Here is a 144,179-nt window from a genome sequence, read left to right as displayed (position 1 = left end):
CTTTTAGAGCATGTCATATAGGATATGTTTTAATGAAGAGTTGCATTTAAAGTACCTGTTTTTGCCTTTCTTTTTAAAGATTATTCTGTGACTGCCAATTCTAAGATTGTAGTGGTAACTGCAGGAGTCCGTCAGCAAGAAGGGGAGAGTCGGCTCAATCTGGTGCAGAGAAATGTTAATGTCTTCAAATTCATTATTCCTCAGATCGTTAAGTACAGTCCTGATTGCATCATAATTGTGGTTTCCAACCCAGGTATTATTGTAACACTTTAAGTCTTTGTTCTGTTAAGTTCAGTGTTTGGTGTTTTGTGGTTATTGTTTTAGACTAAAATCAGTCCCAGTATTCATTTACAGAAGCAATTTACATGTCTTCTTTTATTGGCCCTAAATAGTGGTGTTTGCAAAACAAATGCCTCTGTCCTAGGCCAAATGTTCAAAAAATGTGATGAGAGTTTTATGTAAAACAATGTCATATTTTTGCTTCATCTGGCTTGGTTATAGATTCTAAAGGCTTTTAAAACTTTTTTATAAAGATTATCCTGGGATGGAGAATGAAGCATTCGAATGTAGTTTCAGTTCATAAGAAACATTTTAACATATTTGACCTTTCATTTTCTGGAAAATCCCATTATACAGAATGGAAACAGATCAACTTTGAAAAGAAGTTGTAAGAAAGCCATTAAACAATTCTGGTTTAAAGATAGAAATAGACTGAATTGATGGACAAATATGTGCTAACACCAAATGCTCTGACTTAAAAATTGCTTTCCTTGCTAACTTAACATCTACAGGATGAACATTAAACCTTCTGACTAGAAAGAATGCACTTTTTTAGCCTTAACAGCTAAAATGTGCTCTATTTGATACTGCTTTTGTCTATAGTTTGCCACCAAAATTACTGCATGTTGGTGAGCATAGCGGATACATTGAGAAAATAGTAAATAAACTAGACTGATTATCTCTTACACTTCACATAGAGAAACATTGTGAATAAGAGCTAGGGGAATCCCCCAGTGTCTGGAGTATTGAGAGAGGAGAGCCAGCGAGGACAGAGGTTATTTCCATATTTTTATTCTTTGCAAACCAAGATGGGAGTTTATTAAATGGTTCAGTCTTATATATAAAACTTCTCATAAATATATATGTGCCAGGCCGGGCGCGGTGGCTCATGCCTGTAATCCCAGCACTTTGGGAGGCCGAGGCGGGCGGATCACGAGGTCAGGAGATGGAGACCATCCTGGCTAACACGGTGACACCCCGTCTCTACTAAAAATACAAAAAACTAGCTGGGTGCCGTGGTGGGCGCCTGTATGTATATATATACACACACACACACACCAGGTAGATGTAGAATAGGAATGACAAGTAGCTGGCACATAGTAAGTTCTGCATCCTGTGCCTCAGGCAGGCATCACTAAATAATTATGCAACTTTCTAGATATAGCTTCACAGCTGGATTTTCCAGGGAGTCACTTCCACTGAACCAAAGTTAGCAAGGAAAAGTTATCCAGTACCAAATGTCCTTGAACTATCATAGCCATTGTCTACAGAGTAGTGTGGGGTGGAGGCTGCAGCATTAACTTTTCAGCTCTTCACCGTCCTTGTGTGCACATTTTTTACTTTTTACATCTTAGCCTGCAAGTGCTGTGATCCTATCTGGATCAGCAGAAGTTTTATCTCTGGTTTTAAGGCTATGCCATGCTGGAGCAAAGGTTCTGACATAGATGTTCTTTTATTAAATAGAAATGTTTAATACTATGTATTATCATAATTGTTTACTGAAGAATTCCTCATGCCCAGAAAAATTTATGGTAGCAAGATTTGGAAGTTTAGTAATCAAAGGCATCTTGATTTATGATGACAATCATAACTAAGAATGTTACAACTGGTGGAAACTTAACTGACAACCTGGTTCAACCTGTTTCCTTTTTTTCAACTTGAAGTTAATTAATCTGCAAGGTTCTTACGTATTCTTGCTTCACATAATGATGCAAATGTGAAAGCACAGTATTGCATTTTTCGTGTCTTGCCATCTTCATATAAGGCTTAAAAGCTTGTTTTTGTCTCTGTCATTCCTGTTCCTTCTAACAATGAAAAGTTAAAGTATTTATGTCTTTCTGGCCACATCTCATTTGAGGAATGGGGAAGTGGGTAAAGGGAAGCCAGGGCACCCCAAGCTGCCTAACAGTCGAAGCTGGTTTTGGTTTACTTACACATATTATTTCCAAAATTTTTAGTGGACATTCTTACATATGTTACCTGGAAACTAAGTGGATTACCCAAACACCGCGTGATTGGAAGTGGATGTAATCTGGATTCTGCTAGATTTCGCTACCTTATGGCTGAAAAACTTGGCATTCATCCCAGCAGCTGCCATGGATGGATTTTGGGGGAACATGGCGACTCAAGTGGTAAAGAAAAGAAAATTAAAAATTACTTACGATATTGGTTTTATCATTTTGAATTTTTCATTTTATTTCAGATTTTATTTTTATGGACTTTGTATTTAAGAAGAGTTGCAAAAATAGTAGTTACTTTTCTATTATATTGCATATTGCCTTATCATTTACTCTCTCATCTGTCTACCTATCTATCTATCATCTATCTTTACCCTGATCAATTAAGCATAAATCAGTTCCCTCACCTTTTTCTCCATAAGTTCTTTACTGTGTATTTCCTCAAAACAAAGGTTTTCTTTTTCATAACCACAGTACACTTACCAAAATCAGGAAATGTAACCCTGAAACAATACCATCTAATCCAGAGTCCATTATTCACATGTTACCAACTGTCTCAGTAGTGTCCTCTGAAGCTTTTTTCCTAATTCAGAATCCATTCTAGGCTCACACATTACATCTGCTGTATCTCCTTAGCCTCCTTCATTCTGGAACAGTTTCTCAGTCTATCTCTGTTTCTCATGATCTTGACATTTTTGAAAAGTTAGGTGAGTTATTTTGTGGAATGCCCATCAATTTAGATTTGTCCGATTGTTTCTTTATCATTAGGTTGAGCTATGAACTTTTGGTGCACATACCACAGAAATGACCCTCTGGCTTTCTCATGGCATCACATCCAAAGTCATGTAATGTCAGTGTGGCCAACAGTTGGTGGCACTAACTGTGATAAGTCAGTTAAGGTTGTATTTTGCCAGGTTACTCTGTGTGAAGTTACTACTTTTCCTTTGTAATTTATGAGTAATTTGTGGGAAGATGTTTTGATGCTGACTAGGAAAATGATTCCTCATCAGTTTTTCTCTACTAAATTTAGCATCTATTAATGATTTGTGGTTGAATAAATTATTACCATGATAGTTGTCAAACATGATCTACTAATTCCATCATTTATTCTATGTTGATTAGTTGCACTCTACTGTAAGACAGAACTTTTTCTTCTTCCCTCTTTATTTATTCATTTGTTGATATCAGTATGGCCTTAGATTTTTATCTCATGTCCAAAATATTCTGTCACTATCATTTGTAATGCTCAAGTTGTCCCAGGCTTTTCAAACTGACTCTTATGTCTTTTTTTTTTTCTTAACATTTCCCATCATTTTTTGAGAACTTTCTTGCACAATAAGTTGCACCAGTCTCATTTTGAACTTTCCCCTGCCCAGCACTAGAGTCAGCTGTTTCCCTAACGAGCCCTATTTCCTTTTAGTGAGGAATGCTCATTAGAAACCAAGATTAGGGCATAGGTGTGCTTGTGCTACTGGTATATCTTTGCTTGTAGGCCCTTTGAGTAGACAGAGCTATTACATCCATCGTGTTTGCTGAAGGAGGAATGAATTATGTAACAAAAGCTTATAAATAACTTGTGTCTACTCTTCTATAATGTAAAATAAACCTTATCTCAAGTGAAATTTTGTTTTTAATAAACTATTAATTTTAACTATCAATTATTTAAGTAGTAAGAAACTGTACGATAAAACTAAATATTTTCTTTAGGAACTTAAAGAATTACACATAAATTAGTAAATCAAAAAGAGCAACATTAAAATCACATTACACTTTTTTTAGTGCTTTGTGTTGAGACAAAAACTATATTATAAATGTTTTAAATTAATATTTTTCTCATTTAAATTAATATTTATATTTTGAACAATTTTATGTAAAACTGTTTTTGAACAATTTTGATTCTGTTTCATAGATCTAAATCTATTATCCACAATATATTGAATAAGCTCATGGTAAAAAAAAATAATAAAATCATGCAATATTGAAACTAATAATTTAAAATATTTGTTAATAATGATGATAAATAATACTTTTATTTGACTGAATTTATTTCTGCCATATATGTAAAGGAATATTTTCTCCCAGTAAGCTCAAAGTATAAATCTTCCTTTGAATTCAGTGGGAGTTTGAAATGCATTTTTAGTAAAGGATTTATCTTGGTGTTATAAGAATTTGTTCTTGAAGTTATAGCATAATTTATTTCTGCTTTTTTATACAATAATGCTGACTTTTTGTCTGACACATCATTTCACTTTATTCAAGAAATCTTGCTGGGCACGGTGGCTCAAGCCTGTAATCCCAGCACTTTGGGAGGCCGAGATGGGTGGATCACGAGGTCAGGAGATCGAGACCATCCTGGCTAACACGGTGAAACCCCGTCTCTACTAAAAAATACAAAAAACTAGCTGGGCAAGGTGGCGGGCGTCTGTAGTCCCAGCTACTCTGAGGCAGGAGAATGGCAGAAATCCGGGAGGCGGAGCTTGCAGTGAGCTGAGATCCGGCCACTGCACTCCAGCCTGGGCGACAGAGCGAGACTCCGTCTCAAAAAAAAAAAAAAAAAAAAAAGAAATCTTTACCTCCAAGGACTCGTGTGAATTTTTGTCTGGTTAAATTGTAATGGTCCTATGTGTCTCTCTTGATCAGATTAATTTGAGCATGGGAAGGTTTTAGCAAGTCAGCTCCGTAACTTTAAGTTCGGCTCTCCCATCTTAAACAAGATAATGTGACTAGCAAGTTCTTAACTTCTCTGAACCTGTTTCCTCATCTATAAAATAAAGATAATTATGCCACCTATGTACTATATAAAAAGTACTTAGTACAATGTCAGGTGTTCAGTAAAAGTTCAGTAAATGCTGGGTATAGTTTATACATTGCTAGGCCTATAGATAAGAAGTGATATTACGTGTTCTCTAGTTCAAGACTTTAATTTTAGTGAGAAAAAAAAAGGTAAAGTAGGTTAAGTAGCCATTGAAGATCTTTTAGTTAATGCCATATCTACAACTAGAATTATGTCTTCTGATTCCTGTCTAATGTTCTATTCTGTTATGGCTGTTATTTTTCCCAAAACATCTTTTTTAAAATTTTCATGTTGATCTATATTGTGTACGTAAAATGAAAAGAGAATTAAACCATGCTCACTAGACATGGTTATGCTGATTTCACAATTTTCATCAAAAATTGTGAAAATATCCAATTACCCTGACTTGCCAGAAGTTGTGGACTAAAAGGGGATCTTATTTAGCTATAAATAGCTTTTTCCTTCATATCTGTTTCAACCATACTAGATTCTACCCCACACTTTTGCTCTTATTTCCAGAGTCTACAGTGTTCTCCAAAGGTCTCCAAGGAACGTATAATTTAGGGTTTAAGGGTCAATTCAAAGGCCTGTTTTGTGTAGTTCTTTCTGATACTCTTCTCCCTTAAATTAAGTAGACCCTTAATTATAATTTTTACCCCACTTTCATAATTATGCTTTATTTGGGTTTTATTCTAGGATTTTTTTCTTTACTCTAGAATAAAGGAGCATACATTAGAAAAATATGGAGGAGAAAAGTTAAACATTCCTCAACCCAAAAGTTTAGCATAGTCCCCAACTAGAATCCCTGTGATTTCACACACCTAGAGAGAAGCAAAGATTTTTATTTTCTCTGTAACTGACACAGCAATTCTGCTTTGCACTAAAATACTTGACAGTTAAAAGGTCAGACGTGTTGCTATTTGAAGGCAAATGTCAGCCTTTTGGGGGACTATACTGGAATCTACTGGAGAGTCACTTATTGGAGCAGTTCCAGTTGATATTCAGTAACTTGTATCATAGCTGAAATTGAACTAAAAGAAGAAAAGATTTTTAAAAATAATGTCAGAAATATCTGCAATGCCTTTTTTTTTTTTTTTTTTTTTTTTTTAAAACAGTGGCTGTGTGGAGTGGCGTGAATGTGGCAGGTGTTTCTCTCCAGGAATTGAATCCAGAAATGGGAACTGACAATGATAGTGAAAATTGGAAGGAAGTGCATAAGATGGTGGTTGAAAGGTAAGTGAAAGGGAGCTTGATTTTAGATGATTAATTTCAACTCCACTTAAATAGAATTATAAACGTTTTCCATGGCTGTCTGCTCAGATAAACTCTTAATGTAGTAATTATGCAGCTTTTGAAACTTTTTGAAAGCGTTTGAAACTGATAAGACTTTTACACTGCTCAAACTTGTTATGCCAGTCTCCCTAGGGAAAGTAAATATTTTCTCTAGCGAAACTAGTGTAGAGGTAAGAGGAGCAAAATGTGGAATTAACAAGTGAGAGGAGTCTTCAGATTGCCTCCTCTCAACATATAAGGTTGATTTATTTAGAAAAGTAAACTTAGACACTTGGTTTCATAATTGGCCAAAATAAACTTGCTGGCTGATTGGTAACAGTGTTTAAGTTTTAATAACAAGACTAACTGACGTCTCAATTATAGAATCATTTTGTTCAATTTTAGTAATTTTTTTTCCAGGAATTTGACCTATATGTGGAGAAAAAGAACCATAAAAAAGTTGAAAGAGTCTTTATAATTTCAATTAACATATCCCTTTATTTTACAAGTGAGAAAACTATGGCTCACCCAGATAATGTAACTGGCCCAAAGTCTTCTAATGATTGGGTGTCAATTGCATTAAATCCTAATTTTCTGATACTCAGCTAGAGTTATTCCTGCTACTTCTCAAGTACCAGGGCCTTTATGGGTTTTGAGAGCTACAATTTGTGCTGAAAAAACTGCCAGGCAAGATACTATTACCACTTTTTTTTTTTTTTTTGACACGGAGTCTCGCTCTGTCTTCCAGGCCGTAGTGCCGCGGCCGGATCTCAGCTCACTGCAAGCTCCGCCTCCCGGGCTTAAGCCATTCTCCTGCCTCAGCCTCCTGAGTAGCTGGGACTGCAGGCGCCCGCCACCTCGCCCGGCTAGTTTTTTGTATTTTTTAGTAGAGACGGGGTTTCACTGTGTTAGCCAGGATGGTCTTGATCTCCTGATCTCGTGATCCGCCTGTCTCAGCCTTCCAAAGTGCTGGGAGTACAGGCTTGAGCCACTGCGCCCGGCCGTTTTTTGTATTGTTTTAGTAGAGACGGGGTTTCACCGTGTTAGCCAGGCTGGTCTCGATCTCCTGACCCCGTGATCCGCCCGACTCGGCCTCCCAAAGTGCTGGGAGTACAGGCCTGAGCTACTGCGCCCGGCCGTTTTTTGTATTTTTTTAGTAGAGACGGGGTTTCACCGTGTTCCCGAGGATGGTCTCAATATCCTGACCCCGTGATCCGCCCGTCTCGGCCTCCCAAAGTGCTGGGATTCCAGGCTTGAGCCACCGCGCCCAGCCTACCACTTTTATTAGTTAGTTGATTATAATACGGTAGGTGACAATGGCAAGTGGGACCTCACAATTGAGATATATTTTGTCCATTCACTTTTATTGTTTCCTGGTTTTATGTGTTTGGAAATATGTTTACAAATTTGTTAACAATGATTGGAAAATGTATATTTTTACCACAGTGACTTTATAAATCTTATACAATAAACTAAAGTTACCAAGCATTTATATAGTGTTTACCATGTAGTGCTTACAGTTTTAAGCTTTTTATGTGTATATTCACTCATTTAACACTCAAGAAGGGAACACTAAGGCAAGAAAGGGTAAATAATTTGCCCAAGATTATAGTTAGAGACAGAGCAGGTGTCAAAGTCAGGTCTGGTTTCAGTAATGATTGAGTCTTATTTCAGTGATGTCTGTTATAATTTTTTTAAGTGCCTATGAAGTCATCAAGCTAAAAGGATATACCAACTGGGCTATTGGATTAAGTGTGGCTGACCTTATTGAATCCATGTTGAAAAATCTATCCAGGATTCATCCTGTGTCAACAATGGTAAAGGTAAGACAAACTACTACAAAATATAATAATATGATTTCTAGCATTGTATTCTATAAAAAGATTCATTTAAAGAGGCCCAGACTGGATAAAACCATAGTTCACAGTTATTTCTGTCTCTCAAGGTTTTATGTAAGCTATTCTCATTTTCCAACAGAAGTCTTGGACAACAAGGGCAGAAAACTTACAGAATCTAAGACTTTCAATAGATTGTTGTCATTCTTTATATAATTAATATTAACTCTGGATCTTTACTTAGTATTGATCATTTGAATAAGTGTAATAGAGTTTCATTTAAAGTTGGTGTACTAAACTCTAGATTGCCTTTCATATAGCACTTGGTATCTTAGCAAATACAGTTTAATTCAAAAGCTGTGGAGCAAATGCACAAAACAGGTAGAAGTTAATTATTTTTTAAACAAAACTAAAATTATATTAAAATATTTTGTAAGACAACTGAGTCATTTTCCACAAGTCAGTGGAAATCAAGTGTGTCAATAATTGGGTAATTACTGAGTCTTCGGGTGCAAATATAGGAACTTGTTTATTCTGTCTAGTTTTGTATATGTACAAAATTTTGGAAATTAGAAGTTTAAAAACTTACGTTAAGGTATGTTTGATATAATTAGTTATATAGTTAAATTGACTCTGTGAATAAATTGCCCATATGAACTGGTAAAGTGTTTTGGAAATTTTGTTTGTTTGTTTTTGCAATTCTTGGGTGTTCCAAGCATCTTGCCTTTTAATGGTCTTTAACTGTTACCCAGGACCTCATAGGTTGGCTACCACCTGAAATTTCTTCCTAACTAAAAGTCTTTAAGCAACTTAAAATGTCGTAGGAAGTAATCCATTAAGAACCACAATTAAAAGCAATTTAATTTGAAGACTCATATATCAAAATTTATTAAAGTGTTTTTAAGTAGAAGAGCAGTGTTCAATAAAATACATATATAATAAAATTAAATAAGTACTTGTTACTTACAAATATCTAATTTTCTCATAGTGTATGTTTGCACATTCTATGTATAAAACCTAATTCAAAACATAAGTATTGGGGAAATGTGGACCTGTAAGTAATGAAAATTAGATGAGGGAATGAGTTCATGCCTGTCAAGTTTCCTACAATTCTTTCTGTTGAAACATCGGACCTTTGATTGTTTTTCCCCCTCTTTAGAGTTGAGTAAGATCTTGCTCTGTCACCCAGGCTACAGAGTAGTACTACTTTCGTAGCTCACTGAAGCTTCAAACTGCTGGGCTCAAACAATCCTCCCGCCTCAGCCTCCTGTCTTTGCTCATTTTTAGTTACAGTTTCATGTCTTAATCTCAATGCTTTGTTCTGGCAGGGGATGTATGGCATCGAGAATGAAGTCTTCCTGAGCCTTCCGTGTATCCTCAATGCCCGAGGATTAACCAGCGTTATCAACCAGAAGCTAAAGGATGATGAAGTTGCTCAGCTCAAGAAAAGTGCGGATACCCTGTGGGACATCCAGAAGGACCTAAAAGACCTGTGACTACTGGGCTCTAGGCTATAGAAATTTAAAAACTACAATGTTATTAACTCTGAGCCTTTAGTTTTCATCTGTGTACATGGATCGCAGTTTGCTTTGATCTTCTTCAATATGTGAATTTGGGCTCACAGAATCAAAGCCTGTGCTTGGTTTAATGCTTGCAATATGAGCTGTTGAACAAATAAAATTAACTATTGTAGTGTGCTTCTATTTCTTGGATTCCTTCCTTAATGGTTTCTGAAAGATTTCAGTCAATCTGTCAAGTCATTCTTACCACCCATCCTTAATGTCCCTAAATTGCAACATCATCTACACTCCTCCCTCTGAATGACACAAAAATTCTTCGTTGCAACATGTGTCATGGTTTGTTGTTGTTATCTTGAGAATATGATTATCATTTTAAGGTTATAACTGAAGAAGTTGTAACGGATGTCAATGTATGTGACATTTATAAGGAAGCCCATTTTAAAAGGAAGAACGCCTAAAATGGAAATTTTGTTAGAATTAGTTCTATTTAACAATGAAGGAAAATGAAAGTTTGGATTATTCAGATTTAGGCTACTTGGAGATAGCATAACGTGAATTTACAGGGAAACTTAGGTAGACTTCCTTTAACGGTGTTGCAAATTTACATGTTATGTAGGGGTCAATTTAAGTAGTGTTTAAAACATGGGTTTTGGTGTCATATAAACCTGGACTTGAGTGCTGGCCTTATCATTGATTAACTGTGATCTCAGTCAAGTTAACTACTTAATCACTCCTAATTCTCATTTTCGTCACCTATAAGACAGTGATGATAACAATACCTCTTCAATATGGGTTGTTTAAATGAGAAAATTATGTAAAACTCTTAGCACATAGCTTGGTCATCATGGTAGCTAACATTAAAGTAGCGCTTACTGTTCGAAGTGCTTCATAGATGTTAATATCTGAATCATCCCAACTGTCCTATAAGGTAGTACTTCTTAACCTCAACACTACTGACCTTTTGGGCTGAATGTTTGTGTATAGTGGTGGCTGAACTGCAGGTTGTAGGCTGTTTAGCAGCATCCCTGATTTACCCAGCTGATCTGCCCACAAGGTGTAACCAAACATATCTGCATACCTTGCCAAATGTCCCCTGGGAGGGGGTGAAGAGAATCACCCCGATTGAGAACCACTGATCTAAAGTGTGTATCCTTATTTTACAGATGAGGAAACTGAGACACTCAGATAATAGCGACTAAATAACAGTACCAGGATTCAACCTATGCAATTAGCTTTAAAATCCTTTCTCTTGGCCGGGTGCAGTGGCTCACACCTGTAATCCCAGCAATTTGGGAGGCAAAGGTGGGTGGATCATGAGGTCAAGAGATAGAGACCATCCTGGCCAACGTTGTGAAACCTCATCTCTACTAGAATTACAAAAAGCCGGGTGTGGTGGCACGCACCTATAGTCCCAGCTACGAGGCTAAGGCAGGAGAATCTCTGGAACCCAGGAGGCGGAGGTTGCAGTGAGCCAAGATCGTGCCATTGCACTCCAGTCTGGCGACCCCATCTTGGAGGAAAAAAAATCCTTTCTCGTAAGCACAGTGTACTATAATGCAGAAAAACTTATTGTCAAATTTTTATATCTTTTTAGAATAATATTGAAATTCTTTAATGCTACAGCATATTATGCGGCTACTGCTATTTCTGTATTACAGAAAGGGAGATGGCCACAGTTATTAAATTCCTTTTTCATATATTTCCAGTTAATCTGTTGGTATGGTGATCATATCTAGATGTAAGGAGGAGGGTTAATTTAACATATGCTTCTAGTTCATTGTTTCAGTTTCTATGTGAATGTTGAATTTACAATAAGCCAATAGTTTCCAACCTTGAATTTCATGGATCAGTTTAGAATTGTTTAAACTTTGTTTAAAAGGGGGAATAGACATGTGCGTAGGTTAAGAAGCATGAACAAGTTTGCCAACTTTTCATTTTGCCAAATAAGCACATGGAGAAAAAACTACCCATTTTCTACCATCATACAAAAGAAAAGACATTTGAATGCCAAGATAATGGGAGGACCACAATTTCGAATGTATCAGTTATCCTGGACCATGGACAGAAATGCAGAACCCTTGGGATGGCAGAGCCAAGAGCGGGAAGAAGGCTGGGCTGTCAGTTTGCATGCAGTTGCCTGTACCAGCTATTGACTGCCTGCCTCCTAATTGCTTTTTATATTAGGAGAAAATCAACTCCTATCACTGTCATTTTAGGTATCTGTCTCAGCTAACCAATTAATTCTAAACGATATAGTCTCTAATTATATGGCACAGTACCTGTTAGATAACTTTTTATCTAACTGAGGACATATACTTGAATGATAAATAACAAAATAAGATGCTATAAAAACAAGAAAAAAAAAGAATCCTCACACATTCAGTTGGAGCACTTTTGTTATTTTCTTATCATCTGGGGAAACATGAAAAATGGAATTAATAACGTTCCTTAGGAATAGAGCAGAGGCCTAGTAACACCTGACTAGTCAATACATGGATCCAGATATTCCCTGGGTCAATATCCAAAATGCAAAAACGATGTACTGAAGGTGACAGACATCGATAGTTCATCCATAAAGGTACTTTGATCTCATATGATTTTACAACTGGAAGTGACTTTTGTCCAAGTTATTTTACAGAAGAGAAACGATACCCAAGTACTTTTGTGGACCTATTGCTGAGTATTCCAGCAAAGTGGCTAAAACAAAGAAAGGTGGAATTTATTGGTGCAACTAGCTGAAAAGCTTAGGAATGGAACTAACATTAACCAACACCGTATTCAAGGGTAAAAAAATCGATGTAGTCAGAAGTATGCAGTTTTTTTCCAACTCTTTAACTTTTTTCCTCTGTACATTTATTTAATTCTAGGTTCTATACAGTAGCAAATTGTCTATAGCAACTCCCAAATTGTATCTTCTCTTGTTCAGATCTAATAGAAAACTGTCCTCTTCTTTCCTAGAAACTCCAGAAAACATCTCACTGCATCTTACTGGCTCTGACTGAAGAAGATGTACATCATTGAACCTATCTCAATGGCCTGAGCAATGCACTGCTGTCAATGATAGATGACTTGTTTTTTCTGGAGTCGAAGCCCATGAATTGAGAGTAGTGGAAGGGATGAATCCCAGAAGAAATTAAAGGCATTTCCAGACATTGGAGGGGAAATAGAACTGGGTGATTTTTAAAGATAGATAGATAGATGTCATCTCTTAAGGCTAGCTGGAACTGGAATTCTCAAACCCTGACACCAAATCAGTAGTCTTTTCCATGGCCTGTTTTACTGCCTGGCCTGGCATCAGTGTCTTCCAACAGCAATATAATAAATGCTTCCAGTTATATCTGGGTTCTGACACAGTGAAGTGTTTTTAGGTGTAATGCAGGTCTTTCAAGGGAAAATCTCTATCTTTTCCATTCTACTATCTGGCTCAAACTGATTCCTGCTATTATTGGAGCTCCCACATAGAAATACTAGTCATTGCATTAGAAAACTGAGAGATGAATAGAAAGCAGGAATTCTTACCCCATTTTGGAACAAAGAGTTCTATATGAGTAAAATTAAGCAGACAATTATTAGAGGAAGCCATAACACATTAAATTAGCCAACAAACAAATGCTTATTGAGTATCTGTTTGGTATAAGTAACTCTTCTAGTTGTTATGGTGGGAAGATAGCGAACATAGTCCAGGTCTTCACAGCAACAAAACATATTAATGTCACTATAATTTGGACATTCGTCTCCACCCAAATCTAATGCTGAAATATAATCTCTAATGTTAGAGGTGGGGTCTGCTGGGAGGTGATCACATCACAGGGTCAGATCCCTTATGAATAGCTTGGGCCATCCCCTTGGTGATAAGTGAGCTTTTGCTCTGAGTTCACATAAGATTTGGCCATTTAAAAGTGTGTGACACCTCCCCCTGCCACTCTCTGTCTTGCTCCTTCTCTGGCCATGTGACATGTCTCCTTCCACATTGCCTTCCACCATGATTATAAGCTTCCTGAGGCCTCCCCAGAAGCTGAGCAGATGCCAACACCATGCTTCCTGTAAAGCCTGCAGAACTGTGAGCCAATTAAACCTCTTTTCTTTGTACATTACCCAGTCTCAGGTATTTCTTTATAGCAATGCAAGAATGGCCTACTACACATGTGTACCAACATGGCATTTGTATGTTTAGTATAGGAGACAGAGCTCTATACTTGTGCTCAAAAGTTACATTTCTATTTTTTCTTTCTTTCTTTTTTTTTTTTTGAGACGGAGTCTTGCTCTGTCGCCCGGGCTGGAGTGTAGTGGCCGGATCTCAGCTCACTGCAAGCTCCGCCTCCTGGGTTTACGCCATTCTCCTGCCTCAGCCTCCCGAGTAGCTGGGACTACAGGCGCCCACCACCTCGCCCGGCTAGTTTTTTGTATTTTTTAGTAGAGACGGGGTTTCACCGTGTTCGCCAGGATGGTCTCGATCTCCTGACCTCGTGATCCGCCCGTCTCAGCCTCCCAAAGTGCTGGGATTACAGGCTTGAGCCACCGCACCCGGCCCAAAAGTTACATCTCTAATGTCATAGCTCTTTTTCTCCAAATCCATGTGATCAGAGTGCCAGATTCTTTACTTTAAAATGTAATAAGTAAGGATATAAATGAAATAATACGTAGAAAATGTCTTTATAAGTTGTCAAGCCCTACACACATACATTATTATTATAAAAACAGTATAGTAGTAAAATTCCAAGTGCCTAGGGTTTCTGAAAGGTCAGTCTTTGTGAACTGAGAGACATTTCATGGAGACAATTTAGAAGACAGGATTTAAGTGGAAATGATTATAAATAACCCAAATGTGTGACTAGAAAAAAGTGTAATATACACACCTCATACCCTAAACCAGGACAAATCTAAATAGATCAAGGATTTACATGCAGAAAAAAAAAAACTGTATAAATTCTAAAAGAAAATATGGTACATTTTGTTATTACCTTGAGGTTAGGAGGACCTTTTTGTCTCCATATCTAGAGCCATTAAAGAAAGGATTGGTTTAATTTAACCACTGAAAAAGAGAACTTCTTACCTGAAAACATAACACAAGCAAAGTCAAAGGACGACAACAAATTGGAGAAAAAGACATCAACTCATATTTCAGGCCAAGGATGAGCCTCCATTATATATAAAGAATCCTTAGATTTTTAAATTTATCATTATTATTATTTAATCTGAAGAGAGTTTCACTTTGCCACCCAGGCTGGGGTGCAGTGACTCGATCATAACCCACTGAAGACTCAACTTCAGGGCTCAAGTGATTCTCCCACCTCAACCTCCCAAGTTGCTGGGACCACAGGTGTGTGCCACTGTGCCCAGCTAATTTTACTTGAGTAGAGATAAGGTCTTGCTATGTTGCCCAGGCTAGTCTCAAACTCCTGGGTTCAAGCCATCCTCCCTCCTGAGCCTCCAAAAGTGCTGGGATTACAGGCATGAGCCACTGTGCCTGGACTTGATTTATTTATTTTTTATTTATTTATTTGAGACACAGTCTCACTCTGTCACCCAGGATAGAGTGTCATGAATGTTACAATCTCAGCTCACTGCAACCTCTGTCTCCCAGGTTCAAGCTATTCTCCTGTCTCAGCCTCCTTAGTAGCTGGGATTACAAGCTGCGCCAACACACCCAGCTAATTTCTGTATTTTCAGTAGAGATGAGGTTTCACCATGTTGGCCTGGCTGGTCTCAAACTCCTGGCCTCAAGTGATCTGCCCACTTCGGCCTCCCAAAGTGCTGGGATTATAGGCATGAGCCAATGCACCTGGCCTGAGCCTTGACTTTTTAAATGTCACATAAAAAAAATCAGAGAGAAGGCCGGGCGTGGTGGCTCAAGCCTGTAATCCCAGCACTTTGGGAGGCCGAGACGGGCGGATCACGAAGTCAGGAGATCGAGACCATCCTGGCTAACACGGTGAAACCCCATCTCTACTAAAAATGCAAAAAACTAGCCAGGGAGGTGGTGGGCGTCTGTAGTCCCAGCTACTCCGGAGGCTGAGGCAGGAGAATGGCGTAAACCCGGGAGGCGGAGCTTGCAGTGAGCTGAGATCCGGCCACTGCACTCCAGCCAGGGCGACAGAGCAAGACTCCCTCTCAAAAAAAAAAAAAAAAAAAAAAAATCAGAGAGATAAATAGACATTCATTGAAAATGAAGCAAATTGCTATTAAATATGTAAAAGATTCTTAAATGTGAAAAATCCTTGACTCCATTTATAAGAAGTGAAAATTAAAAGGATATACTGATATACCATTTTTCACCAAAGAGAATAGGAAAAAAAAAAAAAATATATATATATATATGTTTGATAACACACTCTATTCTTTGTGGAGTAATAAAACTCATATATTTCTGGAAAGACCACAAATTAGTCTAACCTTTATGGATGGGAATTTTGCAACATCTATCAAAATGAAAAGGTTCGTGCCTTTTGACTCAGAAATTCCATTTTTGAGAATTAATCCTACCAGTAGCACAAGAACAACTTGATGTATGTTCTATTTTAGTCAGACCACATTGCTTATAACAGCAAAAGACAGTAAACAGTGGAAATGTCTATCCATAGAAGACTGTTAAAAAAAAAGTATACTTATTCATTTAATGGCAGGCTACTCCACTGTATAAAAGAATGAGCATGCTCTCTCGACGTATCATCACAGAAAGATGTATTGGCCCATGAAAAGAGTAGCATGCAGAAAAATGGAGGGAGAAAAATAATATACTTCATATTTTATTGTATAAACAATAAGAAACTATAAGACAGAAAAAAGTCTGTGGACTTTTTTAGAGTTAAGGGGGTGGTGGTTGGTGGGAGGAAGCATGGTAAAACCTAAGCAGATGCAAGAGAACGTTTTAGGATATACTTTTTATAATTTATGGCTTTTGGATCCACTGAACAAATTGTTCATTAAACATTTTATAAAAGCGATAAGATTATTCAGAGATGAATATGGTGTGGGGTTAAAGCAACTTTCTAATAAATGTAGAAAAGCCTAAGGTGTAGAAGGGTTTCATAATATAGAAATTTTTTCTCCCAAAATAAAATAAACAATCAGAAGGTGATGAAAACTCACTTCCCAGACAGTCTCTTGCTTGTTCTATTGACATTGTATTTGGCCGCTCGCATCCCAAAACACTCATGGTTGCTGGGCACACCCTCATAGCAGTGAGAAACTCGATGGCCACCTGGAAATTGTGACTCCAACCAGACACTAGACAGCCGGTGCTTTCATGTCATGCTGAAAACTTAATGGTCTTTTCTAATCAGTTATGTAATTCTTAGAACAATGCACAGGATATTTTTAACAGTGACAAAAATAACACATATAGATTACCCAAGGGCTTTGCAAGGAGACATTGCCAGCTGCTTACTTAAAATTTAAAAATTTATTACACTTTGTTTCCATCACTAATATTAGTATGTGGTGGGATTGGAGAGAAGATTGCTAGCACAGTGCTTGATGCGAGCAGTCTTTTAATAAATTATACATTAACAGAATATATTTTGAGATTAAAAAGCCAACGTTAAACCTAAGTATTATATTTAGGTAATATCCATATAGATATATAAGACTTTTCTACTATATGTTAATTTTGAGTATGTTGTAAGCTCAATAGTGTATTTATGGTTCCAAGGTGGCTGAATAGGAACAGCTCCAGTCTGCAGCTGCCAGGGGGATCTACACAGAAGATGGGTGATTTCTGTGTTTCCATCTGAGGTACCTGGTTCATCTCACTAGGACTGGTTGGACAGTGGGTGTAGCCCACAAAGGGAGAGCCAAAGCAGGGCAGGGCATCATCTTCCCTGGGAAGTGCAAGGGGTTGGGATTTCCCTTTCCTAGCCTAAGGAAGCCATGACAGACAGTACCAGGAAAATTTGGACACTGCCACCTAAACACTGCACTTTTCCTATGGTCTTAGCAAACGCCACACCAGGAGATTATATCCTACACCTGGCTCAGTAGGTTCTATGCCCACGGAGCCTTGCTCACTGCTAGTCCAAGATCTAACTGCGAGGCAGCAGGCCTGGCTGGGGGAGGGGTGTCCGCCATTGCTGAGGCTTGAGTAGGTAAACAAAGTTACCAGGAAGCTTGAACTGGGTGGAGCCCACCGCAGCTCAAGGAGGCCTGCCTGCCTCTGTAGACTCCACCTCTGGGGGCAGGGCATAGTTGAAAAAAGGCAGCAGAAACTTTTGCAGACTTAAATGTCCCTGTTTGACAGCTCTGAAGAGAGCAGTGGTTCTCCCAGCATGGTGTTTGAGCTCTGAGAATGGACAGACTGCCTCTTGAAGTGGATCCCTGACCCCCGTGTAGCCTAACTTGGAGACACCTCCCAGTGGGGGTGAACTGACACCTCATACAGCCGAGTGCCCCTCTGAAACGAAATTTCCAGAGGAAGGATCAGGCAGTAATATTTACTGTCCTGCAATATTTGCTTTTCTGCATCCTCTGCTGTTGATACTCAGACAAACAGGGTCTGGAGTGGACCTCCAGCAAACTCCAACAGACCTGCAGCTGAGGGCCCTGACTTTTAGAAGGAAAATGAACAAACAGAAAGGACATCCACACCAAAATCCCATCTGTAGGTCACCATCATCAAACAACCAAGGTAGACAAAAACCACAAAGATGGGGAGAAACCAGAGCAGAAAAACTGAAAATCCTTAAAACCAGAGCACCCTTTCTCCTCCAAAGGATCACAGCTCCTCCCCAGCAACAGAACAAAGCTGGTCGGAGAATGATTTTGACAAGTTGACAGAAGCAGGCTTCAGAAAGTCAGTAATAACAAACTTCTCCAAGCTAAAGGAGGATGTTCGAACCCATTGCACGGAAGCTAAAAACCTTGAAAAACGATTAGACAAATGGCTGTCTAGAATAAACAGTGTAGAGAAGCACTTAAATGACCTGATGGAGCTGAAAATCATGGCACGAGAACTACGTGACACATGCACAGGCTTCAGTAGCTGATTCGATCAAGTGGAAGAAAGGCTATCAGTAATTGAAGATCAAAGGAATGAAATGAAGTGAGAAGAGAAGTTTAGAGACAAAAGAGTAAAAATAAATGAACAAACCCTCCAAGAAATATGGTACTATGTGAAAAGACCAAATCTACTTTTGATTGGTGTACCTGAAAGTGATGGGGAGAGTGGAACCAAGCTGGAAAACACTCTTCAGGATATTATCCAGGAGAACTTCCCCAATTTAGCAAGGCAGGCCAACATTCAAATTCAGGAAATACAGAGAACACCACAAAGATACTCCTTGAGGAGAGCAACTCTAAGACACATAATTATCAGATTCACCAAGGTTGAAATGAAGGGAAAAATGTTAAGGGCAGCCAGAGAGAAAGGTTGGGTTACCCACAAAGGGAAGCCCATCAGACTAACAGTGGATCTCTTGGTGGAAACTCTACAAGCCAGAAGAGAGCAGGGGCCAATATTCAACATTCTCAAATAAAATAATTTTCAACCCAGATTTTCATATCCAGCCAAACTAAACTTCATAAGTGAAGGAGAAATAAAATCCTTTACAGACTAGCAAATGCCGAGAGATTTTGTCACCACCAGGCCTGCCTTACAAGAGCTCCTGAAGGAAGCACTAAACCTGGAAAGGAACAACAGGTACCAGCCATTGCAAAAACATGTCAAAATGTAAAGTCCATTGATGCTAGGAAGAAACTGCATCAACTAGCGAGCAAAATACCAGCTAATATCATAATGACAGGATCAAGTTCACACATAACAATATTAACCTTAAATGTAAATGAGCTAAATGCCCCAATTAAAAGACACAGACTGGCAAATTAGATAAAGAGTCAAGACCCATCAGTGTGCTGTATTCAGGAGACCCACCACATGTGCAGAGACACACATAGACTCAAAATAAAGGGATGGAGGAAGATCTACCAAGAAATGGAAATAAAAAAGAAAAAAAACAGTGGTTGCAATCCTAGTCTCTGATAAAACAGACCTTAAACCAACAAAGATCAAAAGAGACAAAGACCATTACATAATGGTAAAGGGATCAAATCAACAAGAAGAGCTAACTATCCTAAATATATATGCACCCAATACAGGAGCACTTAGATTCATAAAGCAAGTCCTTAGAGACCTAAAAAGAGACTCAGACTCCCACACAATAATAATGGTAGACTTTAACACCCACTGTCAATATTAGACAGATCGACAAGACAGAAGGTTAACAAGGATATCCAGGACTTGAACTCAGCTCAGCGCCAAGCGGACCCAATAGACATCTACAGAACTCTCCATCCCAAATCAACAAAATATACATTCTTCTCAACACCACATCACACTTATTCCAAAATTGACCACATAGTTGGAAATAAAACACTCCTCAGCAAGTGTAAAAGAATGGAAATCAAAACAAACAGTCTCTCAGACCACAGTGCAATCAAATTAGAACTCAGGATTAAGAAACTTACTCAAAACTGCTCAACTACGTGGAAACTGAACAACTTGCTCCTGAATGACTACTGGGTAAATATATATGAAATGAAGGCAGAAATAAAGATGTTCTTTGAAACCAATGAGAACAAAGACACAACGTACCAGAGTCTCTGGGACACATTTAAAGCAGTGTGTAGAGGGAAATTTACAGCACTAAATGCCCACAAGAGAAAGCTGGAAAGATCTAAAATTGACACCCTAACATCACAATTAAAATAACTAGAGAAGCGGGAGCAAACACATTCAAAAGCTAGCAGAAGGCAAGAAATAACTAAGATCAGAGCAGAACTGAAGGAGACAGAGACATAAAAAACCCTTGAAAACATCAACAAATCCAGGAGTTGGTTTTTTGAAAAGATCAACAAAACTGACAGACCACTAGCAAAACCAATAAATAAGAAAAGAGAGAAGAATCAAATAGAGACAATAAAAAATGATAAAGGGGATATCACCACTGATCCCACAGAAGTACAGACTACCATCAGAGAATACTATAAACACCTCTACACAAATAAACTGGAAAATCTAGAAGAAATGGATAAATTCCTGCGCCCTCCCAAGACTAAACCAGGAAGATGTTGAATCCCTGTATAGATCAATAACAGACACTGAAATTGAGGCAGTAATTAATAGCCTACTAACCAAAAAAAGTCCAGGACCAGATGGATTCACAGCTGAATTCTACCAGAGGTACAAAGAAGAGCTGGTACCATTCTTTCTGAAACTACTACAATCAATAGAAAAAGAGGGAATCCTCCCTAACTCATTTCATGAGGCCAGCATCATCCTGACACCAAAGCCCGGCGGAGACACAACAACAAAAAAAGAGAATTTTAGACCAATATCCCTGATGAACATCAATGTGAAAACCCTCAATAAAATACTGGCAAACCAAATCCAGCAGCACATCGAAAAGCTTATCCACCAAGATCAAGTTGGCTTCATCCCTGGGATGTAAGGTTAGTTCAACATACACAAATCAATAAATATAATCCATCACATAAACAGAACCAAAGACAAAAACCACATGATTATCTCAATAGAGGTAGAAAAGGCCTTTGACAAAATTCAACAGCCTTCCTGCTAAAAACTCTCAATAAACCAGGTATTGATGGAACGAACATATCTTAAAATAATAAGAGCTATTTATGACAAACCCACAGCTACTATCATACTGAATGGGCAAAAACTGGAAGCATTCCCTTTGAAAACTGGCACAGACAGGGATGCCCTCTCTCACCACTCCTATTCAACACAGTGTCGGAAGTTCTCGCCAGGGCAATCAGGCGAGATAAATAAATAAAGCATATTCAATTAGGAAAAGATGAAGTCAAATTGTCCCTGTTTGCAGATGACATGATTGTATGTTTAGAAAAACCCCATTGTCTCAGCTCAAAATCTCCTTGAGCTGATAAGCAACTTCAGCAAAGTCTCAGGATACAAAATCAATGTGAAAAAGCACAAGCATTCTTATACACCAATAACAGACAAACAGAGAACCAAATCATGAGTGAAATCCCATTCACAATTGCTACAAAGAGAATAAAATACCTAGGAATCCAACTTCAAGGATGTGAAGGACCTCTTCAAGGAGAACTACAAACCACTGCTCAACAAAATAAAAGAGGACACAAACGAATGGAAGAACATTCCATGCTCATGGATAGGAAGAATCAATATTGTGAAAATGGCCATACTGCCCAAGGTAATTTATAGAGTCAATGCCATGCCCATCAAGCTACCAATGACTTACTTCACAGAATTGGATAAAACTACTTTAAAGTTCATGTGGAACAACAACAACAACAAAAGCCCATATAGCCAAGACAATCCTAAGCCAAAAGAACAAAGCTGGAGGCATCATGCTACCTGACTTCAAACTATACTACAAGGCTACAGTAACCAAAACAGCATGGTACTGGTACCAAAACAGATATGTAGACCAATGGAACAGAACAGAGGCCTCAGAAATAACACCACACATCTACAACCATCTGATCTTCGGCAAACTTGACAAAAACAAGAAATGGGGAAAGGATTCCCTATTTAATAAATGGTGCTGGGAAAACTGGCTAGCCATAAGTAGAAAGCTGAAACTGGATTCCTTCCTTACACCTTATACAAAAATTAATTCAAGATGGAATAAAGACTTAAATGTTAGATCTAAAACCATAAACACCCTAGAAGAAAACCTAGGCAATACCATTCAGGACATAGGCATAGGCAAGGACTTCATGTCTAAAACACCAAAAGTAATGGCAACAAAAGCCAAAATAGACAAATGGTATCTAATTAAACTAAAGAGCTTCTGCACAGCAAAAGAAACTACCATCAGAGTGAACAGGCAACCTACAAAATGGGAGAAAATTTTTTGCAATCTACCCATCTGACAAAGGGCTAATATCCAGAATCTGCAAAGAACTCAAACAAATTTACAAGAATAAAACGAACAACTCCATCCATAAGTGGGCAAAGGATATGAACAGACACTTCTCAAAAGAAGACAATTATGCAGCCAACAGACTGCTCAGAGAAATGCAAATCAAAACCACAATGAGATACCATCTCACACCAGTTAGAATGACGATCATTAAAACATCAGGAAACAACAGGTGCTGGTGAGGAGGTGGAGAAATAGGAATGCCCTTACACTGTTGGTGGGACTGTAAACTAGTTCAACCATTGTGGAAAACATATTTATTCCATAGTGTATATGTGCCACGTTTTCTTAATCCAGTCTATCATTGATAGAGATTTGGGTTGGTTCCAACTCTTTGCTATTGTGAACAGTGCTGCAATAAACATATGCATGTATGACAGTGTCTTTATACTACCATGACTTATAATCCTTTGAGTATATACCCTGTAATGGGATGGCTGGGTCAAATGGTATTTCTACTTCTAGATTCCTAAGGAATCGTCACACTGTTTTCCACAGTGAGGAGAATCGTTTGAATCTGGGGGACAGAGGTTGCAATGAACCAAGATCACGTTACTGGACTCCAACCTGGGCGACAGAGTGAGACTCCATCTCAAAAAGCAAAAAAAAAAAAAGAAAAAAAATCCAGGAATCATTGTTAAAAATCTATCAGTACTAACAAGACAATACAATAAGACGGCAAATACAAGATAACTATGTAAATATCAACAACTTTCCTTTTACAAAGAGATATTAAAAATTGAAATATAAAAATCTCATTTTAAGTCTGGGGTGGTGACTCACATCTGTTATCCCAGCACTTTGGAAGGCTGAGGCAGGAGAATCACTTGAGGCTAGGAGTTCCAGACCAGCCTGGGCAGCATAGTGAGACCCTGTCTCCACCAAAAATCAAAAACAAAAACAAAGTAGCTGGGCATGATGGTGTGAACCTGTAGTCCTAGCTACTCAGAGAGAGGCTGAGGCTGATGAATCGCTTGAGCCCAGGAGTTCAAGGCTGCAGTAAATTATGAATGTGCCATTGCACTCCAGCCTGGGCAACAGAGCAAGACCCTGTTTCTTGAAAAAAAATCTCATTTCACATATTACACTAATGAAAAAAACTCTAAAGTATCTATGAACAAATTAAATGATAAAAGTGAAATCTTATACAAAGAAAATAATAAAAATTAACTAAGACAAGAATAGACATTTTATATTCCTGGGTGGGAGGACAATGTCATAAAGATATCTATTCTTCCCAGCACAAAATTACTTGAATTGCCAAACAGAATTGATGTTTTGGGTTTTTCTTTGGGTGGGGTGGAAGGCAGGCAGTGGTTGTTTTGGTGGTGTTGGACTTACCCAAAAGTGATGGAATTAGATGAGATGTTTTAAGTACAATAGAAATATGGTCATAGTTTCCTATGAAATGATTACATTGGCTGCTATGTGGGAAATGACTGTGTGTGTTTGTGGCAGTGAGAGCTAAGAAAAAGGGGGAAGTCTAGTTAGAAGGAGTCAGAAGGCTAAGGCTGCCTTATAAATAAGGTTATGATAAGTTATAATGATAGGTTATAGATAAAGGTAGCTGGATCGCGGTGGCAGCACAGGTAGTGGGGGCAAATGGACTCTTTTGAGATATATTTAAGAGAAAATCAGTACAACTCAGAGCATAAACTGTGAACATTTCCAGATGCAGAATGAAAAAACTGGAAGTACCAATAAAGGACTCTGACATGAAAATAACAATTCCCAGGAGGGTGTGGCATGAGACAGACAGATTGCCAGGAAACATTAGGAAAAGCATCAATAAAATCTGGGCAACTCCAAAAAGAAAGACGTTCAGAAATGGTGTGAAGAAAGATCTTCTCTCGGTTGCTTCCAGGTCAGGGCTTTCTGCAATTCCTTGCAAGGAAGAAACTAGGAATGAATAATGGAACTATCATTTGTGTTTTGCTGCATAGATTATGCCTGAATTAACTATTTAAAACTTGTTCATATTATTCAATGTGGATTCATTCTTATGTAACTAATCATGTAGTCTTCGTACAATTCTAAATTAGCAAAATTCTCCAAAGATTATTATGCATTAAATGTGTTAACTGGGTGAAAGTCTCCTGAATTATACTCCAGCCTCTTCCGTTTGGAGTTTTCAACAATAAACCAGATGAGCAGCATTCTTCATAGAATTTTGTTTTAATGAGTCCATTTTCTGTCTGCTATGTTGACTCTAGAGAATGAATTAATTGCACCAGAAGCTGATCAGTTTCTGGTCAGATATAAGGAGGCCAATTTTCCATAAGGATGTTTTTCAAAAATATAATTTGGTAAATAATTACCACCATAAGAAGAGTAAAATTCTAGCCATTGCAGTCTTCTGAAGCCCTCAGAAAAAAAAATCCAAAGAGAATGAAACAGATGTCTAGAACAGATAATAACTTCCTCTTCTTGTTATTCTACAAACTTCACTACTTCTCCCCGAAGGAGACAAAAAGTATTTATTTTAAATGTGCATTTTGGTTGAGGTGATCTCTAATATTTTACACAATCAATATAAATTTCCTAATTTCATACGTATGTTCTAGAACCTCCCCAAAGCACCTGTGGTGTAATGAACTGTGGCGGGTATTGAACTAGTAATTCATAAAAACTTAAAAGAAGGGTTAAAAATAAAATTAGAGAAGAGGCATCAACAAACCAAAAGCTCTATTCCAAGAACAAGTTCTGAGTATATGGGTAAAATTCAGTCTATACTAAGATAATCTCAACAGTCAAGGTCAAAAATCTCTGTCACAATCTTCAATGTGACGGATGGGCATTGTCAGCTTAGATTTTAAGTTTAATTTAAGGATAATTTCTTGCTTTGTCTTTGACTGCTTCCTGATCAGCAACTCCAAATGTGTATAGAAAAAAAAATTAACTCAGGAGCATAAGTGTCTCTAGAAACCTGACAGTTAATGTAGGCCCACGGAGACTGAGATGACTGTGGTGATTTCAGGAGAGATTTACCCAGCTCCAGTTGATTATTTCATGAAGGCATGCAAATAGAATCCAGAGTGGCCAGATTTGATTTTTGAAGAGAAAAGAGAAATCCAAAGCTTGATGTGAAATCTCTTTTGAGAGATGTTTGACTCTTTTCTGGGAGCATTGTACATACCAATCTAAACTCATCACACCATATTGTGGCCTCTGCCTTAAAAGTTTACCCTTCCGGAGTTCTGGTTCATGTAGTTTACCCTAACCACCCTGTACCTCCTCTTCCTCAGAACTCACCACTCCCATGGCTTCAGTTACCCACTGTGTCCCAGATGTCTCATCTCAGGTTCTTAGTAGGCATAATATTTCACTTCCTACTGAGCATCTGGCTGGTGTCTCAAACTCACCACATTGGACACAGAAGTCATTCTCTAATCTCTCAAGCAAATCTGTTTCCCTCCCACACTCAATATTTCTTATTGTGGTACACTGCATGACCATCCACTTGGTTGTCCAAACTAGAAACCTAGGCATTAACCCTTCCCCACAACCAATCAACTCCACGAACTGTTACCTCAAACATATCTTACTACTCACTTCTCTAATCTCACTGCCATCACTCTTGTGCAACCAGCCACCTTCTCTTGTCTACACACATTGGAGTCATTTTAACTGATGCTGGGTTCTAAACCAGCATATAAGGTAGGGATTCTGGTCAAAATGTGTGTGTTAACCCTTCACCACATTCAGCCAGTGAGACACTCAGACTCTGAGAAGACCGACTGTAAAAAAACGCAGTCTCCCAGAGGCTTCTCATTCTGGGGCATCCTGTCTCTTCATTGAGTAAATTATTCCAGGCCATTTAAAGTGTTATTTCTTGTTTTTTCTATCTTCTCTTTGTCTAGCCGATATAATTCAATATTCAGGAGTTAAATGTTCACATAATACATCTCCAAAATGCTACAGACACTTCACCTTAAGTTTCATCCTAACTCATTCTCAGTTATGCAGTGAGAATGATCTTTGGAAAATGCAAATCGTTAGAATGATCCACTATTTGAAATATGTCATACCATGGAATCAGTTCTTTGAAAAAAAATTCACTCTGGTATTGTTTGTTCCTTTTTTTTATTGAATAGTAAAACAAAAGTGTTTGCTTTGTATTAACTCACTGGGACATAATTTCTACACTTTGCTATTTATGTGTTCCACTTCAACTTAAAAGTTAAAACTATAAAAAAAAAATGCAAATTCTATCATTACTTTTCCTTATCATTAAGATAAATTCAAAATTCTTATCAGCCCCTTCCCACTTCTCCAGGTTCATTCTTGTATCACTTTCTACCTCAAGTTTGCTGGATCTAAATGTATTGATCTCTCAGTTTTTTGAATTTACCACATTCTTTATTTCTGTTGGTCTTTGCATGCACTAGCTCCTCTGCCTGCAACCCCTCTTCCTTAGCTTTTCCCATTTTTGATCTCAATATAAATATTATTATCTCAGGGACATCATTCTTAATACTCCATATAGAGTTAATTCTATTGTTACACGCTTTCATAGATTCTGTATTCCATTCACCACCCCCAAAGTCTTTTAGTTACTTGGTTAATACCTGCTTTCTCTGCTAGAGTGTAAACTTCATAAGAGCAAGAATCATGATCACAGTATCTGATGTATGGCTTTTAATTCTCCAGTTTCTGTAGTAAGAACATCACTACACACATAATAAAGTACATACAAGCAATGGACAGATAAGAAAATAAATTAGAGATACTATGTGGGAAAACAGAGGTACTCTCTCTAACCTTAAAAGGCAAAGACTAAATGCTAAATAACTAACTTTCACTTCTGCTTTTATGACATTCAGAAGAATATAGGGATTATCTACCAAATGAATAAAGTTTTACATTCCAGAATTTACGACTGATGTGCAAGCTTCATAACCTCAGTCTCCAAGCCTCCTCCCTTACACTTCTCAACATTCTATTTTTTGTAGCACAAAGTCCCCTGCTTAAAACCTTCCAGTGACTTCCTACTACAACCAAAATAAAATCCAAACTCTTGACCAGCTTCTCTATGATCCATTTCCTTCTTTCCTCTGACCTCATCCCCTCCAGGCTTCCCCTCATTCATTATGCTTTTGGCTTCAGCCACGTTGGTCTTTCCCTTCCTGTAAGAGTTAAAGGCTTTGCTATCACTTCTCTCAGATTGTCAAATGTGGCCACTTTCTCATCATTTATATCCTAACTCAAATATCACTTCCTCAGAAGGGTCATTCTTGACTTTCCCACCTAAAGCACTCATTTCTATCCAATAGCAGTCACTACTGTTTGCAGTTTTTCTTCTCCAGAAATTTAGCAGAATTTGAAATAACATAATTTGTTTATAAGATTAATGTCTATGTGTCCATATAAAGGCAAAGACTTGTCTACTGTTTATTGAAAATATTCTCAGTAATGAGAATAGTAGCACATAGTAGGTGCTCCATAAATATGGTTTTTTTTTTTTTTTTTTTTTTTTTTTTTTTTGGCGGGGGAGGGGACGGAGTTTTGCTCTGTCGCCCAGGCTGGAGTGCAGTGGCGGGATCTCCGCTCACTGCAAGCTCCGCCTCCTGAGTTCAGGCCATTCTCCTGTCTCAGCCTCCGGAGTAGCTGGGACTACAGGCGTCCGCCACCACGCCCAGCTAATTTTTTGTATTTTTAGTAGAGACGGGGTTTCACCGTGTTAGCCAGGATGGTCTCGATCTCCTGACCTCGTGATCTCCCCCCCTTGGCCTCCCAAAGTGCTGGGATTACAGGCGTGAGCCACCGCGCCCGACCTCATAAATATGCTAACTAAGTTATTCTGGATATGCAGCTGCAGGCTAGTCAAGTCTTGAAGTCTAAAGGCTTTTTGGAAGACTTCTAAGAAGATTCCAAAATGTCAAAGCAAATGTGTGGTTTTCTAAATGTATCTAGTGACCTCTGCTGGAATACTTACCAAGGGAACCAAATACAAGTCTTCATTTGTTCCTACTTGCCCTCTCACCTCTTTTCATTGGGTGATAAAATGTTAGCATAAGTATAAAATTTGGTATCAGGGACTTTTGAGAGTGCTTCTCCCAACTTGGAGAAAACCCATCTCCCTTTCTGTCTGGATGACTGTTCTCTTTTTGCTCCCATCTCATCAATTTGTGCTTTTAGCACAAACGTTATAGGAGAATGTTCAGGGACATGGTAGGAAGAGAACTTTCCCTGATTCCTCTTCATATCTTATTGCACAAATGACTGCCTTTCTCTGCACAAATATCTGAAAGAAGGGAATTCATCCAGATACTACAGATAGATGAAGATATATCCATCTCAAGGATATACTTGAGATATATACTTGAGATATATACATCTCAAGGATATAGGGTTCCATTTATTTTACCTCACTTAACCTAACAAATAACTTTGAAAATAGTATTTACTATTAACAAGCAAAGAATTGGCAAAGGATGTTCTCATGTTGAGAATAACTGGATCAAGAGAATAAGTCTACTATGAGGGATTGTTAGGAGATGACGTGTGGCTGAGAGTGCTGGTACTTGACACAAAAACGTCAAATGGGAACTAAAGACTAGAAATTTCAAAAAATCAGAATAACGACTGTAAATGTGTGAAACAATCATGTGTGTTTAATTCATTTATATGATTAAACTTTTGAAAACTGTGTTACTCATCCTATATATTGTGTGCATATATGTATACGTTTATTGCAGAAAATGTGTAGAACACAAATAAACAAAAGTACCACATAAACATCAATCATAATTACTACCAGTTAAAGACAACTATTGTAAAAGTTTTTACATGTAGCCTCCCGTCTTTTGTTTATGTCTATTCCAGCCTTCTATTGCATATGCTTCATGAACAGAGGTATATAGTACATTTTCACAAAATTGCATCAGTCATACTACTTATTTTATTTTACATCCTACTTATTTTCATTTAGGATGTTATAAAATATATCCATTGATCTTAAGGTCACTTTTCTGAAAAAAATATTTTCTCTAATTAGGCATTTGATCAGGTAATATATACAGGTGGTACAATGTTAAAAAAAATGAAAGAAAAGTAAAGTCTTCTTTTTACCTCTTTCCTCTTCAATGGTTAACCTCTGCCATTAGGAAAAGCTTTTACTAGACCATCATATGTGTTATAAAAAAGGCTGAGATTGCTAAAGTGGTTGTCATGGTACCAGGCACTATGTTAAGTGACTTATATAGATTATCTCATCCCCATTTTATCAAGAAAACAAAAACTTAGGTAAGAAATTGGCTCAAGTTTACACAGCAGATAAGTGATGCCACAGGTGACTAACTCACAACTAAGCAGTTGATACCTGCAACAGATTGTAAATAAATAAACCAGCCTTAACATGTAAGCTGGAGAATATGGATCAGTGTGCTCGTGTGGCCTGTGTGACACTGGATGAACCAATCTCAAGGCTGCTGGGACAGAAAATTGCAAACGTGAAACTCTATCATCACACTGTCATCCCATTCTCACTCCTGTCAACATGTCCTTAGGTTTGGTTTTACTGGAATGTGTACCTGCGGGACTCTCAGAGGTTACGTTAACATAAGCAAACCATTTTATAAAGGAGACAATCATTTTGATCATTTGGACTCATATGTTTTCTATTTTAGTGCTTGTTTTTTTATTCGTCATATAATCTTTTTCTCACAATGCAAACAAATGGATAATAAACTATGTACTTAAGTGTACTTTTCTGGACAAAGATAATCAAATGTGTCACAAAGTCATAGAAGACATTTATTTATTTTTGTTTTAATTAATTAATTTTTTTAAGAGATGTGGTCTCACTAGGTTGTTCAGGTTGGCCTTAAACTCCTGGGCCCAAGTGATTCTTCCCCCTTAGCCTCATGAGTAGCTGGGACAACAGGTGTGTACTACCACATCAGCCTGACATATTTAATCTATTTGACTTACATAGATTTATTAATATAATATAATGAAATGTGGTTCTGCCCATCTTGAGTCATTAAACTAGGTGTAAGTCAATAAGACCAACTAAATAGAAAATAATTTAAAACCTAATAAGAGGTACTAAAATAGTATTATCAAGTAACAAGTTACTGACAATTCTGACTGTAATTCTAACGTGAAGGATATTTTGTATGAGCTTCAGTTCTGCTTCCCTAGAGAATAATAATGTAAAATATTGATTTTAGCTAAATCTGTAAAGATGGCTCAAAATTAAGCTTGCTTGTGAATGCACCAACTCTCTGTAGGTACAATATAGGATATGTCTGGGTGTGGAAATAAATTGGAACATATAGATTTACACACATAGGGAAAAGCAAATATATGCCATTTGTCTGCAATCCGATCCTGGTGATAGTTTAGAATCTAATTTCTTTTGCAATGTTCTTCCCATGTGTGAACGTTTACATCGACTGAATTATTCTTTATCAATTTGATAATATTTGAAGGAAATGTACTACCTTGAAAGAAAACATTTCATGACAAAGATTAATTTTTACTACCTCATCAAAATTATTGACTGAAGATTATTGACCAGTCAAAATTACATTTTTTTTCATGTTACACCCAAAGACATACTGAAATTTATGCTTTTTCATAGGGAAAGTTTTAAGAAAATAATTAAGAAAAGGCGGGTCAAGATCTCTGGCTATCACCAAAATTCAATTTGTAAGTGTAGAATAAAATAACTAGGATTATTTTTTAAAAGCTCTAGAAATAGGAATCAAAAAAAAGAAGAATACTTAGGAAATCCAAAAGGATTTAAAGCATAAAAACACATCCCAATCAGTCTACATGTAATCTAAGGAGGCCTGCAAACTTTATGAAGGGAGTTGCCAGTATTGGATCACTTTGGAAATGGTGAAATAAGCATTGGTAACTGTATGAATCTAGGAGTCTGGTCAAAAGGACAAGGGCTAAAAGACTGAACTTGGGTCATGCTCTGCCTATCCCAGGAGGTGCTAACCTATGTCCTGAATCAGAGGATTTTTCTGTTGACAGCTCTGGATTGTTTGGGTAGATACTGGTAGGGCAGAAACTGTCCTAACAATATCTGCCCAGAAAGACGGGAAAGAGGAGGAAAAATTCCTCCTTCCACCAGGAATTCTCTGGGAAGCACACAGGATTTCACGCTACTAGTTTATTCCCAAGAGAAGCTACCAAAGCTTGGTAACTATCAACTCTAACTTTTGTGTCTCTAAGTGCACTTCTCCTGGGATTACAACTAATTGAACCAGGGATTTAAAGGAATCTCAGAGGACTGTAAGAAGAATGCTTCGAGGCCGATCCCTGTCTGTAACATCCCTGAGTGGGCTTCCCCGGTGGGAAGTCGAAGAACTTCCTGTGGAGGAGTTACTGCTCTTTGAAGTTGCTTGGGAGGTGACCAATAGAGGTTTGTACTGCTCCTGAAGGTGGATATTTGCTAGGTGATTGAAGAATGTAGAGTAAGATTTCACCGATGACTCTCTAGTGATAACCAATTGCCAATGAGTGAGGAAAGCATTTAAGTGGAATGTACATTTAAGCTACATTTAACCTTGTCTATTACAACAGCCTATGAATACAGACTTGGCTGTGTGTTGAAGAGGGAGACAGTTGAAAATATTTACCGTTGCCATGGAATGTGCATTTAAATTAAAATTTAAAATCCATGTTATGACAAAATAGAAATAAAAAGTTAATATTTACTTTTTTTGTTTTAAAGTTTTCCTCAGCAAAATAGTATAATTAAACATTTTATTTTAGGAAGATGTATATGTGATTAGAACCAATTGGAAACTTTAACTCTACATTCTGTTAGTGATCATGTGAAATGCTTAATAATGTTTCTAATTCACAATTAGCTTGGAATTAAAATTTTAATTCAGGAGCTTCTCAAAAGGCAAAATACTGTGCTCCTTTTCAGAATGAAAGTAATTTTTTCTTCAATGTTATGCTTATGTAGGAATTATAAAATAAAGAAAATCAAATTGATAAAATTAAACCAATTTGCGAGTGAGCTATAACCTCATTTGTGCTGGGTAAGAGAAGGCAAGGTAGAGAACCACAATGTAAATGATTTTTAAAATAAAGACATTTGTAAAATTATAGAAACAATTCCTTGTGGATTTATACTCTCTAGTTTAAAAGTGTCAAGACTATTGAAGAAACATTAACAAAAAAAAGTAATGGTTTTGAAGACTGAGTTCTTTAAGATCTTGACAAATCAAGCCAACTGATTGCCAGGTAAATGGCAGTGATGATCTGTGTGATTTAAAGGATCTGAAATTATGACATATGTTGTAATATATAACATGCTTATTTGTCATTTTGTGTTTATTATTACATGTCTATTATGGTAACCTAAAGGATTTGAAATAATAACCAGAATGTGGTTATTTCCATTACTTCCTTCTTTTGGCTGATCAGAGCCAGCATAATCTCAAAATTAAAGGCATTATATATGGCATGCATTCTGATTTTTCATCTTATATTAACTGTTCAAAGTTCTCATATGTATGCATTCATAAAATAAAAATTAAAAGTCAATTTTGCCTATGTAGAAGTGGACAGAATGCATATAAGAGAACAAAGCACAGTCTTTTTCTCTGTAGTTTAGTGAGAAAAAATCTAGGAGGACAGAAACGTTATTACAGAGAAGTGAAGTATTTTATGAGTACCTGTTTCTGTTGTTTCTTTTTAATTATTTTTTTATTCTTTTCCTCAGAAATCTTTATCCTGAAATGAGTACCTGTTTTTAATGTCCTTTTTCTAGTCCCAAATTTTTCCAGTCCAGTTTTTAAATATGCCCAAAGTTCTTGGGAACAGAACCATCTCTATTACATGTGAATCCCACAGTATGCGCTAACATAAAAGTTTTCTCTAGAGAGTGGGCAGGAGCTCAAGGACATAGCTTATCGGTGGATGAAACTGGAGGGGCCTCTTAGCACTGGGAATCAGTCCAGAAGATCTCTGCACGAGTTCCCGCACCTTAACAGAGCCCCTTCTCCTTTCTTCTTTTCTCATCATTTAACAAACATTAATGGAGCACTGTTTCCTGGGCACTGGGAACACGCCAGTGAAACTAAGTTATTTTATGGATCTTATAATCAGTAACATGTGTGCTGATCTCAGGGTCTAGAACAGTGCCTGGTACCTAGAAAATGCTCAATGGATTTTTTTGAATAAAGGAATACATTTAGGCCGGGCGCGGTGGCTCAAGCCTGTAATCCCAGCACTTTGGGAGGCCGAGACCGGCGGATCACGAGGTCAGGAGATCGAGACCATCCTGGCCGTCAGGAGATCGAGACCATCCTGGCTAACACGGTGAAAACCCGTCTCTACTAAAATACAAAAAACTAGCCGGGCGAGGTGGCGGGCACCTGTAGTCCCAGCTACTCCGGAGGCTGAGGCAGGAGAATGGTGTAAACCCGGCAGGCGGAGCTTGCAGTGAGCTGAGATCTGGCCACTGCACTCCAGCCCGGGTGACAGAGCAAGACTCCGTCTCAAAAAAAAAAAAAAAAAAAAAAAGGAATACATTTATTTTTGAATCCCTAAGCTGCCTTTAATACTTACTTTCTATCATTTCCATTTCAAGGGGAGGAGAAGTGTTTTTGCGGAGAGGTTCCCACAATGTGATTTACCCAAGTTGGTATCATCTTTAATATATCTTTATTTTAGTATTATCATAGCCTGGTATGGTTAGAGATTTTCATATAGATGGATAATGATTGTGTTTATTCCTAAGAGTACGTTGCCACTGCAGTTTCTTTAAATTTAATGGTTTGAATTTTTACTTCCCTGCATTTCATAGTAGTGATATGAGGTATCTTAGAGATGATGCATCCCACTCCTCCACTTCATAGAGAAAATTGATTCATAGAGGCATCTAATGATCAAGCAAATAGCACAGTTAGGACCAGGATTTAGGTCTTCTCCAAGGCCAATTCACTTTTTTACTATTATGTAAGAATTAAATATTACAACCTCGGTTTTCAAAGGAAATATCTTATAGATGAAAGAACACAGAACTTGCAGTCAAAGGTCGTGGATTTCTGAAACTTTTTGAGAAAGAACTCCTTAAATTGAATAACAGTATCTTCATGAATAAAATGAATGTTATATTCTCCAGTTTTCTTACCATGTTTTCTGGCAAACAAGGAAGTGTATTCACATCTAAGAAAACAAGAGGTTTCTTAGGAGAAAAATCCCTTGCTGCCAGAATTTTGTCCATGAGCAATGGAAATGTGAAAAACTTAACAGATGAGACAGTCACAGTTAGTTCTGGGAACTAATTCTCACACCTCAAAATAACTTTTTTCATTTGTTAATCTTAACCTTGAAATTTATTGCTTTTATTCATTAATCCATTTTATTATTTGGTAAGGATTCATCAAGTGTCTATTAGGTATCAGGCACCGAGAGGCGAGGGAGATAGAGTTAAGAATACAGAACTGATTCTTTTTTTTTTTTTTCCCCCTTGAGACGGAGTCTCCTTCTGCCGCCCAGGCTGGAGTGCAGTGGTGCGATCTCGGCTCACTGCAAGCTCCGCCTCCCGGGTTCCCGCCATTCTCCTGCCTCAGCCTCCCGAGTAGCTGGGACTACAGGCGCCCACCACCGTGCCCGGCTAAGTTTTTGTATTTTTAGTAGAGACGGGGTTTCACTGTGGTCTCCATCTCCTGACCTTGTGATCCGTCCGCCTCGGCCTCCCAAAGTGCTGGGATTACAGGCGTGAGCCACCGCGCCCGGCCAAGGAGTTTCTAAACCTTCAGAAAAATCTATCTAAAAATTAGGTGCACGTGTATAGAAGTGCTTTTTTTCTGAGAAGAGGACTTCATACTTTCATCAGCTTCCTGAAGGCCCCTATGATTGCTGTAAAGAACAACTGCTCTAAAGTTTACTACTAAGCCACGGGGCTCTTTTTTGTTAACACAGAAGTTTTCCAAATGGCTTTTCTCCAGAGCAGAATAAAGAGGATTTCATCCTTCCCAAGAGGTAATGATGTTTATCTTTTGTGATACTGTTTTTGTTTTTCCTCTTTTTCTCTCATCCACCGCCACTTTTAAAGATCTATCAAGGCCCAGGACGGTGATTCACACCTGTAATTTCAATACTTTTCAAGGCCGAGGCGGGAGAATTGCTTGAGAGTAGGAGTTGGATACCAGCCTGGGGAACATAGGGAGACCCTGTTTCTACAGAAATTGACTGTAGTCCTAACTGCCTGACAGCCTAAAGCGGGAGGATCACTTGAGTCCAGGTGTTCTAGTGAGGCTTCAGTGAGCAAGATTGCGCCACTGCACTCCAGCTTGGGTGACAGAGTGAGACCCTGTTTCAAACAAACAAACAAAAGCAAAAAGATCCATCAATTTGTTCCTCCATTCCTTCACTTACTCTCTGGCTGTCTACAGCCTATGGGCTCTAAAGTCAGACTGCCTGATTTGGAATTCCAACTCCACCATCACCTAGGTAAAGTTGAGATTTATTGCATAGCTGCTCTGTGCCTCAGTTTCTCCATCTATAAAATAAAGATAACACCATCCACCTGTAACAATGTTGTGAAAATTAAAAGAAATATCAATTGTAAATCACTCAGAACTGTGCCTAGCATTTAATAAACACTCTGTGGGTATTAGCTTATTTCTTTATCAAATGAAATTCATAATATGAGGAAGTTAGCTCATGTATTGTCATACCAGCTTTCACTTTGAATGAGTCCATAATTGCATTTTTAAGCATAAAAGCAGAAAGAATAGGAAAAAGTATATATACATCAATTTTACTTCAATCACGGGATACATAGTAATTAGGATTTCTTTGCCCTAATTACCGGTGTGGATAAGCTGGTGGGCTATATCAATGGCATCTCAACCTGTTATTACACCATGTGAAACACACAACCTGTGTAAAAACTATGCTTGGTTGCGCAGCTTCAAGGAAAGCACCAATTTACTCACTTCCTTTTCATTCAGCATGCCATGTCTAGGCCCCTTTCATATCAAATATTTGGAGCTGCCATTGTAGGTATAATCGGTGGCAGTGCAGGTGGTCTTGTTCAAAGTTTGAGTATCACCTTCCGCTGCCAAGACTGCAGCTGCTTTGATTTTAATTGAGTATCTAGAAAAGTACTGGAAACACAAATATTTGCTGACCGTTGTCACAAGTAGCACCTAATCTCCTTCCTACCAGACCTTATAAAATGATGTTCTAACTGTATAATGACTTCCTCTGCTTCTGCAACTGTGTTTTGGAACAGGAGGGTCAGATTAGTAGCTACACACACTGAAATAGTCATATGACTTTCGAAGTCTGTAATTTTTAAGCATATACTAAATAGTGAAGTTTCTCCATATGTGTATAATATGTATATATGCGTGTATACATATATAAAGAGAGATGGAGAGAGATGGGGGAGAGAGAGAGAGTGAGAGAGAGGCAGAAAGAGAGATCCTTATTTTGGTTGATATCTATTCTATACTTCTTTGGAATAGTGATTTTTAGTAAATTGGCAGTGTTGCCAGATGCCGACTTAGGGTTTTAACAACCTCATTGTTATATGTACCATGGTAGTTCATCTTTTATTTCAGGTGAAAAGTGTGATACTTTGTCCTCACACTACACATAGCCCCCATGTTGTTCCAGGAAAATAGAGATCAATAAAATACAAAGTACTTGTTTGAAATTGAAGGTTAAGTTCAAATTCAATGACCTATGCTGTGGTAAAATGATCATTCATTAATGATATTAAGCGTTTTCTTTTTTAATGTCAGAATAAAACTATTTATTTGCAGATTAAAAAAATAAACATGTATGTAAATCTCCTTGGGGTATACTTTGAATCTGAAAATAGGAATGACCCTGTCTCTATGCTGTTGCGTTCACTGGTATTCTAGCTTGCTAAGAGAGAAGTTTGGAGCAAAGTGTACTTTGTAAATAGTAAAAACTGGGGCAAACTGTAGCACAAAGTGTACTATATAAACAGTAAAACCGAGGTAAAAATATAGCGAGAAAAAAAGGTGAAAATGGCGTTGGAATATAAGAAATAGCAGTAAAAGAAGCTCCTCATAGCAAGACTATACAGGGAAATGTCTGGAGGGACAAAGATTTATTTACAATCAGGCCTCAACCAATATGAGATGGACTTTCTTTTATTGATATATAACATGTGTTTATATGTATCAGGTACATGTGACATTTTGTTACATGCGTATAATGTGTAATGATCAAGTCAGGTATTTGGGGTATTTATCACCTCAAGTATTTACCATTTCTATGTGTTGGGAACATTTCAAGACCTCTCTTCTACTATTCTGAAATATACAATATACTGTTGTTAACTATAATCACCCTACTTTGCTACTGAACATGAGAACGTATTCCTTCTATCTAACTGCCTGTTTGTTTCCATTAACCAATTTCTCTTCATCTGCCTTCCTCCCACAACATACACACCCTTCTCTGCCTCTGCTATCTATCATTCTACTCTCTACCTGCATGACATTAACCTTTTTAGCTCCCACATATCAGTGAGAACATGCAAAATTTGTCTTTCTATGCCTGGCTTATTTCACTTAACGTAATGCAAAATTTGTCTTTCTATGCCTGGCTTATTTCACTTACTGTAATGACTTCCGGTTTCATCTATGTTACTGCAAATGACATGATTTTATATTTTTATGGCTGAATAATATTTCATTGTGTGTATATACCACATTTTCTTCATTCATCCATGGATGGACACTTAGGTTGATTCCATATCTTTGCTAATGTGAATCGTGCTGCAATAAACTGTGTGGTACTGGTATCTGTTTATTATTCTGAATTCTTTTCCTTTGGATAAACACCCAGTAATAGGATTGCTGGATCTTATGATAGTTCAATTTTTAGTTTTGTGGTAAATCTACATACTGTTTTCCATAGTGGCTATACTAATTTGTATTCTTACCAATAGTGCCTAAGAGTTCCTTTTCCTTCACCTCCTTGCCAGCATGTGTTATTTATTTATTAATTTATTTAAATCATGGAGATTCTAACTGGCATAAGATGATATCTCATTGTGGTTTTGATTTGCATTTCCCAATGATTAGTAATGCTGAGCATTTCCCCATACCCGTTGTGCATTTGTGTGTCTTCTTTTGAAAAATGTCTATTCATATCCTTTGCCCATTTTTTAATGAGATTATTTGTTTTTCCACCATTGAGATGTTTGAGTTTCCTATCTATTCTGGAGATTAATTCCTTGTCAAATGAATAGTATGCAAATATTTTCTCACATTCAACAGGTTGTCTCTTCACTCTGTTGATTGTTTCCTTTACTGTGCAGAAGTATTTTAGCTTAATGTAGTCCCATTTGTCTATTTTTGCTTTGTTGCCTGTGTTTGTGAGGTCTTAGCCATAAAATCTTTGCCCAAACCAATGTCTTGAAGTGTCTGCCTTATGTTTTCTTTTAGTAGTTTTATAGTTTTGAGTCTCATATTTAAGTGTTTAATCCATCTTGTGTTAATGTTTTATATGGCAAGAAATAGGGGTTGTATTAGGCCATTTTTGCATTACTATAAAGAAATATCTGAGGTTGAGTAATTAATAAAGAAAAGAGGTTTAATTTGCTTGTGGTTCCACAGGCTGTTTAGGAAGCATGGCACCCACATCTGCTTCGCTTCTGGTGAGGCCTCAGGAAGCTTTTATTCACATCAGAAGGCAAAGCAGGAGAAGGCACATCACATGACAAGAGAAAGAGCAAAGGAGACAAGAGGAAGATCCCAGACTTTCTTTCTTTCTCCCTCCCTCCCTCCCTCCCCCCCTCCCCCCTCCTTCCCTCCCTCCCTCCCTCCCTCCCTCCCTCCCTCCCTCCTTCCTTCCTTCCTTCCTTCCTTCCTTCCTTCCTTCCTTCCTTCCTTCCTTCTTTCCTTCCTTCCTTTCATTATTTTATTTATTTTCTTGAGACAGAGTCTCACTCTGTTGCCCACAATGGAGCGCAGTGGCACAATCTTGGCTCATTGCAACCTCCATCTCCCAGGTTCAAGTGATTCTCATGCCTCTGCCTCCTGAGTAGCTGAGACTACCACACCTGGCTAATTTTTGCATTTTTAGTAGAGACGGGATTTCGCCATGTTGGCCAGGCTGGTTTTGAGTTCCTGACCTCAAGAGATCTGCCCACCTTGGCCTCCTAAAGTGCTGGAATTACAAGTGTGAGCCACCACAACTGGCCCCAGACTCTTTTAAACAGATACGTGAACTAAATGAGCAAGAACTCACTTATCACCAAGGAAATGATGCTAAGCTATTCATGAGGGATCCTATGCCATGATCCAACCGCCTCCTGACAGGCCCCATCTCCAACATTGGGGATTACATTTTTTTTTGAGACTTATATGCAGTATTTTAATTTTTTAAAATTATATGTATATATATATTTAATTTTTCCATAAGTTATTGGGGTACAGGTGATATTTGGTTACATGAGTAAGTTCTTCAGTGGTGATTTGTGAGATTTTGGTGCACGCATCAGTTGAGCCGTATACTGCACCCTATTTATAGTCTTTTATCCCTTACCCTCCTCCCACCCTTGCCACAAGTCGCCAAAGTCTATTGCATCATTCTTATGCCTTTGGACCCTCATAGCTTAGCTCCCACCTATCAGTGAGAACATACAATGTTTGATTTTCCATTCCTGAGTTACTTTTAGAATAATAGTCTCCAATCTCATCCAGGTCATTGCAAATGCTGTTAATTCATTCTTTTTTTGTGGCTGAGTAGTAGTATTTCGTGTATACATACGCCACAGTTTCTTTATCAACTCGTTGATTGATGGGCATTTGGGTTGGTTCCACGATTTTGCAATTGCGAATTGTGCTGCTATCACATGCGTGTGCAAGTATCTTTTCCTGTAATGACTTCTTTTCCTCTGGGTAGATACCAACTAGTGGGATTGCTGAATCAAATGTAGTTCTACTTTTAGTTATTTAAGGAATCACCACAGTTTTCCATAGTTGTTGTACTAGTTTACATTCCCACCAGCAATGTAGAAATGTTTCCTATTCACCACATCCATGCCAACATCTACTGTTTTTTGCTTTTTGATTGTGGTAATTCTTGCAGAAGTAAGGTGGTATCATATTATGGTTTTGATTTGCATTTCCCTGATCATTAGTGATGTTGAGCACTTTTTCATATGCTTTTTGGTCATTTGTATATCTTCTTTTCATAATTGTCTACTCATGTCCTTAGCCCACATTTTTTTTTTTTTTTTTTTTTTTGAGATGGAGTCTTGCTCTGTCGCCCAAGCTGGAGTTCAGTGGTGCAATCTTGGCTCACCGCAAGCTCCGCCTCCCGGGTTCACGCCATTCTCCTGCCTCAGCCTCCCGAGTAACTGGGACTACAGGCGCCCACCACCACGCTTGGTTGATTTTTTGTATTTTTTTTTAGTAGTGACAGGGTTTCACCGTGTTAACCAGGATGGTCTCGATCTCCTGATCTCGTGATCCACCCTTCTCGGCATCCCAAAGTACTGGGATTACAGGCCTGAAGCCACGGCGCCGGGCCTAGCCCACATTTTTAATGAGATTGTTTGTTTTTTCTCACTGATTTGTTTCAGTTCATCATAGATTCTGAATAATAGCCTTTTGTTAGATGTATAGATTGTGAAGATTTTTCTCTCCACTTTGTGGGTTGTCTGTTTACTCTGCTGACTGTTCCTTTTGTATGCAAAAGTTTAGTTTAATTAAGTCTCAACTACTTATCTTTGTTTTTATTGCATTTGCTTTTGTGTTGTTGATCATGAAATCCTTACCTAAGCCAATGTCTAGAAGGGTTTTTCCAATGTTAGCATCTAGAATTTTTATAGTTTCAGGTCTTAGGTTTAAGTCCTGAATTCACCTTGAGTTGATTTTTGTATAAGGTGAGAGAAGAAGATGATCCATTCTCCTACATGGGGCTAGCCCATTATCCCAACACCATTTTTTGAAAAGGGTGTCTTTCCCCACTTTATGTTTTTGTTTGCTTTGTTGAATATCAGTTGGCTATAAGTATCTGGGTTTATTTCTGGCTTATTTGTTCTGTTCCATTGATCTGTGTGCCTATTTTTTATACCAGTACCATGCTGTTTTGGTGACTATGGCCTTATAATATAGTTAGAAATGAGGTAGCGTGATGCCTCTAAATTTATTCTTTTTGTTTAGTCTTGCTTTGGCTATGCATGCTCTTTTTTGGTTCCATATGAATTTTAGAATTTTTTTTCTAATTCTATGAAGAATGATGGTGGTATTTTGATGAGGATTGCATTAAATTTGTAGATTGCTTTTGGCAGTATGGTCCTTTTCACAATATTGATTCTACCCATCCATGAGTATGAAATGTGTTTCCCTTTGTTTGTGTCATCTATGATTTCTTTCAGCAGTGTTTTGTAGTTTTCCTTGCAGAGAACTTTAGCCTCCTTGGTTAGGTATATTCCTAAGTATTTTATTTTTTTGCAGCTATTGTAAAAGGGGTTGAGTTCTTAATTTGATTCTGCATTTGGTTGCTGTTGGTGTATAGAAGAGCTACTGATATTTGTACATTAATCTTGTATCTGCAAGCTCCACCTCCCAGGTTTACGCCATTCTCCTGCCTCAGCCTCCCAAGTAGCTGGGACTACAGGTGCCCACCACCTCACCTGGCTAGTTTTTTATTTTGTATTTTTTAGTAGAGACAGGGTTTCACCGTGTTAGCCAGGATGGTCTCGATCTCCTGACCTCGTGATCCGCCCGTCTTGGCCTCCCAAAGTGCTGGGATTACAGGCTTGAGCCACTGCCCCCAGCCTGCTGTTATATTGTTGAATTTGGTTATATAGTATTTTGTTAAGAATTTTAGCATCTATGTTCATCAAGGACATGAGTCTGTAGTTTTCTTTTTTGGTTATGTCCTTCCCTGGTTTTGGTATTAGGGTGATGCTGGCTTCATAGAATGAATTAGGGAAGGTTCCTTCTTTATCTCTCTTGTGGAATAGTGTCAAAAGATGGGTACCAATTCCTCTTTGAATGTCTTGTAGAATTCTGCTGTGAATCCATCTGGTCCTGAACTTTTTATTGTTGGTACTTTTAAAATTACCAATTAAATCTCACTGCCTGTTATTGGTCTGTTAGTAAATTTATTGAGGTTCATTTCATGGCCTATCATATGGTTTATCTTGGAGAACGTTCCATGCACTGTTGAATAGAAGGTGTATTCTGTGGTTATTGGATGAAATGTTCTATATGTATCTGTTAAGTCCATTTGTTCCAGCGTGTAATTTAAATCCATTGTTTATTTGTTGACTTTCTGTCTTGATGAGCTGTCTACTGCTGTTGGTGGAGTATTGACGTCCCCCACTACTATTGTGTTGCTGTCTATCTCATTTCTTAGGTCTATTAGTAATTGTTTTATAAACTTGGGAGCTCCAGCATTAGGTGCATATATGTTTAAGATTGTGATATTTCCCTGTTGGACAAAGCCTTTTACCATTATGTAATATCCCTCTTTGTCTCTTTTAACTGCTGTTGCTTTAAAGTTTGTTTTGCCTACTCACTGTGGTGGCCATTTGCATGAAATGCCTTTTTTCATCCCCTTTAAGTGGAGCATTTAGGCCATTTACATTCAATGTTAGTATTGAGATGTGAGGTACCATTGTATTCATTATGCTATTTGTTGCCCGTGTACCTTGGTTTTTTTGTTTTTGCTTTTTAATTTGTATTTTTGTTTTAGAGGTCCTGTGTGATTTATGCTTTAAAGAGGTTCTGTTTTGGTGTGTTTCCAGGATTGGTTTCAAGATTTAGAGCTCTTTTTGCAGTTCTTGTAGTGGTGGTTTGGTAGGGGCAAATTGTCTCAGCATTTGTTTGTCTGAAAAAGACTTTATCTTTCCTTTATATGTGATACTTAGTTTTGCTAGATACAAAATTCTTGGCTGATAATTGTTTTATTTGAGGAGGCTGAAGATAGGACCCCAATCTTTTCTAGCTTGTAGGATTTCCTCTGCTGTTAATCTGATAGGTTTTCCTTTAAAGATTACCTAGTGCTTCTATCTCACAGCTCTTAAGATTCTTGTCTTTTTCTTAACCTTATATAACCTGATGACAATGTGCCTAAGTGATGATCTTTTTGCAATGAATTTCCCAGGTGTTCTTTGTGCTTCTTGTATTTGAATGTTTAGGACTCTAGCTTAAAGGTTGGGGAACTTTTCCTCATTTATTCCCCTGAATGTGTTTTCCAAACTTTTAGATTTCTCTTCTTCCTCAGGAACACCAATTATTCTTAGGTTTGATCATTTAACGTAGTCCCAGACTTCCTGGAGGCTTTGTTCGTATTTTCTTATTCTTTTTTTGTGTGTGTGTGTTCATTGGATTGGGTAAATTCAAAGACCTTGTCTTCAAGCTCTGAATTTCTTTCTTCTACCTGTTCAATTCTATTGCTGAGACTTTCCAGAGCATTTTGCATTTCTATAAGTGTGTCCAATGTTTTCTAAATTTTTGTTTGCTTATTCTTTATGGTATCTATTTCTTTGAATATTTCTTTCTTCACTACTTCCATCTTTTTTTGGATTTCCTTGCATTGGTCTTCACCTTTCTCTGGTGCTTCCTTGATTAGCATGATAACTAACTTCCTGAATCCTTTTTCAGGTAAATCAGGGATTTCCTCTTGGTTTGGATCCATTGCTGTGAATTAGTGTGATTTCTTGGGGGTGTTAAAGAGCTTTGTTTTGTCATATTACCAGAGTTGTTTTTCTGGTTCCTTCTCATTTGGGTAGGCTCTGTCACAGGGAAGGTCTAGGGCTGAAGGCTGTTGTTCAGATTCTTTTGTCCCACGGAGTGTTTCCTTGATGTAGTACTCACCCCTTTTTCCTGTGGATGTGGCTTCCTGTGAGCCAAAGTGCAGTGATTGTTCTTTCTCTTTTTGGTCTAGCCACCCAGCAAGTCCGCCCACCTCCAGGCTGGTACTGGGGGTTGTCTGCACAGAGTCTTGTGATGTGAACCATCTATGGGTCTCTCAGCTGTGGATACCAGCACTTATTCCAGTGGAGGTGGCAGGGGGGCAAAATAAACTTTGCGAGGGTTCTTACCTTTGATGGTTTCATGCTCTATTTTTGTGCTGGTTGACCTCCTGCCAGAGGTGGTGCTTTCCAGAGAACATCAGCCATGGTAGTATGGAGAGGAACTGGCAGTGGGCGGGGTCCTAGAACTCCCAAGATTACAGGCCCTTTGTCTTCAGTTACCAGGGTGGGTAGGGAAGGACCATCAGGTGGAGGTAGGGCTAAGTGTGTCTGAGCTCAGACTCTCCTTGAGTAGGTCTTGCTGCAGCCGCAGTGGGGGATGGGTGTGAGGTTCCCAGGTCAGTGGAGTTGTGTACCTAGAATTATGACTGCCTCTGCTGAGTCATGCATGTTGTCAGGGAAGTGGGGAAAAGCCGGAAGTCACAGGCCTCACCCAGCTTCCATGTAAACCCAAGGGCTGGTCTTACTCCCACCATGCCAGCACTAACAGCCCCAAGCCTGTTTTTAAGTGGTGGGCAAGCTGGGCTTGAGAGCTTGCCCCAGGCTACCTGCCTCCTAGCTGCAAGAGCTTGGGAATTCACACCCTCCCTCAAGTTCTGGCCAGGAGGCTTCTCGCTGGATTCAAATTATGAAGCTCAGCTGGAGATTTCCTTCTCTCTGTGGTATTTTTCCCTGCTCCTCTGGCTGCCCTCCTGATGGATCCCTGTGGTGCCAGGCAGGAATGGCCTACTCAGAGACCCAGTGAGTTCCCAGGGCCTTTCTCACTGCTTCCTCTACATCTGTGTTTTGCTCGGCTCTCTAAATTAACTCAATTCCAGGTAAGGTCGGAAACTTCTCCCACAAACAGACCTTCAGTTTCTCCAGTGGGGGCGTGTGTTCAGGAGAGTAGGATCTCCCTTTCTGTTCAGGAGAGTAGGATCTCCCTTTCCCATTTCCACAGTTGGAGCACTCACAGTATTTGGGGGGTCCTGCAGGAGCAGTCTACTTCCTTCAGAGGGTCTGTGGGTCCTCTCAGGATTGCTGATTTGTTCTTGCAGTCTCTCTGGAGCTAAAATTCACAATGCAAGCCTCCACATGCTGCTGTGTCTGTCTGAGTTGGAGCTGCAATCTAGTCCTGCCTCCCATCTGCCAAGATCCTAAGAAGTTGGGGATTATATTTCAACATGAGATTTGGAGGGAACAAACATCCAAATCATATCAGGAGTCCAGTTTTATTCTTTTGCACATGGATATCTAATGGATGTCCAATTTTTTCAGCACCATTTCTTGAAGACTGTATCCTTTCCTCAATGTATATTCTTGGCACCGTTGTTGAAAACCAGTTGGCTATAAATATGTGGATGCATTTCTAGGTTCTCTATTCTCTTCCGTTGGTCTAAATGTCTTCTAATATCAATATCATGCTGTTTAGGTTACTATACCTTTGTAATATACTTTGAAATCAGATAGTGTGATACCACTAGCATTGTTCTTTTCTCACAGGGTGACTTTGGCTATTGGAGCTATTTTTTAATTTCATACAAATTTTAGATTGGTCTTTCTATTTCTGTGAAAAATGACATTGCTATTTTGATAAGGATCATATAGAATCTGTAGATTGCTTTGGGTAGTAGGCCCATTTTAACAATATTAATTTTTCTGATCCATGAGCATGGGATATCTTTCCATTTGTTTCTGTCCTTTTCAATTCTTTTATCAGTGTTTTGTAGTTTTCCTAATAGATGTTCTTCAGTTTCTTGGTTAAATTTATCCCTAAATATTTTAATTTTTAGCTATTGTAAATGGGATTGCCTTCTTAATTTTCTTCTCAGCTAGTTTATTATTGGTGTATAGGAACATTGCTTATTTCATATGCTGACTTTGTCTCCTACAACTTTACTGAATTTATTTATCAGAGCTAAGGGTGCTTTGGTGGAGTCTTGGTATTACTAGATATAAAATCATGTCATCTTGGAAAGATGGACAATTTGACTTTGTCTTTTCCTGTTTGCATACCTTTTCTTTCTTTCTTTCTCTAGCCCAAAAGCTGTGGCTAGGGCTTCCAGTATTATATTGAATAGGAGTGATGAAAGTGGGCATTCTTATTTTGTTCCGGTTCTTAGAGGAAAGGTTTTCAGTTTTTCCCAGTTCAGTATGATGTTAGCTGTGGATTTGTCATATATGGCTTTTATTATATTGAGCTATGTTCCTTCTATGATTGGCTGCTGATAGTTTTTTCATGAAGGAATGTTAAATTTTATCAAATACTTTTTCTGTATCTATTGAGATAATCATATGGTTTTTGTTCTTTTTGTTGATGCAATGTATCACATTTATTGATTTGCACTGTTCTTGCATCCCTAGTATAAATTCCACTGATCATGGTGTATTATCTTTTGGATGTACTGTTGGATTCAGTTTGCTAGTATTTGTTAGAAGATTTTCATATCTATGTTCCATCAGGGATATTAACCTGCAGTTTTATGTTTTCTTGCATCCTTGTCTGGTTATCTGATCAGGATAATGCTGGCCTCAGATAATAAGTTAGGGAGAATTCCTTCCTCTTTAATTTTTGGAAGAATTTAGGGAGACTTGTTAGTTTTCTTTGAAAGTTAGGTAAAATTTGACAGTAAAGCCATCTGGTCTTGAAATTTTCTTTGTTGGGAGAATTTTAATTACTGATTCAACCTCATTATTCATTACTGGTCTGTTCAGGTTTTCTATTTTTTTCTTTCGAGACGGAGTCTCACTGTGTTGCCCAGGCTGGAGTGCAGCGGTGCCTCTTGGCTCACTGTAAGCTCCACCTCCAGAGTTCATGCCATTCTCCTGCCTCAGCCTCCCGAGTAGCTGGGACTACAGGCGCCCGCACCACACCTGGCTAATTTCTTTGTATTTTTTAGTAGAGACTGGGTTTCATCGTGTTAGCCAGGATGGTCTTGATCTCCTGACCTCGTGATCCACCTGCCTCGGCCTCCCAAAGTGCTGGGATTACAGGCCTGAGCCACCGCGCCCGGACATCTGTTTTTTCTTAATTCAATCTTGGTAGGTGGTATGTGTCCAGAAATTTATTTTTTTCCTCTAGATTTTTCAGTTTTTTAGTGTATGGTTGTTGATAAAAGTCTCTGATAATCTTTTATATTTCTGTGGTATTGGTTGTAATACGTTTTCTTCTTTATTTCTGATTTTCTTTATTTGAGTCTCATCTCTTTTCTTCATGGTTAGTCTAGCTAGAGATTTATCTATTTTATCTTTTTTAAATAGCAACTTCATTTTGTTAATCCCTTGTTGTTGTTGCTTTTGTTGTTGTTGTTGTCTTTCTCTATTTCATTAAGTGCTTCTGTTCTTTATTTTTTCTTTCCTTCTGCTAGTTTTCAGTTTTGTTTGTTCTTGCTTTTCTAGTTTCTTGAAGTACATCATTAGATTATATATTTGAAATCTTTCTAAGTTTTTAATGTAAGTGTTTATTGATCAATTTCCCTCTAGCACTGCTTTTGCTGTATCCCATGGCTTTTGGTATGTTGTGTTTCAATTTTCATTTGTTTCAAAAAGTTTTGATTTCCTTCTTAATTTTCTTCTTGACATAATGTTCATTCAGGAGCATGTTGTTTAATTTCCAAGTATATGTATAGGTTTTAAAGTTTTTCTTGTTATTGATTTCCAGTTTTATTCCATTATGATGTGAGAAGATGCTTAATATGATTTCAAATTTTTAAAATTAGTTGGACTTGTTTTGTGTTCTAACATATGATATATCCTGGGGAATGCTTCATGTACTGATGAGATAAATATATTCTCTAGCTGTTGGATGAAATATTGTGTAAATGTTAGTTCCATTTGGTCTAAAGTCAAGTTTCAATCCAATATTTCTTTGTTAATTTTCTGTCTAGATGATCTATCTAATGCTGAGATTAGGATGTTGAAATCCCCAACTATTATTGTACTGGATTCTATCTCTCCCTTTATATCTAATAATATTTGCTTTATATATCTGGATGCTCTGGTGTTGAGTGTGAATGTTTAGAATTTATATTATGTCTTCTTGCTGAATTGTTCCTTTTATCATTATGGAATGACATTTGTCTCTTTTTAGTGTTTTTTATTTAAAGTCAATTTTATCTGCTATAGGTATAGCTACTTCTGTTCATTTTTGGTTTCTCTTTGTATGGAAGATCTTCTTTCACCCTTTTACTTACAGTCTATATTTATCTTTACAAGTGAGATGAGTTTCTTATAGGCAGTTTATAATTGGGTCATATATTTGTTTTATATCTATTTAGCCAGTCTATGTCTTTGAAGTAACAATTTAATCCATTTACCTGCAAGGCTATTATTGACATGTGAAAGCTTATTCCTGCCATTTTATTAATTGATTCCTGTTTGTCCTTCTTCCCTTCCCTCCCTCCCTCCCTCCCTCTCTCTCTCTCTCTTTTTCTTCCTTCCTTCCTTCCTTTCTTTCTTTCTTTCTTTCTTTCTTTCTTTCTTTCTTTCCTTCTTTCTTTCTTTTTCTCTTTTTCTTCTCATTGTTTATGATTGTGGTTTGGTGATTTTCTATAGTGGTAACATATGAGTTCTTTCTCTTCTGTATTTGCGTTTTGCTCTACCAGTTAGTTGTATATCCTTTTGTGTCTTCATAATGGCAGTGTGCTGTCACTTCCATGTGTAGGACTTCTTTTAAGTATTTCTTGTGAAGCCAGTCTAGTGATAATGAATTTCTTCAACTTTTTCTTGCCCAGAAAGGATTTTATTTATCCTTCATATATGAAGGACAATGTTGCTGGGTGTAGCATCCTTGGTTGTCATTTTTTTCTTTCACTATTTTTAATATATCATCCCATTTTCTCCTGGTCTGTGAGGTTTCTGGTGAGAAATCTGCTGTTAATCTGTTAATCTTGTGGAAGTTCCCTTACAAGTGACTAGACATTTTGCTTGCTGTTTTAGAATTCTTACTGTTTGGCTTTTGACAGTTTGACTATAATGTGCTGTGGAGAAGAGCTTTTTGCATTATGTTATTTGGGAATTTCTGACTTTCTTTCTTTTTTTTTTTTTTGAGATGGAGTCTCGCTCTGTCGCCTGGGCTGGAGTGCAGTGGCCAGATCTCAGCTCACTGCAAGCTCCGCCTCCCGGGTTTACGCCATTCTCCTGCCTCAGTCTCCGGAGTAGCTGGGACTACAGGCACCCGCCACCTCGCCCGGCTAGTTTTTTGTACTTTTTTAGTAGAGACTGGGTTTCACCGTGTTAGCCAGGATGGTCTTAATCTCCTGATCTCGTGATCCGCCGGTCTCGGCCTCCCAAAGTGCTGGGATTACAGGCTTGAGCCACCGCGCCCGGCCTAGGAATTTCTGACTTTCATGTGTCTGGATATCTAAATCTCTTGCTAGATTTGAAAACCTTTCAGCTCTTGTGTTGTTAAGTAGGTTTCCTACACCTTTCATTTTCTCTTTACCTTCTGGGAAACTGCAAATTTGAATATTTGTTCACTTTATGGTGCTTCATATGTCACATAGACTTTGTTCATTCTTTTTTTTTTCTTTCTATCATTTGCCTAGGTAATTTTAAAAGACCTGTCTTTAAGTTCTGAATTTTTTCTTCTGCTTGATCTAATCTATTGTTGAAGTTTTTGAATGCATTTTGTATTTCTTTCAATAAACTCTTCAGTTCCAGAATTTCTGTTTGGTTGTTTTTTTATTGTATCTATCTCTTGGGTAAATGTCTCTTTCATACCCTGAATTGTTCTTCTGATTTCTTGTTGTGTATCTGAGTTCTCTTGTGTCTCACTGAGCTTCCTTAATATCAACATTTTGGATTCTTTTTTTTCCAGAATTTTATAAATGTCTTCTTTTTTTTCCACTGGCATATGTTGCTGAAGAATTATTCAATTCCTTTGGAGGTGTCATATTCCTTCACCTTTTTATGTTTATTTTGTTCTTGCATTGATATCCATGCATCTGGTGTAACGATTGCTGCTTCCAATTTTGTAAATTTGTTTTTGTAGGGGAAGACTTTTTCCTGAAGATATATCTTGGTGTTGATTGAGTAGGGCACATTGGTTTTTGATTTCTAGGTGCATACAGTAGCATAGTCTTCATATTATTTGTTTCAGCTGCCAACAGTATCAGCAGTGTCTGTGATTTTTTTCAGTGGCTTAGGGTGCAGTTGTTAGTGAAGGTGGTGATGAAGTTGTGCTGGAGACGAGAACATCAGGTAGGCCAGTCCTTGGCCCCAGTGGTGGTGGTATGCCTAGCATTCCTGTCCTTGGGCCTCAGGGCTATGTACACTGGCACTGATGGTAATGAGTCTAGTTGGGTTGATTCTTTGGCCTTCAGGCAGTTTGCTTGGGTGCCAGTAGTGGCCATAGTAGGCTGGGCTGGTGTGCGGATCCTCAGGCTTCTAGGCAGTGGGTGTGGTGTGGGTGATGGCTATAGCAACTGCAAGACAACTTTCTGGCTCCCAAGCAGTCTGTGCCGGTGTTGCTGGTGGCTGCAAGGGCTGGATGAGCCAGTCTTCAGACCCACAGGTGGCACATGCAGGTGGTGCCCGTTGTGATGGCAATGGCAGATTGGGTAGGCTCATCATCAGGCTTCTGGGAGGAGTGTTTAGGTACTAGTTGTGGTGGATGGGACAAGGCTGTCTTTGGTAGATGTAGTTAGCATCTACCAAAGGTTCCCAGACTGCTGGCTTAGGCATTGAGGAAGGCAAAACCAGGCTGGGTTTTCCTGTCCTCAGTCCTCTCAATGGTGTATGTGGACACTGGCTGTCATAAGCTGGAGTGGAGTGATCCTCAGGCCCCCAGCAGAATGCCCGAGTGAAGTAGCAGCTACTGCATTGCTGCCCTGCTCTTGTTAGGGTGCGGGGTATGTTGCTTTCAGTGGCAGCAGCCATAAACGGGTGGCTTGAGAGCATGTGTTTCAGCCCTAGATGGTGGTTGCAAGTGGGGTAGCATTTTCTTTGGGAGCTTATAAATGTGTAACAGCCCTGTTACTAGGGGTGGAGGAGTCCACTTCTAATGACACACATTTTATCCCTGGTGACAGCAGCCTGCAGTAGCACTCAGCCGTGGGTGGGAAATGTCAACAGGGCTTCAGGGATGTGGAGATACAGATGATGTTGGGGTCTGAGGAAAGATGTCATCTAGGTGGGGGCTGGGCTCTCAAAATGGCACCTTGCTGCTCAGAAATGGGGATGGCAGGGGTGGGACCCAGTGAGAGCTCCTTCTCTGGAGCAATGCCTTTGTGTGATTGCTGGGCAATTCCTTATGTTAGTCTCAAGGCCTGCATGGTCAAGGAACTCTCCTGTGGCTAGGATTCCTGGAGTTCATAATGCAGATGTGGACCACTGGGAGGTTAGTCACTTACCTTTCCATGAACTGGAGAGCCTCTCTGGCCTCACAGAGGATGCCTACTGGGTAGGTTTCCTTGCTTCCCTCCCCTTCATTGCCTTAGATGCTTCCTGTCACTTCTCTGTTGAATTCCAGAATTCTCTCTTATGTGGGATTTTCTACTTACTATTTTGGTTCTTTGTGGAGGAGGTGAGTATCAGATGCCTTTAGTCAGTCATCTTGAAGCCCCTTCCCTTGAAATTTTTAAAGCTATATGTTTTTATTTCTAATAGACTGAGAGAGCATAATCATAGTTTACACACTCTAAGGCTATATGGGGAACTATCTGAAGCTGAGTAAAAGAAGTAGCAAATTAATTAACTATTTTTATCTTTTCATTTCATTTCTCAAGTCATTTGTGTCTTCTAATAAAGAATTTCTATTTCCCCCTTATGTTCTTCAGTAAATAAAAATGTTAGCATCTACCAAAGTGTATATGAATTTGAAATATATAATCTAACAAACAAGAATGTTTTAAGATCTCTGAGCAAGATGCATAGTTGCAAATAAAAAGAGTTTTCAAGGATAAAACATGTAAATAAAACATCTAATAAACATGTACCATTAGAAACTTATGGTATATTCTCCTGGAGAAGATGAAGAAAATAAGTCTACAGAAGAGGAGAAATTCTTTGGAAATTTTGCATTTTTGTGGATGGTGGTTTTGAAGAAAGCTTAGATATATTTAAAAATGTTGCTAAGATGTGACTCCCACACTTTAAAGAAAAGTTCTTCATTTTAGTTGCCCTTGTAAATTAGCTAAGTTTATTTTTCCTCAACAAATAATTTTGATGGTTTCTAAAATTGTCCAGAATTTGAGGAAATACTTAGGTGTAGTAGATAACATCAATTTATGTTAATTTAGATTTATTGTTGGATGGTTAAGTGAATTATGTCTGTTCTTGTCCACTTTAGAAGTTTCTGCTTGCAAGTTTTATATATCCTCCTCATGTGTTCTGTTCTGTCCTCATCACGTGGCATTTAAACTGTGATTTGATAGTGTCCTTATTATCAGACTCTGCTCAATGACAGTTTAAACTTTTTTTGATACAGTAAAAAACTTTTCCTTAAAGATGAAATTCTTAAGGACAACTAGCTTGTGTAGACTCATATGAAAATCGCTTGGATTTTGGAGTTACATTAGCTCTTCTCTTTTATAAATTAATGAATCCTATAGTACCTTATAATAGCATCAACATTTGCCTTTTGTGTCTCACCTTTCAAAGGGCAATTTTCCAAAAAAGTATATTTTGCATGGCTCAGGCTTAAAGTAATGTCTCCAGATATAGTTCTACCTTGTGACCGCTGATTGTGACTATTGGTAAGATTTACTATGTAAAGTATAAGTTACTGGAATAATACATTTAAGAAATATAGTAGCTATCAAAACCTGTAGTCTGATGAATTGGAATATGTTTTGAAAGACAGCAGTGAAAAATGAGAAATAATATATAAGTAATAATATTGCTCTTTGCAATTGAGTTGAAGATTGATGCCAAGATCTTATTACCTCCAGGATTTCACAAAGGACTTCTTGAGTCATTCCGTTGCTCTAGCTCATGAACAAAGTATTGCTCAAGTAATTGACAGACTCTCACATGTGATTATTGTTTAGTGCTGTCACGGGAAATATCCTGCTTAAGGTCTTCCTCCTCTTACCCCTCCCTATATCCTTCTATCTGGTTATCCGTTTCAATCCTATTACTCTTTCCTTGCACACTCTACTCCAGCTTACAGCCTGGGCTCTAACCATTACCTCTGCCTAAAAATTCCTTTTCATGACATCCATTTGCCCAATTTCTTCACCCTTTGTAATTACCCCATTAAGTGACATTTTACTTGCTCAATTTTTGCCTTTCCAATCAGATCTAATTTATTTTTTATTTTAAAAATTTATTTATATATATTTAGAAGGTATGTACTAGTTCATTATCATGCTATTTATAAAGACATACCCGAGACTGGGTAATTTATAAAGAAAAAACATTTAATTGGCTCACAGTTCTAGGGGGCTGGGGAGGCCTCGGGAAACTTACAATCATGGCAGAAGGAGAAACAAACATGCCCTTCTTCATATGGCAGCAGCAAGTAGAAGTGCCAAGCAAAAGGGGGAAGAGCCCCTTATAAAACCATCAGATCTTGTGAGAACTCACTATCACGAGAAGAGTAGGAGCGTAACCTCTTCTATGATTCAATTACCTCTCTCCAAATCCCTCCCACAACATGTGAGGATTATGGGAACTACAATTCAAGATGAGATTTGGGTGGGGACACAGCCAAGCTGTATCAGGGTACAAGATCAGGTTTCTTACATACATATGTTGCGTAGTGGTGAAGTCTGAGCTTTTAGTGGACCATCACCTGAAAAGTGAACGTTGTGTCCACTCCATAGTTTTTCAATCCTCACCGTACTCTTATCCTCCCATCTTTCTTTAGTCTCAAGTGTCTATTATTTCATTCTATATGTCTATGGTACCCATCATTTAGCTCCCACTTAGCTCTCAGTAAGTGAGAACGTACCGTGTTTGACTTTCTGTTTCTGAGTTATTTCACTGGGGGTAATGTCCTCCAGTTCTATCCATGCTTCTACAAAAGACATGATTTCATTCTTTTTTATGGCTGAGTAATAGATATATATTAACATATTAATATATACACATATAAATACACACATATACACCACATTTTCTTTATCCAATCATCCATTGGTAGACATTTGGGTTGATTCCACATCTTTGCTATTGGAAACAGTGCTACTTTGAATATACTAATGCAGATATCTTTTTAAATATGATTTCTTTCACTCTGGGTCCATACCCAGTAGTGGGATTGCTGGATCGAATGGTAGTTCTGTATCTAGTTCTTTCAGAAATCTTCATACTGTCTTTCATAACGTTTGTACTAGTTTACATTCTTACCAACAGTGTATAAGCATTTTCTTGTCTTCACATCCTCACCAACATCTGCTGTCTTTAAACTTTATAATGATAGCCATTCTGACTGGCATAAGGAGGTATCACATGGTGGTTTTAATTTGCATTCTCTGATTATTAGTGATGATGAGCATTTTTTTCACATTTATTAGCTACTTGTATGTCTTCTTTTGGAAAATGTCTGCTCAGGACCTGAGCTCACTGTATTTGTCAGCGTTCTCTAGAGAGACAGAACAAATAGGAGAAACATAGATAGGTAGGTAGATAGATAGGTAGATAGATAGATAGATAGATAGAGACAGACATAGGCATAGATAGAGATATAGATTACTCTGTGGATTCAGTCTTCTGTGGTGCAGAAGCATTTTAGTTTAATTAAGTCCCATTTGTCTATTTTTGCTTTTGTTGTGTTTATTTTTGAGGACTTGGTCATAAATTTGTTGCCTAGGCCAGGTCTAATTTTTAATCCTCTTTTAGAGCCTGTCTTTCCCTCCAAGCTAAATATTATTTTACCCCCATTTGACACATGAGCTAATTGAGACTTCCATCAGTTTCTAATTTTTCTAATTTTTTGCCATTATAGTGCTTCAGTAAACATCCTTTTCACACTCTCCTTAATTTTCCCCCAGGTCAATTTTCTAGATGTGGACTTGCTGGATCCAAGGGTGTGCATATTTGCCAAATGTATCCATATTTTCTGGCTTTGTGTTTTAATAGAGGTAGCAGCAATATCAGAGGGTAGATTTAAGCAATGATTCTAGTGTAGCAGGACAAGCTGCAGACTAAACCCCTCAGACACCGAGTTAAAGAAGGAAGGGCTTTATTAGGCAGGGAGCTTTGGCAAGACTCATATCTCCAACAACCGAGCTCTCCGAGTGAGCAATTCCTGTCCCTTTTAAGGGCTTTACAACTCTAAGGGGGTACATGACTAGGGGCTGCATGCACCAGTAATCAGAATGGAACAGAGCAGGACAGGGATTTTCACAATGCTTTTCCATACAATGTCTGGAATCTATAGATAACATAACAGGCTAGGTCAGGGGTCGATCTTTAACAGGCCCAGGGTATGGCGTCGGGCTGTCTGCCTGTGGATTTCATTTCTGCCTTTTAGTTTTTACTTCTTCTTTCTTTGGAGGCAGAAATTGGGCATAAGACAATATGAGAGGTGGTCTCCTCCCTTACTAGGAAGGGAGAAATACCATGTGAGAATGAAATATGTATTTGTGTTACTGGATTTGACATCAGGGTTGGACCAAGCATCTTCTATGAACATCTATAAGCACTTTCTCCTTATCAAAAGGTACCTTAGTTGGTGCTTTAAAAGATAAATGACTATTTAGCTTAGGAGATTTCCTCATAATTGAAAACCACAGCAGCTGTTATTTGAACGTGCCTGAGCCCCTTCTGGGCCACCATTGGAGAAGGAGGAAGAGAGGTGAAAGTGATTTCTGATGCTGAAGGCATGTATGATGACAACAGGTATTTGTCCTAACTTTGACACTACAAAGTGACTGGAGCTTTAAGCAAGTAGTGTTTTGCTACAATTGTCTTTTCAGACTTTTTTTTTAAGTATTTTACCTCTTTGCTGCTGCCAGCCTGCTGTTCTTTCACATGTACCTGGAAGGGATTTTAAAATATGCACAGAATTGAACAAAGCAGTAACCGTTCATTGGTGTCCCTTAACAATATGTTAAATACTATTCTTTTTGAAAGGTAAATAAATCCTTGGGCTTAGTGGATCCTAAATGCTAATTTAAAAATCTGAACTCATTTTCATCCCTTTTCACTTTGAATGGATGGCTAACCTGAATGATAATAGAAACTTTTTTCCTTTTAACAGTTGGAGGCATCTATACTGTGATTCAGACAAAGGCCAAAACAACAGCAGATGAATGGGGAGACAACTATTTTCTGATTGGTCCATATTTTGAGCATAATATGAAGACTCAAGTGGAACAGTGTGAACCTGTAAATGATGCTGTCAGAAGAGCAGTGGACGCAATGAATAAGCATGGCTGCCAGGTAAAGAAACTGACACTTTACTTGGCAATTCTCAGTAAACTTATGGGAAAAAAGACTGCAATTAACATGAACTCACAAGAGAAGACCACTCACCTACTTAGAGAAAAATAGTAGGTTTGTGAGAAAGATGATGAACTTCCTTTTAAATGGATTGCATTTGAGACACCTTGTGAAAACCAAGGAGGAAGGATAGTTGGTTTGGAGTTCAGCAGAAGCTATAATGTAAACACGTTTTTGAGGAAGTCATTTGTACATAAACTGAAGTCATGAGTGTTGTTAAATTATTCAGTGGAAATGTTTAGACATGGAGCAAAAGTTTTCAACCAAACCTTGTGGAATGTCAGCATGTTAGGGCATCTACATTAAAAAGAAGCTAGATATTGCAAATGTAGAAGCAAAGCTAATGATGTGGAACCAAGGATGTTCACATCTTAATCCTCAGAATCTGTGAATATGTTACCTTTTATAGCAAATGGAATATTGCAGATGTGATTAACTTAGAGATTTTGAGAAGGGGAGATAATCCTGGATTATCTAGGTGGGCCCAAAGTAAACATAAGGGTCCTCATAAGAGGGAGGCTGTAGAATTAGAATCAGGCAGGAGATGTGAAAATGAAAGCAGAGGTTGAAGGGAGCTACTTTGTAGATGGAGGAAGAGGCCACAAGGAATATAGGTGGCCTATAGAAGTAAGAAAAGGCAGCCAGGCACGGTGGCTCATGCCTGTAATCCCAGCACTTTGGGAGGCCAAGGCAGATGGATCACCTGAGGTCAGAAGTTCAAGACCAGCCTGGTCAACATGGTGAAACCCCTGTCTCTACTAAATATACAAAAATTAGCCGGGTGTGGTGGCAGACATCTGTAATCCCAGCTACTTGGGAGGCTGAGGCAGGAGAATCACTTGAACCCAGGAGGCAGAAGTTGCAATGAGCCAAGATTATACCATTGCACGCCAGCCTGGGCAACAAGAGTGAAAGTTCATCTCCAAAAAAAAAGAAAAAGAAGTAAGAAAATAGATTCTTCCTTGGAGACTACACATGGAATGTGGCTCTGTCAACACACTGATTTTAGTCTATTTTGAACAACTGACTTCAATATCTGTAAGATAATAAATTTGTTTTAAGCCACTAGGCTTCTGGTAATTTGTTATAGCTACAGTAGGAATTGTGATATCAAATCAAGGGAAGAGAGAATTTTAAGTATGAAGAAGGGATTAAGTCAACAAAGGATTGATCCAGGGTCTGCTGGGTTTGGTAATATTTGGGCCATTGGTAACATGGGTAAGTACAGTTTCAGAAGAGAAAGGAAGGTTAAATCTCATTTCAAAGGGTTAAGGAAAAAACAAGTGGTAAGAAAAAAGATACAGAAGTTGTGATTATGAGATTTTTCTGTGAAGATAAAATATAATAAAGTAGTTGCAGAATGACATGGTTTTGAGAATTGGTGTGTTATTAAATATGGGTAAGACCTGAGCATGTTTATTTGCAAAGGGGAAATACCTAGCAGACAGGGAAAAGCTAAAAGCTCAGAATAAATGGAAGATTGAAGAGAGTAAAGTCACTGAGAATGGGGAAGGGAACAAGATCCAAGGCAATACTGAAAGAATCATTTTTCACTTGTCTCACTCAAACAGGAAACAAGAATATCTGCAAATATTAGATACAAGTTGATGAAGAATTCAGGACAATCTTACCCAATGTTTTTGATGATCTTACTGAAGCAAGTGTTAAAGGTCATTTTATGAGAATTAAGAGGCAAATGTAGAAACTAGGGAAGTTCAAGAAAGAAGTTCTGAAAAAGTGTTCAAGGAATTTTTGGACATGTTTGAGATGTAGTCATGACTTTATAGTGGCACAAATACACACGGGTCTGACTTAGTCCAGGAGAGATCTGCAGTCTGAGTGACGGTGCAGGAAGTAGAATAGATGAAGATCCAGTGTTGTTTAATTTCACCATTCATACAATGGGTCAAGGTAGCCCAAGAATAGAAGGTAATTGTGAAAGTGATTGAATTAATAGTTTAATTGATGGGCCATTGCATTAGAATATATAGAAAAGGAAGGAATTAAATAAGGAATAGACAGGAAAGTAAGGAAAACCAGAAAGAAGATAGTAATGTAGGACAAAATGGAGGGTTATAGGAACTGGAGATCTTAAAGGGGAGAAAGAAAGAAGATATACACTGACAGAAACAGAGTGACAGAAATGGAAGTACAAGAGTTGGTAACTGGGTAGCAGAATGCCAAAGTGGATTATTTTAGAGAAGAAACAATTTGGGATTTGACAAGGAAAGAATGCAGTCATGATCTTGAGTAGCTGAAAGCAGATTGACATGAAATTTAAGTCCATAAAGTCAAGTAACCATGAGGTTAAGTGTGCAGGATAAAAAATATGGCCTTTGAAGTTGCTTAGGATAATGTCAAAAAGTAACCTTATCTTTGCTGAGCAAGGAAAGGCAATATTTTTGGATGGCATACATTTCAAAGGTGTTTTATAAGTAAATAAAGAATAAGGCTTTAAAAGTTTCAGTAGAATTTTAAAAATCAGTAACTTTCCTTCCTACTCATCCCAGGAATATAGTTTCTGGGGGTGAAAAAATGCGGAGTCTTCACTTGAAATGCTGTGTGGGTAGTGGTGTCTAGGAGGTGCACGCAAGGTTTAAGGAGTGGAATGTATAATTTACAAGGGAACGTGAGATCCCAAAGAGTACCGGAAAACATTTCTTAGTGAAGGCAGCATAGAGAATGTCAGAAATGTGATAGAACAATGCCTATTGTACTATCAGAATGCAAATAAAGGAGATATTAGAAGGGGCTTGCATTTGAAGTTTCTTGTAAAGGAGGAGATAGATGAGAAATACAATGGAACTGACTGGTCTCAAGACTACATGGCTTTCTAGTGTAGGGATATTTTCATGTTGCAGCCAAGAACTGACTGGAGGTCAGTACTAATTGGCTTACATTCTCTATTTGTGTAATAGTTTCAGCTCTTCTTTATAATCTTAGCTTATGTATCATCTGGCACATATTAGGCAGTCAGTAAACATTATATAATAATATTACATGTTATTCACAGTGTTAAAATACATGAAGCAATGTATTTCCCAAGGAGAAAAACTATTGAAAAGTTGTTTGGGACTCAGGAAAATTTCATCTTAAAAGGAAACAGTGGCATGATAAACACTGAATTATAAAGGAAACAACTGAAACATAATGAGGGTCTTTCAAGGTTGACCAAGGAACAGATGGGTGAGAAGCATCCCCACAAATGTCTGGGTCCCCTGGCAGGAAATGATCAAATTGGGCTTTGAAGTCCTGCAAAATTCAGCCACGGGTAGAGTCATAAGTGCCAATATGTAAGCAATATAAATATATTTTATTTTCTAGAGAAGCCTGGATCCACATTCAAAGAGACTCTTAACCTCTGCTGAGTTCCAGAAAGGGTTTGAAGTGGTTTATGAGGTTGTATATCATGTAATAGGAGAATAAACATAAAATAAAAATTAAGACAAAAGAACAAGTAAATTGCTGTAGAAATATGGAGACAAAAAAGGGAGTTAAAACTTGGATATTCAAGTGATGATATACACACAATTGGGAAAAAAATGAGAGAGCTAATCCATTAAAACTTGCAGAAGATAAAACATTTAGGAATCAATGTCAATTTGAAGATTGTAATTGAATTATACTTTGAGCTGCTAGATTAAAGAGATAATGTATCTAGGGCAAGGTGTTTAGTTAAACCTCTGACGGCAACCATATTGGGAAACATTTTGCATCACTTTTTTTGATAGGAATAAGCAGATAAATCATACATGTTGGTCTACAGAAATAGCTTTTTCTTCTAGCAGGAAATATTGTTAGTCCTGTTCCATAAAAGAAAATAAGTGACACTGGCGCCATTACATCCAATTACCCAGGTTTTCAGAGATACAAAGCATTTCATGGCTCTGTCATAAAAGCAGAGACTGTAATATTAAACCCTACGAGTTCAAGGTCACAAGCGGGTAACTAGAGATAGATGAACAGAGATTACATGATCTAGATACATTGTTTTTAAATTTAATGAAGAGCAAGAATTTGGAGATTCTAGAAGAATGGATTTATGCCCATTCCAGCTTGAGGCTCAAACAGCAGAGGCTATATGTTATCAGTATTCTTTTCTAAGTAGCTTGTTTAATCTGCCATTGAGTACTACATAAAGTTTATATCCTTAGAGTGCAAATACATTGTCCTGTCTCGCATGACTTAATATCACTACATGGCTATGTGTTCTTTATATGACAGGTGCATTTTGGAAGATGGCTGATAGAAGGAAGTCCTTATGTGGTACTTTTTGACATAGGCTATTCAGCTTGGAATCTGGATAGGTGGAAGGGTGACCTCTGGGAAGCATGCAGTGTTGGCATTCCTTATCATGACCGAGAAGCCAATGATATGCTGATATTTGGATCTTTAACTGCCTGGTTCTTAAAAGAGGTATGGTTTATTATATAGCGATACAACAGAGGAACAGCACAACTGCTTTCAGTGTCTAAAAATGATCCCATGATCTTTAAATGAAGGAAATTTTGAGATGATGCCATTATGGCTTGTCCTAATACAATTGAAAGAAATCTGAGGAAATGTTGAGCATTCTGCAAATTAAATGCCAGCCTTTGGAACAGTGTCATAATGATACTTATTACTATTTACCTCATGTCAAATTTAAATGGCATGATGTGTATCAAACACCCAATTATATTGCCCGATATATAGATGATACTTAATATATATGCAAGAAAAACATGAAGTATAGAATCTTAAGAGTAGCAAATAGCTTAATAAGCTATTTGTTTAATAAGCTCTCCAAGTGATCCTGATGTACACTACATGTGATAACCACTGTTTTAAGTTAATGCTCCAAACTTCCCAGTTCCCTGCTCAGCCTTCTTGAATGCCGGTGTTTTGCTCTTTTCTCTATTAAGGAAATGAATTCTCACAGTGGAGTCAGTGTGAATGTTAATATTTTGTAAGGGCAAACAAAATAAGCTGTCTCTTTGTAAGGCAAAGAGACCAATGCCCACCTGATTTGGAACTAGACCCTGGGGTGGAGTTAGACCCCGATCTTCAGTGTGTTGCAAAGGTGCTATTTGATTTAAGGCATCTTTTTATTAGCCTCTTTCTCTCTAATTCCATATTCTTAATAATATATCAGTTAAATTTTGTTGCCTTCAAGAAAAAGAAAACCCAAATAAGATAAATTTAAAACATGGAATTGTTTATTACTTATTCTAAAATGATGTAATGGCATTTTATCTTTGTTTCTCAAAATCAAATATGCAAATACACACATGAAAATCATTGTATGCTTTTAGAGTTTTCAAGTAATCGAAAATCCAAGTACTATTTATTAGAAAAAAATGATACTGTAAAAGTCACTTTTTCTTCATATGCATTTTTTTCATTATGATTGCTATATAGTCTTAGGCAACATTTGCTTTTCCATAATTGGGCCACTACAAATATAGAAGGCATTTTTATATTTTATAGAAGTCTCTTCCTGGCCATTCCTTCAGCAAATATCAAAATGTACACAATAAATAAACACACGTCTAGTCAATTAAAAATAATTCAAGTAGTTTTTAAAAAATAAACTTGTAAGTGAGTAGTCCCAATCGATTCAGCTGTTCAGTGATATCTTTAAGAATTTATTTATTGATCCAGTCAATAAATATTTTTTGAGTGCCTACTTTGCATTTATTCCATTTATTTATTAATATTCATTACCTGTCATTAGTATTAGTATTTATTCTTCTGTGGATACAAAAAATCTGCTCCATCACTGAAAGAGAGGATTAAGACATAAAAATACATGGGGTTAATGAACATGCCACTGAATCCTGTACTTATCCTTGCTAAATATTCATTCTCTATATTTAGACTCCTTTAAATTGTAAAATATTTTATAGACACCATAACTCTACTTATAATGTGGACCATGATCACAATCAAGCTTCATCAACAACTTTTCTGAATGCTTATTTTTTCTAATGTAGGTGACAGATCACGCAGATGGTAAACATGTCGTTGCCCAATTCCATGAATGGCAGGCTGGAATTGGACTGATCCTTTCTCGAGCCAGGAAACTTCCTATTGCCACAATATTTACAACCCATGCTACACTACTCGGGAGGTATCTCTGTGCAGCAAATATTGATTTCTACAACCATCTTGATAAGGTAAATATTCCTTCCTCCTTCCCTCTTACTCACCCTTCTTTCAGATTGCTGAAGCTGAAAGATAAGTATTGATCTGTACATTTCATCTGCCAACTAGATGGCAGAAATGCCCTTTTAACTAATCAATATTCATGACAAAGCTTCCCTTGGGTAGACAGACAGCTCATATAGCTCAACTTTGTTCAGAGTACTCTAGAGTATAGAGGTGAGAGGCCTGATTTCTGTCCCGCTGTGGAGCAACAGTTCCAGAGGGATATGGTAGGAGTAAAGACATGGTGTCGGCCCAGGGTTGGGCCCTTGTTCTAGCCAAAGGCTATGGAAGTGCTGTGAACGCCCTGGATTCACACACAGCTCTGAGTGGCAGGTAGAGAACTGGGATTTGAGACATACAAACTTGCACTGTGAGACTTACTTCCTCTATTTCTTCTATCCTCCAAGTAAACAATTGATTAAAAGCCACATTATAGGTTGAGAGGTTCAATTTTCCCCGTAACTTTGCAATGCAAAGGGGGCATTTTTGTGGGATCAAGTAAAACAGAAGCTATTGCAAGCAGGGATACGGGTCCTTGGTGAACAACAAGTTATTTTTGCTAATCTTAGCAGGTTACCTGATTCTATGACCTGCCAAAGTCATTCAGTTTTGATTTATTTCTTCTATTTATCATATGTCAATTTAGATTAATGAAAGTATGTATTTTATATTATTATGTTAATAATATTAACAAAGCATTTGAGGAATACAAATTCAGAGGCTTTGCAGATTTGGTTTCTGTATTAACAATCAAATCTATTTAGCACTCTAGGGTTCGGTTTCATTATCAGGAAAATTAGGAAGTTAGAAAGTTTATTTGTAAAACTTTCCCAGCTTAAAGAGTTCTAGGATTCTATAAAACAGAATGTGTATGTGTGTGTAATACATAAATAATACTCAGATAATGCTACTGAAAAGTTATACTACTGTCTCAAAGACACTCAGAGCGCAAGAAAGCTCTTTCTGAAAAACTTTTAACATCTGTAAAGCAATGAGTGGTCCTGATGAGTCCTTCCCTATGAAAAGGTCAGCCTAATCTAAAGGTCAAGCTAGAAACATAAGTTGTACATTTAAAATAAAGTCACCAAGGATTTCAGAAAGCTTGGGGATATAGGAGGTTCTTAGCCGCACATAGTAATGGTGGACTAATAAGGGCAAACCAGTCATCTGTGATAAGGTGATAAGATGAACAAGCATGCTTCCTGGAGAGGAGTGCGCTTTGACTTCAGTGAAAGAGAAAATATCAGAGTGGCAGATTGAGTATTTCACTTCGGAGATCTTTTTTTTTTTTTTGAGACGGAGTCTCGCTCTGTCGCCCAGGCTGGAGTGCAGTGGCCTGATCTCAGCTCACTGCAAGCTCCGCCTTCCGGGTTTACACCATTCTCCTGTCTCAGCCTCCTGAGTAGCTGGGACTACAGGCGCCCGCCACCTCGCTCGGCTAGTTTTTTGTATTTTTCAGTAGAGAGGGGTTTCACTGGGTTAGCCAGGATGGTCTCGATCCCCTGACCTCCTGATCCGCCTGTCTCGGCCTCCCAAAGTGCTGAGATTACAGGCTTGAGCCACTGCGCCCAGCCCACTTTGGAATTCTTGAATCTTATATAGTAATAAATAATTTTAAAAGCTACTAATAATATACAGAGGATATTCTTATTTGGTTTTAAGGAAGAAACGCATTATAGTTTATAGTTATATATTACAACTTTACCCTTATGAGGAAAGGGCCGTATTTATCACACTTTCTTCAGATATAATCACATATCTCCCCAGTTTAAATCCCCTCACTGGTTGAGATACTTAAGTTTAGTCAGACCCCTGCCCATCTTTCCAGTAAAATGTTCTGTCTAGCAAAATAACTAGTAGACCACAAGCAGTCAACAACTAGCTTTTGGGTTAAGTTCATAATCATTTTTCACAACAGAAGCCCCCATGCTCACACTAAGTTTGGAATTTGAGTGACACATAAGAATACCAAATTATATACGTCAAAGGTTTTTAAAAATTCAGTATAAGGAATAAGTCACAGTTTAATCTGTGATGCAGGAACCAGAGTCAGTTTCAGTAAATTCTGACTCAGACAAATAAAAATAGGGCAAGTATGAGAACAAGAATAAGATAATTAAACTTTTGTGAAATCAGAAAGATTAGAGCTATTTTCCTCAAATTACTGCTAACTGAAAACAATTCTTGTTAGAAGCCAATTACAAAAACTCTAATGCTGGTTTAAGTTTTTAGTAAAATTCATTATTTAAAATAACATTTTAGCCATTTTCAGCCAGCATATGAAATTTCTGAGAACCTCTAAGAATATGTCTTCAAACTCATTTATTATTATTATTTTTTGAGACGGAGTCTCACTCTGTCGCCCAGGCTGGAGTGCAGTGGCGCGATCTCTGCTCACTGCAAGCTCCGCCTCCCGGGTTCAAGCCATTCTCCTGCCTCAGCCTCCCGAGTAGCTGGGAATACAGGCGCCTGCCACCCCGTCCGGCTAATTTTTTGAAGTTTTAGTAGAGATGGGGTTTCACCTTGTTAGTCAGGATGATCTCAATCTCCTGACCTCATGATCCGCCCACCTCGGCCTCCCAAAGTGCTGGGATTACATTCGTGATCCACCATGCCCGGCCTCCAAACTCATTTTTTAAAGTCCAGTCATTGATCAATTATCCCCTGGACTCTAATGGCTACATAACAAATGCTTTTTTATTCCCTAAAGCCTTTTAGTTTTCTTACGTTTTTGTTTTTGTTTTTGTTTGTTTTTTGAGACGGAGTCTTGCTCTGTTGCAAGGCTGAAGTGCAGTGATGCAATCTTGGCTCACTGCAACCTCCTCCTCCTGGGTTCAAGCAATTCCCCTGCCTCAACCTCCTGAGTAGATGGGACTACAGGCACGCGCCACCACGCCCAGCTAATTTTTGTGTTTTTTGTAGAGACGTGGTTTCACCATGTTGGCCAAGATGGTCTTGATCTCCTGACCTCATGATCTGCCTGCCTCAGCCTCCCAAAGTGATGGGATTATAGGCGTGAGCCACCACGCCTGGCCTTTTTTTTTTTTCTTAATTGTAATAGAATTTCCTAGATGGAAATCTGAGGACAATGCCATTTGGTATTGAAAAATAGGGAAGGAAGCCATGGACAATTATTTGGTGGATTTAAACTCTTTCTTCTGATCAAGTTTTGAGCTAGTCAGCTTCAATTATAGGGTTACCCACTGTGTCACTGGACTGTGTTTTATTGATTAATAGGTACTTTACCCATTTTTTGTTTTTCTATATACATTGTCCAGAATTCAATAAAAAATTATGAGATATATTAAAATGCAAGAAAGTAAAAACCCATTGTTGAAAAGACCAGGTCCAGATATGTCCTATGTTGGAATTACTGTACAGAGATTTTAAGATACAATCATAAAGAGTGGACAACATGTGTAAATGGATAGGGTTTCTGTAAAGCCACAGGTGTGGCCACACATACTACAGACCTAAAAGATAAGGGTGCCCCATGGGAGGAGGGAAAGGCAGAAGCATGCACAAGTGCCTGACTTCCCCAAGGCCTCTCACGGGGTTTCCAGGCTCCTGCTATCCTGCCACTGTATTTGTGCATACTCAGCCTGCTCATTTAGAAAATCTATCTTTCCATCTCTAAATATCCAAATGTTAAATGCTGTCTTATCTGTGACATGTGATTCTCTACAACAATAATAATAATTAATAATAACAATGGCTAAATTTATTGAGCACTTTCCATATTCCAGGCACTTTTCTTAACATTTGACATTTGTTATCTCATTTGAAATTCACAAATATTCAAAGGGATAGAAAACATTCTTTACTTCTTTCCAGAGTTATTTTTCTTAAACATCGACTGTCTTTACCACACCTGCAAACAAACACTTTCAGAGTGGCTTTTCTTGTTTATAGGACAAAGGCAAAATTCCTAGGCTCATTTTCAGGGATTTCAGTGATTTGGCCCTATTATATCTGACCAGCCTCTGTCTCTTACATTCTACATCCAATGCTACAGTCACATCAGATGTGCTGCTATTTTCTGCACGTGCCATGGCATTTTCTATACTTGTTCTTTAGGGCGGCTAGCATTTCAGCTAAAAACAACTTTCCCAGAATTAAACTTTCATGTCCTGGTCCAAATGCCATTTTATTCATCCAACCAGTTTGGAAATACAAAGATGAGTAAGTCTTCATCTTTGCACTTGAAAGTCTTACATTTGTAGGGTTGATGCTGACTGCACTTATTGCGTAGTATGAGATTCTTTTGCCTACCTTCAGCCAGAGTGAATCAGTGCTGCTCTAATCCTGTAACTTATTCAGACACATACTCATTTCATTTCTACCTGTTTTTTTTTTTTACCCATTTTCCATTGATTTATAAGTTTCTTAAAAGTAATAGATACACATAAATTGCTCACAAAAGTTGATTAAATGAGAGATTTGGTTTCATGAATTAGACCGGCCACATAGAGCTTTTAAGAAAACTTCTGCTAATCCAAGCATGTCATATACAACCTGATTCAAACATTTTCAGAGAGATGATTCCAAATATTACAGTCATGAAAGAATGTTCTAGAAGTTTTCTTGTTCTAATCATGAGATTCTTCTAATGGGTCTCTTTTCAGTATTTTTCTCTCTATGATGCCATAATTATTGGGACTAACTTGTTGATCGAGTCGAAGTCTAAATAATATAAAAACAGATGAATACAAGATTGTATTCATTCATCAGTCAGGCTGATTAGGGATCAAATTAGGGTTCTACTAAGATTCTTAATAGCAATGTGACCTTCGACAAGTTTCTTGACCTCTAAAAGGTTCAATTTCCTTCTCCATAAAATGAAGACAAAATATGTGTCTCAGTAGTTTACAAGGATTAAATATGTCATTGTGCTTAGTGGAGTGCCTGACACTAGTGCTGAAGAGCTACTAACAGTCTCCATTATGAAAAGCACCCTACTTACATAATGTCAGAAACTTTACATATTCTTTTTGTCTTAGACACTGCTAGTTTCATATGCAGCTATGTGAAACATTACATTCAGTAACTAAGTGCAATGGCAAAAGCCCACAACAGTTGCCGATTATTTAAGTGATTGTTGGGAATTTGACTTTTTTAAAGTTAAACTACCTGGAAGTATAGATAATTGCATAATCTAGCACAATATCTAACTAGAGTAACTATACACTCTTTGCAATTATAAAGGGGAAGACCTATAACCAAGGAAAAGCATTTGTCTTTCTCTTTCTCAGGTTCTCTTCCAGTGAATTAAGCATTACAATAATTATTCTTATTTTCAATGTCAAGTTTAATGTCAACTTTGTTTCACTGTTTATGGGAAAATACATAAAAGACTTTGGAGAAAGGCATTATCTCAGTTTTCCAAGATGTAGAATAAGTAAAAGTGTAATTAAAATGTCAAAAATTCAAGAATTCTATGTGATTACAGCAAGGTAGAAACATCATTTACTTAGGGAGTTAAACAGCAGTTTGGAAGGAGAAATGGAGTAAACAATGTCTTTTAAAGTGCAAGTTCTTGTGTGTGTTGTAGTAATGGGTTTAATTCAAGTTTTTATTACTTTTGTGTGGTCATAAAATTTTACATACCCTTAAGGAAAGCCAATTGGTGAAATGTGTGATTTTTTTTGCTTGTGTAGAAGGGCTAGTGTTAGCAAATGCGTGTTTAATTTTTGTTTCTAACAGTTTAACATAGACAAAGAGGCTGGGGAAAGGCAGATTTACCACCGGTACTGCATGGAGCGAGCCTCTGTTCATTGCGCTCATGTATTCACCACGGTTTCTGAAATAACAGCAATAGAGGCCGAACATATGCTGAAGAGAAAGCCTGGTAAATATTAGCCCTGGATCACCTGTCTTTCAGTTCCAAATGACATTAGACTATGAGGATTTTGTTTTTCCATCATGAAGTTTGAGGAAAAATTGCATCCAGTTACCATGCAGCTCTTTAAGTGTATTTTAATTCTCAATTTCAGTAGGTTTGCAGGGAAACCAACACAAAGCTGTATCTGAAACATGGCTAAGTGTTCAATCTGTGCTTGTTGAATAAATGAGCTATGCTTGAAGGAACCTCGGTATGACCTGGATTGTCATAATGAGTTGGTATGTGTAAGGAAGCTCAGTTGACTCTTGTCTTTTAAGAAAATGAAAGCCAAGAAAATAGAAATTTGTGTGAGACTATCCCAGTCCTACGTCTTGTAACGTTGTCTCATTGGTGCTGTGTTGGTAGAAACATGTTGCTTTACCTATCCCCAAATTCCTTGCAAATTTTTCTAGAAACTATCTGCAGACCCAACTAGCGCTTGCAATGTGAAGAACTTATAAGACATAGCCCTGTCATCCGGCCACAGCTAATTGGCCCCAAAGAAGACATCTGACATAAGCTGGGCCAATCAGAATGCTTCCATTCAAACGAATCTCTGAATGCACTGCCATATGATTAGAATGCCAGCTTTGAGCTATTGGTAGTGTTTATTTTTCTATTCTGTTGCACAGGATGCAAAAAGATTAAACTACACTGAATTGCTGTGAGAAGCAAAAACAGACAGAGAGAACTCTAGGTTCTCCACAGTGATTTCGACCACTTTTTTTTTTTTTTTTTTTTTTTGAGACGGAGTCTCGCTCTGTCACCCAGGCTGGAGTGCAGTGGCCCGATTCGGCTCACTGCAACTTCCGCCTCCCGGGTTCAAGCAATTCTCTGCCTCAGCCTGCCGAGTAGCTGGGATTACAGGTGCCTGCCACCACGCCCGGCTAATTTTTGTATTTTTAGTGGAGACGGAGTTTCACTCTCTTGACCAGGCTGATCTTGAAATTCTGACCTCGTGATCCAACCGCCTCGGCCTCCCAAAGTGCTGAGATTACAGGCGTGAGCTACCGCGCCCGGCCAATTTCAACCACTTTTAAAAATCATTCCTAAGGCTCAGCTAAATCTTTGCCGTGAGACACTCCGGCATCCTACTAATAAATTCCTTGTTATTATACTTAAGCCAGCATTAGTAGGTTTATATTGCTTGCAACCAAACCATCCTAATGAATATACCCTCCTTGCTTAATTCCTATGGTCTTGTCTCTAGTTGTCCTTCTTTCAGATAGCAGAATGTGTAGAGGAGGTATTTCAAGGTGCTAGATTAAAACAAACAAACAAACAAAAAAATAAAAAACAAGATAGAACGAGAACCCAACTAATTTGAATAGTGAAGCATTAAAAACCTATGGTAGCATTTTTCTTTCCAAGGATTTTCTCTTGGATTCACTTGGATTCTTACTCCCATTCTTCTTTAGGGAGTTTATTCCATCAATATGCTTATTTCTCTCTTGGATATTCCATTTTCCTGTCTACAGTATCTTTTTCTGAGCTCACAGAAATACTTTCTTTTTTTGTGCCTATTCTAAAATGAAAATTTCTCTTGAGGTTGCTACCCTGCCAAATGTCATACCATCTCCTCCTTTCTCCTGCTGCCAAATATCTTGTAAGAGTAAACCATAATTGCTAGGTTCACTTACTCATTCGCCCCTGGGACTCTGGCTTCCAACCTCCAACTCTGGCCTAAAATTGCTTTTCCAAAAATCATCAAATTCAGGGTCATCTAATTTTTTTTTTTTTTTTTTTTTTTTTTGAGATGGAGTCTCGCTCTGTCGCCCATGCTGGAGTGCAGTGGCCCGATCTCAGCTCACTGCAAGCTCCGCCTCCCGGGTTCCCGCCATTCTCCTGCCTCAGCCTCCCAAGTAGCTGGGACTACAGGCGCCCGCCACCTCGCCCGGCTAGTTTTTGTATTTTCAGTAGAGACGGGGTTTCACCGTGTTAGCCGGGATGGTCTGGATCTCCTGACCTCGTGATCCACCCCTCTCGGCCTCCCAAAGTGCTAGGATTACAGGCTTGAGCCACCGCGCCCGGCCATGTTTTTTATATTTCTTTATATTCTCTAGCATTCAAAGGTGGTGAACATCTGTTTCCATTCTTTTTCATGACACTGCACATTCTAGTTTCTTTCCAGTATAATCTTTTCTGGTGCTTCTAATCGTTTTTCTACTTTCTTTTACTTTTCAAAGTGGACATTCTCCAAGATTGTGTTCTGGGTCCTGCTTTCTCTATATACTATTTTCTTAAATTTTTGTTTTCTTAAGAATACAGCTACAGAGTAGTGGTCAAAGCATGAGCTTTTTGCCAAACTGCCTGTATTCAGTATCAAAAATGATTTTATGTTGAGTATACGTTATTAGCTGTGTGACATTATAAAAGTTGCTTAAGCTCTCTGTGTCTTATCTGCATAATGTGGATAATAATCCTTTCTCTTAGGCCGGGCGCGGTGGCTCAAGCCTGTAATCCCAGCACTTTGGGAGACCAAGACGGGCGGATCACCAGGTCAGGAGATCGAGACCAGCCTGGCTAACATGGTGAAACCCCGTCTCTACTAAAAAACACAAAAAACTAGCCGGGCGTGGTGACGGGCCCTGTAGCCCCAGCTACTCGGGAGGCTGAGGCAGGAGAATGGAGTAAACCTGGGAGGCGGAGTTTGCAGTGAGCTGAGATCGGGCCACTGCACTCCAGCCTGGGCGACAGAGCAAGACTCTGTCTCAAAAAAAAAAAAAAAAAAAAATCAATCCTTTCTCTTATCTAGAATTATTGCAATGATTCGAAGAGTTGACATATGGAAAAACTCAGCTCGGTGCCTGGTCCATTGTAAAGATTTAGAAAATATCAACAATTATTATTTTGTGTGGATCACTGTCTAGATTTTCCCCAAGTTCTCATCTATTACCGAGCTCCCACAAACTAGCTTTACCTGGAAGTTCTACCAGAAACTGTAAACACTGCAATCTGGTCTTCTTCAGACTTGCAGTAGAATCATGTGGTGGCTCTGATGGAAATTGTGAAATCTCTGAACATTTTGTGGCTCAAGAAGGTCAATGGACTTTCAGTAGATCAGTAAACATATAAACCCTCCCGAGAGCATTCTGAAAAAAATAGGATCACATAGAGTAACTATGACTTTGTATTCCTTGGTTTTTCTTGAAGTCCTCCCCAATTAAAAGTTTAACTAGAGCCATTACTTTTAATGTTGAGGGCACAACTACAGAGCAAGAGACAAATTGACTAGATCAAAAACACACATGGGTCCAGATATGTTTCAAAATATCACTATATAATCATTGGCAAAAGCTTACATTTACTACTGTATCATTATGCTTTTGCCATAAATTTGACTCAAAATAATTTAAGATGTTGAAAAGGTGATATTTTCTTAAAAATATTGGAGGGAAGGCAGGATTATGAATTTACTAATTATAGATACAAAACTGAATGCAACATATGCCTTAAATATCCTATGTTGTTTTAAAAAATTTGTCTTTTTCCCTTTAATATAGTCACTAATAGTGTTGCAATTATTGATTTTTGAGCCCATGTTAATACCTTAATATGAACTCTAGCTAATACCTTCCTTTAGTCAATGTTTTTCCTTTGTGTTGGCGTTGCCTAACATCAGAAATGGGGGTAACATTGACACTGTCTTCTACTTGGGAACAATAGTAAGAAATTAGTGACCAATGTTGCTTCCAGGGAAAGATCTCTTTTCTAGAGAAAACCTATTCATATTTTATTATATGAACTAATTAATTTTAACTAATCAAACTAATTTAACTAATTTAACATCATTTCTTAGTTATTTTACTACGTTTTACTATGATTTTAGGTTATTTTTATATAATGGTGCAGTAATACCATTATATGTTACTGCACTATTATATAAAAATAACCTAAAACCTATAACCTATATAATGGTGCATTCACGTCCATATATATATATATATATATATATAAAAATTTCACGGATGGAAATACTATAATGGTGTTACTGCACTTTTCTTCCCAACTCTGCACCTACATTGGTAGCTTGAAATCAGTCATGATGGGAATATTTACACCTTGGAGAAAGGGAAATACTGAAATTATCTCTCTCTTTCTCTTTTTCTCTCTTTTTCCTGGAGTACTTTTTGTTAAATTTTACCAGCATATGACTGCACATAGACCTGTGCATATGAGATTATTCTGTTATTAATATGGATATTAGAAGACCTCATTGGCCTAACTCTTTAGGCTAATAAACAGACAATTTCAGGACACAGATCTGTTTTTATAATTGTTTGAGAAACAATTTAGAAAATTGCTGAGGATTACAATCCATAATAAGCTGGTATCCATGTACATTTTGCCTTCGATAGCTTTTTGTATGGTACAGTTGTATGACACCACTGCGTCAAAAGGGCAGAGACTCCTGAGCCAGGCTGCTTTGGTTCTAAATCCAGCCTCTGTTACTTTGTACTCACTTGACATTGACCAAATGACTTAATATTCTGTTGGCCAGTTTCTTCATTTGTAAAATGGGGACAGTGAAAACAACTTACCTCATAGGGATTTTAAAACATTATTATATGTCAAATGTAATAGGGCTTGGCACAAAATGAGCCCTACGTAATTGCTGTAGAAAGATAAATACATTTTAAGATGTAATTGTCATACTATACGAATCACGTTATATAGTTCATTTAGAAATTACTCACATGAAAGTTTTCACTGGAAACCTTGGCTACTTAAAATTGATTCTATGATGGCCATGCATGTAAAAGAGTATAACAAATGTCAGATTACTTAATAAAAACTGATAAAAATCAGTAAGTTTTTATTTTCCACAAAAAATGACCAAAAAGCCTGGATTGATTTTGTGGTACCATATCAAGAAAATAGGCAGTTAACTGTAAAAGGTTTTTTTTTTTTTTTTTTCTTTTGAGATGGAATCTTGCTCTGTCACCCAGGCTGAAGTGCAGTGGTATGATCTCAGCTCACTGTAACCTTTGCCTCCTGGGTTGAAGTGATTCTCCTACCTCAGCCTCTCCAGTAGCTGGGACTACAAGTGCCTGCCACCACGCCTGGCTAATTTTTGTAATTTTAGTAGAGATGGGGTTTCACCATGTTGGCCAGGCTGGAAAAGATTCTTAAAATTACAAAAATCTTCATAGCCCTGTGATAAATTTTTTTTTAACATAGCTTCTTTTTTCTTGCTTTTACTGTTATGCTACTAAATGTGATAACCCATGTATTCAACTCAGTAGGTAGTTTCCATCATATGCTATGAGTGGTCCCTCTGTTTCTTGTCACAGACCAATATTTGGAAAACCAAGAATGTCTTCCTGCCTGAGCAACCGAATCTCCTGGGAAGAATCAATCAATTGCGTTAGAAATAAGAAATAGAAATAAGAATAGAAATTAGAAGTAAGAGGCTGCCTTTTCCAATTTTCCAAATGTACAAAAGGTGTCTCATACACTTGTGGAAAACAAGATGGCAGGAGGTAGTTTAGTGCAGGGTTAAGGAAACAGTATGTGGGGGCAGACTGCATGGATTCTGCTTCGACTTACCAGCCGTGTGTTCTTGGACAGGGTCTTTGAACAAGTCTGTGCCTGAGTTTCCACCTCTGAAAATACAGATAAGAGCACTCACTCCTTTGGTTTGTTGAAGAGATTGAGTTACACTGTAAGCCTTTAAAGCAAAACCTGGTGCACATTAAATAATCAATAAATGAATGCTATAATAACAATTATTATTGCTATTGATTAACCTGTTTCATTGTACCAGTCCCTCATAGTGGTCAGGCATTTCTGATTTCCTATTTCTTTTTTTTTTTTTTTTTGAGACGGAGTCTCGCTCTGTCGCCCAGGCTGGAGTGCAGTGGCGCTATCTCAGCTCACTGCAAGCTCCGCCTCCCGGGTTCACGCCATTCTCCTGCCTCAGCCTCCCGAGTAGCTGGGACTACAGGCGCTGCCACGTCGCCCGGCTAGTTTTTTGTAGTTTTTTTTAGTAGACACGGGGTTTCACCGTGTTAGCCAGGATGGTCTCGATCTCCTGACCTCGTGATCCGCCCGTCTGGGCCTCCCAAAGTGCTGGGATTACAGGCTTGAGCCCCGCGCCCGGCCCTGATTTCCTATTTCAATCAATAGACCAAATGTGTTGTGAATTTTTATGAACTGGAAGTTTTATAAATTTTACTTTTTATGGTAGTCAGAAAGTAGAATGTTAATAAACATCTAGCTTTATAGTTTTAAAGATACTTATTTCTACAATGTACCCTCTTTGAAAAGAGAATTTTAATAATAATTTTGTTTTACTTTTCTAGATGTAGTTACTCCAAATGGCTTGAATGTTAAGAAATTTTCAGCAGTGCATGAGTTTCAAAATCTACATGCCATGTACAAGGCCAGAATCCAAGATTTTGTTCGAGGTCATTTCTATGGGTATGATTTTCTTTATTAAAGAAAAGAAGCATCAGATGTGAGGGATCTTTGGTAGAGAGAAAACAGAATTGTAATAGTCAATGTTTATCTTTCCCAGCCCCCTTTGTACATTAACAGAATTCTTGTGTACATTTTGTTACTATTGCTGTATTTCATTTGAAACTGTTTTGTTTTGTTTTAGTCATCTGGACTTTGATCTTGAAAAGACTTTGTTCCTTTTCATTGCTGGGAGGTATGAGTTTTCAAACAAGGGAGCTGACATCTTCCTGGAATCCTTATCCAGGCTAAATTTCCTGCTGAGGGTAAGAAAGCTTTAGGACATGGTATAACACCCTTGTAGGGAGAACTTTCTTCTGTGGGAAGTGAAGAATAGTTTTCAAGACAATAAATGATAATAGTATTCTAAAAATGGCTTCAGCCTTTCAATTTACATATTGGAGTTGCCACAGTGTTGACTTGTATATTTGTCTATAATGTCGTCTTATTTTTTTAGGAGAAGCTTAAGCTTATCCCATTATATATGCTATATTTTAAGAAGTCGTTATAACATCCCTTTTCCCTCACATGAGTTTGTAATCAATTAAAAAATAAATATAGAGAAATCAAGTGATGGAGAGCAAAATATTAATTTTCAAAAAATCATTGAAGACTATAATGGAAGATGTGGCTTATGCACATGGCAGTAGGCATCCTCATACTGAACCTTGTTTTTACTCTTAGCCATTTAATCATAAGAAGCTCTGACCATCACTCTCCTCCCCCAACTGAAGCATGTGCCACATAGCTGGCAGCCAAACCAGACATCTCTAACTCTCTGTAGAACAGGGCAGACACACACACACTCGGTTCACTCACCTCCCCAGCCACACCTCCTTCCTGCGACTGAGAGTCTTAAGCTGTTGAACTAGTGGATGTCACACCACATGAAAGCATGAAGGAAGAAAAAGAAGGTTCTTACTCCCAACAATGTGAAATCATTTTTTCTCTCAGGAAGGTGGGATACAAAGTGGGTTCTCAACTAACTGAGCAATACAATATGCATAAATAGAAGCAACTATAAAAAAAAGGTACCTTGTCATAGCTGTTGATGGAGCTATTGGTTTATATTCCAATCCCAATCACATAAAAATACAGAATAAGTAATAGGAAAATATTCACAGGAGAGGAGTGTAGAATTTCAATTTTAATGAGATAATGAGAAAATCTAAACTTTCCTGAGTTTTCTACTACACTCGAGTTAAATTTTTATTTCTTGGACATAAATTTTTTGCTTTAGAGCAGGCATTATATCAAATATGCTAAAAAAATTTACTAAAGCCGCATTAATAAGCAAGCAATTCATTAATAAAGTCCAACTCTGCAAAATAGAACTGAAGGCTAAGAAGATTATTCTTAAATAATCTTACTTCACATTTTCCTAGTATATATTCATTCAACAAGCTTTATAATGGACTTACAACTATATAAAATATAGAGTATTTAGGGACATTATTAATAAATGTATTTATATAATTATTAAATATTCACTTTATTTATAGATTTGAAGAAAAGACTGATTACCATTATACTAGACATAAAAAATAACTGCAATACTTGGAGAAGTTAAAAGAAGGAATTCTCTTTCCACATAGTACATTTATTCTTTGATAGCACATTGGCTGGTCCTAGTGTGAGTTTCCTATTGTATGCCTTTAGTAGCTTTCCCTAATAAAATGTCAGGCCCTGGAGGGCCCAGGCTACGTACCAGATGGTAAAGTGCCCCACACTCTGGAGCTAGTCAGTCATTTCCAGAACACATAAACCTCCTTAGTGGTTCATGATTTTAAGTGAGTTTATGCTTTCATTCTTATAGCTTTTTAACAAGTCATTGCCTTTTGAGAGATGCTAAGCCAGCAGTTTAAATGTCAGCTTTGGCACTAACCTGTTGTAGGAACTCAGACAAAATATTTAACCTCTCATTCCTTTCTTTTGACATTAATAAAATGAGGAGAGAAATGCCTATTATACACGATTATTGGTAGTATATTTAAAGCACCCCAGCACAGTGCTCAGCATGTGCTTGTTTCTTTACTTTAGGGCTAAAAACCAAAATATAACATCATGAGAATCAAGTCATTTAGCAGAAAAATGTGAATAATCTATTTGTCATCAATCAACGTGAATAAGCAAAAAAATTTAAATTTTATTTTAGCTTTTACCAAAGCTTAAATCTTCGTTAAATTTCCAATCTGAAATTTTAAAGAATTAATTTTGGTCTTGTAATATGAGCTCTCATTCATGCTATTTTTTTAACCACAGAAAAGCGCAGTGTTATCAATAGCAATTGTTATCTATTCTAGATTGTCAAAGGCGTGAAAATAATCTGTTTGAATTTTCAAACTGTTAATTGACAAGTACTGATTGAAAGTCAATTTGTTTATTGACAAGTACTGACTGAAAATTGAAAATTTAATTAAATGTTAATTAAAGTTTAATTAAATGTTAATTTTAATTAAAATTTCTGAAAAAGTCTCAGGAAGGTGGATATAATTTGTCTGTGACTCATAATGACTATTCCTTTTATCTACTGGTATTTAAAACACTACTATTGGGCCGGGCACGGTGGCTCAAGCCTGTAATCCCAGCACTTTGGGAGGCCGAGACGGGCGGATCACGAGGTCAGCAGATCGAGACCATCCTGGCTAACATGGTGAAACCCCGTCTCTACCAAAAAATACAAAAAACTAGCTGGGCGAGGTGGCGGGCGCCTGTGGTCCCAGCTACTCCGGAGGCTGAGGCAGGAGAATGGCGTAAACCCGGGAGGCGGAGCTTGCAGTGAGCCGAGATCGCGCCACTGCACTCCAGCCTGGGCGACAGAGCAAGACTCTGTCTCAACAACAACAACAACAACAACAACAACAACAACAACAACAACAACAAAAACACTACTATTCTATGTGTAAGTTCAATCTATCATACTTTTAAAAAATCTTTGATAGTTGACTCTATTGTGTTTACTAATTCCTCATCAGATGCATAAAAGTGATGTCACAGTGGTAGTGTTTTTCATCATGCCTGCCAAGACAAATAATTTCAACGTGGAAACCCTGAAAGGACAAGCAGTGCGAAAACAGCTGTGGTAATCTCACGTCCTGTGAATGTTCTCAAGCAATAAATGTAAAAAGATTTCTTCTAAGTGAATGATATCTCATGTATCGCCTTGAACTTTGTTTTTTCCTTAAGATTATTACAGACAAATAATACTTTACTCTCTTTTCATCATGCTACTATTTTAGATTATTATAATGCTTATAACATTATAGGTGTTATACAAATTTTGGAATGAGCTACCATTGAAGGAACAAGGCCCTGTAGAAATCTTTAAAGATGAGTCAAACATTTTTTAACTTTTTTGTGTGTGAAATTCTAAAAACATGTCAAGCAAAAAGCTTAGTAATATGACCCCTTCTATACTCATAGTTCATATTCAACAATGATCAATGAATTCCTGTCTTGTTACATCTATACATCTATCTACTCCCCCTCTTTGCTTTCTACGCTATTCCGATCATCATGAAGCAAAAAAAATTTTAAGCACTTTGTGGTGGCCATGGTGTTCTGTTGCCTCAGCTCTGGAGATGTCAACTTAAGCTGAATTGGCAAGTAGCAAAATAACAGAAGAGACTATAAAAAAGATACCTGTAATTTCAAAGAATGTCAACAAAACAATAGCATTATCATAACAAATAAATATTAAACATTGTCATACTGTTTAAATGATAAATCTGTTTCAAACAGGGACATTGCACATTCTGTGAAGGAAAAGTTTGGGAAAAAACTCTATGATGCATTATTAAGGTAGGTGCTTGCAATGCTTTGTACTTCAATCACTCAAGGCTTCATTATTCAAACTTAACAATTTAGATATCATAACTTGTTAATTTTCTTCCAAATATAAAGGAATTAATCTTTGAAAGTGTGTTATGTCATGTGAACAGTGTTTTATCCTTCATTTGAAAAAACTTGTAAACAGCTGCACAAATAGGAACACAGTTATATGCAGGCAAGTTCTAATTCAATGATGAACTCATTAAGGGTTGATATGTCAGTATGAAGCTGAGGGAGACTTCATGAGATTTTAATTCAAAATATATATTGACAATGTGTATTAAATATGTACTTAAATATTAAGTCTATATGAACACATTTACTTAATAGAATAATCAACATTATTTATTAAAATACATGAAATGTATAATATATAATCTGATGCTTAGGAATCACTGAATTAGTGCCAACTGTTTTTATTTTTGTTATTAACATTTTTTCCCTGCAGAGGAGAAATTCCTGACATGAACAATATTTTAGATCGAGATGATCTAACAATTATGAAAAGAGCCATCTTTTCAACTCAGGTAATAAGGAAAAAAGCACCTACCATGTCCCATAGTTATAAAATTCTATCTAATCAGTATTTTAATTTATTGGAATGTGCTAATTTGGAACATATTTAGACCTGAGGCTAGAAAAGACATTCTTACATAGTCACTTAAATGATTACTTTGGACATTTTTTCATTAGTGGTTTTAAGGACTCCTTAAAAAACTCATGAAATTTGTCTTTCCACTCACTTACAAAATTATTTTTGAATCAATATATTCAATATAAAAATTATGTATAGTTTAGTAACTACAAAAAAGTCCTAAATATTTCCAAAATATAGAATTTGAGTCACATTAGAGAAAAGAGTATTTCTTAGTCGAGTGGAATTATTACAAAAGAGATAAAACAAATGTGTTAGACTTGCATCAAAATGCTTGTTATAATAGGGAAGAATCAGGTACTGGAGGACAGTCTTGCTAAAAGAAATCAGTAAAGTTCATCTTAAGTCAAGACTTCAGGACACCTTTTTATTCCAAATAAGTCCTGGAAGCAGTCAGGAAGCCCAGGTCTCTCATATAGTAGCTGCAGGGGGAAAACAAAAGCTTCATGTGTTCATAGTATGCAAAGGAGATTTTTCAACCCATATCTTCCTTTGCAACGCACACAAGACTTAGTCATCATCATTAGTGCCGTCTCAAAAGACTGAAGGTGTGAAGGTTGGATGAAATGTCAATGACCTATTGTTGAAATTAGTCACCCTTATTTATTCTTTCTGCAATTGACATTTCCTTCCCTCTCATACTTCAGCGACAGTCATTGCCCCCAGTGACCACCCACAACATGATCGATGACTCCACCGACCCCATCCTCAGCACCATTAGACGGATTGGACTTTTCAACAACCGCACAGACAGAGTCAAGGTAGAGCTAATTGTTTATGTGGGGAACTTTAAACTTACATAAAATATATTTTCTGAGAATTTATTAGGAGCTTTCCTTATTTGTTTTTATATCTACAAGAAATATTTTAAGTATTTTAAAGGAAAAGTGGCTCAGTTTCTTGTCTCGGATAACTAAAGTATATTGAATATTTTGGTATAATTCTTGAAAATTGAAGCATATTCATAGCTTTGAGCTATAAGTCTAGCATTTATTTCCACTGTACAATACTGCCAATAAGCATAAGGAAATTACTTTTTAATGATACCAATTATTCTAAGAATTATTTGAATGAAGGAATTGTTGATATTAACATGAACTGTGTTTGTTTCTTTCTAATAAAGTTCAACTTAAGGGGATAATATGAGAAGCTTCCAGTTTCAGAGAATGTGGCTGATAATGTTTTTATATAATTTTCTATAGAACAATTCATTATTTTGGCTTGAGTTTCTACAATGACTAGGTACAATTTTACTTGCTGAGGACATTTATATGAATAAGACTTGGTTTCTGCCACTGTGGAGCTTAAACTATATGATATTTACTGAGGGCCTGCTGTATTCTAGGCATGGTTCTGGATATAGAAGACAAATACGAACATGCAAACAGATAATTGCTTACCTCTACTAAGCTCCATCCACTAATGTTCAAGATCAAATGCCCACAACAAATATTTTCAAATGACCCCACTTTCACCTCTTTCTTTCGTTTTTAGCAGGTGACCTAATTGAGGATTAAATGAATTATGAACTCCTTCAGTGTCCTCCTATGCTGGCCTCAAATATAGATTTTGACCTATCCTTACATTTTTTCCTTCAGGTTCTTACAACTATTCTAAGATTTCAATATGCACATTCTTAGGAAACTTGCCTTATCTTTTTACCTTCTGTTCTGTTGTACATTTCATTCTTATCACTAGCTTCTTCTTTTGCTATCTATAGATATTTCTTGTATTTCTCCACGTTAAAAACGTCAAACAAATAAATTTGGCCTTCACCCTCTTTCCCTTTGATGTTTTTACAAAACCATGGGAGAGGTGGTTGCATGTAGAAAAGGTCATCCTTAGTGACTGTTGGATACTGGGAGTAAGAAAGAGGGAAAAATCAAGAATAATAGCCTCTTGGCTTCAGTATTTAACCAATGCTTCCTAAAAATCAAAACAAGTCTTTAGCAGAAAGTGGTTTGAGGGTCATGTCATGAACTGAGTTCAGCTTCTGATGAATTGAGTTTGAGTTTTATGTCAGATACACAACCTGAGATGTTTAATGGGCACTGAGAAAATATAGGCCTGGAGCTTACAAGGGCAACCTTGAAGGAGAGATATTTGTGCATGGGCAGCAGTGGACATCAAGGAATGATGACCCTGACACACTGAAAACCAGGTTGAGGGCCAGGGTGGTTGTTCACACGTATAATCCCAGCACTTTGGGAGGCTGAGGTAGGTGAATTGCTTGAGCCCAGGAGTTCAAGACCAGCCTGGGCAACATGGTGAAACCCTGTCTCTACAAAAAATGCAAAGAAATTAGCCAGGTGTAGTGATACATGCCTGTAGTACCAGTTACTAGGGAGGCATAAGTGGGAGGATTCCTTGAGCCCGGGAGGTAGAGGCAGCAATTGTGCCACTGCCCTCCAGCATGGGTGACAGAGTGAGACTGTCTCACAAAAACACAAAATAAAAATAAAAAGACTAGGTTGAATGAGTAGAGAAAAATGTCAGTCCAAGGAAACTTCAAGATTTAAGAGAAAATTAGAGGAAGAAAAGTCAGGGAAAGAAAGAAAGAGCAGAGAACAGAAAGAAAAATATTTCAGAAATTGAGGTAGGAGAAATTTTCTTAATTGTAGGAAGACTTCATGATACAGCATTAAGTAACACAAGCAGTTTATAAAATGTTCCATGCTGTGGAACATTTATATCAAACATATCCATAGGCACATAGATGGCCCTAGGCCATAGCATTGTTACTGAGATGCCAGGTTTTTGATCTGGGTCCCCTTGCTCGTGAGGCAGAAAGCCAGTCACTGAGAAAATCACGAGCCAAACTTTCAGGGAAGAAGCACTGTACGGGTGCTGCAGCCTAGGAGAATGAGAGATGAGCCTCATACTCATCTCCCCATCTGACTAAAACTGAGGAGTTTACACAAGCGGGGAAGGAACGTAAAACAGGAATTAGGAAAGGATAAAGAAGCAATCAGGAGGAACGAGGGGTCTGGCGTCTCATTGTCTGGATGTGGTGATCTGGTGAGCTTCTGTGCCTTTCCTGAGGGAGGAACTCAGATGAGACAAATGTAAATTTCGAGTTTTAAGACCAGAAGTGTCGATTTCTATGTTTATTTAAAAACCCATAAGTATTATTTCTATAGGACAATGGGGCCACTTTCATTGTAAGTGGTTTTTATTTTCTTATTTGTGTTTCTGTATTTCTGAAATATCTGCACCTAGCACACCTCCTATAATCAGTGAGCTACATCCCTGGGAATGCAGGAATGTATCCATCAAGGTAAAAATAATACTAAGGGATAGAAATAATTTCTAAGAGATAGAAAAATCTATCCCTTAGACTTTTTAGTATTATATCCACAATTTAGTATTATAATACCACTTTTTAGTATTATACTTCATTGCAGAGGATGTCAGTACTAACTAGGCCTCATTCTCATATAGTTTAACCTAGGCTGGTCTCTCTCTGTCTCTCTCTCTCTGTCTCCTGGAAAGGAAATAGTAGGGGCACGGAAAGCCTTTTATTTCCCTGTAGATTTCTATTTTTCTCAGAACCTTTTGTGTCACACTTTTATCTAAATCTATATATCTTTTTCTGAGGATCTGTCTGCTGCCTGGCACATGTTACATACAATACATGCAGATAGAAGGGAGGGATGAAGGAAAGTGGGAAAAGGAGGGATGGCTCATGCAGCTGGCAATAGTTTATGCTTCCCTTGCTCTTGGGAAGACTGAGACTGGAAGGTTCCTTGAAATTGGAAGCTCTAAATGAAGAATGCCTTGCTGATCTCTGTTTTAAAAGTGTTTTGCATCAGTGAAACAATTTTCCAGGAATGGAAAAATACCTTATTTCCTAAGCATACGTAACACTTTCTTTTTTTTTTTTTTTTGAGACGGAGTCTCGCTCTGTCGCCCAGGCTGGGTGCAGTGGCCGGATCTCAGCTCACTGCAAGCTCCATCTCCCAGGTTTATGCCATTCTCCCGCCTCAGCCTCCCGAGTAGCCAGGACTACAGGCGCCCGCCACCTCCCCCGGGTAGTTTTTTTGTATTTTTTAGTAGAGAAGCTGTTTCACCATATTAGCCAGGATGGTCTCGATCTCCTGACCTGGTGATCTGCCCGTCTAGGCCTCCCAAAGTGCTGGGATTACAGGCTTGAGCCACCGCGCCCGGCCACGTAACACTTTCATACCTCTGTGTCCTTCCTGATGTTATCATCTCTTTCTGAAATACTCTTATCTGTCATTCTAACAATTCTTCTGGGCTCCAACCTAAAAGTCATTCTTTCCTTGCCCCTTTCCCTAACACACATTCCTCTACTCCAGATGGGAACAGTTGTTTCCTTATCTGCATTCTCGAGAAGCTTTATATCTACTGTAGTTATATGAGTTATTACAACAAATTGTATTTTAAAAAAATGTTATGTGTTCATTTCTCTAGAAGAACTCAGTTATTTGAGGCAGCAATCATGTCTCATATGTATTGTCTCTGTTTAGGTTCTCTGAGAAGCAGTCGCCAAGGTGAGGTTAGATATGCAAAGGACTAATTAGAGGAAAGCCCTGTGAAGGACCAAGGGGTCGAAAGCAAGTGCAGGCAAGGAGATGCAGGTCTTGCAGGTCAATATACCCACGAAGAGAGAGCAGGAAGGAAGGATGATGTAGGAAGAGCCACAGACTGCAGCCCAGATTTAAAAATGCCTCAGTCTGTCCTTCCTCCCTCCCTCCCTCCTTCCATCCCTCCCTTCCTCCTTCCCTTCCTTTTTTCCTTCCCTCCCTCCCTTCCTTCCTTCCTTCCTTCCTTCCTTCTTTCCTTCCTAGAAAGGACAGTCAATGTATTCAATAAAAAACAAGAATTGATAAAAATTGGCTAATATACAAAAAATATACACACACAGCAGCACTTGTGCCTCACACAGGGGAAAAGCAGTGGTCCAAAACCACTCAACATGGCTTGTCAGTTAATAGAAGAAAGAAAGGAACACATACATACACATGGACACAGAAAAATAGGAAAAATAGTTTTCAATAGTGCAGTCTACAGCTAACACAAATTCAGAACTATTTTACGGTGCTTCATTTCTTAATACAAAAGAAGCCTATTTTATGTGTGTGTGTTTTGTGCGTGTATAAATTGGTTTACTGTTAACTTATTTTAAATATATTAGTGTGAATGTTACTACATAAAACTTTTTCCTGTATTCAGCAACCTTTCCATTCTGTTTTACCTTTATATGTACCTCCCACTTACCAAAATAGTTTCAGATTGGCAGACAGATAGATGTCTGATTCTATGAGCAACTGAATACAGATTCCTATTAATAGGGATAGGGATTCCCCAAACAAAAATTGCCCATTAAAGGCACCTGTTGGGCAGAAACGACTTTACACTGGTACTCTTTCTGCCAGTCCTGTAAGTTAGGAGCAGCTGCTGCAATTGGTGCTGTCAGTCAAGATTCCTGGGGCTAAGATCTCCAGAAGGAAAGCTGAGCTGTATTTCCAGGGCTGGCAGATCTATAAAAAATGCAGCAGACTAAGTCCATGAAGACGATATTTAAATCCCTGACACTTATCAATTTTGTAAATTCACTGAATCTGTCTGTACCTCAGTCTTCTCATCTGTGAATGGTGATAAAATAACCCCGCACTCATAGAACTGTAAGGATTAAATTAGACATAGGCCAAGTGCAGTGGCTCCTGTCTGTAATCCCAGTTACTCAGAAGGCTGAGGCGGGGGGATCACTTGAGGCCAGGAGTTCGAGGGTGCAATGAGCTATGAATGTGCCACTGCACTCTAGCCTGAGTGACAGAGTGGGACCCCATCTCAAAAATAATTCATAAATAGGTACTTCATTTAACAGCTTGACACATAGTCAATACATAATAAGTATTCACTTCTTTTAGTTCTTAGCCCAGTATCTGACACATGATGGGAACTCATTATTTTTAGAAGAGAGATGTGAATAGAGTTTGGTGAGAGTTGAAGAAAGCGGATTTATCTTCTCCTGGAGGATTTGGTAAGACGTTTTATAAAAGAGATGACATGTTAGCTAGATCTTGATTAATGATCAGGAATTCATCATGTAAATAACAGGAAAGAGGACTCACCAGGCAGAGAAAAAAAGTAGAGGAGAAGGCACAGAGATATCAAAGCACGTGACTTTCATAGGATGAGTGGAGATGAAAGTTTGGCTCATAATTTCTGTCTATACAGTTAAACTCATGCATATTTTGAGATGTTCATTTATTATTATCATAAGGCAGCCACAGACACACACAAAATAAATGTACAGCTCCTTCCTGACATTTACTATATACTCAAGGCACTGAGAAAAATTCCCATCAATTCAGAATTAGGCGTTATATTTTATTAACAATTCTTTAAAACTTTGGCAATAACTTAGGCCTGAGCTGATTTAAGTAACTGTTTAATCACCTGCTTACTTAAAGAACTCTATAGAGTGGCTCTAAACTCTCTGAGTACATTGATAAGTTTTTGATACGAATGTCATATTTGATTCAGCAAACATTGCAGGTGATTTTGAATTCGAATTTATTTATCATTTTGCCTTAGCTACGTGGTATGGTGAGGAAAGCCCAGGCTGAAGATTTCATGTCTCGACTGTGGGCTGCCACGGTGTAAAAATAAACTAACTTCCTGAGACCTTACTTCTGTCCTGGGATAAATAAAGAGTCAGACAAGTCTTTGTCTCTGTTTCTGTTTTGTTTTTCCTACTGATCTAAGTAGGGCCTTCTGTGAGCCAGGAGTTTTCCTGGGGGCTTTTGTATACAGGATCTCATTTAATCCTCTTTATAACCTTCAGCTGACCTCTAATATACCTTCCTCATCCCTGGGCTTCTGCAATTGGCCGGTTTAGGGCCAGAGCAGCTGTTTTCTTATTTTAGTTGTGCTGTCATTCTGTTTGGCTGGGAGCAAAACAAATAAACCATGGTGTTTTCATGTTCCAAAATGGACTTTGGAGAGTGCAACTTTTCCTAGCTTGGAAACGCTAAAGCAGACACAATGCTTTTCAAATCCCCCTTTCTTGTTCTTTGCCAAGAGTACAATGGGTTGCCAGTTTGATGATTGCCCACATACAGTATCTGTGTCTTTTGTCTTTTTTTGTAGTGAGGTACTTTGTACACAATAGGAACTCAAATCATGTTCTATGAATGAAAACACTGTGTTCACTTTTACTTTGCCATTTTGTAATTTCTGTGATTGAATTCTTAAGTACTGCGGTTTGCATATCTTATTTTATTTCTTCTTAAGTTTAACTTCTCTCCTACTTATGGATCTGCTGAGATATAATTAATGTTTGTAATGTCCTTGAGGATCCAAGGGGTAAAACTCTCCACTTTAATCCTTGGTATATAAGATTATAAAGTGATAAAAATCAATTTAAAATTGATAATTCAATGGCCCTCTTTATGTCTTCTTTACCAATTGCACAATGTCACTAAGATTAAATGAGGTAATATGTATATTTATAATATATAAAATGTTCTACAAATATAATGATAATTGTTATATATCCTATTAGCGTTTTTCTTCAAAGTAATCTCTTCTGAAGAATGTGTACTTATTATTTCATGAATAAACATGAAAAGTGTAGTGTGCTTATGTAAAACTAGTTTGCCTTCTTTCTCTCTCTCTCTTTTTTTTTTTTTTTTGAAATGGAGTCTTGCTCTGTCACCCAGGCTGGAGTGCAGTGGAGCGATCTCCGCTCACTGCAACCTCTGCCTCCCAGGTTCTAGGTGATTCTCCTGTCCCAGCCTCCCAAGTAGCTGGGAATACAGGTGCCCGCCACCATGCCCAGCTGATTTTTGTACTTTTAGTAGAGACAGGGTTTCATCATGTTGGCCAGGCTGGTCTCGAACTCCTGACCTCAGGTGATCTACCTGCCTCGGCCTCCCAAAGTGCTGGGATTTCAGGAGTGAGCCACGGCACCTGGCCTGTCTTCTTTTTCTTTATCTTTCCTTTTCCTTCCAGAACAATTCAGTTCTAAAGCCATTTGGTGGGCAACACAACGTAGGTATCTGCCCTAGAACAGGGAGAGTGCTGTGGAAGTCCAGAGAAAGGCATCAGAGTCCAAGCAGTTTGAGAAATGTCTACACAAAGAGGAGCAGCCTAAAGCAATGTCAGAGCCAGAGTGGAGAGAGGAGGGCATCCGTGCATGTGAGGGAGTGTGTGGAGAAAGATTAGTTACACAGAAGAAGATTGACCCGATACATAGCAAATTAAAGGTAGCAAAAACCAGGTGTGTGTGTGTGTGTGTGTGTGTGTGTTCTTTATCTCTGTCTACTCAGAGCACTTGGGGGAAGTAATAGGCCAATGACAATGAACACACCTGTTAGCCAGGTCTTGATTGCTAAATACCATTTGCTATTAAAGGGAACCAGGGCTGCCTTTAGAATTGGCTGATTCTAGAACTGTGACAGGTAAAGTACAAGAGGAGCCTGAAACTTCTTGTGTCAAAAATCAAAGAAATGCTCAAGGAACAATGAAGGCTTGTTAAATATATACAGAAACAAACTTGAAGGAGCTCCCACTGGCCAAATCATGGACAATTTGAGTGTCAAAATAAATAAAGATAGTAAGGAATTAGGATGCATTGAATGACATAAGGAACCAGAAGTCCAATCAAAATATTAATTAAAAGTTTAATTAGGAATGAGATATTTACACAACCTCAAAATAACTGCCCCAGTACTTGTTAATAACAAAGAGAAAAAAGAATAACTTTACAGTGGAGAAGCCAAAAAGGCCTGGCCTTAGTCAAGAGATCAAAATAAACATCATCATTAATGAAAAAAATAGAAAACCTTTACCGCCTGATTAAAATGCAATGAAAAGAACACAACACCACTTCTGTGATATATGTGCCAAGGATGTGTAAAATAAATCTAATTATGAAGAAACATAAGACAAACCCACACTGAGGGACATACATCAAAATAAATAGATTATAGTCTTCAAAAATATCAAAGTCAGGAAAGCCAAAAAAGCCCATGAACTCCTCCAGACTAAAGGACTCTAGAGGTTTGTGACAACTAAATGCAATATGTAATTCTGAACTGGATGCTTTGGTTTAAAAATCACTATTTTAATCATCAGAAAACTTAAATGGGGTTTAAGGATTATATGGCAGTTTTTGTAAGATTATGTAAGAATGCTCTTGTTTGTGGGAAATACACATTAAGTATGTGGGAATGTTGGGCATCAAGTCAGCAGTTTATGAATGGTTCTGAAAATACATGAATTCTCTTCATATTGTACTTGGAACTTTCTGTAAACGTGGGATTCCCAATACTTTTATATCAGATGTCACTTATTTTCAATAACCCCTTAGGTATGGGTGAGGCTGAGAGATAATCTAATAATAGCTCAGTGATAACTGTAGTAAGTGGGAGAAATAAGACAATTCATTCACACGGTTAGCAAGTTAAATAGCTATTCTACTCAGAACTTTCCAATTAGAGCCATGCTGTCATCATTAGTAATATTTTGTGTCACTCACAATGTAATGGTTACAGATACAACACATTTTAAGGCTAAACCTGAACTATTAATATTTTTCCATTACTTTCTTGAGTCTAGAGATCAATACACAGTAAATCAAGCCATGATTTGTAGTATTTGCCTATTTTCATTCTATGAAAACTCTCCCTGCCACCAAGGCCATTGTCAAGCTACCAATGTGATATCACTGAATTCAGAGATGGAGAGAATAGTGAGAACCAGAAGGATAAAATAGCATATTGGGCAAAATATGTGCCAAAAAGAAAAACACACACACACACACACACACACACACAAACTTGCTAGGCAAAATAGCACATTGTGCAAATTAATTGACTATATAGAATTCACAATAAGGAATATGAATCTATTAAAAAATGTACATTTTTAATAGACTTTATTTTTAGAGCAGTTTTAGGTTCATAACACAATTGAACAGAAAGCACAGAATGTCCATGCTCTTGTTTCTGCCTTTCCAGTGTGGGCCCAGAACTGGCTCATACAAGTGCACAAGAGCCAATAGTTAAATGTTCAGAAACTTTGTGAGCCAGTTTTAGATACAGCTATTGCTAAAATTAAATTATATAAATTTGAAAATAAGTCAACTATATTAAATGAAAGGTAATGCTCAAAATTCCTCACATCCTCATTATTTACTGCATGTTACTATGACCTATGCACTTGAGACTCTTTATGTCTGTCAGATCTTTGTGGTGCAAATGCTTTATAATGATGTGCTACTGCTTTCCCTGTCTCTGAATTCAGGAACATCATATTGGTAGCTTAAAAATGGCCTTGGTGGTAGTGGGAATATTTTTAGAATGAAAATAGGCAAACACTACAAATGATGGCTTCATTTACTATGTATTGATTTCTGGATCTGTAGCCTGTACATTGTGAGTAGCAAAAAAATATTTTGTCCATGTTCAAAAACTATTATCTGACCCAGCAAAGAAGTCACTTGCATTATTGATGAACTCGTGAAGTTCCAACAAATGTCTCTGTTATTTCAGCTCCTTTTACTCATTAACAAAGGAAATCAATCAACATTTATGTCAGAGCTACAATCAGCCATCAATTGAAACTATAAATTGGTTGTGAATACAAAATTTTGGAAAAATAGAAATAGTAAATTATGAGAATTGACTACATAGAATTCACAATAAGGAGTTTTGTATATATCCACTTGTAATAGAGTTTGCTTTTTAGAACAGTTTTAGGTTCAGAGCAAAATTGAACAGAAAGTACAGTGTCCATTTGCTCTCTGCACCTTCACATGCACAGACTCCCCCTTATCAGCATCCCCCAAAGTGGTATGTTTGTTCCAACAGATGAACCTACATTGACACATAATTACCACCTAAGTTCCATAGATTACATTAGGGTTCACTCTTGGTGTTATACATTCTATGGGTTTTGACAAATGTATTCATCATCATAGTATGATACAGAATACTTTCACTGCCCTAAAAATTCTCTATACTCTGCCTATTCATCCCTCCCTCACCCCTGACCCCTGGAAACCACTAATCTTTTTACTGGCTCCATAGTTTTACTTTTTCCAGATTGTCACACAGTTGAAATCATACATCATGTAGCCTTTTCAGATGAACTTCTTTCACTTAGTAGTATGCATTTACATTTCCTCTATTTATTTTCATGGCTTGATAGCTCATTTCTTTTTAGCACTAAATAATATTCCATTGTCTGGATGTACCACAATTTATGTATTCATTCACCTACTGAAGGACATTTGTGTTGCTTCCAAGTTTTGGCAATTATGAATAAAGTTGTTATAAACATCTACATGTTATAACATCTTTCATTGTTTGGTAACTGTATAGACATTATTCATCTCATTAAAAATTACAACAAATTTATGTACTAATATGTATTTATACTTCACTGTCTCAGTTCTTAAATATTTACCAGCACACTACTGCTTAGAAGCCATGGTAAACACTTTGGCTTTTACTCTGAGTAAAATGGGAAGCCACTGAACAACTTTGAGCAAGGGAATGACTGACATTTTTAAAGGATCAGTCTAGTTGTGTTGAATGGAGACCCTAGTGGAACAGAAAGAAGCAGGCAAGTATGTTAGGAGGTGATGGCCTCTAGGTGAGAGAGGATGGTGGTTTGCATGAAGTCCTGCAGCATGATTTAATCTAGATGGCATTCCTAGAATATCTTCCCTGTCCCTTAGTTCCATTTCACTTGAACAACTCATGCTTAAGGCATGTAAGAGTGGTCTGTTATATAGCTCCCTCTTCCCCGCTTGAGTTGGGAACAAATTGGTAAAAAGACAAGAGCAATTAGAAAACCAAATATAATGTTTATTGCATGTCAAAGCTGGACTGGAGGATGTAGCTTAGTGTGAGAGCAAAAATGAGCACTCTAACTCCTTGTCCTTCAGTGTAAGCCTTGGAACCTGAGGGAAAGTTAAATAGGCAGCGTAGACACTTTTACAAAATGGAGAGAGGAGAACAAACCACCAAGGCTTTTTTCTTTTTCTTTTGTCTTATCTCTTTTTTCTTTCTGAATCTAGAACACAAGGATTCTATAGTACAGTACTGAAATAACCAAATTGTAGGAGATTTTCCACTTTTCTTGCTTCTTTTTCTTTTTTTTCATTAGAATTTTCCTTTTTTAGGTGATTTTGCATCCAGAGTTTCTATCCTCCACCAGTCCCTTACTGCCCATGGACTATGAAGAGTTTGTCAGAGGTTGTCACCTTGGAGTATTTCCGTCATACTATGAACCCTGGGGTTATACTCCAGGTACGTGTCATGCATAGAATGTGGAATGTTTGGATTTTGTTACTATGTTATTTTATGTGCATATATATAATATTCAAAGCTGATATTAAATTTCTAATAAGATTTCAATTCTTCAGTTTTAAAAAAATTTTGGTTAGATTCATCTCAGGGATCAAATTATGGTTTGTAGATGATTACTTAAGAATAAGGATGAAGATTATGTAAGTATACCACGGTTTGGGCGTGTTTTAGAAGGTATGTGAGATATTGCCTCATTGAATTCCAAAGAAAAAGGAATGTGTTATAAAGGTTGTATGTTATCTAGCCATCTCTATCTGCCCCATTTATTAGTGTGAAGGAGAAACTGACTGTAAGTAGGATTAATATAATAAATAATAGTCTAGCAATGTCCTTTAAAAATTATTTTAAAATAATTCTTTTTAAAATTTAATGAATGTATTTAATATATAATAGGTAACACAGTCGCATGGTTAGGGAAACAAATATAAAAAAGTGTACAGTGAAAAGTCTTCTTCACATTCGGGTGCCTCAAAATAAAAGGTACTAGGTAGGAGAGGCTAGCAATTCAGTAAGTACTGTCAGCAATGACATCATTCCATTCAGAAACTCCTCCTTCTTCACCCTCCTTCATTATTTTATTTTATTTTTTAACAGATGGTAGATTCTCAGATTTACTATGTATTTTTCTTTCCTGGGCCCAACTGGCATGGTTGCCATTAGCATCCAAAGTGATCAATTTGTATTTGTACTGAAATGTCTAATTAAAAGGGAAACAAAATACTTTAAATACATACCAATGGAAAGAATACAACAATAACTTTTCCATCTCTTATTAATAATCAGAGATTTTTCTGCCCAATGTAAATACAATTTCACTTGTGATTTTATTATTATTTCTTTGAGACAGAGTCTCACCCTGTTGCCCAGGCTGGAGTGCAGTGGCATGATCTTGCCTCACTGCAACCTCTGCCTCCTGGGTTCAAGAGATTCTTGTGCCTCAGCCTCCTGAGTAGCGGGATTACAGACACACACCACCACGCCTGGCTAATTTTTGTGTTTTTGATAGAGACAGTTTTCATCATGTTGGCCAGGCTGGTCTCAAACTGCTGGCCTCAGCTGATCCACCTGCCTCGGCTTCCCAAAGTGCTGGGATTATAGGCATGAGCCATCACTCCTGGCCTCTTCACTTGTGATTTTTAAAAAGTTCAGAAAACATTTTTATTTATAATTGAGATAATAAATGTTGCCTTTTGTATCTCAATGTTATCATTGATATAAAGCTCAAGTAAGGAGTAGCAGAGGCCAAAGTGAGGGGGAATAATAGGCTGAATTATGAAGAGGAAGAATTTTTTCTATTATTTGCATCTTTATCCTAGAATTAAAATACAGAATTTAAAATTCTACAAAAATAGGATCCGGTATTATTTACAGCAGGAACAACATGAGGGCTATGCGTGTTTGCTCATAAGGTCCTATTCTATTGTTCTAGCTTTCACCAAGCATAATTTGCCAGCAGCCATGAAAACTTTAAAATTTCTTGCGGAAAATAGACAAAGGATTGTCTTGAAACATGACATGGAAAATATTTGTATGTAACTCCTCCAGGTGTCTCTCTTGCAGATCTAAAAATGGCCTACTTTTGTGAAGGTGTTGTCTTCGTACTTATGAAATGTCCACATAAATATCACAGATTGCTTGCAATACACCATCTTTTGAGACACATAAAGCACACGTTTCACTGATGAACTTAACACTTTGTTTTTGACCTTGTTCTTATTATTTCTAGTAGAACAATTTACTATTGGAAGTATCATGAATAGAGAAGCATACAACCAAATGCATGAGTGACTGAGGCAATGTGGGAAGTCCTTTCTCTCAGGTCAAGAAAATGTTATAGAACTAACAGCCGACTGTCCACCGAAGTGTCATTTTATAAGACAAAGTTAAACTTAACAACCCAAAATGATAAAGGAGATATATCTAATGTTTTAAGATAAAGGCCAAAGAAGATGTTACAAGGGATATTATAAATAGACAAATAAGTGAGCTTGTGGAATAGTCCATAGTGAATGAGTCATGCTGTGATTTACATTAACCGAAAGGAGCTGGTCACTCTTCCCCAACCTATAGTTACAGAAAGAATGCAACTTCTGGTGGTATACATTTAACATTAGCATATTAGATAACTCTCTATTATTTTTAGAATAATCTTCTTACGTGTTACTAGATCTAACTCACTCTAGAAAGTATTCAACAAAATGTGTTTTCAGAGAGCCAAATAAATATAAGGACCTACTTCATTAAATTAATTCAATGAACATATACTAAGCTTCATGGGTGCCTGGAATTTTACTGCATAGTGATTTCATGGCCATTTAGTAAACATTAAGGATCTGTGAACTTTCATGGCATTATAGACAAAATTTTGTATACATATTTATATAAGAATATTTCTCTTCATCATCCTCAGCAAACTAACACAGGAACAGAAAACCAAACACCTCACTTTATCACTCATAAGTGGGAGTTGAACAATGAGAACACACGGACACAGGGAGGGGAACATCACACATCGGGGCCTGTTGGATTGGGGGGCAAGGAGAGGGAGAGCATTAGGACAAATACGTAATGCATGCGGGGCTTAAGACCTAGATGATGGGTTGAGAGGTGCAGCAAACCACCATGGCACATGTATACCTATGTAACAAACCTGCACGTTCAGCACATGTATCCCAGAACTTAAAGTAAAATTTTTTTAAAAAGAAAGTAAGAGATACTCTCCAACTCCCAACTCCCAAAGAAGGGGGAGCTGAATCCAGGAGGAAGTCTGAGGAAATAAAATTATGTAAAAAGAAAAAAAAAAAAGAGAATATTTCTGGAAAGGAGTTCCAAAATGTTCATCAGACTCTCAAAAGGGCTGATAGTCCCCATCCCACTTTCCTCCTCTGCACCACCCGCCACTAAAATTAGAGAACCACAACTCCATGGCTATATAGCTAAACCAAGAGGAAACATTTGCAGAGCAAGAGATAAGGTTGCTGTCTAAATTGTATTACTGCATGGGTAATGGGAAGATCTTTTTTCCTCCATCACCACTCACCAACCAAGGGTAATTCCATTATCAAATATAAATTCCTAAAAATGCAGATATCCTTGAGACTAGTAAAAATTTTAAGACATATCAGTTATTTCCTGGAAAACAGATTTTGATTAAAAGCTGAGGGAGCAGCGAAAGAGATCATCCATTTATGGAGCTCCTGAGACGATGGAAGGAATATGTGCCAAGGGAGATTTAAATGGGGGAAGAAGCTGGTCACATCCAAAACATATTTAACCTACCCTATAAACTTGCCAAGTTCTTAGAAACACAGGCTAGAAAGAAGCAAAAAACAAAACCAGCTGGGATTGAAGGTGCAGTGGAGCCTGGCAGTTCTACCCAAGGGTTCTGCAGCCAGATGTCTGACTTCAAATCCCAGCTATACCACGAACCCTGGCCTTGTGAAGGTGGGCGAGTTATTTCTCTGTGCCTCAATTTCTTCAGCTATAAGACGGGGATAATGATGGCCCCGCTTCACAGGGTTGCTGAGAGATTAAATAAGTTATTGAGACATGTAAAGAGTTTAGTGTTGTGCCTGACACAGAGTGAACATTGCTATTACTAGGAGGAGGGCCTTTTCCTCTTCTGAGTGCATACAAGGATTTAGGCGCTGGTCTGAAGCCAAGCTTTGGTCTTTTTCCCCTGGCAGCTGAATGCACTGTGATGGGTATCCCCAGTGTGACCACGAACCTCTCCGGGTTTGGTTGTTTCATGCAGGAGCATGTGGCTGATCCTACTGCTTATGGTGAGCTTTTTCATCATTAACCCATCCTGGGGATTCGTGACCTCTAACCAAACAAAGCACAGGTTCTTTACAGAGCCTAACTCTAAAGTTATCCTGATAATTAAACTAATGTTTTTATATTTCTTGTTTAATTAAAAGTCAATTTAGGCTGGGCACGGTGGTTCATGTCTATAATCCCAGCACTTTGGGAGACCGAAGTGGGTGGATCACTTGAGGTCAGGGGTTTGAGACCAGCATGGCCAACATTGCAAAACCCCATCTCTACTAAAAACACACAAAAAATTAGCCAAGTATGGTGGCTCACACTTGTAATTCCAGCTACTCCGGAGGCTGAGGCATAAGAATCACTTGAACCTGGTAGGTGGAGGAGGCAGTGAGCTGAGATCGTGCCACTGCACTCCTGCCTTGGTGACAGAGCCTCAGGCTGTCTCAAAAAAAAAAAAAAGTAGATTTATAAATAGATTTATGTCCTTTGCAGCAACATGGATGCAGCTGGAGGTCATTATCTTAAGTGAATTAATGTGGGAACAGATAACCAAATGCTGCATGTTCCCACTTATAAGTGGGAGCTAAACATTGAATACACATAGACACAAAGATGGAAACAATAGACACCTGGGAACTGCTTGAGTGGGGAGTGGGGGAAGGGGGCATGGGTTGAATGACTACCTACCAGGCACTATGTTAATCACCTGGACGATGGGATCATTTGTACACCAAGTCTCAGCAATACGAAATGTGCCCATCTAACAAATATGCATGTGTTTCCCCTGACCCTAAACTAAAAGTGGAGGAAAAAAAAGTAGCTTTAAATGTGTGGTCCACAAATAAGATAAGAATGTTATTAATATTAATATATTGCCCATAAGACAAACTGCAAAAAGAACGCAAACCTTGGACAAACTTTGTTCTTTACCTTTTTTCCCCTTGAATTTTGATCCCTTCTACTGCCTAGAAGTGGTATTACAATAACTATGGTCTTAGAGTACATATATTGGTCATTAGCTAGAGAGTACATGTATTAATATTATTATTATTGTTACTGTTATTATTTTAAAGGCCCATGCCAAGTTAGCAAAATTCACCTAAATTGTTTAAGTTAAGATGGTAAAATAATCTGCGTACCATTATCTGTCTGTTCATATTGATTGGAAGCAAGAAAAATTAGAATGGGATACATTCTCTGCCTATACATTGCCAATTCCCTGGATCTTTTTTTTTTTTTTTTTTGAAACATGGTCTCACTCTGTTGCCCAGGCTGGAGAGCAGTGGCCTGATCCTGGCTCACTGCAGCATCCACATTTCTGGCTCAGGTAATCCTTCTGCCTTAGCCTCCCGAGTAGCTGGGGCTACAGGTGCACACCACCACACCTGGCTAAATTTTGTATGTAGAGATGGGATTTCCCCAGGTTGCCCAGGTTGGTCTCGAACTCCTGGGCTCAACGAATTCACCCACCTCCACCTTCCAAAGTGCTAGGATTACAGGTGTGAGCTACCAAGCCCCAGCCTTCCCTCAGTCTTTTTTTAGGTGTACTGTTGCTCTTTCCTCAGGCTAGAGCTGGAGTTTTCAGCCACGGCTGCACAGTGGGAACACTGGGGAACCTAAAAGGCACAGATATCCAGACCCTGCCCTGGAAATTCTGGTTAGTGAGCAACCACATGGAGGATCACTGATCCAGTGTATCCCTAGACTGCCAGAGTTTTTTCAGCAAGATCCACTTTGTTGGCTGTATGTCAGTAATGGTTGTAAACCATTAGAAGGGAATTAGGGCTTTAGAAAAGAATAAAGTGGGGGTAATTCCTGAGTCAGGGGGTAGATAATGAATAGGTTTTTGATGGAACCAAAGAGTTAGTAAATCATAGGAGAACAAATGTTTAAGGTGAGTCCTACTTTTACTTGTGCTTTGGCTTTTGTGTTCTTCAGGTATTTACATCGTTGACAGGCGGTTCCGTTCTCCAGATGATTCTTGCAATCAGCTGACTCAGTTTCTTTATGGATTTTGCAAACAGTCACGCCGCCAAAGGATTATCCAGAGGAACAGAACTGAGAGGCTCTCAGATCTTCTAGATTGGAGATACTTAGGCAGAGTGAGCAAGTTTTGATAAACACAGCAGACCACTTAAAAAATTCCACTGGACTATAAACGTGTTGATTCTAGTCATAATCTCTAAAGTTAATCCAATATTATAACTGTTAAAACCTCAGTGTCTCCATGTACTTTTAAAAATTTAATGAGTTTACAAAGTCCTAAATCTATTTCTTCATGTTTAGTTTGAATCTATCCATAATAGCAAGTCCGTCAGGATCTAGCACTAATCTTACTAGCTATTCCATTGTCAGTGCCTCACCTGATATGTAACTGGTATAAGGAAACATTTTATGAAGTTGAAGAAAACATCAAGAGAAAAGTCCCTACTTTGTTTCTCTCTAGAGAAATATTGTGGTCATATTTCTCAACTATAGTGAGTAATGGGAATAATACAGTTTTTCAAAATGATGAGTACAGGAAATACATCCTCTCAATCATGCAATAGGTTTATAAACACCTGGATGCTCACATAGCTTAGCAGTGGTGATTTAATAATAAATAAATTGACTTTGCCTTCACATAATGTGTCTGTTTGCACAGTGCTGAACACTCTTGGCTGAATGATAGATGCTGCCATTTGCTGAGTATCTGCACACACAAATGCCAGTGCTCATTACAACCTGGATGATTAATTTTACTATCTCCATCTTGCAATGAAAATAGGTACACTAGACTTTTAGAAGTGATGTTTGTTGCCTGAGGTCTGAAGCCGGATTTACACCCAATTTATCTGAATATTCAGGCCCTATCTTTTTTCCATGCCACACTGCTTCTCTGTGGAATGAAACCAGTGTTTTCAGTCACCTTAATGCTCAATTCAGAGCTCAGTATGACCAGTATGGGCGTTCTTCCCCGGCATTTTATAGTATTTCTTTGCCTATGGGTTGAAAAATAATAAAACTATAAACCATAATTTCTTTCCTGAGTCTCAAACTTAGAGTGCATAGATTCTGTCACTTTAAAAAATACATAGGTTTCAGAAGTGGAGAATAAGGCCTTATTTAATAACTTGGTTATTGAGATATCTAAGGGTTTTTATTAACCTGTGATTTGGTTTTCTATCAATAGTATTACCAGCATGCCAGACACCTGACATTAAGCAGAGCTTTTCCAGATAAATTCCATGTGGAACTAATATCACCACCAACGGTAAATATTCAATGTATTGTTTGTTTTGAAAGCTATATTTATTTTTATAAGTTTAAATAATACATTTAAATTTGGAAGTAGCTACGCACACAAGCTATGATACTTTTTCATAATGTTGAATCAAACCAAAGAAGAGAGAGAGGAACTCACAAATCAGACTGTCTTAAAGCTCTCAAGGCAGTTGATTCATGTCATTGGAGAAGCATCTCTGAGTTAAAACTTTCTCTGCCTTAATGCTTGAAATGGTTCTGATGGACATCCATTCTTTGGGGAATTGTTCAAAAACAAACTGGACTGCTTTAATCGAAAGTGAATTTGCTCTCCAAGAAAGTGTTTATATGGGTGACCACTCAGCAAGAGTGAAATAGGGTAAGTTCAGCACCCCCACAGGAATTGAACTAGATGAGCATTTATGTTCCATTCAAAAATGCCCACCAGGGTGTCTTCTTCTAAAATCCAACTAGATATTTATGTTCATAAGACTGCTATAGGCCACATTTGTCATCAGATTCACTTAGCAGGGTACAAGACAGGAGGTGCCGCTTGAAGCAGGGTAGCATCAGGCATTTCTCTTCAGTGGAATTAGTCCTTGCAGTAGTCTACACAGTGATTCAAGAGCTAAACATCTTTGGCCCCCTACACACTAGGTGACGGCTTAGGTGCAAGAAGATAAGACCCATACCATTGCAAATGAGATCACCTTAGCTAGTAGCTCCATGTCCCACAGGAGCCTCTATCTCATGTAAATCCCTGCAAACCAGCTTTCATGATCCCTGCGAGGAATATGCCCAATTACAAGTCATCATTCAGAGATTCCCAAAAACTCTGGCTCCTCATCAGGTATTTATAGATTTTTTCAGTTCAGATATAGTTTCTCAATCAGGGGTCACTGTTACTATAAACAACTATCCCTAGTAACATGATTTATATTCCACTTATATCAGGTTTCCAGTGGAACAGATCTGAAAGTTAACCTGAAGTAAAATTTGCCCATGAAAAAGGTGACAAGGTTTTCTTAAAGGCTCAGGTTACAAATTCTGACTTTAATGTTTATGATTCTAGCATTCAGAGTTGATTGCTTAGCTTATTCAGAGGTGGTCATTCTACTTAATGATAATTCAGCAATATTCATCCATTTTTCTGTTTACTTATTTATCCAGTTATTATATCTAATAAGCATTGAGCACCTACTTCAAGCTAGGTCTCAAGTGCAGAACTCAGTTCTTTTGTTGTATTGCTAACAGGTAAAGTATCTGAACTTTAAAATGACTGTACATGTATGACACGATAATAATATATAAAATAATTGAAATACAGAGTGACGAGCGCTGTAACACTTTGATACATCTGTCTCCCCATTCAATCATATGCACTTCAATTATGTTTTTTCATCTGGTTTCTTTAGTGGTAATGTTGTGCCAGAAACATAATTGGTGCTCAGCATGTGTTTATCAAATAAGTTATCTCAGTATCTCAAGAAGAAGGGCAAATTAATGAAAGTCTAGTGGTATTTTCTCATTAACTGAAATAACAGCAACTGGTGGAATTGTAGGGTCAGTGAAGTGGCCTGACTTCCAGGATGCCTTCAAGTGGTGGCTGTCCATGGCATTTCCAGGGTACCCTCATTCCAAAGCTCTGTTGAGCAAAGTTGAGACTTAGAGACTAACAGTATCAGCAGTGTAAGATGGCAGTTGACATTAAAGTTTCTGGAGTCATCACAGACCTGGTACAAATCTTTGCTCTGCCGTTTATGTGCTGTGTGATGTTGGGCAAGTTAGTTGACCCCTCTAACCCTCCATTTTCTTCTGTACTGAAAAAAACATATGTATCAGAGTGCTGTTAAAAGATGAGATGATAATAATATGTATATAACACCTGGCACATTTCAGTACTTAATAAAGAATAGCTGCATATTTAATGACTCCCTCTTGAGGTTGGTGGTATCAAAATCAAAATGAATCAAAGTTTAACAGCACCCAGACTACAATAGATACATAACTACTTACAAAATTGATGATTGAGGCATAGTATTTACATCATTGAAAACCAATACATTGTTATGATGTTTATGTCTTATTTTTGTCTTTGGCAGACAGAAGGATTTAAATATCCCAGGCCTTCCTCAGTACCACCTTCCCCTTCAGGGTCTCAGGCCTCCAGTCCTCAGAGCAGTGATGTGGAAGACGAAGTGGAGGATGAGAGATACGATGAGGAAAAGGAGGCTGAAAGGGATCGGTTAAATATCAAGTCACCATTTGCACTAAGCCACGTTCCTCATGGGAAGAAAAAGCTGCATGGTGAATATAAGAACTGAATTCTACATGTGCTGAGAAGAGCTAATTTTAAAAAGCAAAGTAAGACAAATTATTTAAAATAAAAATGCCACACATTTTATTTTCTCCTTCTAAGTATTACAATGGAATTTATTATCTGCCTAAAAAGTGGAAGAAATTGAGTGAATGACAATTTCATAATTTAGAATAAGATCCAAGTTATTTTCCCCAACTCTTGTTTCCCCCATAAAAGTTAGGCATGAGGAGGAGCACTCATTAAAGGCAGAAGATGGAAAAGTGTTTTTAAAATGGTGAATTTAAGTGGTAAGGATTTTGTCTTACTCTGTTTATTTTTAAATTATCACCATAATCCTTTGCTTACTATTTATGCAGCTTCTCTACCCCATCACACAAATTTCCCATTTCCCCCCTGAAAACCTTGATCTTACCCATTAATGTGCACTACCTACATATTTTAAATAGCTAGATTTTTACTGATTATTTTCATTTTTCACATGCATCAGAACCATGATTTATATGTAGTTTTGCAGAGACAAAAATCCATGTGTGAACAGCTATCCTAAGTTCATATTTTGATGCATATTTATGCACATTTATGTCACTTTTGAACTCTAGAATTTATGTTTTAATTAATGGAAGATATTACCATGTGAATGGAAGATATTACCATGTGCATGGTACCAACATCTTACTGTAACATTTTTCTATTGTTTAAATAGACAGACTTTTTAAAAATTTGGTCAATCTTCATAGATGATAAGTTGTTAAATCCAAGTAAATAAATGCATTAATATTTAATAACTTAACTTTCACTGATAATGCCTTGTTTAAAAATTGTTTAGACATTCGAATAACATGTGGGGAGCAGCTGTTATGAATAATTCCTACAGAAGCTATCTTTCTAAAAGTAGTTAGAATAGAACATCTATTCAGTTGTAATAACAACAATGTCTCTTAACATATTCTGTGATGTGCGTAGAGTCATAGTTGAATGATTATTAATTTAGCAGATTTATGTTTTAAGTATAATTAAGTCTAAATTGGCAACAAAACAAAAACAAAAATCACACTCTTGGATTGTTTTTATTCATAACTAAGTAGTTATCCACGGTGAGTTCCATTTAACTCACAGTGACTTCCTTTATTGACATATCAATTGGCCTTCTGAAGGGGCTCTAAAAAAGTTTTGGTCTTCTCAGAGATGGATTATTGATGACAAAAATGGAAGAGCAGCAATGACAAGGTGTCAGATGGTTCAAGACCATTGGAAAACTGTAATTCTGCTCTCCTATTGCTCCATTAGCTAGAAAAAAGTAGAAGACTGTTGGATGCAAGCAGCAAATCAGACCAAAATGGAAGATGGCTGGAAATTTACTTTACTTAGATGTCCAGAAAGAAGAGAAATAATTGACCTAAAATCTAACCTTTGACACATGACCTGTGGATGCCAATTAACCCAGCATCTGCAGAGAAGTTTGAAATGCTCTGTACTGGAGAGTAGAAAAAATATGAGATGGACTTATATTATAGGCTCATTCACTGAAGTACCAGAAAGATCTTGTGATAAATGAGGGTTCACTCTTACAATAACCATGAAAATGTATCCCTCGTAAAGTAGCGTACAGTATCTATTCAAATGATATTCTTGATTGGTAACTGGTTGTTCAACTGTTATTGAAAACCTGCCTACACAGTAAAATACCTGAAGATGTAAGTGCTTTTTGTTCAATGACATAATAATTTGATGATAATAAGTGTGTACAAATGATAGGGCACATGGAATTTAGCTGACTTGCAAACACCTGGCTTTGACAGCATGTGTAGGAATCACCTTCTATCCTGTACTTGGTCCCTTATTCAGACAGCTTCTTCCAGGTGACTCCATCCCTCCACTCTAGTCATTTCTTCATCCTTTTCCCCAAGACCGACAAAAGTTGGTGAGGAGAAGCAAATAAGATTGTTAGCAGATGGCTCTGTGTCTAGTACAGTGCCTTGTACATAATAGTTGCATAAATAAAAGGTCTTACTGGGAGACAGGGGTTCAAAAAATTGTTGCTTTTAAAGAATGTATGTATTCATAAGTGGAAGGACAAGAACTATAGAAAAAATGTGTGGTATCTGATCAGCTGAGAGAAAGACCCCTTTTATGGATTGTACCACCTACTACGGTTTGAATGTTTGTGTGCCCCCCAAATTCATATATAGGTGCTCCTCAACTTACAATGGGGTTATGTTTGGATAAACCCACTGATATTGTCTTTCTTTCTTTCTTTCTTTTTCTTTCTTTCTTTCTTTCTCTTTCTTTCTTTCTTTCTTTCTTTCTCTTTCTTTCTTTCTTTCTTTCTTTCTTTCTTTCTTTCTTTCTTTCTTTCTTTCTTTCTTTCTTTCTTTCTTTCTTTCTTTCTCTCTTCCTTTCTTCCTTCCTTCCTTCCTTCCTTCCTTCCTTCCTTCCTTCCTTCCTTTCTTTTTTTTTTTTTTTTTGACAGTCTTGCTCTGTCACCACGGCTGGAGTGCAGTGGTGTGATCTCGGCTCACTGCAACCTCCACCTCCCAGGCTCAAGCAATTCTTACACTGCAGCCTCCCAAGTAGCTCGGACCACAGGCATGTGCCACTGCACCTGGCTAATTTTTGTATTTTCTTTTTAGTAGAGACAGGGTATTGGCATATTGGCCAGGCTGGTCTTTGAATGTCTGGCCTCAAGAGATCTGCCGACCTTAGCCTCCTGAGATGCTGGGATTACAGGCGTGAGCCACCATGCCTGGCCAACCCTCTGATATTTTTAATTTATAATGGGCCTATCAGAATATAAATCCATGCTAAGTCAAGGAGTGTACTGAGTGAGTGTTGCTTTCATCCCACCATAAAGTTGAAACATCATAAATTGAACCATTATAAATTGGGCCCATCTGTACTGAAATCCTAATCCCCAATGTGATGGTATCCACAAAGGAGGCAGAGCCTTTGGGAAGGGAATGGATCATGTGGGCAGAGCCCTCATCAATAGGATTACTGCCCTTATAAAAGGGGCTCCAGAGAGCTGCCTTGCCCTTTCTACCACATGAGGACACAGCAAGAAAGTGCCATCTATGAGAAATGGACCTTCTATCAGACACTGATTCTGTTGACACCTTGATCTTGAACTTCTCAGGCTCCAGAATTGTGAGAAATAAATTTCTGTTGTTTATAAGTCACACAGTTTGCAGTATTTTGTTTTAGCAGCCTGAACTGATCAAGACACTACAGTCCCTTCCATGGTAAGGGTTAGAGTGAACAGAACTGGTTTTACATATGCAGATGAGAACATAAATGTTGCAGGTGTTATACTAATAGTTTTTCAGGGTACAAGGAAGACTCACAAGAGGAATCGGTCAAGTCTACTTAGGGAGGTCCAAAGAGTCTTCACTGAATGAGCCCAAATGTCTGTGAGTAATATGGATGATAAAATGGCCCATTTCACACAGTGTTTGTGAGGATTAAATCATATTAAAAATGAGCTGTTTCTAAAGGAATTTACAGTCCAGTATGAAGAGACTGAACAGAATGAAGTTACATTCCCAACTTCCCTTTCTTTGTGGTCAAGATAAAATAATGTAATTCAAGGTTGATAAGATAACACATTTTCATTTATCATAACCAGTTAAAGAAAGAAGAAATGCAAGCTGGAGGCTAATCTGAACAAGCCAGGGCCACTTCACCTTCTTCTCTCCTCTCTTAGGAACACAATGATGGTATTGGGAGAGAGAAGGCAACTACTGGAAAACAAAGAATAATTAAGAGCCCAGGATGGAGGCCAGATAGCCGAGGTAGGCTATAGAGGCAAAAAAGGGAAGGGCAATGAGAATTGTGCAGAAAGTGACTGAAAGCCCTGCCTGCAGATCGAGGTATTCTCGTGCATGTATCCATGTTGAAGGCAGAAAATTTCCAATTTTAAAACACAAGCCATATAATGTGAAGGTTTTCTGATCTATGATCACTTGTTCATTTCGGTTTTTTAAAAATCTAGAAGTAGATAGAATGTAGATACCGTAAGAGAGTTGAAAAGTTATAGAAAATTAGGAAGAGGGACTTTTAAATTAATCAGCATATTTGTACCTAAGAACATCCAAGGAATTTGAGTACTTAGAATACTTGGAGCTATATTTTAACAGCTATTGATCATCGAGACAGCTTTTAAAACAATGATTAGTATGACATTTTTGAGATTGTTCTGGTTGTAGGAAGAATTATTTCATAAGATAGATGTTAAAAGTGTTCTTTGAATACACATACTATTTCAATAGTCAATATGTACAAATTTATGTCTGATGGGTAAATAATTTTTAATGTGCCACCCCTCCTAATGGTGAAGTGGTTAGGACTCTGTATAAATAAAAAACAATGATTTCGGAAACAATTTTCGATAACTTGGATATAAGCACTGCCTAGCAAGTCTACTTTCAAATCAAGTCATAATTAATGACAGGTGCCTATTATAATGCTATACAGATATTTTAATGCTCACAAGTTATTTTTTGACAGAGATCAACACTACATTAACTTGAATTTAGTTTCATTATTAAATCATGAAACAAGATACAGATAAATCTTATAAGCAGAGTTCTGATGACTTAACACAGTTAAATTGCAATTCCAAGTTACAGAGATATTCACATAAAGATATTCTTGAGCTACTAAATAATGGTAAATACTGATGACAATAAGAATTAACAATGCTTTCCACTTATGACATTTGTCAATAGCAACTCTGATTAGGTAAAAAAAAAAACATGATGGTCACATTATAATTCTAAATAAATACATTATTATGTTTGCCACAGGAGTATGTGTGTATGTGTGTGTGTGTATGTGTGCATGGGTGTATTCAGATAGTACTGAAATCAAGTTGGCTTTTAAAAAGGAGAAGATCAGGCATATTACTGTGCACTTATGTTATCAGAGTGATTTCTGTAATGCTATGATGTCAAATAAAACCTAGAGTCTAGTCAATTAGAGTAAGCTTAGTACTTGAATCTGTTGAGTCTGTTTGGTCATGGAAAATGAGTTACCTCTAACAAAACTGGCTTGTTCCCTTCTTCCAATACATAAACAACAGAGTGTGTCTCCATCTGCTTATTTCCCAGTAACTTTTAGATCCATGTTTCTAAACTGAATGCAAGGTAATTCCCAAAGAGCACAAAGGGAGCTCCAAGCTCTACATCTTTGGCAAACCTTCTACCTCAATGACTGTCTCCTCTCAGCAACCACACTGAAGTGTTCCTGTCACAGGGCTTCTCCCCAGTCATCCAATTTATCTTCTTAATTGATCACTCCTGGATGAGTTATAAGAGTCATACTCTCCTATTTCCCATCCTGCCACGCTTCTTGCCTTCCTCCCACCTCGTTGGGGATGGGATAAAAGGAAAACAGAAGGAGAATTTCTGTTGAGTGAAAACAAAATGCAAGTGGGTAACAGAATGAAAACAACAACAGCAGCAACAACTAAGATCAAGACAGGTACTGGCTATAATTAAAAGGAAAGAACACTTTAGTCTTCAACCTTATAATTATAAATATTCTAAGAAACTCAAGAGTAAGACACAAGGTGATCTAAAAACATTTTTGGTCATCTAAACAGGACCTGAAGCAATGAAAGAAGATGATGTTCTCAGCTAAGCATGTATATACATTTTGTTTCTAAAAGAATAAAACTATCTGTGTGTGTTGTTAAGATTACAAATGGAATAAAAGGGTCCAAAGGTTTTATACACATGGTTCATGTTTTCAAAGAGAATAGAACTATAATTAAACATAATCTAGTATATTTTCACCAGTTAAACAGACTATCTTCCAGGAATCTGGTCTGATCAAAGTTTTTTTCTTCATCTGTAAGAAAAAAAAATGTTTAAAATAAATATACACTCTGTGTTTTAGTAGAGGAAAAGGTAAGACAAAGAGAATCTCAGGAAATAAACACTTAGCCTTCTAAGCTATGTTAACTCATGGACTCTACTACTGAAAATTTAAACTGTATGGGTTTTGATTTGTTCAGTTTAAAATCTTTTCTTCTCAGCTTGGGACACATTGGGGAATTCATATTTTACATCTGAACCTCTATAATGACTGAAACTACAGTAAGGTATGTCTGGTAAAAATCTCCAAGAGCCATGTGTCTTGCTCTCACAAATTGACTTATGTCTAAAATATCCACCATTAAAATAATTCATTTGCATCAAAGGACTGTCTCTTTATATTTCCTGTTAAAATGGATCTTACTCAGGAAAGATAGCATGGGAACACATTTGCAAATGTTCTTTTATTAGGAGAGCTAGAGTTCTGGGAAGGAAATGAGACAAAAAGAAGAGGCACTCATTTGCTGTGTGGGATCGCGAAACTTTAGAGCATGAGTTATCACATCTGAGGTGGGGATACTTGAAGAGTTAGACGATAGCAGGTTCCTGGGACTCTAAAAATAGGATAGAATGACTAAAGGTTACAATAAGGTAGGGAGAAGGAGTGGCCAGGGGCAAAGTGCATCTAATTTCTTCTAAGATCACCTTTCAGTTAGTTGCAGTATAATTTGAATGTTTGGGTTACATCTTAACCTGAATTTCTAGCACACTTTAAACAATTGGAGAAAATGGGTTTCTCTTTAAAGGGAAGGAAGAAAACAAAACAAAACAAAACAAAAAACAAAACAAAACCAGAATCGCATCCCTGTATAAATTCCACTGAAACCATAATTCGCTAAATAAGAGCTTTCTAAATAATATTGAGGGAGTATAGGATAAAAATACTAAAGAAGACTAGTGATTAATTTATCATATGGGAATCAACAACTTTTCTATAAATTTAGACTAATAAATTTAGACTAATAAAATTAGTTACTTCATCTTCAGAGACAATCCACTTAGAAAACTTCAATAATTAAAAAAATACGTATTTATTTTCCAAAAAAGACTTGAGATGGGGACCTTATAATCACATCCTTTCCTCAAATTGCTAATGAAGGTACCTCTCCTCTTTAAAATTAGCTCTCTCTTGTCCATTATAGGTCACTTTCCTTTCTGGCTCTGCACATTTTCCCAACGATCAAATCTAAAACGTCACTATTGACCAATCTCCATCAGAGCTCTTTTCATACTGACTTCAAAAATCGTTGGGTTCCACATCTTGGGTTTTAAAAAGAACACCTTGGATACAGCATCCTCTACCCATTATTCAACTATTTCACAACTTTCCACTGCTAGAGTCCTGAGAGTCATGCCAGCTCTCCAGAGCCTCAGACCTGCTTGCTCTTAACTTTGCAGTTTACTTTCTTGTATCACATTCTGTAAACAAGGTTTCAGATATGGCATAGCAGCAGCAAGCTGTGTCACTGGGCAGGAGGTGTGGGGAAGTCCGGTGACACACTGTTTAATGTCCCCTGAGTTCTGTATTCTTACTAAACATTCTGCTCTAGTAACCATTCTGATAGTTTCCATCCTTAGAAAGTTTCAAGAGGAGAGTGATCAGTAGCATCAACTACTGAATGAATTCTGGGATACTCACTTATTCTGATTTTTCTCATCTTTCTGCTTGCTCCTTTTAATGTCCCTTCACTGGTACTATTTTCCCCATTTCCCTTGATTGTTGGGTGTTTTATTGTCTTCCCTTTTCCCACTACATCTAAGCCCTAGAAGGTATCTCCATTCTCATGATTTCAACTTTTATTAACTGGCTCTGAAGTTCCTGTTGTTTTCAAACCTGACCAATCATCAGAATAATGTGGAAGAATTGCTTAAGGACAGAGATTCTTGGGCCTCACTCAAGCAGCACAGAATTGAATCTCTGCACCTAAGGCCAAGAAATTCTGGGAGAGGAGTGTTGCACTCAACACAGAATCCCAAAAGTAAGCAAAGCTGTTCTGTTAGGCAGGTGAAATAGGTCAGTATGCTAGTACCTTCTGGTGATTTCTGAAGGGATGCCAGTAAGATGGTTGCTGCCTCTGGAATAGGTAGTAGTCGGGGATTTGGGCTTCGTTTTTCTGGAGAAACAAAAATGTATACAGATTCTGTTAGCATTTATATATTCATGTAGATAAGTCCTATTCTAACATGCAGCAATACCAGAAAAACCTCTATGAAATAGATTTTGACCCTTCAACAAAGGACTACTTACACAGAAGACTAATTTTTTATAAATGGAAACATGTCACACTCGCCTTGGAAATGACTTACAATTGGTTATGTCAAGTTTACAAACAGGGTATGGAAGAGAATTTTAAACTATATGCCAAAGAGAAGTTTAGATAATAATTTACCTTTTCGTCCAAATATAAAGTAATTATTTGACTGAAGGAGTATCTGCTAAGAATTCAAAGTTATTTCAAATCTAAGTTGAAAAAAGACAAATTGTTCTGATTCAGCACCAAACATGATTTCTAATTTGGAGCAACTGAAGTTGAGAAACAAATCTCACCCTCATAAGATAAATAAGCTCAATTACACAGCATGTTTGAAGAGCCTAAACAAAAATTTAAGCACCTACTATGTGTTCAACAGCGGTGTTTGGTATTTTTCCAAGTAAGTATACTTTTTAATTTTAGCATTTCAATCTTTACAATTTTGTCGAATTGTACTGTTATTTTTTAAAACAATACGATGGAAAGGTTTAGCATGGAAAAGAATAGTCCCTGGTCCCATCCTTAACTGCCCGCATGTTACTCTTTTGATTTTGAACCTTTGATAGTTCTTTCTAGTAAAACAGAAGCATACATTTGAAGTTCCTAGGTAAGTTCCTTTTTTAGTAATAACAGCGTTTAAGAGGAGGCTGAGTAAAGTTCCTGCGTAAACACGCAGATACATCTCTAGAAGCATTTGCATAGTTCTTCCTATCTCGCCTTACCCCTCTGAGCTGAACCTCAGGCCCTAACTCCCTGGCGACCTCTGCACACCCTGGCGGCCAGAGGGTTGGCTGAGCAGCCGCAAGCCAATAAAGCTTGGGAAGCCGCAGCGCCAGCCTCGGCCGCCCTTGGCACCATTGGCGCAGGCTGGACGCGCGAGCTCCCAGCTCCGGTGCTCGGTCTCCAGCCGCTGTTGCCAACCTGGGCTGCCCTTGGGCCGACTATATCTGACTGCGCGTCAGAGCCGCGTCTTTCCGGTGAGGAGAAGCTTTCTTTAGGCACCACCACAGAGCAAGCTCTGCCCGCCCCATCCTATTTCAAAAGCGCAGGACTGGCTCCCTGACACCCCGGTCACTCACCCGGCAGTGGCCGATCGGAGAGGTCCTTCCTCCGGCTCTGGTCGGAGATGAAGCGGCGACCTTCTGCAAAAGCGAGACCCGGGGCTCAGCGCCCTCCCGGCCCGGGACAACCCGGGCTTAAACCTCAGCTCCTCCCGGCACAGCGCAGTCCCCGGGCCTGGGAAGGAGGCAGGTTGCTCCAGGTTAGGGTAGCGAGGGGCTGCCGAGTTTCCAGCGCTCCCAGCGCAACGCCGGGGTGAGCCAGGCGCCCTGGAGACCTGGAGGAAAGCCCCGCGCCTGACCGGACGCCGGGTTAGTGTGGTATTTCCCAGGCAACCCCAGAGTTCTCATTTGGACCAAGACAAGCAACCCTCCAGATTTGGATGGAGAATTTCTAATAAGAATGGAGGATTTCCAATAATCAAGGACTCTTCCCCTCACCTACCGTTCTCTTTGATGGCCTCGATGATTTAAGGGAATAAACTCGACATTATTCTCTCTCCATAACTCTCCATCTATCTATTCATGACTCCTAAGGGTCTTCCATTATTGTAGGAAGAGCAAAATATTTGCAACTTACGTGCCCCTTTCAGGTAGAGCATAGCTTGAGGAGTCCAATTCCTTCTCTCCAATGGTCTCTATAACCCAGGAGAAGGGAAGAGCAGTTAATAAAACATTGCAGCTCAGTCCTCTATTACAGCAAAATAAAAAGGAAGATAATAAAACAAGAAGGAAGAAAGAAAGAGCAGAGTGGACACAGCGTGAGCATTTTAAAAAATATTTTTATTTTGCATTTGATTACCTGCGGAGCGCAGCTGGAGTTTCCCACGAAAAAAAACACCAGGAAAAGAGCCATGATTGTTGCTCCCAGACTTCTGAGTACCTGTATGAAGCGATCAACCAGAAAGGGTCATTTCTGTGCCAATAGGATCTTCTGCTTCCTTCCTTGACGCCTGGACAATTACAAACCCCTTACTTCTCGCAATGTTCTGTTTTAATACTCAGTTTTCTGGAGGCGTTCCCCTTCTACCTTCTAGTTAATTCACAAAGAGTCCACTTGAAAAAACGTATTTAGAAATATATTATTCGTATTACTTCACCCAAATGAAGAGTAAGACGTGAAGTTTTTTCTTAGTAAAATCAAATGATTCTGTTATTCTAAAGGCATATCATTCAAATATCCTTTAAACTGTAAAATGCTTATTAAACATGAAATAGGTAAAAATGCTATAAAGCATTTTACAAAACAACTAAGAAGTCTCAAGTGAATAAAATCTTTACTTACCTTCATGTTCTGCGTCTTTTCAGAACGCTGAAATTACTATAACTTTACCTGTGAGTTTTTGACTCTTGCTCTGAAACTGGAGCTTTTAAAATCTTGGTGTTAAGGACCCCTCCCCATCTGGAGTATGTTTGGGAGTCCACAGGGACATCTTGTCAGTCTTCAAGCAAGATTGAGAATCTGATGACTCCTCCAGGGAGCTTCATTGCAGGAAGTAGAGGAATGATTGATGAGCAGAAATTATTTGTTTAAATACTGATTGCATCACCCAGGAGACATTCAGAATGTGTCAGCATCATTGCCCTTGCTTTTCCTACTAGCTGCCCAAAGTAGTGCGTTATTATTATTATTAATGAAAACAATCGATAGTCCAAGGCAGAATCAAAAGTGAAAGAATAAGTGAGAAAACTCGTCTTGGGTAACTAGCTATCAGTCTATCACTGATGGCTAAAGATGTATGAAAACGTTTGGGAATCTCAATGGAATTTGACATCAGTCATTCACTTAATTATCAATTCATTCTGTTGTTTAGCAAATATTTATTGAGTGCCTACTATGAGACACACAATCCTTTATTTCAAGGGACACAGCCATGCACTGAAAAGACATGGTCTCTTCTTTGATCAGTTACCTACTAGTTAAGGTACACAGTAAACTGATGAGTAGATAAATAAGACACAGTAGTTACCCCTTAATCATAGGTGTTTGTTTGTGTGTGTGTGTGCGTGTGTATGTGTGTGGCAGGGGGCATGTTTCAAGACCCACAGTGGATCCCTGAAACCACTGATATGTATATGCCTTATGTATACTATGCTTTTTTTTTTTTTTTATCTGTTCACCAAGATGGTTACTAATTGATTAATAGGAGAGTGGTGTTTACATATGGACATGCTGGACAAAAAGATGGTTCATGTCTTGGGTGAGCTGGCGCTGGACAGTGAAAGATTTCAACACCCTACCCAGATTTAAAACTCACAATATAAAACTTATGAATTCTGGAATTTCCCATTTATTATTTTCAGACTGTAGTTGACCATGGGTAACTGAAACCATGGAAAGTGAAACCGCAGATAAGCAGGGACTAGTGTAACTACAGAATGTTTTAAATCGTTAAGTAAAAGTAAGCAAGGTGAGGTGATAGGATAAGTGGTCGGCTACTTTAGGGAAGGTTAAAAACAGAGGGTAGTCTTGAAGGATAAGGTGAAGTAATGGGAAAAGCTGGGGCAGAAATTAGTATTCCAGGCATTCTCAATAGAAGAAAGAAAAGCAAAATATATAGACAGCAAAGAGTATGTCTTGCTTGGGGACTAGGAAAGAGGCCAATGTAGGCAGAGTTGTATGGGTGACAGGGGAGGTGCTTTGAAATGAGATTGGAGAAGAAAAAATGGGCTAGTTGACGTGGAAATATGATTAGAAGCAAAAGATGATGATGGCTTACACTGGGATGGTACACACAGGGAAAGAAGAGCTGTAAATGAATTTGGAATACATGTTGTGGAGGTAGAAAATATAGAACTTATATATAAAAGGGATTTGAGAGTGTGAGAAAAAATAAATCAAGGATGATTCTTAGGTTTATGGATAAAACTACGGGTAAATTACGATGTAATTTACTGAAATTAAGCCAGTTAAGAGAGGGAAATTAACACTTGCCATATAGGCATATTAAAATTAAAATGTATATTAAAAATATCCAAGTACAAGTACAAAATAGGAGGTTGGAAATACAAAACTCGATAGAGGTCAGTAAAGAGGTCACCAGCCTACAGATTTTTTGGGAGAAGGGGGGCAGAAGTGACTAATTTAAGAATTTTAAGAATTCTATGAATTTTAAAACCAGTAAAGGGATGAGATTAAACACAACACTTAGGGAGTGAATGGGACTAAAGAAGAGGAGCAGGAAAAAAAAAAAAAAAAAAAAAAGAGGAGCAGGGACAGAGCTATGGAAACAAACGCACAGAGAATGAACAGAGGAAGAGCCAGAAAAGGAGGTTGAGGTAGAGTCAGAAAGAAAGAAATTCCAGGGGACTCTGATGCCGTGGAAGCCAAGTGAAGATCCAGTAGTATTGGGAGGTCAAGCAACATGAGCTCCAAGAAATACCCACTGGATTAGGAATATGATGCTTTTGAGGATAGAAGCAAGATTGGAGTCGGTTGAATAGTGAATAAGATATGATAAATTAAAGCCAAGAATAAACCATCTCTTTAAGAGATGTCATGAAAGAGGGAAAAGAAAAAACGAGACATTTTTTTTACTGTTATTATTAGTGTCATTGTTATTTTAAAGACAAGGTCTCATTATGTTGCTCAGGCTGGGCTGAAACTCCTGGCCTCAAGTAGTCCTCCCACTTCAGCCTCCCAAACCTCTGGGATTATAGGCACCCTTGGCCTGTGAAATCTTTTTTTTTTCTTTTTTAAAGATAAGGTAGAAGATTTGTTATACTTTTTTGGGCTTAAGGTAACATCTGAAACCTCTCATTTCTAGGCAATTCCTAAAATTACCTGAATTACGAATTGTGAAATTATGAATCTTGTTGGGAGGCAGAGTGTTTCTTCTATTGTACAAACTGAAAATGCCAGATAGTCACTTTTCTTGCCTCCCTATCAGGGAGAATGTGGGCATATGACATGGGCTTCACCAATCAGATGAGCATGCTCAGATGGAGAATCTCATGCCCAGATGGAAGAAGTGCTCGGGTGAAGTGGGGGTTGTAGTAATACTGAGTTTCTGGAGTAGTCCCAGCTACAGTGCCAGTGGCAAGTTCCAGCATCCGGTGTTCCAGCAGTGGTGATGTCAGCTGCAGTGTCCTTTTAATAAAATCTTTGTTTTGCTCAAATCAACCATGTTTGTTGGTTTCTGTTGATGTGACAACTAAGAAACCATTTGTAAGACATGTATATTGATGGGGATGATCAGTAGGGAAGGAGAAATTCATGATGTAGAAGAAAGGGAAGATAATAGCAAAAGGAAATTCTTAGAAGGCAAGAGGATTCAAAGTGTATCAATATTCAGTTAAAAGATCTGTAGACACAGACAGATATTGAACAAGGACCTGAGTATCCACCACATACTAAGTTACCATGAAAGAAAGAGGTGGTCGCTGTCTTAGTCCATTCAGGCTGCTATAGCAAAATACAACAAACTGGGTAGCTTATAAACAATGAAAATTCCTTACTCAAGGAAGTCCGAGATCAAAGTCCAGCCAGCGTGGTTGGGTTCTGGTGAGGGCCCTTTCCTGGGCTGCAGACTGTTGTCTTCTCTGCTGTGTTCTTACATGGGTGGGAGGGCAAAACAAACTACTTGGAATGCTTTTATAAGGACATTGATCCCGTTTATGAGGGCTCCACCCTTATGACCTAGTCATCTTGCAAAGGCCCTACCATCACATTGAGGTTTAGAATTTTAAGATATGAATTTTGGTAGGACACAAACATTTAGGTCATACAATTCCTTCTCAGTCAGGGCAGTGGTTTTCATGTATTAGTGTGCATGGGAATCACCTGGAAATTTGTTAAAATGCAGATTCTGATTCAGTAGACCTGGAGTGAGGCCCAAAATTCTGCATTTCTAATAAACTCCCAGGTGATGATGACAGATGTTATTGACCCTTGGACATTTTGAGTAACAAAGATTTAGGAGTATAAGAAGTGCTGAAAACTAAACCTCAGAGTTTGTGTGGCTGGAAGAATGGTTAGACACAGAAATAGCAGGGACTCTGAGGAGAGAACTGGTAAGTTTCATTTGGGGTTGAAGTTTAAAGGGCTGATGCTATCTACCGGCAAATACTTGGAAAAGAGATTGGAGTTCGGGCGCCGATATTTAGACTTGACAGTCATATGTAGACAGGAAAACTGAGGTTTGGTTACTAAATGAGAATGGAATATAGAAAGTAGTATGTGAGTAGAAATTTGAGAACTCTTTACTGTCTTCAAGGAAAAAAGTAAAGCAGGAAAAAACTAGAGGCATTAGTGTAATGTTCTATTTCCACTGTCATAGGAGAGGAGAAAGATAAAAACTGACTAAAAGGTTATCTGGATGCTATTTTAATAATACTTCAAATGTGAGATTTTAGGATTTTCATTTCTAAGGATTATAGCAATTTCCTTCAAAAAAGAGCAATAAAAAAAGTGAAATATGCTGTGTTTATATTTTAAATAGTCACATGTGAAACCTGATTACTAGGTTACCTGAAAAATAAGTAAAATGCCTTTCTGTACCCAAAACACAAAGGTTTTGGGAAGAGGAGCAGGACAGTGAATCACCAATAAAATGTGTTTTGAACTTACAATTTTAAGAAGAAATAAATAAATGTGCTTTGCTGATAACAGTTTAGCTAATGAATTCACAAGCAGATGTCTTACGTCAAAGCTGCCATTTTCAGTTTAATGTGCACAAAAGAAGGGGATGGTTTTGACATATTATCAATATTGCAGTCTTATCAAGTGTAACATGCTAGAATGTATTACTTCTAAAAGGATTTCCAAAGGGCACTGAACGCCAGTAGAATGTTTTTGTTAAGTCACAAAGCTTTTAAGGTTTTTACAGGTCCAAAACCAGACATGGGTTAAGTTAAAATATTTGGTATAAAACAAAACAAAACAAACAACGAGAAAAAACCAAGATAGGTAAAGCCGTTGAATTTTATTCTCCTGACAGTATGACCAGGGAGTAGATGTTGAACAAACGGTCTTTTAAGCCTTTTTTAAAGGCACATTCAATGAAGACTGTTTTGAATTCGTCACTGTTACCTGGATTCTCGTAGTTAACTGTAGAGTACCCAGACCCTATTTAACAAATGATCACCTGTCACTGTTTAAATGACATTCTTTCAAGGTCAGTGATGATTGTGTTCACAAGGAAAACAGCTGCTATCTTGGATAAGATTATCTGAACAATATGGCTATTATGATACAAAATGCCTAAATTACTTTTTGATGACAGAATAGAGAGAATTTGGGTTGGATAGCATGAATAAAGACGTGAGTTCAATCTTCTATGGGGCTTTCCATTCAGTCCCTTAGGCCAGTTGTCTCATAATCAGATGAAAGAAGTCATTTCCCCAAAGGGTTACCAGTTTTAAGAGGGGCTTTAGGGACATTAAGAAGGCCTGTAATCCAAAATAAAACTTCCCATTAATTGGCCAAAGTTTTTTTTTTCTTTTTTTTTGAGGCGGAGTCTCGCCCAGGCTGGAGTGCAGTGGCTCGATCTCAGCTCACTGCAAGCTCCGCCTCCCGGGTTCACGCCATTCTCCTGCCTCAGCCTCCCGAGTAGCTGGGACTACAGGCGCCCGCTACCACGCCCAGCTAATTTTTTGTATTTTTTTTTAGTAGAGACGGGGTTTCACCGTGTTAGCCAGGATGGTCTCGATCTCCTGACCTCGTGATCCACCCGTCTCGGCCTCCCAAAGTGCTGGGATTCAGGCGTGAGCCACCGCGCCCGGCAATTGGCCACAGTTTTAACCCAGGCTTTCTTTTACTTAAGGCTTTGATTCTCAATGAACTCACACCCTGGAGCAGATAATATTGCAATTCTTTGTTTACAGACTATTTCAGATCCTTTCTCCAGAACTACAGATAGGGAGAGGAAGGAGAAAATATGAAGATACCTGTTTTCTGAGGAGAGTTAAGATAAGTACTATTTAGGGAGTTGGGGGTAGATAAAAGTGAAGCAGGGAAGACTCATGTTCACCAATTTCATACTATCTTCTGGATTAAAATGTTTTACCATTCATTCCCAAAATGACAGAATGGTGAATATGAATTAATATACAGCCACCATTACTACAGGATAATTCATAAGACATGGCTGCTAATTGTGTATATTATGTAGGAGCAGCACCAAGACAGAGGACAAATATAGCAAAAAGGTCTTGGATCAAGATGCAAACAAGAAAACACTAATACTGATAGCTTTTTGGAAATGTTGAGCCTTATAAACATTGGTAGCTCAGACATGTGAAGAATGATCCCATATTCCTGTAATGTGAATGAGGTTGAATACCAGGGGTTGCCCGGTGTGATCATTAATAGGAAGATGGGATAGTCAGTTGTCCTACTTCTAATCTGTATCACTGGGCCAGAAATACTCTCAGGACAATAGTACATGTTATAAACATAACACTTTAAATTTGAGAAAGCCCTCTGACAACCATTGTTACATTCAATTTTCATACCAAATTCATGCGGTAGATCCTGAGTTTCACTTAGGGGCATACTCAGAGAGTTTGACTTGACACTAAATGGTAGAGTTAGTGTTTTAGCAGCAAGACTGGTCATTATACCGCCACAGAACTCAGAGTCACCTCACAGGATCACATCACATTAGAAGAGTCTTCTTCAGGGATTCAATTACCCATTATTATCAGCATTATTTCATATATGTAAAAGACTGTCATGCAAGTGATCCCTCTTGCCATAGGGTATTATTTCTGGCTTTCGTCACTTAAGCAATAAATTTCATTTTCTCTTTGGGATAATTCTGCTTCATAATACCAGCTCCAACGACAAAAAACTCCCAAGAAACTCTTCATTTCATATTGGAAAGAAAGGAAAACTGAGAATCAGTGATTCACACCAGCCTCAAAACTTCAGGAGTAGCTTCTGGTTTCCCCAGCAGCCTCCCTTTTCCAGTGAAGAAGGGCAGCCAATCTGTAGGCATGGTCTTTCTTTCATCTATGATCCCTGTCTCCATTGATGAGCTACTGGGTACAGTAAAGTCCTAAGGAATGTGAAGCAGAAAGGTAGAGACTTCTGCGGGGGCCAGATCATTAGATTCAATTTTATGTCTGATAGAGGCTGATTTCAATATATTAGAAGTGATCAGTCTGGGTGCAGTGGCTCAAGCCAGTAATCCCAGCCCAGCACTTTGGGAGGCAAAGGTGTGCAGATCACAAGGTCAGGAGTTTCAGACCAGCCTAGCTAACATGGCAAAACTCCGTCTCTACTAAAAACACAAAAATTAGCCAGGTGTGGTGGCAGGCATATGTAATCCCAGCTACTCGGGAGGCTGAGGCAGGAGAATTGCTTGAACCCAGGAGGTGGAGGCTGCAGTGAGCCAAGATCATGCCACTGCACTCCAGCCTGGGCGACAAAAGCAAGACTCCATCTCAAAACAAACAAACAAACAAACAAACAAACAGACAGAAGTGATCAGTGGGGCCAGCACAGAAGAGTTGGCAGAATGAACTTTCACTCATTAAACCAACATTTACTGGAGATACAAATGTAAGAGGAGATTTCGAACCTCAAGAATCTTTTCCATAACCAAATCAATACAAAGCAAGTGGAAAGTTATATGAGAGGACAAGGAAGGAGCAGCTGTTTGGGCCTAACTGGTCAGGAAAGATATAATAGCAGTGACATTTTAATCAGGCCTTGAGAACTGAGTAAAGCGAAGGTCACGGAAACACATTAATCAATGAAGAATTTCGGGCATGCTGCTGGTGTCCAATCTCCTACATGGATACAGGTAACAGAAGAACTGAGGTTGGGGCCTTTTGGCCCAGGTCAAGATTAGAGAGATATACTGGATATTTAACAGCAGATTCAAGACTTCCCGTTCACCCAACAAGAGTCTGGATTTGCAGCTTAATTTGTGAATTCAACAAATACTTACTGGGTATTTTAAGTGGTAGACTTGGCCAGTGGTTTTTTTCGGCCTTAATAAAATTTACAGTCAAAACACTGCAGGTGTTGTGGTCTTATTTAGGTGACAAAGACTTAAGATCCTTTCCATTCTGAGAAAAATTCTCTAATTTCTAAATTCCCTGACCACTTTTTAAATTTTGCAATTAATGGTAGCAATCATAGCAGCTTTCAGAAAACTGTCCCAACTGCCTGTGGCAATACAAATTCTGTAGCAGGCTTCTGGACAACACAAATAGCAGTGACAGTTTTAAATCCCTAGGCCTACATTAAAAACAATTCTCTTCCCCCCGCCACAAAGAAACACAGCTGAAGGTTGAATAGTTTTAGCAACTCTTGACTGGGAGAAAAATAAGAGGTTGGGGTGTTTACACCACAAATTCTTCTACCACCATTTGTTTGCAGTATAAGTCAGGACAAGTTGTTTGGAGACATGGCTAAGAATTTACAAGCAATGTTAACATTGTAAACAATTAATGAGCACATGGCACATCTTGTTCTCCTCAGTCTCCCACATTCAACACAGGACTTTTGGTATTCAAGGGGTACTCAGAAAATGTCTATTGAATAACATAATATACAAACTTAAGAGTCTGATTTTTAAACAATAGCATATTGCCCAAGGTAAGTGACTTTCTTTTATTTTACAGTTTTCAAAATTAAGAATGTTTTTGCTTACTTGAAGTCTATTTGTATCCATTAGTACATTTCAACAATTTGGAAATGAAAGATGTGAAGATCATTTGATAAATAAGAAAAAATTGCATATAAGGTTAATTTTTAAAAAATGAGGTCATTTCACAACGCTAGCTTTTAGAACTTCGTAACACAGATATACTTGAACACCAATTAATAGAAAAGTACCCTTTTATTGAGAGGTAAGACAAGTATATTTACAATATTCAATTGTTAGATAATATAATCTGACAGTGAGACTTTTTAAAGCAGCAGTATTTCAGGAATTACAATTTATAAGGGGAAAAGAAAAACACTCCAAATATGTTTCTGTTACAGAAAATACACTTGAACAATGACAGAAACACTTAAGGCTATGTAGTATTAGACCTTTTCCTCCATCTCTATAAAGTACATTTTTGTTACAGACAGAAGGCTGATTTTGGAAAGAAAGAAACAATAGGATGTATAGTGCTTTCCATCAGAAGACTAGTAGGTTTAAAAATAGTCTCATCAAGGGTTCTGAATAAGAAATGTGTTGCCAGGCAGTCCCAAACTCACATTTGATATTAACCGCAGACTCATTTAAAACTGAAAACTGCTCCAGCCTCTCAATCTTACTACGGACTGGGAGATTATCAAACCCTTTCAAGTCTACTAATGCTTTTGAATTAAGATTGTTGAAAAAAGGAATCTCTGTTACAGTGCAAAGAACAGTTTGATAGAAATTCATGTCTCCAAAGGAGTTAAATACAGATGTCCCTTACATTAGCAGATACTATTCTTGCTCTAAAAAGGTAGCATTATCAAGACATTGTAAATAATATGGGTCGAAAATATGTGTAACAGAGTTCTACAGGGCACCTTATATAAGTCAATCCTCAAAGTATGTATTTGACACTCTCCAAGTGAGGATATTACTTTTTTGAAGAACACTAGACACAACAGTAGGCTCTTATTATTCCATTAACTATTGAGGTAGGAGTCTCCATTTGTCATTACCGCATTTTCACAGACATATCATAAGTCAAATCCAAGTACCAAAAATGTCAGTAATCCTCAAGACTAAACCATTACACTATACACCAAAGTCTTTCCTTATTTAGATGAGCAAGACTGGGAGTTCTCTGTGTATCAAGAGATTTAACTACAAATAAAATAAGCTGTAATCTATTTTTGTAGACATGTTTGTAAATAAATACCACACATTTCAATTATACTTTTATGCATTAAAAAGCTTTGCAACTGTTAAAAAAAGGAAACAGTGCAATCAGTGGTAAAACAAATAGTACTATCGCTGTTGAAATGTTTCCCTACATTTATCACTAAAGCTGTCACATCTTGTAAAACTAAAGAAAACAGCTATTTCCTACTGTCTAATAATCAGTAATGGTGGAAAAAAGAACACATTTTTTTTTTAGTGTCATGTTCTTAAGAAACTATAGCCAGTTTAATTACAGTGAAATAACTTTAGCATGTGAACTCATGTATTTTCTAATTAACTCGAGTGATCATATGAAGGATATGTCATGCTTAAAAGAAAAAAGCTGAAAATAAGGGAAAACTCAGATTAAATGAATAGCCCTTTAAAAATAGCCATAAGTTTAACTTTTTAATATGTTAATGTCTTAAAGTAAACATTATCAAAAGTTATTTTAATTTATGAAAAACAAAATAATAAGCCACTGCTAAAATTAAAAAAAAAAGAAAGAAAAATTACATCATGACATGGAAAACATCCATTTGGTTTGCATCATTTAGTATCTCCAACAAGACTATTCAATGAGACAAGCTACGAAATAAACTACTTCATTCATGGTCAAGAATGCTTTTTTGTTAAATACTTACATGTAATGAATGATACAAACAGCTACTTAGGAGGGCAGACTCCCAAGAAGTATGAGAATTTCTGGAGTATGTTGCTGACCAAACTTAGTTATAATTTGGGAACGAAAGTTAGTAAAGAATGACCTTTGAATATTCCACCAAAGAATATCTAGTTCAGATTTTCACCTGGCATTGAAATACTAAGTTCAGAAGAACCACAAAAGTTTTATTTTAACCATGTTTACAAAAAAAAAAAGTAATCCATACATCAAAAATGGGGTTTCCTTGGTTTTAATACATTAAAATGACATAGTCCAATCGAATTCATGCATCACTTCCAGAGATACAGTGCAACTGGAAATATTTTTGCCATTGCAGTGGACATTTCTAAAAAGCAAATGCCTATGGATGCTCCTGAGCTTTCAAAAGAAAAAGAAAAGAAACAGGCACCACAGTTCTCTAAGGATGGCTGAGTTTCGCACATTGTGGAAAAACAATACAAATAGCCTTCAAGAGTTTCATAAGCATCATAACATGGATTTCATCTCTCTCAGTTTGCTTGCTGACTTCTTAGTTCACTTGAGTAGAAGCCTGTTTTCATTGCTTCTTTGCTATTTTGCTGCTGGTACTTTGTAGGCTATACGTTTTGAACTCCTGTAAAGAACATTACAAGCTATTTCATGTAATTTAATTTTGTGCTGAATATTCTTCAAATGACTTTATAAATAACACAATATTTTAAATGAGTCTTCAAATTCACTTGTTGTTATACCATATTGTTGCTTTCTCCAACTTTATCTACAAACTGTAAGGAGAAGAAAAACAGACAATTAAAAGTCCAGAACGTTATAAAACATTATGTCAATATTTAAAATGTTGATTTTAAAAACCCAGCCTTACAAGAAGAGTTGTGGAAATTTAAGGTATGACTGACAATGGCTAATCCAGTACTACTCACCATCATCTTCTGATACATAAATGTGTATAACATTTTTTTTTCTAAAAGTTGTTTTTTGCATGACATGTTATACATATGAGTTCAAGGGTGCAACATGAAAAATGCAACACAATGAATAAAGAAATTGTATAAGATGAAGATAACACTGCTAGCTTAACAAAAAATAAAAAATAGAAACATAAAAAAACTGAAATGTCAGCCATTCATGCATTAATGAACCCAATAAGATATTTCAACTGACCATTACTGTGGATCTCTTCGGGGCCTATGTAGTCTTTGAACAAACAGATTTAACTCCATTAAGTTCAATAGTTAACAACAGTTATTGACTAAAAATACTTTAAATGTGTATTCTGGACTTTGGATTGAAAGTGGTAATGACATTAAAGATAGATTTAATGATGTAAGCATAAATTTATAATTATTGAATATAAATTTTCACACACATTACTGTAAGTGGTTATTTACTTTGGTTACTCCACCCCAAACATAAAGCAGTTGGGTTTTTGTTTTTTTTTTAACATTCCAGATGGTGATGTAAAGACTGATATTGTATATAACTGGTAGAGACATTAAAAGTTATATAACCCAGGTGGTTATACTATCAAATTCTAGCAATCACCTGATCATTTATTTTATTTCACAATTCACATTTTTACATAAACACTTATCATGATGAATAATGATAAGAAACATATTCTATTGTATTGGGTGTCCATTTATGCAAATTCTTAAGAATCCTTAAATTAAGGGCACAAATAATGATTATGACTTTGTAACTAGAAGTTTCAGTACATTCAAAAGCCATTTTAGGTATAAGTAACATTCACTACTGTATGCATTTGCAGATTAATGCAAATGAAATCAGAGTATACCCCTATAAGCCTACATTCCAACGTTTGGTTATATTATCACAAACAGGTGACTGGCAACTGAAACTAAAAGTTGCTCTCGAAGAATATATGGATTTATTAGAATTTTAAGGTAAATTTAAGTGGAGAGAAAGCACAACAATCTCTCCCCAAAGGTAATTTGAAATATTTAGATTGTCTTGGCTGTAAGGTTCTGACCCTAAAATTACCCTAGGGATGGAAATAGGATTAGGCTTATAGTGGTACTTATTTTTCCATAGGTAAGCCATTCTTTAGCTCTTTGAGAATTCAATAAATGCTATGAACTTTCTCTCTCAAAACATCTATAAAAATCTGTGAACAACTTTAGAAAGTTGATTAACTTCCCTGAACCTAATTGGAACTTGTGGTCTTTAAAGCTACTTTATCCTACTTATTTAGGACAAGAGTTGGACCTATGAAACCAATCCAAAGAAGGATATGAACACTTCTGATATGGGTCGGACCTAGAGCCAAAAGGATTGTAGCCAACTCAGCTGAATTCTAGATCACCTAGATTCTTTTAGAAATTAAGGATTTTGTTTAGTTTTGAAACTGAGGAGGTAGGCTAAGAAACAGTCATCTAGTGTTGTCTTGAAATTCAGCAAGTTCCCTAAGGTCAACAAAATGCCATCCTTCACTCACTTGCTTAGCAGAAAATATTTTGCGTTTCCATTATATGCCAGATACTATGCTAGTCACTGGGGATAGAACAATGACTAAAATACAATCTGTCTCTGTCCTCAAGGACTGTAGTTTTCCATGGAAATGCCTCCCTTTCTCCTTTCCTTTCTTTTTTCCTTTTTGTTCGAGACAAAGTTTTGCTCTATTGCCCAGGCTAGAGTGCGGTGGTGTTATCATAGCTTATTGCAGCCTTGATCTCCTGGTTCAAGCAATCCTTCCACCTTGGCCTCCCAAGTGCTGGAATTACAGGAGTGAACCATGTATGGCCTGAAGGCCTTTTTTTTTTTTTTTTTTTGACAATTAAATGAGAGGTAAGGCTGCGCGTAGCGGCTCACACCTATAATCCCAGCACTTTGGGAGGCTGAGATGGGGGATTGCTTGAGCCCAAGAGTTTGAGAACAGTCTGGGCAACATAGTGAGACCCTGTCTCTAAGAAAAAACAAAAACAAGCAAAGAAAAAAACAGAGGTAAATGCTATAATAAAGCTGTGCACAGGAATGTTATGGCAGCACATCCCGAACCAGCCACAGGGAGTCAGGAAAGATTTTCCTAAGGTGGCAAAAAACAAGCTGAATTCTGAATGGCCTTCTGAGGCTCCACCAAAAGATGTTACTACCTTCAAGGTAGCAGTTTAGTATGAAACATTTGTGGAATGAATATTGAATGAAAGGAAGAAACTCTATTTGTTAATTTTGAAAATGTTCTCTTTAACCTTTGTCTGGTTTGATTCCTTTTATTTTATCAAGATGGAAACCAAGGCACACACTGGAAAACAAATTTGACAAGCTTGTTCAAACTGTAAACAGAGCTGGTAACAGACTCTTACCATCTGAATCCCAGTATAATACTGCTTTATTCAACTCTTTTTTGTTTTTTTGAGACAGGGTCTTACTCTGTCACCCACCCAGGCTGAAGTGCAGTGGCACAATCATGGGTCACTGCAGCCTTGACCTCCTAGGCCCAAGCCAATCTTCCCACCTCAGTCTCTCGAGTAGCTGGGACTACAGGCGCATACCATCACACCCAGCTAATTTTTGTATTTTTGGGGGTAGGGATGGGGTTTCACCATGTTGCCCAGGCTGGTCTTGAACTCCTAGGCTCAAGCAATTCACCCACCTCAGCCTCCCAAAGTGCAGGGTATCAGCCCGCACACCCGGCCTTATTTAACTGTCTTAATCTAGGCTACTTGGTGATACAGTCTGAGAAAGAAAATATTTGCAGGAAATAATGGTTTCCTTTTTACATTATTGCTACTAAAATTAGAGATTATATAAAAGTTAAATAAAAAATGCCCTGAACTCTCAGAAAGGTAGCATAGCATATCAAATCTGAGTAACATTAAAAAAGAGAATATGGATCCAGAAATGGACATAGTAAAACAAAATTTCACGTTTTATAGGTTTAGCAATAGTCATTTTTTGGTCTTGATGGTACTCATGATCTGTGTGAGGTAACTATATCATAATACAAAACTCATTAGTTAACCATGTTTCAATTACTCAAATTTCTAGAAGTAAAAAGCATAAAATATGTATTCTGTTGGCTTAAAATATATATTGCTAAATACATGATTACTTACTGATCTAATTCCAGGTAAATTTAGGAGGGATCCAAGGACTGGCACTCTTCTAATAAAGCCAACGACAACAGGAAAGAAGCCCCTGGGAGAGGGAAAAAAAGGTTCTTAATATTTACATTTTCTATTTTCAAAATAATTGCTAACCAAGGAAAAAGAAAGTATCTTGTTAAAATTCCGAACAATTGAGGGACTTCAAACTTACAAAATTTAATTAAAAATTTTGTGATTGTTGGTAAAAATGTGAGAAGTACATGAGGCCTAGCTATAATTTAGATGATGAGTTAGCTCAACTGCTGAAGATTTCTCCAACTATGAGTTGTGTGGGGTGAAACTGATCAAAAGAAAGGGGCTGTTGAGACCATATGTGTAGAACCATGAAAATAATAATAGCTATCATTTACTAAATAAGTACTACGAGTCAGAACATTTAGTTAACACTAAGAGACTACCTGCCAGATACTGATCTGTCTCATTCTTTCTTGGTAGAAATACAAGTCTACAGAAGTTACACAGCTTCTAACCAGTTTAAAATTAACAGTAGATCATTAAGCTACCTTAGTATAGGCAGAGAATGAAATAGTTTATTTTAAAAATGCAAAGAAAGTCAACTTTTCCTGGGTGTTAAAATATGAACTGTGATATTGTGAAATATATATTTGGTCTTTGACCTCATTTTCTGGCTTACAACTCCTAAAAGACTTAGAGTCCCTACAAGGTGATGTTTTTTTGTATACTAACGAGTTATTAATGGGTGGCAGCCCCTAGGTAGCTTCAGTATGGGGGCTGGTCACCAGAAAGACCAAGGCAAGATTAGAGGGCTGGAAATTGGAGCCCTACCTCCTAACCTCCACGAAGGGGAGAGGAGCTGAAGGTGAAGCTGATCACCAATGGCCAATAATTTAATCAATCATGCCTAGTAATGAAACCTCCATAAAAACCCAAAAGGACAGTGTTCAGGGAGCTTCCGGATAGCTGAACACAAGGAGGTTCTCAGACGATGGTGGGTTGGGGAGGGTGGGGGGGAATCTGTGACCCTTTCCCCTTTCCTTGTCTTACGCATCTCTTTGTGTCCTTTGTAATACCTTTATAATAAACTAGTAAACATCAGTGTTTCCTTGAGTTCTGTGAGCCTCTCTAGTAAATTAGTCAGATCCAAACAGGGGATCGTGGGAACCCCAATTTAGAGCTGGTCAGTCAGAAGCATGGGTACAACAACCTGTGGCTTGTGGCTGGCATCGCTGGGAGTAGAGGACAGTTGTAGGACTGAGCCCTCAACCTGTGTGATCTGGAGCTATCTCCACGCAGACAGTGTCAGAACTACATTGGGAGGACACTCAGCTGTTGTCTGTTGTAGACAACTAATTGTTTGATTGCTGTATGGGGAAAACCCCCCACACATTTGGTCACAGCAGTCTTCTGTGTTGATTGTGGTAAGACGAGTACAGAAAAAAAGCTGTTTTCTTCACAGAGTTAGATAGGGATTTGAAAATACTACAATGAATAGAATTCAGAAATTAAGCAATAAGATTCTGTTATGAATCTGCAGAAGTCAAAATAAAGAATTAAACAGAAAGTAGAATTTTTTAAGTTAGACAAGTATTTATGCTGATGGTATATGTGTGTGTTTCAAAGAAAATCACAATTATTTTCTAGTAGTAATGAATTCAAAAGATCACTTTTATTTTAAGTATTGTTTTAAAACATAAAAATGTGTGATTTCAAATGCCATTATTTAGGATTACAAATATCTAGAAAAACAATGCCAAAGACCCTTGGCACTAAATCTCCAGCTCAGAATATCTCAGAACACAACAAAACCCAAGAACAAAAACGAGTATTTATACCACAAAGCTCTCTAAACCATGAAACCTATGTATTACTCCAAGCTTGTCAATGATACTAAGACTTCCCATTTTTTATTCATCTCAAAGATCAGCTTTGGCTTTTAACCTTCATTCCTAGAATTCCTACATAATTAAGAAAGCCAATGATTTTCTTAGTTCTTAAGATGCTTAAGTTTTCTGCTGCAAGATACATCTGCCGACACAAACTCCTCTTCTCTTCTCTCTTAGCCACTATGAGCTTTACTCCTAGTTCTTCTCGCACCTCTTTTCCTCGTTTCTTCTAGTGTTTTCTTCTTTTTCTCTGCCTACCCTAAAATGTCAAGAGTACCCCAAGATTCCAATCTTATCACTCTATACTCTGTACTGTATTAACAGCCTCTTGACTGGCTCCCCTGACTTCAGTTTTTCTCTTTAATACCTACTTTATCCTGGTAGCAGAACAACCTCCCTAAAACATCTGCCCCGTGTATCACCTCTGGCTTAAAAATACCTGTGCTTCACTACCCCAACCTTCTCCAAACACTGCTCCCCCAGCCCAAATTTGGTTACAGGTTAAGATATACTTTTCTTAACAAGTCATCAAAGGAAGTTTGCAACCTGGCTCCAGACTTCATTTTCAGTTTCATTACCAACCATCTCCTTGAACTGATCATATGCTCCTGTTCTATAGGAGTATTCATTCTTTTCAGAACAAGCTGTGTATTTTCATGGCCCTGTCTGTTAACTGTTCCTTCTGTTAACTGTCGTTCCCTTTCTCATTTATAGGATAAATTCTTACCCATTCTTCAAAGCCCAGTTTATCAGTTAACATTTCTTACCTCTCCCTGAATTTACTAATTATTTCATCATGCTCCTACAATATTCTGCATATACATTTATAATGGCATTATGACTATATCCTACTGGTATTTTTAGAGTCTACTTCCCATAATAGAAATGAGAGATTTTCTAAAGCAGATTTGGTACTTATTTTTATGTCTCCTGTGGGTAATACAGTGCCTGGCAGAAGACAAAGGATATGCATTGTTGGAATAAATAATTAAGCCCAATCCTACTTAAAGGTATTTTCTTTTTTTTTTTTTGAGACGGAGTCTCGCTCTGTTGCCCAGGCTGGAGTGCAATGGTATGACTGGCTCATTACAACTTCCACCTCCCAGGTTCAAGCAATTTTCCTGCCTCAGCCTCTCGAGTGCTGGGATTATAGGCACGCACCACCACAACTGGCTAATTTTTGTATTTTTAGTAGAGATGGGGTTTTGCCATGTTGTCCAGGCTGGTCTTGAACTCCTGACCTCAGGTGATCCACCTGCCTTGGCCTCCCAAAGTGCTGGGATTACAGGAGTGAGCTACCATACCCGGCCAAAGTTATTTTCACATAGACAGATACACATACTATTGCTTACCTGCTAATTGGCATTTACAAAATATTACCTGATCAACATCTCCCATAGTGGTGTATTTGGTAAACAATCTTCTAATATGTATATGTGCTAAATAAATTTGGATCAAGTAGTAGCAACTATGAAGTATAAGATTCTACACACTAAAACGCTGGCTTGATCTATCTACCTACCTACCTACCTAGCACCAACCACTATTTAGTTGATACAAATATCAAACATAAAGATGGTGCCTTAAAATGCCAATAAAATGAACTTTATTGTGCTGACAATACAATATAATTTATACCATTACTTAGGCAATCATTTATATTTGATAAACATTTTTATAGTTGTTTCATCTAAAACTATAATAAAAGATTCAACTTAGATAAAATTAAGGAAATGATTATCATCTTACTCCAAGTGATGTAAATATCTGAGTTTCTGTACTAACTATCTGACACACTGGTTTACTGAAAGAGACAATAATATACCTTACCTGAACAAGAGAAAAAATCCATAAATTTCGAAGATCATGCCTATCAAAGGCCAACCAATAAGGACTACAAATACACCACCCAGAAAAAATCCTGTAGCTTTCATTTTATGTTTTTGGAAGAAGAATCTGAATGTTCTTTCTAAACCAATTACAAAAGCCAAGCCGGCTACAAATAAAACCTAAAAGAGAAAAAAAAATACAACACGGAAAAGGTAGTTAAACACATTGCATAAATTTTAAAAGTAAAGTCAAAGCTAAATATAAAAAAAGAAGCACATTTGTTTGGCTTTTAATGTGGGCAACTGGCCAGACAGAACTGTAATGTACAACCAAGAAGCAGAACCAAGGAGGAGGTTATGCATGTTAAAGTTGTAGTTTTGTTCCACTTGTCTCATTCCTCTTCTATCTTGATTAAATGGAGAAAAAGAGAAACAAAGAAAGATTAGACGTTACCAAGGGGCATCTGTGTCTGCAGTAGTTTTCCTAGTTTTAGCTGGATGAGGAAGGCTTAGTCAAGCAGATGAGTTGGCAAGGCATAAAGAGGAAAGCTGCCCATAAATATGTCACCCAAGGGTATTCCTCTTGGTTCTGAAATATTCATCATAGGCTACAGGAGTTTCTATGGATGGGAGAAATATTGACATGGCTAAGTTGATAGCAGAAGAAACAACGTGAAGCCAAGAAGATTCTAGTTTTATAAATTCTAGAATATCTGGTGGCAGCAGAAATAAAAATACAACCATGTGTTTTCAAATATTTTGAATGTATTCTGTGGACAAGAAATGGTGATGTATTAAGAGCTTGCTTTCTCCAGGTTTTCTTTCCAAATACTTGCCCTCTCTATTAACATTCTTTATTGAAAACTATTTCACACAAATATATATTAAGCCTAATGGTTAAGCTTCATATTCTAGGATACCAATGCTATTATCATTTATTAAGACATCAATTTTGAACAATTTTGCTATCCTTTATCTTTTCCCATTTCCAATTAAAAGCCCAAATATATATATGTGTGTGTGTGTGTGTGTGTGTGTGTATATATATATATATATACAGTGTCTTCACTGCCTTAGAAGGGTTATTATTTATTTCCGGATCATAACCTCCACACATGAATAGCATAGTACACATTCCAAATAAACAACATAGATCCCTTTCTAAGCAAGTCAACCATTAACATAGAGATATATCTTTTAAAAGGTTAAAAAAAATCTATCTTATGCAGCTGAATCAAATGCAAAATCTTGGATGTTTAAAGTAAAAATACTTTAGCGAATTTATCAAGACATGAGACTATCAAGTCATCTATTTTGAACTCCTATTTAGAGGCAGCCTTCATTTAATGTATTGTAAATCTCATGACAAACACTTAACAGAGTAGTTATGGAATTAGAAAACCTCATTAAGTGTTTACCTTTTATTTAAACAGAAAGCTGACAGGTTTCATTCCTGATGGAAATAGAGAATGTAACAGGAATTACTTATGAGTAATAGTCAATTATTTTCCCCAAATTTAATAGCAGGTAATAATTCATTTGTAGGTAAAATTTCCTTATAAATTTAGTTAAAATATGTATTTAAAAACTCACATTTCCAATAGCCAGTAGTGCTTTGTCAAAAAAGAGAATCATTCCAAAGAACAGGAAAAACACTCCAAATCCTGTTAATCCCATTCCAATTTCTGCAATATAAGTTATATGGTTAAGGGCAGAGAAAAATTAAACTCACATTAACATCCCTGTAAACTAAGAAAACTTTCCAGTTTTCCTTTCACAGATATAAGAAAACAGGTACTCAACATTGCAGGTTAACTTCATAATGACATTTATTTAGCTCTATAACTAATTATCAGCAAATTATTTCAAAATTTAAAACATGAATGAAAATTTCTAATCCTTATATGGGAGATAGCATTTCTCAGACATAGCTATAATAAAAAAAGATAAATCAGGATTCTAAACCTTTGGTTTTGTATGTATATAATTTGTTTTCTTCCTCCTAAGAAGCTCTGTCACATCAGACATAAATATATAGGTTTCCTTTAATTACTTATCTCCTTTCACATTCTATAATTATTATTTATATGCACAATATCTACAGTTCCTTCTTACTCTCCTTAAAATTAATTCCTTCTTTATTCCATTAGAAATGTTACACTAGGTCAGTACAATATCCTTTAGTCAATTATACACTGCTTGTCACAATGGCAACAAGAAATATTTTGAAAATCATGGTAGCAGTCTTCTCAAAATCAAATTTTCACAAGGTCAGGCGTCACTTTTAATTTCTTGATTACTTATTATGGACTTATCTACACATTTACGCAAACTACAAATCCACTTACATATTTGGTCTAGAGTCCTAAAATCACCTCTCCAAAGTTTCAAAGAATCCTGTTTTACCTAATATTAATATTCTAGGTTTTTAGTGTTTCATTAAAAAACAAAGAATTGTTGATCAACTGCCAGATGCAAGGAACTGTTCCAGGTACTGAATATATAGTGGTAGACGAGGTGCAAACTTTAAAGTCTATGTTTATCTTGCATATCAAATTAATACTTTTATTGACTGTGCATTCCCTAGGTCTTATGTTTTTAATATGAAAAGTCTCATGTCTAAGGTGACAGATGTACTCTTCTATTAATGTTATAAAGCGCAATTCACTAAGTTACCTCCTTGATCATTTTAGTTTTTATTTTAGAAAATAGTCACTAATCCATAGTTTAGCTAGAAGCACAATCTGCATACAGATGAGTCACAGTAGAAGCCATTGTATTTTTAGAAGCACAATTTAAAATACCCTATCACTGATTTCTGATCTACTGCTTAACTTTTTTGCCTCAGCTCCAGAAAGCTAAAATCTAGGTCACAGCTACTTTGAAAAATCTTAAGTCAGATAAAATGTTCTGATAATTTGAAAACTTGTATCAATTTAAGCTTTTTCTACATTCCCCACCTGCTCAATTTCCTGATAACTAGTGTCTTCCATTCCAGACACCTTTTGTTCCCAAAGTTAGTCTAAAATAATTCAGGTACCTGGTCTATTAATACACCAGTAAAGCGTATTCAACACACATTCCTATGAAAATTTGAGGTTGATACTTTCATGATCAAATGCCTTAAGAGCATTTACCAAATTAGCTGTTTGGATAGTGGACATAATTTCATAGGTGAAAATATGGACAAAAGAGCGAGTAAAATTCTATTAAGTAACTATTTAGTAGTTAGGATTAAACATCGGCAGCTTTGTTGGTTGAATATGACTAATTTCTATCTTTTCACAAGTAACCTTGATGATTACATAAACATTGTGAGATATTTTTAGAAAGGAAAGTATATGGAAAGACACCTACTATGTACTGAGAATTTACCACGAATTAGGCCTTATGAAGTGCTTCACATACCTTATAAAACTTAATAATTCTAGTGCTACTAGAATGCAGGTATAATTACATCTTTTCAAAGATGGAGGAAAATGAAGTTTAGAGAGTTGACTTAACTTGCCCAAAGCCATGCTTCTAATGAAGCATTTGAACCAAGGTCTTTTGAATCCAAAGCTCATGTGCTTAACCATTAATGCCATAGTTCTTCCCAAAGAATGTTTAGTTTTTAGGTTAAAGGTGTTTGGTTACATGAAACTCAAGGACACTGGAGTATACTGAACGTCTGGAGGGCGCGTCTTTTAGGAGATTCAAGTTTAATATTAGCTTGTTATCTAACATAGCCAAGTAGAACTATTAAAAATTAAGTGCAGTGAAAAAGGACAATCTCTGAGTATGGTTTACCATGTCATGAAGTGTTTATACAAAAATTTTATAATTTCTTTAACAAAATTGTGAGGTTAAAAGTAGCACTAGTCCTATGGTTCATATGTGCAACCGTGGACCTAGAGGTATTAAGTTAATTTGTTCTTGATCACAGAAGCAGCAAAAATGTGTGTGTGGGTGCTGGTGGTATGGAGGCAGGTACAACAGTCTGTGGAGTCAGCATTCAACCAGTCTTTTCACTCCACAGACAATGGTCCTACAACTACAACATGGGAACCAAAATATTCCACTACTTTATCCAGTACAGTCCAGGAGACATTGCCCAAAACATCTTTGCCACAACTGGCACTGGCAATGACATTGCCAAGTAGCTCCTGATCCACACCGGTCAAAAGTCTCAAATTGGCCTCATGCCTTTTTCTCACCTCCAGGATCCCCCTTTTCCCTATCCTTATGCATTCATAAGCCCTCTGGCTATCAAAAGCCCTGCACAGAGCTGCCTTCTTCCCACCAGAATCATTTCCAGTAAAACTTATCTTCCTTCACTCCTCCCACGTTTAAAAAACTACCCACAAGTTTAAAAAAATAGAAAAACAATTTAATAAAACGAATCTGTCTAACATAAGGAGCATACTGCAGAAATGTTATAAGCAAAGACATGCATTACCTAATGGCAAAGACTGTTAGCATTTTGATATCTTATTCACAATTTTTTAAAAGCAGCATTGTCTTTCTTACTATGCCCTTTGAAAAACAGAAGTCAAGAAATAATTCAATTGAACATTAACTGTACTGGAGAACGCAATTATCACACTAGACTTTTAGACAATGTGAAGAAATGAAGATTCAGAGGCAGCATGCCCCTCCTCCGTCCCTCTGAATAAGTCTTGCCTTTTTTTGGGGCCGGGTGGGAAGGCGATGAGGAAAGTCCTAGAATCCCTTAAAATAATCATGAATTTCCATTTATTCTACTCTGATCGGTGCTTGGTCACTCTCTCTAAAAACCAAAATCCCAGAATAATCCTGACAAATCACTTGAATGATGGCCAATCCCTGCAGTTAAACACACTCACACATAAACACAATTTGAAATCCAAAATGCATTTGGTTCACTAATCGTTTTATGTTCCAATCCACTGTTTCACCTAAAACATGTGACAAGTGAACAGCAAAGAGAAAAGTTTCATTGCTCTCACAAAATTAATGAAGTGAGGAGAATGTTTCTCAGGGAGAATGCCCACAGTCCAACACCACCCTCTTGTTTTTGCAAGGATGTAAAGCAGGCACTCATTACTACATTACGTCTTCAAAAATATAATTTCTATGCACAGGTTATTCTCCGATCTCAAATAAAGTTTATATCAAGTCTTCTTAGGTGATAGTGGGGTACAGTGCAAAAGGTTTCTGAGCCAGCACACCTGGGATCAAGTTTTGTTTCTGTCACTTTTTTTATGACCATGCACTGAATTTCTTTTGTGCCTCATTTAACTTATGAAAGGGGCATGCTTCTGTTTGCCTTACAGGGGTCTTGTAAGAATTATGCATAATGATTCACATGAAAGCACATGGTAAACTGAAACAAAATACCTTTATGTAATTTCCAATAACTATTATTACACCAGATTCCTACCCGCTTAAGACTACATTTTTATTTTCTTTGATCAGAACAGGCCAGGTCAATGGACCAAAGTGGGTGGCAACCTCGGGGCAGGTGGCCCCAAGGAGCAGCTGTAGTCCAGCCTCAGGAGGGAAGGGCATTTTAAATAAACTTCTATTTTTTACTTCAATACACTGTGTAAGTCTTAAAATCTTGAAAATCTCAGTTAACTGGAATGAAATGAAAGGCGTGGCAGATTAAGCAAAGTGAGATAAAAAGAGACTCTTACTACCATCAAAAGATGAGGCATAGAGCTTGGGCAGACATAAATACAAAAATTATTAATATTAACTAAAAGCAGTAGGAAAGTGGAAATATTATAATGAAAGAAAAGGAAACCGATATCAATGCTAGCTTTAGAGATGAAATAGGCCTGGAGAACTCTGTGGCAGGCAGAGAGTGATGCTAAAATAACAAAACATGCCACAAAGCACAATATACAATACCAACGAAATACATCCTTTAATAGAACACAAAGTGGCTTTTCTCTACTGCTTGAAACTTTAGCAGGTAGAAAAGTGAATGTTTCAAGAGATTTCTAAGAGGTTGCTTATAGTACTGGCAAAAAGCGAATATTCAGAATGCCACATTTAAGCGTAAGCACATTTTCAAAAAGAGCCTACTGTAGGTGACATTTAAAATACCGCCTCCCAAATAACCAGCCAGCCAGGGACTTGTAGAGGACCCGAAGTGTGTCATGCGCATAAACGATCCCAAGAGTGGGCCGTGGGCACCACGCAAACTTTCTCTTGTGGCGAGCCCCTAGAACAAAGCGCCTATCTCACTGGGGATGAGGAGATCATCGCGACCCTGAAATGAGACAGACTCGGCTAAAGCTCCCCTCCCCAGCTACGGCGTCCCACCCTGCCCCACAGACTCTTCTCCCAGGTCAGGTCCGCCACTGCAACTCTACCCCGGCATCCCCAAGGCACCCCCTTAGGGTCCCAGCAGCCCTAGCTCTGTCTCTTAGGCCGCCGCCCCCAACCCGGAGCTTCATTCATTGACCCGGTGGAGGGGCAAGACCCAGCGGGGTGATGGGTGTGCACGGCTCGAGGCGGGGACCCCGGAGCAGGTGCTTACTCTGCGTGTCCGTTAAGGAGATCATGGCTGCAGTGTTGGGGACAGCGGCGACAGCACCTCGGAAAGCCCAGTGTGGGAAGCTGAGTAGGGAGAAATGAAGCCGGGAAACAGCCCAGGCGAGAGCCGCCACGTCTTCCGGAAACACGCAGACACCCTCACTGCCGCTTTAAGACCGCTTCCTATTGGCGAAACCTGCTTCCAATCTCAACCAATAAATCGTAATGTTGTTCGGTGACGCTCATGGTGACCACACCCCTTGAACAATTAGAGAAGGGTGTTATTTGTGATTGGCTGAACGAACCGACCCGGAAGGGTGGATGCTCTCAGCTGGGTGGCGGGAAGATTTTACTCGCGAGCAGAGGGAAGATCGGCTCCAGGCCTGGGTGCTTTGAAGTCGGAGATCCGAGAGTCGGAGATCGTAGAGTCGGACACAGGAGAGCCGGACACCGGAGAGTCAGACTGGGCTCCTCAGTGGGGAGGGGCTCTGGGATAACTACTGTTACAGCTTTGAAGGGTCAAGGGTGTGCGTTTCTTGTTTGATCCTTCCCTTTCCTGCTGGAGGGCGAGGCCGGTCTGTAGCGGGTCACTTCCTTTCGCCCACACAGTGGCGGAGGAGAAACCGCAACGTTAATCACTGCTCTGCTCCGAGAACTCGGGCCTTTAGGGGCACGTTCGCCTGCTGACCGGTCTTTTGATCTCCCCACTCTTTTCCATGCAGGAGGCTTGGCCACCGAAGCCTGTTTATTAGCAGCTGCCATTTGTTGGTAAATACTACTGGGGATGCTTCTTCCATCCTCTGCTTCACAGCAGCGGAAGGGCGTTATTAATATTCAATTACTATTGCCTCTAAATGCAGGTGGCGGGGAGAGAGAGGATTTAGCCTATGGTACCTCAGTGGCGTTTCCTCCAACATTGATGACTGGCTGTCACCCTGTAACATTTTTCCTGTGGATGCCTAGCTTACACTTCTGAGTGACAGACCCGCTGTCGTTCAATTTCTGGATACATTTTATGTTGAGCTATCTTTTGCTAACAAATCACATCATTTTGGGAAGGAGCAGTCTTTTAACGGCATAATCAAAGGAGTCATTTAAAATCGTGGGGGGAAATTGGATATATAGACTGTGTTTTTTCATAAGGGTAGAAACAGCTCCTGCTGCCTTAGCAAACCTGAGCCCTCACTATATCAAGGCATTTTGCTGGGCTGTGCGGATACAAAGGTGAAGAGATTGAACCCCAGCCCTGCTGAAAGACCTTACAGTCTATGGAAGGAATGTTACATTTTCATTACGTGAAGAGATGTTTGTATAAAGAATTAGAAGTCCTTGGTTTACTCTCCTATTTAGCCTTCTTTTAATGGTGTGGTTATTCCACATTCTTTAGCAAGGCAAAAAAGAGTCAGCCTATCTTTCCAGCCTAGTGGTGGCTTCAGAATTCTGTGTAGAAAGGGCATAATGTCAGCAGTCTAAGGATAGGTGTTGCAGAAGTGACTTTTGGAGAGCATCTTAGTTTTTGAAAGTGCTTAATATTAGAGAGATAGAAGGGGTGTTTTTAGGATTATGGGGAATTTAAAGTTTCTACTCTCAAGCCCCACTTTCCACTTGTCTATATGCATGCGTAGGTTTTAGTCATTCATAGATATTTAGAGTTCATTAATACAAACCATTTTCCCCTCCCCCACCTCTAACCTTGTTGTGTTCTCTCCTTTTAAAATCTAGCTTTTCTATAGAATACCAATTTCTCTTTTAAGATTGAACTTATATTGTAATTCTTTAAAGCAAGTGCTCAATAAAATGTTAGATGATTCATTTTATTATTTATGTTGATGTATTTTGCTTAATCTGGTACACTTGAATCTATCCAATTTATTTATAAGATTGCAGTCCTCCCAGTTTTACAAGTAGGGAAAGAGGCTTAGAGGAACAGCATGTGTAACTTTGTGTGACAGTAATTTAGTCACATAGCAATTGGTGCTAGAACTGTTGAATATTTGCTGTTTTTTGTTACATCACTTTGTATCTGGTGGATGTTTGCTAAGTGTTATTGCTACTGTATTTGTCATGTATGCGTTTATGTGACTTTGGACACTTCTTTTAAATCTAGAGAGTTAGTTGTTCTGAGTGTTGTGAGTTATTAAGCTGAAATATAGAGAGTTTTCCATAAAAAATTAGTGTTGAAAGAACCATGTGGTTCTTATTTGAAAAGTCACTGCAGTATATAATTTACTTTCTAACATTTTCCATGCTTAGGAATGACAGATTACTGTTGAGTGAACATCATTAATAGTACTGTGTTTAAAAACTTGTTGTCACTGTTGTGCTTTTATTTTTAGAAAGAAATTTGGATTATTTTAGAAACAAATTTGGAAAGAAAAAGAATGGCGTCCGTTTCAGGTTAGTAGCAATGATTACATTTTCTTGCTTCTTCTGTTCTATTTCTATTTGTATGATATTTGAAAAAAAAAGTTTGTTTTAAAAATTCTGATTATAGAAATGATTTTTTTCAGCTTTTTTATTTAGGTAAAATATACATTACAAATTTTGCCATGCTAACTATTATTAAGTGAATAATTCATTGGCATTAAATGCATTTAGATTGTTGGGCAACCATCAACACTATCCATCTCCAGGCCATTTTCATCTATGCAAACTAAAATTCTATACTCATTAATTCATAACTTTCCATTACTTCTCTTCTCCTAATCCCTGATAGCCACTATTCTACTTTCTGTTTCTTGACTATTTTAGGTACCTCATATAAATGGAGTCATACAACATTTGTCCTTTGGTGTCTAATTTTTACCTTATTTGTGTCCAAAATAAAGGCAATAGCAGAATCATTCTTTTGCCTATTTCCCTTACAGCTGAGTATATACTGACTCCTTCCCCAAAAGAGCAGGTACAAATTATCTTTATTTGTCTTTGGGTGATGCTCATTTCTCTTCTTGCTGAATCATGTTCTCCTTGGTAATACTGTAATGTATCGGAGAAGGACCAAATAAAAGGAAAAACCCCAACTTGGTTTAGATACAAATGTTAAAAAGGAAGAATGGCTTACAGCTTTTAGAGTTCTTGTTTTTCAATTGGTCCTGTGGTCATAGCTTGTACTTTACAACTGCCTTCTTCAACTCCCCATTCCATATTCCTTGGTTCTCAGTTGATAATGGGTCTTTGCTTGGTGGGGACTACTTGCCTTAGTAGTTTCCTATATTTAGTTATTATAGTTTTCAATTAATTTTAATCACAAGATAAGGGAATACTGAGAGGTGCCCTAGAGGATCTTTTGCTTTCCAGACATACTCCTCCTTATCCCTGTAGTGTGGCAGCTGTCTGATTTCCCCTTAGTAGTCAGGATCACTTACCCCAGCCAATACAGTAATCCCCTTCTTTGCCTGTTCATTTGTTGGCATGAGGAACCCAAAGTGGCCAAGTAGCAGTCAACTTCCAGTTTAATGGAGCTACTGTTTTTTCCCCTGGTACGAGCATTTCTGTCTTGGTAACTAAGACCTCTAGGCCAGCAAGAGTCCGATGCTTCAAGGATGGGAAGCAAAAATGTCACTAGTGAATCACTAAGGGTAAGGCTCCACTCCCATTTCCACCCCTGATTCCCGTGAATTGTGGTAATGGGAGAAACAGCACTATTCACTCATGTATAGCATGCCATATCCTGGAGGCTACTAGTCCAGTCTTTAAAGTGCTGATAACCAGCCGGCAGCATAATTGAGTCTGCAAAATGCCACTCCATTATTTCTTCAGGCCAGCTGCTTCAGGGTGTTGGGGAACATAGTTAGACCAGTTAATTTCTTAAACATGAGCCTTCTGTTGTGCTTCGTTTGCTATAAATGAGTTCTTTGGTCAGAAGTAATTTGGTGGGGAATACGATGACAGTCAGTAGGAATTCCCTGAATTCATGGATGGTGGACATGATAGAGCACTGCAGGCAGGGATGGTAAAGTCATATCCAGAGTAAGCATCTGTGTCAGTGAGAACAAAGTGCTGCCTTTCATTATAGACGGTTCCAATGCAGTCACTTTGCCATCAAGCATCTGACTGTCCCCACAGAGAATGGTGCCTCCATTGGAACTCAAGGTTGATATGAGCTGTTTGCAGGTTGGGCACTTAGCTATGGATGTAGTCAGGTGGGTCTTTGTGAGTGGCAGTCCATGTTGCAGAAGGCACTTTGATCCTGACTTCGTTGTGCAAGGAAAGGTGTGGTCCATGTCCAGGGGATCTGGTCTACCTGATTAATTATGATTATCCTTTGTGGAGGTTGTTTTTAGTGAGTATTAATATGGGACTCAAATACCTTCACACTGACCATTCAGAGAGGTCTATACATACATCTCTTTCTCAGACCTCACTGCCACCAGTTTTCCTATTTGCTGCCTTCCAGGTTGCTAACCGTCCTGCTAATCATTAACCATTGCCTATGATACTGTGGATGTATTCCTCTGGCAAAGTGAATAACTATGTGCACTGCTTACTGCTGACGGGGAGGATTTGCCATCTCCAATGTTTTTCAGGGCCGCTCTGGAGAGACGCTAGAGTGCTTTAATTGTTCACTTTCAGGTGGTGACAATATATCATGCAGAATCTTTTATAAATTAGGCCTGCATTTTGTTTCTTCCTTAGTTACAGGGGATCCCGCCATGAGGTCATAGGTGCAGGTTGAGGAGGAGGAGGCAAAGAGGAGCATGGTGCATGGGCATTCAGACTTCTTGTTCATGCCTTCACTTAGAACCTGCTCCCTTTAGCATATACCAGCTCCATTGTGATGATGGAGGTCTGCCTTATGAATTGATCAGTCAGGTGATACCTGGTTGATGATAGGCAGCACGGGTCACATAGTCACTTAGTCTCTTGTAAGACCCAGGAGCAACTCAGAAATTGTTTCCAAAAGGGTAAGAGTTCTCTAAGTTTTGCTCCAAAATCCTAATTATCTTTGTTGTGACTCATCTATAGGCCAAAGGTGTCATATAACACCCCCATTCATCACAAACTTACAGCACCATCAAATCTGTTGGGTCATATGGCTCAATGGTAAGAGAAGATTGTATCATGGCATTACCTCTTGTTCGAGGTCCTACTCCAAACAGGCAAGTTCTGGGGTTACTTGGTAAATTAGGTGTATGTTGCCTCCCAAATCCAAGTAGTCCATTAGGCTCTGTGCCGCTCTCTTAGTAATAGGAGGGGCCAGATGTCGAAACTTAGCCTTCACTTTAGAAGAAATAGCTCAACATGCCCCATACCCTTTGACTCTCACCAAGGTGAGAAAAATTCAGGCCTCTGAATTTTTATGGGATTTATCTTATATCCTCTGGCAAGAGTCTCTCTTAGCAATTTGTCTGTAGTAGCTGCTACTGCTGCTTCTTGCTCAGCAGGTCAGGCAAGCATGATATCATCAATGCAGAGAGCGAGTGTAATGTCTAGTGAAATGAAAAGGCAAGCAGGATCCCTGCAGACTAGATTAGGGCTAGAGCGTAGATACAGCTCTGAGGTGGGAGAGTAAAGATACATTGCTGGCTCAGCAAACTGCTTTTACTGTGCTATACTATTCCCCTCTGCTGTAATAAAAGGTACATAGGTATGGAGAATAAAACATTCAACAGATTAATAGCTGAAGCCAGATGCCAGGGTATGTGTTCTGTCTCATTAATGAAATTACAGCAGGAACAGTGGCTGCTTTTGGAGCCACAGCCTTATTAATTTTGCCATAATTCACTCTCAATCTCCAGAATCCATTGTCTTCTGCATACACCATATAGGTGAGCTGAATGCAATGTGGAAGTCATCATTATCCATACATCTTTCAAGCCCTTGATGTAGGCAGTAATATTTTTGGTTTGCTGTATTGGTTGGTAAAGGCAGTTTTGCTGGCTTCCACTTGACCTTTCCTATAATGATAATCCTTAATTATGGGCCAGGAGACCAATGTGTGGATTCTGCCACTTGCTGAATATATCTGTTCTCGGTATACATTCTGGAACTGAGGAAATAATCACATAGCAGATTAGAAGTTCTGCTGTATATCACTAGCAGCTGCTGGACTTGAGCCTGCTCCTCCCCCATGCCAATGAGATCACCAGCCTGCCCTTACACTGACTTTCTTAAATACAGAAAATATGGCTATTGCTTTATTTCTACCTTTTAAATCTCTGGCAACCAAAACTGCATTGATTACCTCACTTAAGTCGAGTTTTTACTCTGACTGGTGGATTACTGTGGCATTTTGGTTTTCTAAGAATTAGCATCAGTTCACAGCTAATGTCCAAGAGTTTCTGAGAAGTGATTTCCCTTTTTCTAATGCACAGTTACCCTAATAAACTTCTCTAGTGAAGACTTGTAGGAAGATTCATTACATATATTTTTAGTTGTGTGGTAGAGTCCTTCCCCAAGAGGTTCCAACCTCTGCCTTATTCAAGGGCCTCTGGTTCTATAAGTTGGTTCAATTCTGGAAATTGGTTGAAGGATGGTCGCTGTGTTGCGGTGTTTCTGGTTCTGTTTACCAGAATCAGAGCTTTTTATTCTACATATACAAAGCAAGTCCATTTCAGGGACATCACAGTCAACTAGCCAATCCAAGATCGTGTGGGTCAGACTATTCTGATTGCTGCCTCAGCTCTGTTGCCCTTCATGGCAACCCCATCCACTTTATTTTTGGTCATAAATAAGTTGCCGCTGTTCAGCCCCCATACCTTGGAATCCATCATTGTCGTTGAATCAGGTAGTCTCCTTGGAAGATGGTATTTCCCAGTGTCATTCCTAGCTTATAGAGAACAGCCAGGGGAGCCCCAGCGTCCCTGAAGAGCTCCGCTGATGCTGGGGCTCCCCTCGTGACTGTATTTTTCACCGTCTTGGTGAAAGGAGACTCTGGATTCTTCTGGGGGCAGCAAGGGAGTGGATGATCAATCCATTTGATCATCCACTCTGGCACTGCTATCTCTCTAAGCCTCTGAATACCTTCCTTTAGAGCATACCCAGGAAGTTCCAGAAGTCCAGCCTCACTGGACGCTACACCTGTTTTATTCCATCCCAGTTTTCTGACACTCATCTTTGAGGCCAGGTTTCAGGCAATGAGCCAAGCAAATTACTACAGCCACTCCTGGCCACTATGTAGAACATTAAATCCAGAATTTCTTAGTGAGCCCATATCAATAAGCTTAGCTTCATTCAACATTGTATTCCATAAACCCTGTTTCAGTACTTTATGATCTATTCCCATATACATTCTCTAGGTTTCTGATGCAGTTTGGATATGTGTCTCCTCCTAGTCTCATGTTGAAATGTGACCTCCAGTGTTGGAGGTGGGCCTAGTGGGAGGTGTTTGGGTCATGGAGCAGGATCCCTCATGAATGGCTTGGTGCCCTCCCCATGGTAATGAGTGAGTTCTTGCTCTGTTAGTTCACGTGAGAGCTGGTTGTTTAAAGGAGGCTAGCACTGCCTCCTCTCTCTCTTGCTCCATCTCCCACTGTGTGACATACCTGCCCCGCTTTGCCTTCTGTCATGATTGGAAAGCTTCCTGAGGTCCTCACAAGAAGCAGATGCCAGCACTATGCTCCTTGTATAGCCTACAGAACCATAAGGAAAACAAACTTATTTTCTTATATAAATTACCCAGC

The 144,179-nt window shown here is 37.9% G+C and overlaps 5 protein-coding genes across 8 annotated transcripts in view; 3 read left to right on the top strand and 2 right to left on the bottom strand.

Annotated features, from left to right (window-relative positions):
- Window positions 1-9,841, top strand: part of LDHB (lactate dehydrogenase B) — a 24,615-nt gene extending 14,774 nt beyond the window's left edge. For 2 of the 3 annotated variants that reach the window (XM_023209092.1, XM_026452219.1), the window contains exons 4-7: window positions 80-253; window positions 2,238-2,411; window positions 6,147-6,264; window positions 8,003-8,369. In XM_023209092.1, coding sequence (XP_023064860.1) covers window positions 80-253; window positions 2,238-2,411; window positions 6,147-6,264; window positions 8,003-8,354 — 818 coding nt within the window. In that variant the 3' untranslated portion in view covers window positions 8,355-8,369. Of the gene's footprint in view, window positions 1-79; window positions 254-2,237; window positions 2,412-6,146; window positions 6,265-8,002; window positions 8,370-9,466 lie in introns of those variants that run through there. The other variant, XM_023209094.2, reaches the window with a different exon arrangement.
- A 21,745-nt stretch (window positions 9,842-31,586) lies between these two features.
- On the top strand, window positions 31,587-102,397 carry GYS2 (glycogen synthase 2). The gene is made up of 16 exons (XM_023208933.2): window positions 31,587-31,960; window positions 56,670-56,851; window positions 61,136-61,327; window positions 62,887-63,069; window positions 68,804-68,948; window positions 75,287-75,404; window positions 75,586-75,706; window positions 78,416-78,522; window positions 79,182-79,241; window positions 79,720-79,798; window positions 80,574-80,687; window positions 92,090-92,216; window positions 95,963-96,058; window positions 97,983-98,146; window positions 99,217-99,297; window positions 101,390-102,397. The coding sequence occupies exons 1-16, from the start codon at window positions 31,840-31,842 to the stop codon at window positions 101,609-101,611; spliced, it is 2,112 nt and encodes a 703-aa protein (XP_023064701.1). The 5' UTR covers window positions 31,587-31,839; the 3' UTR covers window positions 101,612-102,397.
- Window positions 102,398-107,314: 4,917 nt separating this feature from the next.
- Window positions 107,315-112,296, bottom strand: SPX (spexin hormone). Of its 2 annotated transcripts, none has more exons than XM_023208935.2 (6): window positions 112,076-112,296; window positions 111,593-111,673; window positions 111,371-111,428; window positions 110,812-110,874; window positions 109,511-109,594; window positions 107,315-107,454 (listed from the first exon to the last, which is right to left on the bottom strand). In XM_023208935.2, exons 1-6 carry the CDS (start codon window positions 112,079-112,081, stop codon window positions 107,396-107,398), a joined length of 351 nt encoding a protein of 116 aa, XP_023064703.1. In that variant the 5' UTR covers window positions 112,082-112,296; the 3' UTR covers window positions 107,315-107,395. The 2 variants fall into 2 exon arrangements, with proteins under 2 accessions (XP_023064703.1, XP_026308006.1); XM_026452221.1 differs by having other exon boundaries at window positions 107,325-107,454; window positions 112,124-112,267.
- An 8,269-nt stretch (window positions 112,297-120,565) lies between these two features.
- Window positions 120,566-136,745, bottom strand: GOLT1B (golgi transport 1B). The gene is made up of 5 exons (XM_023209095.1): window positions 136,562-136,745; window positions 131,647-131,738; window positions 130,055-130,233; window positions 126,330-126,411; window positions 120,566-123,023 (listed from the first exon to the last, which is right to left on the bottom strand). The coding sequence occupies exons 1-5, from the start codon at window positions 136,584-136,586 to the stop codon at window positions 122,985-122,987; spliced, it is 417 nt and encodes a 138-aa protein (XP_023064863.1). The 5' UTR covers window positions 136,587-136,745; the 3' UTR covers window positions 120,566-122,984.
- A 123-nt stretch (window positions 136,746-136,868) lies between these two features.
- The window catches only part of RECQL (RecQ like helicase), a 32,692-nt gene continuing 25,381 nt past the window's right edge, over window positions 136,869-144,179 (top strand). The window contains exons 1-3 of the mRNA XM_026452220.1: window positions 136,869-137,082; window positions 137,280-137,325; window positions 138,894-138,954. Coding sequence (XP_026308005.1) covers window positions 138,939-138,954 — 16 coding nt within the window. The 5' untranslated portion in view covers window positions 136,869-137,082; window positions 137,280-137,325; window positions 138,894-138,938. The remainder of the gene's footprint in view (window positions 137,083-137,279; window positions 137,326-138,893; window positions 138,955-144,179) is intronic.

This window comes from Piliocolobus tephrosceles, chromosome 10, assembly GCF_002776525.5.
Source record: "Piliocolobus tephrosceles isolate RC106 chromosome 10, ASM277652v3, whole genome shotgun sequence".
Lineage (NCBI taxonomy): Eukaryota > Metazoa > Chordata > Mammalia > Primates > Cercopithecidae > Piliocolobus > Piliocolobus tephrosceles.
Note: the sequence above shows the minus strand (reverse complement) of the source record. Positions and strands in the feature narration are given on the sequence as shown.

Coding starts and splice junctions, on each gene's coding strand:
- GOLT1B (XM_023209095.1), bottom strand. CDS start 136,586: ATGATCTCCTTAACGGACACGCAGA. Junction 131,739..136,561: donor CTCCTTAACGGACACGCAGA/GTAAGCACCTGC, acceptor CTTATATTGCAG/AAATTGGAATGGGATTAACA. Junction 123,024..126,329: donor ATTTACCTGGAATTAGATCA/GTAAGTAATCAT, acceptor TTCTCCTTACAG/TTTGTAGATAAAGTTGGAGA.
- SPX (XM_023208935.2), bottom strand. Junction 111,429..111,592: donor ACTCCAGCTGCGCTCCGCAG/GTAATCAAATGC, acceptor CCTGGGTTATAG/AGACCATTGGAGAGAAGGAA. Junction 107,455..109,510: donor CCTTCAGAAATCACCAGAAG/GTACTAGCATAC, acceptor TTTTTCTTACAG/ATGAAGAAAAAAACTTTGAT.
- GYS2 (XM_023208933.2), top strand. CDS start 31,840: ATGCTTCGAGGCCGATCCCTGTCTGTAACATCCCTGAGTGGGCTTCCC. Junction 96,059..97,982: donor GGCTGATCCTACTGCTTATG/GTGAGCTTTTTC, acceptor TGTGTTCTTCAG/GTATTTACATCGTTGACAGG. Junction 98,147..99,216: donor ATTGGAGATACTTAGGCAGA/GTGAGCAAGTTT, acceptor TTCTATCAATAG/TATTACCAGCATGCCAGACA.